A 137,959-nucleotide genomic window follows, 5' to 3' on the forward strand; every position below is an offset into this window, starting at 1 on the left:
CGACAGACACCAGTAGAGTCAGATCATGCTCCATTTTATTGCCTGAATAGCCTAACTTTTATAGTGAACTTAACAGGGGCAGATCGTGTCTCACACAAAATTATTGGTCAAAAGCACTCAGTAAAACAACTACAAGAAAACAACCCCACCTGCAAGAAAAAAAACCCTTTGTGATTAGCAGTCATGTAGACCTTGTCCTTGAAGCCAGATGCTGGTAACAATATTTTTCTAAATTCCTCAACTGGGCAATGTGGCAACACTGTCATGGGAATTTCTCATAGTTGCCCTGGTAGCTTGGTTTGCTCAGCTGCAGCAAGCCATGGGATTTTTGCTGTTTCAAAAAATCCCTCAACAGTAGAGTGCAGAAAGCTGAGGCTCTGCAGAAGTGGAAAGGGTGGATGTTTCTGAAAGTGCACGTCGAGCTCTGCTCCCTCTCCAAGGACAACTCAAACAAATGTGGAGAACCATTAAGAAACAGAGAAAGCTCTCACTCCTCCATCTCACCTAGAAGAGGGGAACAGGGAATGTTTCTTGGTGCTTGCTTGTCTCCAATGTGTTAAGGAAGCATCAAACACAAACTGCCCTTGTTACCAAAGCTGTATGCAAGACCAGAGGAAGGGTACTCATGTCCTGTGAATCTCCAAAACTGGATGTCATCCTGATCTTCTCAGCAGCTCCTGAGGAGGAACACAGAGGAGGAACAAACCCCTGTCCCCCAGCCTTCACCTTCTGCCTTTGAGACATTGTGTGGATGCAAAACACCTACCCTGCAGGTGATGCTGGTGTGTCAGATGCTTGGAGACCTCCTTGCCGAGGTTCACTGTGTTACATGTGGTGTTGGCTTCACCATCTGATTCAAATGCCTAGATGAGGGGCTCTTCCACTTCTACATTTTCTTTTGTTGCCTCTTGAAAAGGTGGTTCCCCAGCTGATCTTGCTGCTAGCAGTGAAACTCTAGGTTCTTGCTGTGTCCTCCCTGTGCAAGCCAGTCTGAAGACAGGTGGGGGAGAAGATAGTGGAGAAAGGGAAGAGTACATTTCCATGATGTCCATGGCCTCTTCCTTCTTTCAAGATCATCAGGGGAAGTGTTTAATGAAATCAGTTTCCACTAAGACTCTGAAGAATCATAGAATCATAGAATATCCTGAGTTGGAAGGGACCCTTAAGGATTATCAAGTCCAACTCTTGACACCGCACAGGTCTACCCAAAAAAGAAAGAAAACCCAGTACCTCTCTCTCCCTTCAGCCCATCCTCTCCCTTTGCCATCACCTCACGTTTGCCTGATGCTCTCTCCCCTTCCTCTCTTCATCGCCTATACAGCTATTGACCAAATGCCATGCTATTACTGTGCTGGAGAGCAGACAGGTGAAAGACACTGCTGCAGGGAACCAGTTTCTGTGCTGAGACCTGCATCCCATTATGCAGCATCCCCCTCCTCCTAAATTATTCTTGGATCCTTCATGACTCCTAGTGCAGTTTCCCCTGGAGCAGGAGATTTCTCTGCACATCAGACAAACCCATTCCTTTTCCCTCACGACATTCTCTGCCTCTGGTGGTGGCTGCTGTGGCTGCTGCTCTTCACATTCAGGGCAATATCCATGGTGCTGTATGGATTATCTGCATGAAAAAAAAAAAAGCGAGAGGAGCTACAAGACCACAACTGGTCTCCAGATAAAGGCCTGGAACCTGGAGAGTTAACAAAAGTAGCAGATGAAGCCAAAACACTTTGGAGGACTGGCTTCCCTCCCAGACAAGAGCAAACTGACCTCTGAGCAGCTGAAGTGTTCTTATCATCACACAATCAGGTGCTCAGAAAGGACTGATGCTGGAGAGCATGGGGGAGCTGCTTATATTTCTCCTTCTGCAAGGAGAGAATGAACAACCCCTGCCTGTCCCATCTCACCAGGAGGGCTGTCTCACAAGGTCCTCCCCTGAAATTTGGAACACCTTTTCCTTCCCTGCAAAGTGAGTGCCCTCTTCAGGAGTGACACCGCATGGTATTTGCATGCACGAAGCAGCACAAGAGCACAGTGAACAGAGGCAGCAGTTTGCTCAGCAGGGCACAGGATTTTCCCATGTTTCCAGTCCTAGCAGTGTTGACATTTGGAAGTCACCCCACAACCATAGGGTTGTAAAGTAGTTATACTTTATTGCAGTGCACCGGGCGCACTTGGAATAGCTTCCCTCAAAAAGTGTGCACCTGCCCAGCTGTCTCTCACAATTTTATACATGAATACTGCTACATATTACATGAGCTCTAATACATATTCATTCTTTTCCCTGAAAAGGCGGACCTCTTCCTAGTAGTGCTCATTTCCAGACTCCCCACCCTTAGCTCCTCCCAGTTGTGCTTGCGCAATGTAGCCTGGTGTTCGAGGGCAGGAGTACTTCAGGATGAAGGCAACAAGGAAGAGGAGGTTAAACTTTGTACCTTCCTGGACTTTGACCTTATGTTGGACAGTATTTAGGAGTTTTTTGTTTATCTTTGCCTTATTTTCTGCCAGCGAGTTGTTCATCCTTCCCTTATGCGTTGGCCTTGAGTGATATCTTCCTTTTTACATCTGCTTTTCATAAGTTTCTCATCTACATTCCCCAATAATCAGGATATTTTGCCATATATGTAGCTAAATATTAATTCAGATGAGTTTTAGCATCTTCCTCATCTCAGTGTACGCTTCCTCAGGCATGGCCATTAAGTTGCAGGGTGTATTCCCAGCAGCTGCTGGAGTTACTGCATCGGCTGCCAGAGGTCTCAACCGAGACAACTGAGGAAGAGCTGGGCAAGACTTCAAGTGAGGCAGCCGGGCTGACAGGCCCTGCACCTTGTGGGAATGCCCGGAAGAAGCGGTGGGTGATTTCTGTGGGGGACTCCATGCTTCAGGCTGTGGATATGAAGATATATATGGATATATGGATATATCATATATGGATATACGATATATCCATGCTTGGATACAAGGTGGTTTGGAAAGACTGACAAAGGTTGTCCACGAGTCAGACTATTACCCTCTGTTGCTGGAGTAATGTTCTGCAGAGAGGGACCTGGGCATCCTGATGGACAGAAAGCTGACCATGAATGTTCCCTTGTGGCCAAAAAGGCCTAGGAGATGCCGGGCTGCATTTGGAAGAGGGTTGCCAGCAGCTCAAGGGAGGTGATCCTGCCCCTTTGCCCGGCCCTGCTGAGGCCACACATGCAGTATTGTGCCCACTTCTGGGCTCTCCAGTACAAGAGGGACGTGGAACTACCAGAGCGAGTCCAGAAGAGGGCTACAAAGATGATCAGACAACTGGAGCACCTGCCCTACTAGGACAGGCTGAGAGAATTGGGCCTCTTAAACCTGGAAAAGAGGAGACTGAGGGGAGACCTCATTAACGTATATAAATTTCTGAGGGGAGGGTGTCAAGAGGACGGAACTGGTCTCTTTTCAGTTGTGCACAGTGACAGGGCAAGAGGGAATGGGCACTAACTGAAGCACAGGAGGTTCTGTCTCAATACGAGGGGCACTTCTTTACTGGGAGGGTGACAGAGCACTGGGACAGGTTGCCCAGAGAGGTTGTGGAGTCTCCTCTGCAGATATTCCAAACCCACCTGGATGCCATCCTGTGCAATATGCTCTAGGTGATCCTGCGCAGCAGAAGGTCGGGCTAGATGACCTTCAGAGGTCCCTTCCAACCTCAGCCATTCTGTGATTCTGTGACAAGTCCACCATGGTCATCATGTTTTCCAACCCTTTCAACTACCTCATATCCCACGTTGAGTTTTGGCCGTTCTGTGATTCTGTGAACACACAAGCTCTAGACGCTGCAGGAAGCTGCAACCAAAAATATGCAGACGCACAGCTCTGGGAAATTCAGTGTAAGCACCAGAGGCTGGCTGTTTTGTTATCACGATTGTAAGAAACCCCAAGGGAGCTGCTCACACTGCTTAGGACATCATGGAAGGAGTGGGAATGCAAGAGGATGCTGAGTAAATACCAGTGTGTCCTGTAAGCTAAGTGGGCACAGCAAGTTATGGCTTAATTTTCCAATATTTTTTAGGTATGAAGAAATCATACGCTAGTAACAGATTTTTATTTATTTATTTATTTATTTATTTATTTATTTATTTATTTATTTATTTATTTATTTTAACAGCTAGGGAACAAATATTTGGCAGAAGGAGCTTTTTTGCCTTCCATCCTCCATATGAAGTTCTTCTTAGCCACTTGCAATCCTAGAATCCTAGAATCATGATGCAGCTTCTGCTCTGGCTCCTGGAGCCCCTCCTGCCCTCCTTCTTCACTGACCTGGGTGCCTGCAGGGTTCTTTCTCTCTCACTTTATCTCATAGCTTCTGCTGTCCCTTTTCAACCTGTCTGGAACTGGCTTGTCTCTAACATGGGGCAGCTTCTGGCCTTTTCTCACAGAGGCCACCCCTGCAGCTCCCCCGTGCTACCAAACCCTTGATGTGGAAGCCCAATACAAGGATTTTCATTTATTTATGTATTTGTTGGTTTATTTTGAGGAAGCTGGGAATGATGGCAGGGCCACAGGAGGGTGGTGGCTGCAGGTCCAGGGCATGGACATGGGCATGTCTGCAGGCCAGGAGGAGACTCACAACCCACATTTAAATTCATATAAGCATTTAGTTTGGAAAAACCCTCTAAGTCCAACTGTTAGCCTAGCACTGCCAAGTCTACCACCAAAGCAGGTCCCCAGGCACCATCTCTACATGTCTTTTGAGTACCTACAAGGATGGTGACTCAACAGCTTCCCTGGGCAGCCAGTTCCAAAGGTCCACAACCCTTTAAGTAAAGAAAGTTCTCCCCATATCCAACCTAAACCTCCCCCTGTGCAACATCATATGTTACAGGGGGGGTAAGTTGTTATGCTGGACCTAAGCTAAGACTGTACCCAAGCGCTGCAACTCTCCCAGTCCTTCCTGTCCCCTCTCTCTTGTCCTCTTGTGAAATGTACCCATAGGACATCTCCGAAGTGCCCACAGTGTCTGCTCCCAGAACATGTTTGCTCATCACCAAGGGTCAAGCTGAAAGCAGATTCGGTTCCCCCTCAGAAACTTGGCTCCATGTGCTGCAAGTGCAAGCAGGGATGGGAGGAACAAGCAGCAGGGAGGAGCAGTGTGGGAAGCATCCTCCTGTAGCTGCCTCTATCGGTCTTTGCTATATTTCCTCCCCAGCTGGTAAGGGTGGACCTGAGCTCAGCCCCTGCTGAGCCACCTCCTCCTTTATTCCTGCTGGACTGGTAACAACTTCTCAAAAATTCTGCTGCTGCTGGATGAAGCACCCATGGGTGAGAGGCTGTCTGCTCGCGCTGGGCTTGGGACTGCAGAGGTCGTCCTCATCCTAGCAGGGCTGTGTGGTGAGTGCCTTGTGCAGTCTCCTCCCTGTGCTGGCTGCAGTCTATGTTTTCAGAAACACCATGTTGGGTTGCTGCTTCTCTTCATTTCTGTGCAGCTTAATTATCGTTATAAGGTACTTGTCTAGAGCAACCTGCATGGGCTTTGTGGACGCTGCTGGAAGTGGCATAGATGCAGAACTCCCAAGCCCTCCTGCCAAGGGCAGCTCTCTTCCAGCTGGTTGCTGCAGAAGGCTTGAGTTTTCCTCAGAAGTGCTGATACCTTCTAGAAGGTGGATTTCACAAAGTGGGAGAATTTTTTATAGTGGTAGAGTCATGTGGAAATTAGGAATGAGAAAACAACCTAGTGGGAATGGAGAGGAGTGCTGCCCAGCTGCCCTCATCATACATTGATGATCAGAAGAAAACAGTGAATTGCAAAGGGATGGCAGAGGGAGCCAAGTAAAAATTGGGAAAGGTATAGAAATCAAGTGTGCTGAGTGAGTGCGGTGCTGCCTTCTCAGTAGCGTCAACTATGTGTTGTAGAGCTTGAATGGCTGAAAAAAAAAGAGGGGGAATTGGAAATGCCAGCCCTCTGAGTAAATGTAGTAAATGCTGTGGGGTTGATCTGCTTGGGCCAGACTGATCTGAGGAAGCAGGATAGGGGTTTGCAGAAATAAAGGAAAATAAAGGACCTCTTATGTTCCTTATGCTGTGGTAAGGCTGTTCATTCAATAAAGCCAACCGAGATTTGTGAATGCAACATTTCTGGCCCATGGTGCTCTGAGTGCACAGCCTTACTCAAAATTGTTCCAACAAAGAGCCTGAAATTCAACTATTAACTACTTTTTTTAAAAAATATTATTATTATTATTATTTATTTATTTATTTATTTGTTTATTTATTTTTAGTAATGTAAATTCATCCTGAAGCCTTTTCAGTTGAAAAAATTGGTGTTAATGTATTTTGGTTTTCCTTGTTTTGAGGGACCATATTTTCACCTGTCAGTAGGTGGAACAGCCTGGGGTTTGCTCAAGGGCTATCTGTCATGTGTCCTTGCCAAAATTATGATAATAAAGTTATAAGTGCTTGTGTCCTCCTCTTGCTGGTTCATCCCTATTCCTTTCAGCCAACAGGCAGAGACCGTCAAGATGCTCCTTAGCATTTTCTTTTCCAAGATTTCCTATTAACTTTTCCTTCCCTTTGCTCTCCCTCATTGCCAGCATCAAGTCCTGCCCAAATAAGACTTGTGAATGGCCCTGACCCCTGCACGGGGCGACTGGAGGTGTTTTACAATGGCACCTGGGGGACGGTGTGTGACGACCACTGGAGCCTCGCGGAAGCCCGTGTGGTGTGCCGGCAGCTGGGCTGCGGGATGGGCCTGTCTGCTGTTGGCGGGGCTCGGTATGGGCGAGGAGAAGACCCCATCTGGCTGGACAATGTGCAGTGCAGCGGGACAGAAGCTGCTCTTTCTGAGTGCCGGGCACGGCCCTGGGGAGATCACAACTGTGGGCATGGGGAAGACGTCAGCATTGTGTGCTCGGGTGAGTCTGGCTCGTACCGCGTCTTGGACCAGATGACCTCCAGAGGTCCCTTCCAACCTAAACCGTTCTGTTATTTGGTTCTGCAACAACTGCTGGAGACAGCTGAGGGATGAAATTATGGGCAGGACAACTACTGTTCATCCTAGGAAGATGTGCTGCTAATGTCAGGTGGTCCTGATCACAAAGCAGCCCCATGGAACATGCAAGATCAGTCTTAGAAGACAGGTTTCTGTCTCACACCGTTGCTTCCAATGGGTGCCAGATCAGAATTATAGAGTGGTTTGGGTTGGAAGGGACTTTTAAAGATCCAACCCTCCTGACATGGGCAGGGTAACCCTTCACTACATCCCATTTCTCAGGGCTCCAGCCAATCTGACCTTAAAGATTTCCAAGAGGGGGCATCCACCTCCTCTTCAGGAAAGCTGCTCCAGTGTTTCACCAGTCCCATAGTACAGAATGTCTTCCTTATATCTACGGCTTGAGTTCATCTCTCTGAATATCCCTGTCTGCAGTCGTCTGCTTTGGAACAGTGCAGTGCACTGTTATAATGAGGTCTAATGAATATGGTTAAAAGTGTTGGGACATAAGTCATGCCATCCTAAAGCAGCATTTGCTGGAGCACTCAGTTCTCCATCAGCACTTATTTTAGGAAGAGATGGACCTCTTGTCACCCACAGATGATGTTGTTGGCTGGGTGTCGTCTGATTGTGCTGTGAGTGTTGGCACCTGGCTCACAGATTTTGAGCTGAATCCTGCCCCTACAGGTAGGCAGAATTACTTCCCTCACATGATTTTGCAAAGAATTCACACTCTTCACACTTGCTCCAGATAACTTCCAAATGTTGTTCTTGGATTCAAGACCTCTTTACATCTGTCATGGAGTCTGCATTCCCCTGACTATTTCTCAGCTTCAACACCTCCTGACTTCACAGGGAATAAACCCTTCATGGGTATACCCTGACTGTCAGACACTGTCCAGAAGGGCCTTTGAGAATAAACTGAGCCTAAGCATTGTAGGCAACTGCATGCTCAGCAAAGTTACTGATCATTTGCTCCTAAGGACTGTAAGCAGCTGCTTTTCCAGCAGAGGCTCTGACTGTTTTCTCCTTGGTGGTGTTTGCAGGGGCACCTGCTCCAAGTCTAACCCGTGCCAGGCTGGTGAGTGGCTCTGGCCCCTGCTCGGGCAGAGTGGAAGTCTTCCATGACATCAGATGGAGCACCGTGTGTGATGATGGCTGGAACCTGCTGGATGCTGAGGTGCAGGGAGGTGGGCTGTGGTTCAGCTCTATCAGCTCCGCCTGGCGCTGCCTTTGGGCAAGGGGCAGGACCCATCTGGCTGGATGAAGTGACCTGTGCTGGGACAGAGGCTTCCCTTTCTCTGTGTCAGGCCAGTTCCTGGGGAAGTCATAATTGCAAGCATAGTGAGGATGCTGGTGTTGAATGCTCAGGTAACTGCCCCTCCCCCCCCTCCCCCCCCCCTTTTTTTTTTTTTTAAGGGATTAGTGGAGAAAAAAGAAGAGTTTGAAATGATCCTAGTTGTAGACATGTACATTGCAGCCCTGCAAATGGAGCTGGGAGAAAACCTGTGATGGGCTGATGTGTGCAAGGGAAACGAACAGGGAGCTTCAGAAGTGGTACTCATCCAGATGTTACACTCGTGGGATGAGTGGGGAGGAGATGAGAGCCCTAGGGAAGCCTGCTCTTCTCAGCTTGTGTCTGCAACCTTCTCACCCTCCAGTTGTGAGATTCTGTGATGATTTAAGCACTGGGCTTCCTGCTCCCAGGGCAGCTCCAGTCCTGGCCTGGATATCCAGATATTTGGTGCTCGTCTCTTTCCAGAACCAACTCAAGTACGTTTGGTGAATGGCTCCAGCCATTGCTCAGGGAGAGTTGAGATCCACCACAACCAGCAGTGGGGGACAATTTGTGATGATGGCTGGGACCTGAGAGATGCAGAGGTGGTGTGCCGGCAGCTGGGCTGTGGGATGGCCGTGTCAGTCCCTGGCAAGGCTCACTTTGGGCAAGGACACGCTCCCATCTGGCTGGATGAGGTGAACTGCACAGGGACAGAAGGCGCCATCACAGAATGTAGATTGGAGCCCTGGGGGGAACACAACTGCAATCACAATGAAGATGCTAGCGTTGTGTGTTCAGGTAAGTGACCAGGTCATGGTGTCAGAAAGGAAAGTGAATCTAATGTTAGTCTGTTCCCTGCATACATGTTGTTCTCCTTTGTGTATGATGCCATTGCAAGCAGCAGTGCTTGGGAGGTGAGGTAACTCCACTCCTGTAGGCATCAGCACAGATTATCTGGATGCACCCTTGTGTGTCTGTGCTAATCCTCTATCCGACACCGTAAAATGTCTCTTCTCAAGTGGCTTGCCATGTCCATCATGTCATCATCCTCTCTGTATGTTGAAGTGTGTGCACTCAGATGAGTCATTTGGCCTTTGACACTTGCCATACGTGGCTGCAGGCTATTCCATTTCTACGTGCCAAATTTCTTTTGGATCTTTAGAGGTGGTGCAAGATTGGAAGATATTGCCCCATCACTCCATCTTGCAGTGATATGCCAGCCATTTGTCACCAGAAAAGCGACTCTGGGTGATCTCAGGCGATATTTGCAAGGAGCTTTAGTAGAGGAGAGCAAACAGAAAAACAGCATGGAAGGACTCTCCTCGACACAGCTTCAGCCAAATATTTTTGCTAGAGTAAATAAAGGTAATTTTAAAAAAATATTTCCTCATTGCATGTGTCCTCTGAGGGAGATGCGGTCACCCTAGCAGAACTTTGAAGCTCATTCTTATGTTTATGGTTTGAATATGGATATCCTGGCATTATCCACAGGAAACACTTTCTGGGATGAATCCTGTTTTTACCTTCTTCTGAATATGTCCAGGTCTTTCTCTTACTCAAATGCTTCCATTGAAGATGCTGATGCAGATGGGGGAAGCACAGTTATATGCTTGTACGTGGCATGGTTGCATGTAGCTGCAAACCCCAGAACATCTGCTTCAGAGGACTAAAGCATGCAATTCATTCATTTATCTCATTCCTTCTTTAGAGCCCACAGAACTGCGGCTAGTGAATGGCCCAAATCGCTGTGCTGGGCGGGTGGAGGTGCTTCACCACCAGCAGTGGGGCAGTGTGTGTGACAATCACTGGGACACGGAGGATGCCAAAGTGGTGTGTCGGCAGCTGGGCTGTGGTGCTCCAATCTCTGCTCCAGGCTGGGCCAAGTTTGGCAGAGGCTACGATCCCATCTGGCTGGAGAAAGTGACCTGCTCGGGGACTGAGGCTGCCCTTAGTGAGTGCGAAGCCCAGACATGGGGAGTCCACAACTGCCACCATGGGGAAGACGCCAACGTGGTGTGCTCAGGTAACCCTCTGCCACATTCCTCCTGCCTGTCTTCACGGAGACATCTGCTGCCCCTTAGACACGGACGTGTCCTCTTCAGAAGGCAAGGGGATAATAATAAGATTCCTGCTGCCAAGAAGCGTTGCGAGGAGGATCCCATCACTGCTGCTTCTCCCATTTTTCCTGGCTCATTTTCAGCTTGAGTGAATAGTCACTGAACTTCTCGCGGAGCTCCCATAGTGCAAAAACCTGTGCTGAGTCTCATGGGAATCCCCGTCTAGTAAAGGCATGATATCAGGGAGCTCAGAGCAGAGTCACCATCTCTTGCAAGATCCCATACCCAAGCTTGTCTCCACCAACTCTTCCTGAAGGTTTTTTGTTTTTTTGTTTTTTTTTTTTTTTTGTATATTCCTTTGTTTCAGAACCAGAGGTGGTTCGGTTGGTGAACGGCCCAAGCCGCTGTGCTGGGAGAGTTGAAGTCCTTGAGCAGCGCCAATGGGGGACGGTGTGTGATGATGCCTGGGACCTGCGTGACGCAGAAGTGGTGTGCTGGCAGCTGGGCTGCGGGACAGCAACTGCAGCTCCAGGCTTGGCTTACTTTGGCCAGGGACATGGTCCCATCTGGCTAGCCAAGGTCAACTGCACGGGGACAGAAGCTGCCCTCTCCAAGTGCAGGGCCAGGCCCGAAGGAGTCCACCTCTGCCACCATGGAGAAGATGCTGGTGTGGTGTGCTCAGGTAGCTGTTGATCATCTGCCCATGAGCTTGTGGGTTCCAACACTGCAGGAGCTCAGTGGATTGCTTTTCCTTTCTTCTCTATGTCACTACTCTTCCCACATGTGAATCTTGAACTCCAAGGCAAGACCAATGCTGAACAAGTGGGGATTCCCCCTCGCTGTCATATCAGGCACTTGGTCTCTCCTTTACCAGGTCTGCCACCAAGAGATGACGTGCTCTGCCTCTTTCCATTTCAGAGCCTCCTGAGGTCCGGCTGGTGAACGGCTCCAACCGCTGCTCTGGGAGAGTCGAAGTGCTGCATAACCAGCAATGGGGAAGTGTGTGTGATGATGACTGGGACCTGGATGATGCACAAGTGGTGTGCCAGCAACTGGGCTGTGGTACAGCTATCTGGGCTCCACATGCAGCTCGGTTTGGACTGGGGAACGACACCATCTGGCTTGATGATGTGAACTGCACAGGCTCAGAGGCTGCCCTCTCTGAGTGCAGGGCCAGGCCATGGGGTGACAACAACTGTAACCACCGAGAAGCTGCCAGTGTGGTGTGTGCAGGTAAGCCACCTTCATTCCTTCATCACAGAATCACAGAATTTCTCGGTTGCAAGAGACCTCAAGATCATCGAGTCCAACCTCTGAGCTAACACTAGGAAGTCCTCCACTAAACCATACCACTAAGGTCTACATCTAAACATCTTTTAAAGACCTCCAGGGATGGTGACTCCACCACTTCCCTGGGCAGCCCGTTCCAATGCCTAACAACCCTTTCGGTAAAGAAGTTCTTCCTAAGATCCAACCTAAAACTCCCCTGGCACAACTTAAGCCCATTCCCCCTCGTCCTGTCTCCAGGCAGGTGGGAGAACAGACCAACCCCCACCTTGCGTCATGGTGCAGCTCTGGAAGGAGCAATGTTGGCAGCCCTGCTGGACTCAGTATGTTGCTGTGTCTGTTATGGGAAGCGTATGGATAGCTCTATTTTGCTCGTGTCTCTTGCCTCTGTATAGAGACCTATTTTCAGGTCCCTTTACACATTGACCCTTCTCACTACCTTTGGTCCATGTAGTCTTGATGGACTGCCAGGCTCTTGCTCTGTATTTCCATAGCACTATGTTGCCATAGCACTTTAGGTCTATGTTCAGGTTTCTCCACGTGAACTACGTGGCTGAGCCACCCCCTCCTGTTCAAGTCCAGGGTGGCCTTGTTGATACAGCTAATGAATGTTGAATGAACTCCAGACTGGTGTAGGTCTTCCATTTGTCCCTGTATCCTGTCTGTTCCCTCCTCGTGGTTTCTTTGGATGCCTGAGAACACATCAAATGGGATTAGATACCTGTGTTTATGCCAATGGGAGCCTTCACATCACATTGTACCTGGCTACCACTCGAGGTTCTGTCTTCTACTTGTTTTTTGACCTGCATGTGTCTTTTGAATTCCAGAACCAGCCCAGCTCCGGATGATGAATGGCTCCAGCCGCTGCTCTGGGAGGGTCGAGGTTCTTCACAACCAGCAGTGGGGGACTGTGTGTGATGACGGCTGGGACCTGAGAGATGCAGAGGTGGTGTGCCGGCAGCTGGGCTGCGGGATGGCCGTGTCAGCTCCAGGCTCAGCTGAGTTTGGGCAGGGCTCCAGCCACATCTGGCTGCAAGGTGTTGAGTGCACAGGGACAGAAGCTGCCCTCTCCAAGTGCAGGGCCAGGATGGGGCAACAGAGTTATTGCAACCATGGTAAAGATGCTGGTGTTGTTTGCTCAGGTAAGTTTTTTCTTGAATATCATTATTCTGGAGAGCATTGGGTGTGCTAGAGGAAGGAAGAGCATGACTTTGCTGGTGACTCACTCTCCTCTGATTCTGGGTAATGCCAAGCCCCACAGAAGAGTTCAGGTTGCTGTTCTGCAGAGGTTTGGTCAGTGGCTGGGCTTGCTAGTTAAACCTTAGGGAGATGGAAGATCCTGAAAGAGGTTGAGCTGGTGATGGGAATGAGAATCTGAGCAAAGCAATGGGAGACACAACCGAGCCTCCAAGGGATGGGAAGAATAAGGCTTTGTTTAGGGACCTATTGGATGGGTTTTAAAGTTTGATGTGATCAAGAAAACAAGTAAAAAATGTCAGATTAAGAGCAGGTAGGAAGAAAGGCTCATCTTACAAAGATCAAAAAGGGAGATTTTTACAAATTGCTCTGTTTTTATTCTTTTCCAGCAAGCATGCCCAAATTTTCTCTGTCACAGAAGTTTTCTTATTATAGTTGGTACTAATTACAACTTAGCTTTAAATATTCAAAGTCCCTCCGGAGTTTGGGGATGTTCAGTATAATAAAGGAATCAGACACCTCCTTCACAAAGGTCCAGGTAATTCAACATCTCTGAACACCATGAGAGCAGCAGCATGCCTGCTTGCACTTTGATGCTAAAGGAGTCCAAATTGCAAGGTTGTTGGCTAGTGCAGAAGCTTTTTGGCATGTCATTTTCAGTGGCTGGAAATGCATACAGAAGTTCCTCAGTTACAAATGTCATAAAAGATACAAAAATCAGTGACATGCATTAGCTATATGATCTCTGTGAGCAGTGCAGACATGGATGGAGGCTTCCAAAAAGTGCATTCATTTATTTTTTTTTCCAGATCCTGTGGCACTACGACTGGTGAATGGCTCGAGTTTCTGCGCTGGGAGAGTTGAAGTGTTCCACAAGCAACTGTGGGGAACCGTGTGTGATGACGGCTGGGACATGAATGATGCTGCAGTCGTGTGCAGGCAGCTGGGCTGTGGGGTGGCAGTCTCAGCCCCTGACAGAGCTTGGTTTGGGCGAGGGCATATTGCCATCTGGATGGATGACGTGAACTGCACAGGGGGGGAAGACAACCTCTTGGAGTGCCTGGCCAGACCATGGGGGGAACACAATTGTGACCATGGGGAAGATGCTGGTGTGGTGTGCTCAGGTAAGGTGGCCCTGTTGGTATGGAAAAGCCTTTGGGCATGCAGGTGTCATCTCCTTGCTGAATTAGTGCTGCTCTGAGTGTGCATGCTTGCTGGTGGCTGAGGAGACAGAGACAAATGGAAAATGAAGATGGAATTTCCTTCAACACAAGCTGAGTCTGACCTTGCTAGACTCCACCTGACCTACAGGATTAGTGGATCCATGGTCTCTGTGGTCAACACCATGGTCACCATGCACCATGGTCAACAGTGTCATCCCAGGATGTGGGTAACTTGAGTATGTGCTCAACACAAGTTGCAGGGATGATCATGACAATAGGGATAAAAATGACGAAAACCTTTCAGAAAGGCTGAAGGAGAAAAGACTACACCATGGGGAATATCCTTACAGCTGAGCTGGGAAGCTGAGAGTCATGATTGGCAAGACTTGTCCTGGCATTCCCATTTGCTCCACTCTTTCCATCCACTTTTGGACAAATCTCAAAATGTGTTCTCCTCATGGCCAGTAAAATAGCAAGTTGTCTCTAGGACATCTGTACGCAGTGAATTATCCTGGAATGGATGCACTTGCCTGGGAACCACCCAGACTGAGGTACTCTCCTTTATGCATCTGGTACATCCTGCAGAACACTCCATCTTAACTGGTCACCCAAGTTTCTTTAAGGAAAGAAACCCGTGGTTGTGGGATGTGGTTTGCAGAAAGGACCATTTTGCAGTCATCCAGCCCTGCCAATGCCCACTGCAAATAAGTTGCTCTACAGAACGAGCAGTCAGACCGATGGCACCTTGAGTGGCCTTGACTTCCCCTTGAGTGGTCCACCAAAGTGGTCCACCTCTGAGGCAAAGGCAGCTGTGATGCACAGGGACCTAACAGAAGCTCTCTTGGTGTCTCCTCTTTGGAATCATATATCACAGAATAATACAGATTGGAAAGGATCTCTGGAGAACACCGATCTAGTCCTCCATTCACTGTGAGACCAACTAAACCTTGTGAATGGCCTTGACCAGTGAAAATGTAAAAGTCCCCAGGGATGAGGGTCCTAGTGCCTTTCTGGTCTCTGTTACAATATTTAACCATCCTTATGTGGAAAAAGAATATTTTCCGCTATCTAATGTGAATTTCTATTGGTGCACATTGTGCCTGTTTCTTCTTGTCCTTGTGTACTGCTAATTATCTCCTCGATTAGCTCTGGATGAAGGAAAATTTGCTTTTTCCCTACAGGCTATGCTTCAATCACACCATCACAGACTCTGCCACTGCTCCCATTGCTGGTCTCAGTCATTTGTCCAGTGTTGATACTGGTCTGTGGAGCTGTTCTGTGCCTGAAGAGGAGGCAAATGCGAAATAGGACTTCTAGTCCCTCTCCAGGTGAGCTCCGTTGTGGATGAAGAGGGAAATGAAGTTTCCAGAAGGGTATGGTTGGAAGTAGGATTGCTAAAATGTTGATGTCAGCATACTTTGGGCAGATTTCTTTCCTGTGGCTCATATTGAAAGGGACTTCCTATTCTACTTTGAGTCCTTTGGTTCCTTTCTCTTTTCTCTTTCTATCCACTGTCCCTCTTTCACATTAACATCTTATTTCCAGCTGGGTGGAAATATGATGCTCTTGGTGGTGGGATGGTCCTTCAAGTGGGAGCACCTCCTTGAATGCTCCTCTTTGTTGCCTGCTCCACTTGTTCATTAAGCAGGAGCTCTGAGCTTTGCTCTGTTCCCAGCTCCCCCTTGGGAAGGATATCAGGGATATTTCATCTTTATCCAACAGCTGAGAAAGGATCAGGAACTGTGTCTGTGCCTGAGTTTTTAAGGATGTGGTGGAGACTCTTGGAAACCAGGGTTGAGTGGTTGGAGACACCTGTGTTGAACATCTGCATGTTGTCTTTTTGGGAATGAGGGATGGGGTTGGGTATGATGCTGCCAGTTTTACCAGCGTTGTTCTCAAGCTTTTTCACCTCAGGAAAAGGACAGGGCAGTGGGAAGGCACCAAGACTGAGCAGATCCAAAGGGCTGGGTTGTCCAGAGATGTTCCTATGACTGGTGTGTTGGAGTCCAAAAGAACATGCCCATCTATCTCACTCATGGCAAGGTCACTCCTAGGCCCATGTGTGACCCAACCAAGGAGATATCTTTTCACAGAATCACAGAATCACAGAATTTCTAGGTTGGAAGAGACCTCAAGATCATCGAGTCCAACCTCTAACCTAACACAGTCCCCACTAAACCATATCCCTAAGCTCTACATCTAAACGTCTTTTAAAGACTTCAAGGGATGGTGACTCCACCACTTCCCTCGGCAGCCCATTCCAATGTCTAACAACCCTCTCAGTAAAGAAGTTCTTCCTAACATCTAACCTAAAACTCCCCTGGCGCAACTTTAGCCCATTCCCCCTCGTCCTGTCACCAGGCAGGTGGGAGAACAGACCAACCCCCACCTCACTACAGCCTCCTTTAAGGTATCTGTAAAGAGCAATAAGGTCGCCCCTGAGCCTCCTTTTCTCCAGGCTGAACAAGCCCAGCTCCCTCAGCCGCCCCTCGTAGGACTTGTTCTCCAGGCCCCTCACCAGCTTCGTCGCCCTTCTCTGGACCCACGCAAGCACCTCGATGTCCTTCTTGTAGCGAGGGGCCCAAAACTGAACACAGTACTCGAGGTGCGGCCTCACCAGAGCCGAGTACAGGGGGACGATCACCTCCCTAGCCCTGCTGGTCACACTGTTTCTGATACAAGCCAGGATGCTGCTGGCCTTCTTGGCCACCTGAGCACACTGCTGGCTCATATTCAGCTGACTGTCCACCATCACTCCCAGGTCCTTCTCTGCCTGGCAGCTCTCCAACCACTCATCTCCCAGCCTGTAGCTCTGCTTGGGTTATTGCGCCCCAGGTGCAGGACCCGGCACTTGGCCTTGTTGAACTTCATGCAGTTGACCTCAGCCCATCGGTGCAGCCTATCCAGATCCTCCTGCAGAGCTTTCCTACCCTCGAGCAGATCGACACACGCACCTAGCTTGGTGTCATCTGCAAACTTACTGAGGGTGCACTCAATGCCCTTGTCCAGATCATTGATGAAGATATTAAAGAGGACCGGCCCCAGCACCGAGGTATGGGGGACGCCACTAGTGACCGGCCTCCAACTGGACTTGACTCCATTTACCACGACTCTTTGGGCCCAGCTATCCAACCAGTTTCTAACCCAACGAAGCGTGCGCCAGTCCAAGTCCAGAGCAGCCAGTTTCTTGAGGAGAATGCTGTGGGAGATGGTGTCAAAAGCCTTGCTGAAGTCAAGGTAGACCACATCCACAGCCTTTCCCTCGTCCACCCAGCGCGTCACTTTGTCATAGAAGGAGATCAGGTTCGTCAAGCAGGATCTGCCTTCCATAAACCCATGCTGACTGGGCCTGATCGCCTGCTTGCCCTGCAAGTGCTGCGTGATGACTCTCAAGAGGATCTGCTCCATGAGCTTCCCTGGTACTGAGGTCAAACTGACAGGCCTGTAGTTTCCCGGGTCTGCCCTCCGGCCCTTCTTGTAGATGGGCGTCACGTTTGCTAGCTGCCAGTCAACTGGGACCTCCCCCGATAGCCAGGACTTCTGATAAATGATGGATAGGGGCTTTTCCAGCTCCTCTGCCAGTTCTCTCAGTACCCTTGGGTGGATCCCATCCAGCCCCATCGACTTGTGCACATCCAAGTGCCGTAGCAGGTCACCAACCAGTTCTTCGTGGATAGTGAGGGTCACATCCTGCTCCCCATCCCCTTCCACCAGCTCAGGGTACTGGGTATCCAGATGACAACCGGTATTGCCGCTAAAGACTGAGGCGAAGAAGGCATTAAGCACCTCCGCCTTTTCCTCATCTCTTGTAACTAAGTTTCCCCCCGCATCCAGTAAAGGATGGAGATTCTCCTTAGTCCTCCTTTTTGTGTTGATGTATTTATAAAAACGTTTTTTGTTATCTTTAACGGCAGTAGCCAGATTGCATCCTGTTTCCTTGCCAAGTGCTGAACCTTTGTTTTGAAAGGAATGCCATCTGTAGGCTCTTTGCATGTAGGAGGAAGCTTGGGTGGGTGGATCAGCATGTAGTTTTGATGGTGGGAAAAATCTTTGGGATGAAGGGTGCTGCGTGTGGACCAAACGTTTGATCAAGGGTGGTTTCTGCAAAGGAGACTTCATGTCTGAGTACTGGCAGTCAACAGTGTATACCCTGTGCTGCTGGTATTAGTCAAGTCAACTTGATTTGTGCTGTCTCCAAAGCAGTGAGCATCCTCAATGGTGTTGTAAAAGAGGAGGAAAACTCAGGCAGCACTGCCTGGGATGCCTAGATCGACCCACTGACTGAATCCTTGTGGTCTGCAGGCTTTGTACACATGGACCAGCTGGCTGACATGTCCACCTAGATGCCTGGAGCAGAGCAAGTGGAGGCAAAGGAGTCTCACGCTGATGATGCCAGCAACAAGTGAGCTCAGTTCCTGTGACCATCCCAGATACAAGACTCCAGCTGATGCAGCTCCATCCCAGTGCTCAGCCCTGTCACCATGAAGGGCCCTGGACGATCCCTTCTCTACAGAGTGAAATCACCAGAGATTGACCCATTGTCAGCTCCATGCCCACCTCAGCCAGCCACCCAAAGTGATACAGGGCATGAAGCACCAGCTGGCAGAAATGGTCTGTGTGCACAAGAGAAGTGATGCATAGAAATATTTCAGGTTCCTGTTTTCATTTTTTTTTCTTGGTGCATTTGTGAAAATAAAAAAATAATAATTCTGTAACACATAAGCAATGTTTTACTGTTTTTTTTTTTTTTTCTTTCTTTCTTTTCTTCTTCTCCTCTTTTATTTTTTTATTTTTATTTTTTTTTTAGTCAATGGAGGCTGCAAAGCTTTTCCCTACATATATGCAATGGCTTGTTTCTTTTCACCTGTGAAGCTGAGTAGCTTTGCTAACTCCACCAACTGAAAGCTCAGGTGAGGCCTCACATAGACATTTAGAGCCACCTTAGATGTCCTAGGTCTCAGACGCTGGCATGGGACTGTCAAATAGGACAAAGGACCTACAGGTAACTAGATGTGTCTCTGTGTGGGCAGCTAGACCATGCTGAGCTCTTCCTTCTGCTGCATTCCCAAATGTTTCTGCATGTTGTCCTTGGAGAGTAGTCTTCTGGGGCACCTGAGACAACAGTGCTCTGACAAAAGAAGAGCTTGGAAGGCACAGAGATGCGAGCTGGATATGCAGAGGGATGCTGGCTGGGGTTTTAAGCAGCACTGGTCATAAAAAGAAGTGTTGGGTTCTCCAGTGGCTAGTGATACAGCCCATCTCACACAACCCAAAACAGCTGCTTGGAAGCATCAGAGAAAGCCTCAGCATGGGGACTCAGGCTGTGACGGCTATGATAGCTGTGATGAGTTAAAAGCATGAACACCTGGAAGGCCGGGGAGGAGGGGAGGTGAGCAGGAAACAGGATGCCTGTTGAGTCATAGGGACTTAGAAGATGAAGGCTTGGAATGCCCAGGGATGATTTAATCTAGAAAACAGAAGATGACTTTTGTTACAGGTAGGAATGCACCTTATTGCAGGCACTTTGAGATGATGCTGTCCTGGTTTCAGTTAGCACAGAATTAATTTTCTTCCTAGTAGCTGGTGGAATGCTGTGTTTTGGCTTAGGATGAGAAGAGTGCTGATAACACCCCGATGCTTTAATTGTTGCAGAGCAGTGCTTATACTAAGCCAAGGACATCTCAGCCTTTTGCTCTGTCCTGCCAACGGACAGGCTGGGGGTGCAGTAAGAGCTGGGAGGGGACAGACCCAGGACAGGTGACCCAAACTAGCCAAAGGGGTATTCCATACCATCTGACGTCATGCTAAACAATATATAGGGGTGGCTAGCCGGGGGAAGGGGGCCGGACTGCTCGGGGTTAGGCTGGGCATCGGTCAGCGAGTGGTGAGCAATTGCATTGTGCATCACTTGTTTGTACATATTATTATTATTTCCCTATTATCACCATATTATTATTATTGTTATTATTGTTATTATTATTTTGTTATTATTATTTTCCTGTCTTATTAAACTGTCTTTATCTCAACTCACGGGCTTCACTTTCCATTTCTCTCCCCCGTCCCAGAGAGGGAGGGGGGAGGGTGAGCGAACGGCTGCGTGGTGTTTAGCTGCCGGCTGGGTTAAACCACGACAGATGCATACATTGGTCCTGCTGTCTGCTAATGAGCACGATAATGGTTGTTACCCTTGTGACCTAGTGACCCTAAAGAGGTCAGGGTAATGGAGAGGTCTTTCTCCAGAATGCAGGCAGTGCTTGCAGAATTAGCTTTTCTTTGTTCTCGTTCCTGAAGCTGCAGTTCTCACCCACTTTGACACGAGGTTATCTTCTTCCTAGGAAGCACAGTTCCCTTTTCAGCATTTTCCTGGCATGGTTTTGAAGAGTTCAGCTGCAGGGTCCCCACCCATGGCTGGCTAGTGACCTTGTGCTGCTGCAGAGCTTCCAGTCCTTCATCTGCTCAACAAAAGAACAATTCTGGAAACTTCCCTGGATTGCTCCAGTTTGATGTGAGCTGGATACGTGATCAGGGAGGTTCATCTGGCTCTTTGCAGGGGTTTGGGAAGTAGAGGCATTTGAGATAGGGGAGCCCACCAGTGTGGTGGGACTAGTAGTCCATCCACCACCCAGCAGCTCCTCAGGTTTTATGAATCTACAATCAGCCCATCATACAATTTATGTACTTTTGTTTAAAGGGTGGCAAGTGAGAGTTAAAAGTGGAATAATGCTCTCTTAATGATAGAAATGGGATCTAGGGACCTTAGTCTATGAGTCTAGAAACACTGAGGCAAGTAAGGGTACCTTGCAAAAAGAAATTCACATGTGTGTAGGTCCCCAAAATGTCTGAGCTTGGAGTGTGCAATTTACACACATGCACTTTATAGCCTGTCCCTGAAGTCTCTTTTCAGTGTCATCTGCAAATGGGCTATGGGGTAACCCCAGAACATGCCCTGCTGTCCCAGGATGCTGTTACTTCTCCAACACATTGCCTTCTCTGTGGGGTGGTAAATGAGGGTCCTTGCTAACAGACAGGCATCTCTGTGGGAGTTTCATTTTTATGTTTCTTGAGTATCACTGCAGCGAGGATCCCATGGGAGGCAGCTTCTTCAGGAGGCAATCTGGGGAGGTTCAGTATGGGGGACACCAAAGGATGAGCAGATGAAGGGGAGTTAGAGTCTGGGCAGGCTCAGAATGGGAAGAGTTCTTCATGACCTGCTCCCACATTCCCTGTCCTCTCTCACTTAACCATTTCTGAAGCCATGCAATTGCCAGTACTGGGGCATCTGAACTTAAAAAATTAAAGCTGTGAGCTTCCTCTGTCCTTGTTATGGCTGATGGACTTACTCTGGCTCAAACCATTCCCTGAGACCTCTTCTTTACCTGTATTATTTATACCAGTTTTCAATAGATTAGTTCATTGTTGAAGGGGAGAATGAGAGAATTTGTCTGCTGCAGGTTAGCAAAAGACACTGAAATGCAAAAGCTGGGAGGGACAAGATGAGTCTGTGTTAAAAGCCTTGCAGCAGCTGGGGAGAGCTAACCCTGGAGATGCTGGCACAGGCAGAGCTCAACCATATGGAAAGGCTCCATGGGCTCAAGTGCAGATGTCTGTGCTGGACTGCTGCTAGAGTCACTGGGAGTGTCAGCAGAGAAAAATGAACCACATGAGAAGTCCCTGATGGTTTCCCTCATCTTGTATTCCAGCCTCTCAGAAAACCATACACAGAGCAGTCCCGGGGTAATGCTTCTGAGAGTGCTTGCTCTTGAATAATGAAGTGATTTCCTGCCATCTAGCTATACATCAATGAAATGCAACAAAAAGGAATTGATAGTACAACACATCTGGCTTTGAATGTTTCATTTTTCTGGTACACAACTGCTAGCATGTTGCCTGAAATCATTGCCTCTGTATGTCGTAACAGCTAAGGAATTAAGGAATCCAAAGAAATGTTGTATACTTTAAGAAAGGTGTCAAGATGAAGACAAGGGGTTTAATTTTGCCATGATATACAACTCTGGATTTTCCACGTCTTCTGTTCTGCGAGTAGTTCTGGTTGCCACATCCCAGGAAGGATGTACTGGAACTAGAGCAGGTCCAGATACTGCACAAAGGTCTGGGACCTTCTGGAAGGTAGCGGAGTTGGGGTTGTTCTCTTCTCCCAAGCAACAAGCAATAGGACAAGAAGTAATGGCCTCAAGTTGCACCAGGAAAGGTATGGATTGGATATTAGGAGAAATTTCTTTACTGAAAGGGTTGCGAGGCATTGTAATAGGCTGCCCAGGGAAGTGGCTGAGTCACCATCCCTGGAGGTATTCAAGAAATGTGCAGATTTAGAACATAGTAGACTTAGAACATGGTTTAGTGGTGGACTTTAGGACTAGGTTAAAGGTTGAACTAGATGATCTTACAGGTATTTTCCAACCTAAATGGTTCTACGATTCCATGGAGTTCATACATTGTCACCCTGTCCTTCTGCAGCTTCCCCAGCTTTACTGCAGGCCCTCTTTAGGTACTGGAAGGCTGCTCTAAGGTCTCCCCAGAGCCTTCTCTTCTCCAGGCTGAACAATCCCAACTCCCTTAGCCTGTTTTCACAGGAGAGGTGCTCCAGCCCCTCAGTCATCTCTGTGGCCCTCCTCTGGACTCGTTCTAATAGGTCCATGTCTTTCTGATGCTGGGGGCCCCAGAACTGAGCACATTACTCCGGGCGGGGTCTCACAAGAGCTGAGTACAGGAGGAGAATACCCTCCCTTGCCCTGCTGGCCGTGCTTCTTTCCATGCATCCCAGGATGCGGTTGGCTTTCTGGGCTACAAGCTCACATTCCCAGCTCATGTTGAGCTTCTCGTCAACCAAAACCCCCAGGCTGTTCTCCTTAGGACTGCTTTCAATCCATCCTCTGCCTGTAGTTTTGCTTTGGATTGCCCCAGACCAGATGCAGAACCTTGCCCTTGGCCTTGTTGAACTTCATGAGGTTTGCACAAGGCCACCTCTCAAGCCTGTCCAGGACCCTGTGGATGGCATCCCTTCCCTCCAGCATGTTGACTGAACACACAGATGGTGTCACTAGCTAACTTGCTCAATCCCACTGTCCGTGCCACGGCCAAAGATGTTAAAAATCCCAGATGTTTGTAGCATTTGGTATATTTGTAGAAACAAACAAACAAACAAAACACAAAAACAAAACAAACAACAACAACAAAACACCCTAGCTCTCTGTGACATACTTAGAATTCATGTGTGTCTCCCTGAGAGGGGCTGAAGGCTCTCAGAGAGCAGGAGCTGAATGGATGCAGTCCTTGGGGCACTAAGAGGAGGAAGGGCTCTGGTGGGTGCATATGAAGGCATCTGGATGCAGAAAAAGGTTGCAGAACATCCCAGCAAAGAGCACAAGATGCCAGCATTTAGTCAGTTAGTATTCAGCAACGAACATCTCCGCTCACAAGAGGCTGCCTGCTTCTAGGAACCACTTTTTCGCAAGCAGAATAATATAAGAAATAAAAAAAAGGTTCACAGGAGATTTCTCTTCTGTGACAGTTTCAGCTATGTCTTGGGTCTTGGCAGAACACAGGGACTGCAGAAGGAGCTGGTGTGGGTGCTGCAACAAGGAAGCTTTTTCTTGGCTGGAAAGTGGGACATATGTGCGCAATGAGTCTTGCATGTGTGCAAGATTGCATGAGATCTTGGAAACCCTGGTGCAAAGGGTTAATTATGGACAGACTTGCTGATTGGGTTTCTGTTAGGATGTGAAATTTATGGGCTGCAATATTCACGGGCTGTGATGCAGCAATAGGAAGTGTGGGAAATGTGTGGCTGTGTCATGAAAGAAAAACGTCTTGGCACGGACAGCTCCGTTCACTTGCCAGAGAGGAGCTTTTCCAAAAGACATGATGGATAAATGGGGCAAGAGACATCCTTTCATTTCCTTTCAGACAAGCTGCTGCACCTTATATGTTTTTAGTCAGGCTAAATTGAGGAGGAAGGCCGAGGTGGCTCATTATACTATTTGCTGAAAGCCTGAAGTGTAAGCACAGGGAAAGGCTCAGGGTGTTGTGCCAAAGCATCCCATGGTTCAGAGATCAGCCAGGAAAATCTCTGAATTCACTTATACTGGGGGTCAGAATCAATGCAATAGGGCACCCATAACCTGGACATGCTTATAACTAAACCTCAGCAGTTCATTCATGATTTCTGGAACCCCCTCATTCTTTACATGATACTCCCAGAATACAGACTGTGTATTTTATGTGTCTTTTAGTGTGAGGGGTCAGGTCTTATCAACACAATTTCTGATAGTGGCCTTGGGGACAGACAGACTTCAGCTGGAGCAAGCTCTTCCATGTATGTAAAGGACCTGCTCCTTAGAATTCCTTATTTTGGCAGGGGAAAAGAGACTTTCCTTTCCTCACCTATATGGTGAGGCAGATCTTACCTTCAGCCCTGAAGAAAGAGATCTGGGGGTGCTGGTCAACAGCAAGTTGAATGTGAGCCAGCAGGGTGCGTGGCAGCCGAGAGGGCAAACATCATTTTGGGATGCTTTAAATACAGCATAGACAGCTGGTAGAAAAAATAAAAAATAAAAAAAATAAAATAAAATAAAAAAGAGGTGATTCTCCTGCTATATATTACTGAAGCCTCACTTTGAATATTGTGTGCAGTTTTGGTCTCCACATCAAAAGGATGTGAAGATTGTGTCCAGAGGAGGGCAACAAAGCTGGTAAAAGAGCTGGATGGCATGTTCTGTGAGGAGAGGTTGAGGACACGTTTTTTTTGAGAAAACTCTACTCTACTCTACTCTACTCTACTCTACTCTACTCTACTCTACTCTACTCTACTCTACTCTTCTCTACTCTACTCTACTCTACCCCAATTCTACCCCACCCCACCCCATCCCATCCCATCCCATCCCATCCCATCCCATCCCATCCCATCCCATCCCATCCCATCCCATCCTCTGGTTTTATGAGGGTCTCAGTGAGAACTGAACTCTCCTAGGAAATACTTCTCCCCAACGTAGCATCAAGGACTCCGTTGAAGCACCCACTTTTCCCCCAGCTAGCTTTAATGGGGACCTCAGTGTATGGGCCTAAATGAAGCCCCAGCTTCAAAGACATTTAAATTAAGGGAAATGATTTCCACTCATTTTCAATAGATGAACATATATGCTTATCTGGGACAATGGTGGTTGTTTATTAACATTCCCCGAAGAACAGGGAATTGTCTTTTCCCAAGGCTCCAAACCCCCAGATGTGAGAGTTGCAAACGTTCCTGCTGCAGGACCAGAGCTGGCTGGAGGGTCAGGGAAATGGGGATGAAAGGGGGAGTCTCTGAGCAGGTACTGCTGCAGCGGAGAGGCCACTTAAACCAATTCAAACTGGAGGGCTCGATCCCAGGGACAGCAGGGAGGAGGGATCAGTGCAGGAGGAGGGATGAGCATGGGACAAACACAGGTCAGAGGAGGGGACTGACCATAACCTTTCTGGCAGTGGCATTGTCCAGCTCAGCTTGCAGTTCTCACTACAAGGATAACCTGCCCTAAAACTACTGGCATGGGGTGCTCAGGACATTTTCTGCCCCTGCAGATCACCCTGGCTGGTTGTGCTGGAGCAGGGCTCCTCATCTACTTGGCATGCCTCTGTGGTGAGTAGCTCATGCATGGGGGAAGGTGCATTTTAGTAGACCATGTGCATGGGACGAGAGAGGTCTGTGATATGTAGGAATGGGGGGTCTGGGCTTGCAGACAAACAGGGCAAAGACTCCTTTGACCTGCCAGGCTTTAAAAGGAAGGGAAAATGGCAGATGGGGAAGGAGACCTTATTGGCCAGGTAATTATTTTGGCCTCTGTGCTGTTGCCCTTGTGCAGAGTAGTTGGGAAATGTTTGGAGCCTTACCAACCTGTGACAGTTAGGACCAGAAATTGCATATTTGTGTTGGCCACTTCTTCAGGGCCAGCCTGTATATTTAGAAATATGGGGCCCAAAGTCCTCTTTCCTCCAGTGCAAACAGGAACAGGCACTTCTACTACTCTCCAACCCACAGAAAGGAGGTGAGTGGTTGTGCTGTACATCCTCTAGCAGGTGGGATGCTGAGTTGCTGTTATTTTTTCCTGCTTCTGCCTACTTCATTTTTTGTTCTTTTTTTTTTTTTTTTTTTTTTTTTTTTTTTCAAATAACATCCCTTGGCTTTCCAGTCCACCAAAATTCATTATTTCTGTGCACAGCAGGAGCGCTTGCTCTTGTGCATGATGGGCAAAAAAATCTGATGCTCTGTTGTTGGCTCCATATCGCAATATGTATACAAATGTAATTAAAATGCAAGGCTGCACACAGACAACTCCCATTGCTGTCTTAGCACAGAAACACAGAATCATGGAATGGTTGAGGTTGGAAGGGACCTCCTTTGGTCCAGCACCTCTGCTCCAACAGGGACACCCAGAGCAGGGTGCCCACGACCACGTCCAGGTGGCTTTTGAAGATCTCCCAGCAGAGAGACTCTACAACCTCTGGGCAACCTGTGCCTGGGCTCCATCACCTGCACAGCACAGATGTTTCCTGATGTTTAGACAGAACCACTTGTATTCTAGTTTGTGCCCACTGCATCTTGTCCTGGCACTGGGCACCCCTGAAAAGAGCCCAGCTTCATCTTCTTTGCACCCTTCCTTCAGGGATTTATGGGCATTGATAAGATCCCCGCTGAGCCTTCTCTTCTCCAGGTTCTCAGCCTCTCCTTGTAGGAGAGGTGCTCCCTTGATCACCTTGGTGGCCCTCCCTTGACTCTCCCCAGCATGTCCATGTCTGTCTTGGACTGGGGGCGCAGCACTGGACCCAGCACTTGAGGTGCAGCCTCCCCAGTGCTGAGCAGAGGGGAAGGATCACCTCTCTTGACCTGCTGGTGATGCTTTGCCTAATGCAACAGCCAGCTGACAGACAATCCCTATGTCCAGAGTTCTCAATCCAGACTGCAGTGTGGTCTTTTTTTTTTGTTCCTGAATTTGTTTGGGAATATCCAGTAAGAATATCCAAAGCCACATTGAAGATTGATGTCTTTTATTAGGAATATGGGATTTGCAGAGCATTTTTTTCTCCTAGACCTGGATTTTTTGGGGTTTGCCTACCAAAGGAGAAGCATGTTGGTGGTGCACATAAACCATAGCTATTTGCAGAGCCCATGTGAAGCTAGCACAGGTAGTGTAGGCTTTCTCAGCTCTTCTGCATGGGGCTGTTTCTGCATTCTGTGCAGAACCAGTTGCATCCCAGAGGGTTCCCCTCCGCTTGCTGGATGGACCGCACCGCTGCGCTGGCCGAGTTGAGGTGTACTACAGCAACAGATGGGGCACGGTGTGCGATGACCAATGGGACCTGGATGATGCCAACGTGGTGTGCCGTCAGCTGCACTGTGGCATCGCCTTGTCCACCAGCAGACCTGGCGAGTTCAGGGCGGGGTCTGGCCCCATCTGGCTGGACGATGTCAACTGCACGGGGACGGAGGTGGCGCTTTCCTACTGCAGAGCGAATGACTGGGGGAAGACCAATTGCCACCACGGTGAAGATGCTGGTGTGGTTTGTGCAGGTAACACCCTGAAGAAATTATGGGTTGGGAGGACACAGTTAGATGTTTTGCGGTTTATCTCATACAGCACAAGGGTTTGCAGGTTTGGAAACGTTAGCAGCCCAGGAAATCAGTGTTAATTGCATCTTGCAAGGGTCCTGAGATGATGAATTTCCCCTAGGGGGTGTGTACTCTCCAAGATCTTTGTTTTGTCTGAATTTCTGGGGGAAGTGGACACAGATAGAGATACAGCCACCCATTCTGTTTTGCCGACAGGCTCCATAAAATGCATCCCTAGGCAGAGGAGAGGGGCCAGAAGGAGACTTTGACTCCTCCTTGCTGCCACCAATATAATGGATACTAGATCATTTCCATGCTTTTGCCTCTGGCAATCTCCAATCAGCTTGGGATGCTGGAGAATGTCCAAAGAAGGGCAACAAAGCTGGTGAAGGGTCTAGAGAGCAAGAATTATGAGGAGAAGCTGAGGGAGCTGGGGCAGTTGAGCTTGGAGAAAAGAAAGCTCAGGGGACACCTTACCTTTCCACAATTACCTCAAAGGAGGTTGTAGTGGAGTGGGAGTTGGTCTCTTCTTCCGAGCAACAAGCAATAGGACAAGTGAAAATAGCCTCAAGTTGCACCATGGGAAGTATAGTTTGGATATTAGAAAAAAAAATATTAGGAAAAAAAAAAAAACATACACACACACAAAAAAAAACAAACACTAAAATGGTTGTGAGACTTTGGAATAGACAGCCCAGGGAAGTGGTTGTCACCATCCCTGGAGGTATTCAAAAAATGTGTTAACGTGGAGGGACCTGGTTTAGTGGTAGACTTGGCAGTGCTAGGTTAACGGTTGGACTTGATGATCTTAGAGGTCTTTTCCAACCTGAATCATTTTGTGATTCTATGATTCTATGTTCAGATGGAACCTGTTGAGTTCCAGTTTGTGTCCATTGCTTCTTTTCTCAGTCCAGAGGTAGCTGCATGTTAGCGATTACTGGGTGCAGCCAGCAAACATGGTGGAGTGCAGAATGGTCATGCTGGATGTTGCAGTGCCCCAAGGAGGGGCAGAAGAGGTTTAGGTTGGATATTAGGAAGAATAATTTTCTTTACTGAAGTTTTCTTTACTGAAAGGGTTGTTAGGCATTGGGATGGGCTGCCCAGGGAAGTGGTTGAGTCACCATCCCTGGAGGTCTTCAAAAGACATTTAGATGTAGAGCTTAGCGATACGGTTTAGTGGAGGACTTGTTGGTGTTAGGTCAGAGGCTGGACTGGGTGTTCTTGGAGGTCTCTTCCAACCTAGATAATTCTGTAATTCTGAGAAATGAGGGACAAGGAAGGGTTTCAAGGTACATCTCCTGTGCTTCTCGTAGAGTCAGCCAGCCACCACCAGGACTCCAGAGCTGGTTCCACAGAGCTGCGCCTGGTAAACGGCCCAAACCGCTGTGCCGGGAGAGTGGAGCTGCTGTATGGTCATGAGTGGGGAACCGTGTGTGATGATGACTGGAGCTTCACAGATGCCAAAGTCGTGTGTCGGCAGCTGGGCTGTGGGACGGCAGTCTCAGCTTATAGCTCAGCATACTTTGGCCAGGGAACAGGCCCCATTTGGCTAGACAACGTTCAGTGCAGTGGGACAGAAGCTTCCCTGTCTGAATGCCAGGCCAAGCCATGGGGAGTCAATAACTGTGACCACGGAGAAGATGCTGGAGTTGTGTGTGCAGGTAACCACTGGTAGATAATATCAGGCTTGATACCAGAAGAAGAAGTTCAGTGGAGGATGCTTGGCTCCAAGGACTAATGCCACTTTGACAGCATTAGCCAAGGGTGAAAGGGTGACCTCGTCCCCTCTCTTTTTTTTCTGAAATGCACTCCTTAGAACACAGGTCATCCTTTTGCAGTAAGTAAGGAGCAGCAGTGATGATGAGGGGTAGGTAGCATACAAAAAATATGCTGGTATGGGCAAAAAGAGCATACACCAAGGACAGAGGGAGAGCACAGGGCTGGGTGGCAGAACTGCTCCCCAGCAAGGTCCCAACCCTCTGTGCTATAGGACCAGCAGCTTACAAACTCATGGGCAAAAGTGAGGAGTCCTGGGGCCTTTTTGAAGAAAGGAAAGAAGCAAGGGGGTCTTCAGGAAGCTGGAGGTTGCTGGAGTCACCAAGCCAATGTTATAGGTTCCTGGACCCCTTAAAACCAGATTGCAGCAGCTTACAGGGACAGTTTGCTTGTGTTCATGTTGAACATGCATGGGCTTTGAGGTCACACAGTTGGTTCATCTACACACCTCAACAGGTTTGCATGGACATGAGAACCCTCTCAAGCAAAACACGGGGGAGTACCCCCTGGGGAAGGTGCTGAGGGCATGGGTGGCATGTGGATGTGCTTTCAGATCAGGTCTGATGCTCCTTTTCTCTCTCACCCTGTGCCACCAGAAGGCACAGCTGTCAAAGTGCCAGCTCAGCTGCGCCTGCAGAATGGCCCCAGCCGCTGCGCAGGAAGAGTGGAGGTGCTCCACGAGCATCAGTGGGGGACGGTGTGTGATGACGGCTGGAGCCTCAGCGAGGCCACGGTGGTGTGCCGACAGCTGAGCTGCGGGACGGCAGTCTCAGCTCCGGTTCTGGCTCACTTTGGGCCAGGGTCTGGCCGTGTCTGGCTGGATAACGTGAACTGCACCGGGGCTGAAGCCGCCCTCTCCGAGTGCCATGCCAGGCCATGGGGATCCAACGACTGTGACCACGGGGAGGATGCTGGAGTGGTGTGCTCAGGTGAGTCATGTTCATAAGTACTGTGCAGCTTGGGTGCAACCTGATCATGTCCTCAAAAGCCAGAAATGGGGGCTTTTTCCACACCCTGGTGAAAAAAATAAATAAATAATAATAATCAGAGAATGGTGTGAATGCCACACCAGGTGATGCTATTCCCTGTGCAAGACCTTAGGAAGGTTTTGTGCAGAAAGAAGCACAGTTAGAGAGCCATTCTCCTATCCCTTTCTGATAGCACTAGCTGCATAAACTCATCTGTCAGTGCCTCCTACCACTTTTTGTGGTGGGTATTGATCCCAATACCCTTTGTTGGGCACTGAATCCCAGGCTCTGTAGCTGTGGTCCCTTTTTATCTGAGCTGAGAATCTTTGTCAATGTAGAACATTTCCCAGGCCTCTTGAAAGGATGTTCTAGTTTTTTCCATGGCTCAATGCATTTCAAAGCCTGTCTGCAGCTGATGATCAGGTATGAACGTGTACTTTGCTCCCTCCTCAGACACGGACACATCGAGGCACCGTCTGCTGCGGCTGGTGAATGGATCGAACAGCTGCATTGGGAGAGTTGAGGTTCTTCACGACCAGAAGTGGGGGACCGTGTGTGATGACACGTGGGACATAAACGATGCTGCAGTTGTGTGCAGGGAGCTGGGCTGTGGGACGGCAATGTCAGCACCGGGCTCAGCTCATTTTGGGCAAGGGTCGGACCCCATTTGGCTGGACAATGTGCACTGCGTGGGGACAGAGTCAACCTTTGCGGAGTGCGGGCTGAAAAGCTGGGGAGAGCACAACTGTGGCCACAGTGAGGATGCCGGTGTGGTGTGCTCAGGTAAATCCACAGGGACCAGGGTGGGCCATCCAGGACAGGCTGAATTAATTCCTGTCCACTCAACATGGGGTTGGACACCAAAGCTGTCCTGCCTGAGACCTCACCCCCTCTGCTCTCTGCTGCAGGCACCAACCCCTTGCAGCTGCGGGTTAAGGATGGTCCAGGTCCCTGCTCAGGGCGTGTGGAGGTGCTGTACAATGCCACCTGGTACGGCGTCTGTGACAGTGACTGGAGCTTGCTGGAGGCGCAGGTGGTCTGCAAGCAGCTGGGCTGTGGGCCAGCACGGTCTGCACCCATCGGAGGCCAGTTCAGCCCAGAACATGGCCACGCTTTGCTGGAAGGGCTGAGCTGCCGCGGCTCAGAGAGTCTGCTCCTGGAGTGCCAGCATAGGAACATGGGTCCGGGGCAGTGCAAGCACGGCTTTGCAGCTGGAGTGGTGTGTACGGAGATGGAAGGTGAGTGCCAGGAACCTCTGTTGTCCTACTGCAGATGGCACCGCTCTTGCTGAACTAGTGGCCAACTTAGCGTCTAGGATGGGCAGAGCCAAGTAGCCACTGCAGTGATAACACACCGTGGGGTAACACTCCTGTCTCTGTGCCAGTCTTAGCAGAAGTGATGCCAGAAACCTCCCTGACAGAAACCATTAGATGGACAGGATGGAGGCACCTGGAGGAAAAAAGCTGTAGGTGATGGAGGGGGATTAATTAGGAGAAGGTGTGGATATCATGCTGATATGCTCCCTCAGAAAGTCTCCCTCCATGGGCAGGGAGAGACAATTCCTAATGCACAGAGATTTCTGTTAAGGTGCAGCCTCTTGCATCTAAACTAGTTCTGCCATGCCTTGCTGTATCCCACGTAGCATGGGTGTTTGGAAATGCCAAGGGTTCCCCTTGTGGATATGTTCTCTTGGCATTAATCCAAGTTGGGGGGTCCTTGCACCCATCCTACAAAAGTGGAGGGCAAGCCAACAGGGGTAAACCCCAGCCCCATGGAGTGCTGTGATGGAAGATGTTGAGAGTCCCCCAAAAATGTGCAGCAGAAAGGAAGGGTGAGCAGGAACCCTGAGGGATGGCGCAGGTCTGACCATCCAACCAAACTGCTCTGAGCTTAACTCTTTCCACAGATCTCACCCAGGCCTGCTCAGTGCTGTCGGGTCTGCTTGGCGTGGTGGCAACACTCTGTGGGATCCTGCTGGTCCTGTACCTGGTGAGGTGTGGAAGACAGGCTGGCCGCTCCCATGGTAAGAGCAGGACCTCTGTGCATGGTACATCTGGTGTCCCTACAGGGCTCATGGTGCTTTTGGCCTCACTTCTTGGGCTGGGGTTGGGGTTTGCACATTGTTGGTCTGTGCAACACTTCTTGGGTTGGGATTTGTACCCTCTGAACATCACCCTGCTCCTTTGTTTTACAGAAAAATCACAAGCAAAGAAGGTGGATGATGCCGGGACATCATCTGAGGCTTAGGTGGCCACACTCCTGGTAATGAAGGCAAGGCTCCCCAGGACCCCAGAAAGCAGCAAAGACACTGTTTTGTGGAGCCAGAGCAGAGCAGCCCTCCAAGGATCAGCAGAGACTCTCCTCTGGCAGAGTCCTGTCTTGTGTGCCCTAAAGCCCCTGGCCCACTGCACTGAGCTTCTGGGGGTCCTACTTCCCCCACGGTCACACACAGCACCATAAATCCCCCAGTTTCCAAGCCAGGTCTTCTCAGAGTGATAACCCCTATCTGGTCCTCCAGGTAGGCTCCAGCATCCCAGCTCCATCTGCTTGCACAGATGCTTCATTCCCGTCACTGCAATCCTGTGCCTTCACCCAACAGCCACCCCTTGCCATCACCCCAACAGTCATCATACTTTTTCCTCTAATCTCCCATGGAAATGGCTTCATGATCCGAGAAAAAGAGAGCACAATGCTCTACTGCACTGCACATAGCTAACTTTGCAAAAGGAGCAATGCACTTCGAAGTCTGTCCAGCATGGGCTGGGAAGTACCTCGTCTGTTGTATTTATTCAGTATAGTTTTGAATACCAGTAAAGAATCCTGAAACCTGAAAGAACAAGAATGAAATATTGTATGCATGTTCAGGGTTATGTAGTGACTTGGCCTGAAGTTTAGGCAAAGCGTATGTGATGAAAGAATGGGTTCTTTGGCTACAGAGGGATGATTGGGTCACATATTGGAGACTGATGATTGCTAATTCTGGGTGAGATATGGTCCTGGCCAAAACCAAGGAAGGGTCTGTGGGTGGTCACACTCTTAATAGAGCAACCCATAAGTCAGGTGTGAGCCCCAAACCACCCACCACTTTGGTGAAGCCAGTGGGTCCCATGGTCAAGATTGAGGAACATCCCAGTGCCACAGGGAGGGAACAAATGACCACAAGCTTCATCAGATTGCGATGAAGCCACAGAGAAAGAAGCATTGTCTTAGGGACCAAAGAGCCTACTTGACATGGCAACATCTCAAATTAGCTGCTGGAAGAGGTAGAAAAAGCTGTCTAGGATCTCACCAGGTAGAAGACAAAGCAGGAAGAGAGGGGCCATTAGGTACATGCAGAAGAAGATGAGTATTTAGAGCACTGTGAGGTGCAGCTGAGGACATGACAATGAAATACAGAAGGCAGGAAATGGCATTGCAGGTTCTTTTCAGCAGTGGAGAGGGCTTGGGGAATTAAGCTAGACCTCCCATGCTCTCTGTTCAATGACAACGTTGCAGGATCTGTTCAGTCCTTCCAACAGCAAGGTTGCCTTTGGGAAGTGGTGGGGCAACGGGGTCTTGTTATCCTCCTCTCCTGGATTCAGCTAGGATAGAGTTATTTTCCTCCTAGTAGCTGGTAGAGTGCTGATTTAGGGTGAGAATAATGTTGATAACATGCTGATGTTTCAAATGTTGCAGAGCAGTGCTTACTGAGCCAAGGGCTTTTCAGCTTCTCACACTGCCCTGCCAGCAGGCAGGTTGGGGGTGCAGCAGGAGCTGGGAGGGGACAGACCCAGGACAGCTGACCCAAACTGGCCAAAGGGGTATTCTGTACCATATAGGGTCATGTTGAACAATTAATACAGGGGGCTGGCCGGGGTTGGGGGACTGGCTGCTCAGGGATAGGCTGGGCATTGGTCAGCGGGTGGTGAGCAATTGCATTGTGCATCGCTTGTTTTGTACACGTTGTTAGGAGTATTATCATTATTATTATTATTATTATTTTCCTTTCTTTTCTGTCCTAATAAACTGTCTTTATCTCAACCTGCAGGCTTGCATTTCTTTGTAATTCTGTCCCTCATCCCAGAGAGGGAATGGGAGTGAGTGGGTGCTGCCAGATATGTTAAGCCACACCACCTACCACCTCTCATTCCCTTCCAGCCAGCAGTTGAAGCTGTTATCAGTTTGCATCTTTCTACCTGTCCTAAGCCTCAGCCATGCAGTCCCTGGCCCCTTCTGTCAATGTGTGGTTGCAAGGTCATCTTCTGGTCCTCCCTGGACATCCTAGGACTTTGGGATTTCTTATCCTTCTGCTGGCACTTGAATCTTTTAATTTTTCTTCTGGCTGATCCGGCAGACCCAGTTTTCCAGTCTTGTTTGTCCCAGAGTTTACACCAAAGGCTCAGCACTCCTGAGCTCTTATAGGTCTGTGCGTCTGCACATGAGTGCCTCAGAATAGGAGGAACTTGGACCCAATTGTCTGGGGAGTTTTCACTGCCTCGGGAAAGGAGGAAAAGACTGGAGCCCAAGTATCAGAAAGCACCAACTGTCTGCATCATTGTGTGTGTTTAATCACAGTTTGGAGAAGACCTTTACAACTGAAAAAGATCTGAGTTTGGGCTGTGGACTACTCTGCAGAGATTCCACAATATCTCAGGAAGGGGTTTCAGCCTTCCCAAGGGGACACAGCACACAAATTCAAAAGGAACAGAACAGACATAGGAAGACGACGCATTTCCAGATCACCTATTTGAACAAACTACTGGAAACTACCAGCAGAAGCACCCCTACTCACAGCTGCATTGGCCAGGTCAGGCTTTGACAGTTTATAGCATTTTTGTGATGGTGTCGGGAATTTCTTTGTTGCTGGCCTCTTTGTTTACAAAAGAGAGGCACAAAGTCCTTGGGCTCACTGAGCCTCAGGACAAATGAAAACACCTTTCCCAACTGCTCTACTTTTTATTAGCTTTGAATCGTTTCCAGCTGATTTTTTCACCCACTCATTCTCATACCAGTATTTCACTGTTTTTTAAAACACATCTTTTTCCCTTTGGTCTGCAGCCCCTGCTCTGCTCACTCTCAGCATTCCTCTGCAGTTTGGACTTCTCTTATTTTCTCTTTCTATAGGTAGTGATCTTCTCTTTAATACCTCTCTTGGGTTTTGCCAGGCTGAAGAGTTCAGTTCAGCCCAAGACCTCCCTAGCCATGCTAGGTCCTCCTCCCGTAACATGCTCCAGTTTCATTTCTTATTTTTGCAGACTTGCACTTCCTGGGGCAATATCCTTTCTCATCCCTATCTTCAGTGCACCAGTAGTGCAGCATCCACCACAGCCTTAACATTCCCATTCGGAGCAACAAGTGATATTTATCTAATGACTTTTCAAACTCATTTTTCCAGTGCCATGCTTACTCTGGCTTCAGGCCCTCTTCTTGCAAAACATCAACATGCCACAAGGATGTGCACTCTGCAAGTGATGGGAGAGAGGGGACAGCAAACTCTACAGCTCACCTTCTTCCTCTGTTGAGCAAGAAAATAATGTCCATTTTCCCTCCACCTGTGAATGGCCCGAACTGCTCTGCACTACCCTTCCAAATGGTTTTCCGTTGCTTATTCTAGTGGAAACCTACACTGGGTTGGGGAAAGTCCTGGATCACAGACTCTGCAAGTTTTCTTCATGTGTATGAGGAATTTTCTTTCCTTCTCTCCTGGTGGGAGAGGTGCTTCCTGCCCAGCTCAGCATCATATTAGCTCCAGCCTTCACAATAAAGGCATTTCCAAAATTTAGTAACATATTTGCTTGTAGAAGGTGGTCCCTTACACCTGAAACCCCAATAAAATACATTTTAATGAAGCTAAAGTAGCTAATTTTCCCCACTTCTGTGCAAAAAGGCTGCATTTACATTGTCAGAGGAAGGTCTCCTGCACTATCCCCAGGACACTGCTGGACAGCCGAGGTGCCTTTGGGGCTGTCACGTAGAACACGGGGCCTGGGTGCAGAGGGAGTTTTGTTTGCTCTGCCTTTTCCTGGAACAGCTCTCCATTTCACAACCCAGTGACAGGATCAGACGGCGGCACAGAGCAGAGGGTCACCTTCTGGCATGGATTCACACAAAGCCCAAGCCAATGCCCTGTGGCCTGGGGGCAGAGGAAGAGGAAGGCTAGCCAGGCAGGGAAAAGCACAGGGCAAAGGAGGGAGCAGGAGGAGGGTTTGCTGCTGAAATGCCCATCACTCCCAACCCTGGGCATCTGCCTCGATCCCTCTCCATCCCTCCTAGTCAGCCAGCAGGACACGGAGCCCAGCTGCTGTCTCTCACCAGGACTTTCTGCTCCAGCTTCCAGCCCATGGCCAACCTGTGAAGATGGGGATGCCAAGTGGTCTCCATCCCTCCCCCAGGTACCCCTGGGGCAGAAACCAACCCACCTGCTCCGGAGCCAAGAGCGTGGGGATCCTCCTCCTGATGGTGTGTCTTTGGGGTGAGTGGTGTTTGCCTTTGCTTCTGATCCCAGGTGCCCCTCTGCTATGTGTGCTCCTCCAGTGTATTCATTTGGTGCTTTGTGGAGGACGGCTTGGTCTGGCCAAGGGTCCTGGGTTTCATTCATCAGTCTGGGGCAGGAAGGAATGGCTTGTGATTGTTTTGGAGGCAGAAGAAAAGTCTTTATGTGCAGCTATCCCTGCAGACTGCTCTCAAAGTCATGTATTGCCTATTTACTGCTACACATGTGGTTTTGCCACATAAATGAAGACTTGGGACTTAAGAGTGGAGAGAATCATGCTGAGTTTTGCCTCCTGAAGCTGTACCATAACTATGCATGCTCTTCTGCTCTGATTAACCTTGTCTTATTCCGGACCTTGTGTGGCAAATTTATGGTATTGCAGGGTGGAGAGAGCCTGGACAAACTCAACGCCCCTGTACACAGCAAAGAGGGGCAGCTCCTTGTAAGATGAGGGGGTGACAAGTAGGGACCACAGACCTCAATTGCCAGGACAAGGCTGGGTGCACTCTGCCAAGCTGTGGTTTGTCCACCCAGGCACGGGCAGTCAACGCACCTGAGACTGCCCACAGTAAAAATGAAATTTCATACAAAGGCTCCCTACCGAAGGTAGTGCTTTCAGGAAACATGCCAAGAAGCTCTGCTAAGTCTCAGCTATGGGGTTGATCTGTTATTGCTTATCAATGGGTAACTCTTGGTAAAAATGAAGAAAATGAGCAAAAGACCTTTAACACTGCTTTTAGCCTGGGGTAGGAGAGCTTGCAAACTGAGAAGTGAATGCCTGCCGTGCACCTGGTTCAGACTCATCTTAAATTTTAATAATATAATAATCTTAATCTTTAGGGTTGTCTTTGCAAAGATACTTTCATGCTCCCCAGGGCACATCCCTTATAAATAAGAGAGTTGAGCTACTGAAGCCTGCATGCAGAGTGCCAGCTTGTCCCCTTTGGCAACGCTACAGCTGCCCAGACCTTGCTTGGACCTGGGAATGACTCAAGGATTTAATTTGTAAACTGTTTCTTCCTCTTTCTGGCCTCAGTGACTTCCTGAGTGCTGTATCTGATCCTTTGCTTATCATCTGGGGAAATCCTTGCAGCTTACAGACCAAGGGTATCAGGCCATCACTGAAGGTCCTAACTCAGGCTTGTGATATATCTTTTGGAGAGTGACAGGCCCCCACAGAAGGCAGGTCCCATTTTGGGTGGGCAGTGTTGCCTATTGCTCTGCACTGGTATTAAAAGGAGAAGAGGAGGAAAAAGTGTTTAGCTGCTCAACTTTAAGTATCTTTAGAGCATGGGGCACCTGGCTTAGGGAGCACATAGACACCAGCTCCTGTCAGAACTTATGGGAGCAGCAAAACTGCTGGACGTCAGCACAGATCAGTGCCTGAACACTTTGGAAATCTTTTTCTGCAGTCAAAAAGGTATTTACAGAATGCAAACACAGTCCTCTTGAGCATTTTTTATGTGGACCTGGTTAGGAACTTGCAGCTAACTTATGGCTCCTTTCTGCACAGTCTCCACTTTTTTTAGGGCTCTTGCTAAGTGTATATGAGGGGCTGGAGGCAATCTTATGATGTAGATCCTGTAAACTGTGAAGACCTTCCCATAGCTGAATCACTTTTCCATTTCTCTCAACTCTCTGTGTAGTTATACCACACAAAGTTACTCTAGTGAAACTATATCTTTGTTACTGACAAACAAGCATTTGCCTGTCTTTTTACATGAGTAAGAAAAAGACCCCTAGGGTGTGGGATCCACATTGACATTAGGATTATTTAATTCAGGCATTTAGATACAAACATGAGACTCAGCAGCCTAAAAACAGACACCCAGGACCATCTGAGATGCTTCAGGACATGCAGAATCGTAGGGTATACCAAGTTGTAAGGGACCCACAAGGATCATTGAGTCCAACTCCTGACTCCATGCAGGGCAACCTAAGAATTAAACCACATACCTAAGTGTTGTTAAAAGGCTTCCTGACCTCCAGCAGGCTTGGGGATCTCCCTGGGGTGCTGGTTCCAGGGCCTGACCAGGCTTTCAGTGAAGATCTGATCTCCTAGCTGAACCTAGAAGTTCATGGAGGCAGCTCCATGACATTCCCTCAGGTCCTACTGCTGGTCACTAGCAAGAGACTAGCTTCTGCTCTCCCTCATGAGGAAGATGTAGGCTGCAATGGGGTCTTCTCTAAGCTGAAGCTAAGTGTAGGATGTTCAGCTACTTCTCTGAAACCCTTTCTGAACAGCAGATAGGGGACAGCAGGCATCTCAAATGCATAAAGAGTTGAACCCCATCTACTCTTAGGATGTCACCTCCTTCTCCTTCTCCTCCTCCTGGCTCTGCAGGCACAGCCTCCCCAGATCCAGAGGGGCTTCGTCTGGTGGACGGCCCCGGCCGCTGCGCTGGGCGAGTGGAGGTGCTCCACAATGGGACATGGGGGACAGTGTGCGATGACAACTGGAGCGTCCATGAGGGACAGGTCGTGTGCCGCCAGCTGGGCTGTGGGATGGTGCTGTCCGTCTCAAAGGGGGCTCGGCACGGAGAAGGTATGGGCCAGATCTGGCTGGACGATGTGAACTGCACGGGGACGGAGGCTGCCCTCTCCGAATGCCAGGCCAGGCCGTGGGGACAGCACAACTGCCACCACGTGGAAGATGCCAGCGTTGAGTGCTCAGGTAGTCCCAGTGCCCCACCGTGCAGCACCTCTGGGTCTGTCCCCCATGCACAGCCACCCTACAACTGATCCTCTCGGGGTGTTTGCAGACTCCAGGACCTCGGAGTTGGGCAAGCTGCAGCTGCTCAATGGCCCCAACCGCTGCGCGGGGAGAGTGGAGGTGCTCCATGACCACATGTGGGGCACTGTCTGCGATGATGGCTGGGACCTCATGGATGCCACTGTGGTGTGCCGGCAGCTGGGCTGCGGGACGGCGCTGATGGCCACCAAGGGGGCTCACTATGGGAGAGGCCAGGACCCCATCTGGTTGGATGAGGTGAACTGCACGGGCACAGAGGCCACCATCTTCGACTGCAAGGCCCGTGCATGGGGGGTCAACAACTGCTACCACGGCGAGGATGCTGGTGTGGTGTGTTCAGGTAACTCTTGCTTAGACCTTCCAACACAGAAGGCTAAAAGTCAGCACCCTAAAATACTTGTAGGGGTTTTGAAAGGGGTGTCTGGAATGCTCAGAAGCACTGGGGGCATGAGGTGCATCTTGGAGTGCTCTCCTGCAGCATCCCTTTGCAGAGCTGGAGAGCACTTGCAGCATGCAGGCAGGCAAGTTGCAATGAAAAGACTTCTCCCACCTTTGCAGCCATGTGTCCAGTGCTGAGCTGCAAGACAAGTGAGCTGTCTGGGCTTCCCCTCTCACTGGATTCAGATGACCATTTGCAGTCACACGCAGGAGTTACCAAGCACCTGCACCAAGATCTATTGGTCTTGGGGACTATAGGCTAGTCAACAAAAACCTTGCAAAGTTTTCTGCAGCTATAACTCACCCCAGCAAATCATAGAATCAGAGAATGGTTTGGGCTGGAAAGGACCCTTAAACATCACCTAGTCCAACATCCTTGTCATGGGTAGGGACATTTTTCAATAGATCAGCCTGCTCAGAGTTCCATCCAACCTGACTTTGAACACTTCCAATGGTGGTATATCCCATCTGTTGGCTTTTCTGGCCCACATGTGCACACAGCTGGCTCGTATCCACTTTTCTTCCACCACTGTCCCAAAGTTCTTCTCTACAGAGCTTGCACGTGGCCTTGTTGAACTTCATGAGGTTTGCAGTTCCTGCCCATCCAGGTCTGTCTCACCCGTTACCTGAGTGTCAGAGGTGTTGAAGGAGGTTTTAGTGCACGTGCAGTAGAGGATGCCCAGCTCTGTCAGGGAGGAGCAGGAGCAGCTATGGCTCTGTCCTGTTTATTGCAGCCTCAGGAGTGTCCATCTCAGCGGAGCTCCGCCTGGCCAACGGTACAACGCGCTGCAATGGAAGGGTCGAGGTCTTCCACAATGCCACCTGGGCAGCCCTCTGCGATGACGGCTGGGGGCTGGCTGAGGCTCAAGTGGTGTGCAGGCAGCTGGGCTGCGGGACAGCGCTGTTGGCTCCCGGTGGGTCTCATTTTGGGCAAGGATCAGGACAGATGTGGCCGGGCAGTGTGAACTGCACGGGAGCAGAAACTGCCCTCTTTGCTTGCAAGATGAGACCCTGGAGCAACAGCACGCATCATCCTCGGACATCAGCTGGCGTGGTGTGTGCAGGTAACCACCTTGGGAATGGCATGGGGGGAGAGATACTTGGCTCATCACCTTAATTTCTGCAGCAAGCTTAGATAATATGGCCTCTTTGTGGCTGCCCTGTTGTCAGGGGGTGTTTGGGGTTGGACATAGTTTGGCTGTTCACCTTGAAGGGTTGATGAGAATGGTAGAGTTGCAATGGGATATTTCAAGTTTTGTCCCCTCTGCCATAAGTTTCTGGAGCCAAACATCTGGCTGGGCAGACCCTTTTCATGGTCATTAAATGAGCCTAAGGTCATGAGCTTGAGGTCATTAAATGAAACGCTCAGCTCCAGTGGCAGGACAGACTTCTCATGCTGCAGAAAGAGACCACTTGTGGGTATGGTTTTGCCTTCTCTTCTTTATGCTCTTTTATTTAACTCAGAGGGTGACCAGGTCCGGCTGGTGAACTACGGGAGCCGCTGCGCTGGAAGGGTTGAGATCTTTCACAACAAGCAGTGGGGAACTGTGTGTGATGACAACTGGGATTTGCTGGATGCCAACGTGGTGTGCAGGCAGCTGGGCTGTGGGAGAGCCCTCTCAGCCCCTGGATGGGCTCAGTTTGGGCAAGGGACTGGCGTCATCTGGCTGGATGAGACGAATTGCACGGGGTTTGAGTATGCCCTGTCTACCTGCTGGGCCAGGCAGTGGGGCATCAATAATTGCTACCATGGGGAAGATGCTGGTGTGGTGTGCTCAGGTGAGCACTGCTCCTTCTACATCTCTCTACATGTCCCCTGGAGCAAGGAGGATTGGTGGGAGGTGCCAGGACAGATGGTTTATGCCCCTTGTAAGGCTGAGCTGGGACCCAGAGTCAGCATCAGCAGTCAGTGTGGTTTTCCTGGACTTGCCCTATAGCTGGTGAATGAAACAGGTCCCTTCTGAATTGTTAATTTAGGATGGTGGGAGGAATTCCTGCAGGGAACCCTATTTCTCCCCATAAACTCCCCAGGCTGACCAACTCCAACAGCAGGAAGATCGATATAGTAGGGGCAAAGCTAGTGAAAGCAACCAAGATTTTCTTGCACGAAATGGGTCTGGGGTCTTGTGCAGTGTAGGAGCAGTGCAGGCCATGGGAGGGTTTTTGGATTGCAGTGAAAAGCCTTCCTGTTCCCACCTCCTCCATGCATTTTGGTGTCTGGAAGAGGGGCCAGGAGCTTAATTCTGACAGGATGAGCATGGGTGAAAATCTGTAGCCGTTAGAAGGGATGTATAACTCCCTTGGATGTTTGCAGATGCGCTCATCCCCGAGCCCGCTCGTCTCCGACTGGTGAACGGCTTTCACCGCTGTGCTGGCCGAGTGGAGGTGTTTCAGGATGAGGAGTGGGGAGCTGTGTGTGACCATGGCTGGGATAAGAAGGATGCCGAGGTCGTGTGCCGGCAGCTGGGCTGTGGGACAGCGCTGTCAGCCTCGGGGGAAATTCACCTGGGTGCTGGATCTCTCCACACGTGGCTGGACAACGTGAGCTGCGAGGGGACTGAACAATCCCTTATGAAATGCAGGGCAAGCCAATTGGGAAAAAGCAGCTGCAGCCATGGGAAATACGCCAACGTGGTGTGCTCAGGTTGGTTTCAGTGTGCAGTAGCACTTCTCCCACTGGGAGTGGGTTGGGATGCTGGGATGCTCTGCTATAGCCAGGTCCTCTCCCCCCTGACCCAGCGGGAGCAAGGTGCCTGCTTTATCCCATGCTGTTGGACCAAATGCTCTCAGATCCTTTGAGAGGTATCTCCAAAGGAGTATGAGGTGGTGTGGGTTCAGAAGCAACATAACCATGATGCTCTGTGCAGCACTGCATGTAAAAATGATGGGTCCCTCATCCTCCTGCATGGACCATGGATGGATTTGCAGGGGCTGCCCTGAGTTTCTTGTCTCCTCGCAGGCTCTGCTGTTTCCAGCCTTGCCCCAGTCCGGCTGGTGGATGGCCCAGGCCGTTGTGCTGGGAGAGTGGAAGTGTTCCACAACGAGCAATGGGGAACCGTGTGTGATGACAGCTGGGAGTTCCCAGATGCTGCGGTGGTGTGCCGGCAGCTGGACTGTGGGGTGGTTATTTCGGCCCCACGGAGGGCTTACTTTGGCCAGGGACAGGGCCCCATCTGGCTGGACGACGTGAACTGCACGGGGACGGAGGCTGCTCTTTCTGAATGCAAGCTCAAGGGATGGGCTGTCCACAGCTGTGATCATGATGAAGATGCCAGCGTGGTGTGCTCAGGTAACCGCCACCTGTCACAGCACTGGGAGCACCACGGCAAGCATTACTGAGGCTTGACTCGGTGTCTTCATGTGGTTGTAAGGGTTTGGGGTACAGGAACAGTTTGCAGCCAGCCTGGAGACCCTTGCCTTTGAAACCAGCTCCTCATGGTCCATCTTGGTGGCTTAGAATAGCACCTAGACATTAAAGCCCAGGAAAAATAAATGGCTTGCTCATTTGCATTATTGTCACAATAACAAGGTCCCTGGCATGCTTTTAACTGATGTTATTCACAAATCCTGGCAGTTAGCATGGGCCAGAGACCATTGCTAATAGTCTGGACTATGCTGGACTATAGTCCATTCTAATCAAGCCTTGGGTAACAGTCTCGTCATTTATTTTTTTATTTTTTTTATTTTTTTATTTTTTTTATTTTTTTATTTTTTTATTTTTTTATTTTTTTATTTTTATTTCCTCCCCCAGCCATTTTTCATCACATCTGAAAATCCGGCACTGTCTCTTGCTGTGAGAGCATTCTCAACCCTCAAAGCTGCTCAGCCTCATGTGTAAAGCCGTTTTCTGTCAGCCCAAGGCTTCGGTGAGCCGAAGGTGCCTCGTTACATATTTATGCCTTTTGGTGTTGCAGGATCAGGCATTTCCGACCTTGGAGAGCTCCGCCTTGTGAATGGCTCAGACAAATGCTCGGGGAGACTTGAGGTTTTTCATGACCAGCGCTGGGGGACTGTCTGTGCTGACGGCTGGGACCTGGCTGAAGCCCATGTGGTGTGCAGGCAGCTGGGCTGTGGGGCAGCACGCTCGGCCACGGACTCATCCCAGTTTGGGAAAGGACCTGACCTGCTCTGGGTGGATGCTGTGCAGTGCACTGGGACGGAGCGAGCCCTCTTCGAATGCAAGGTCAAGCTCTGGGGAGCCCAGAACTGCAAGTCTAGGGGATATGCAAGTGTCGTGTGCTCTGTGGCCGTAGGTCAGTGTGGGTGAGTCAGGTACCAGTCCTCCCCCTGGGGAGGTTGTGCCACCTCTTGTCTGCAAATTCACTCTTTCCAGCTCCTCCTTGTCTTGGCTTAACCACTGCTTGTTTCTATGGTCCATTCAGAGAGCACAAAACCTTTTCCTTTTAGAGGTCTGCCAGTACTTGGCTTATGGCAGGAAAAGTGCTTGGAAATCCCAAACCAAGGATTCCCTGAAACCTCAAGCCTGTAAGAGCCTGATTTTATTATGCAGGCATTCTCTAAGGGACCATCACACACCAAAAGCCCTGACGCTGTAGGGAGTTATTCTGCCTGTATTTCTTTAATCACTGCTCTTCAGCCATACTACCTTACAGCCACTAGTCCCTGGGGAATCCCTTCCCTTTGCCTTATTCAAGTATGTGTGCACTGTGTGCCTTGTTGCCTGGTCATCCCCGTGAGAATAATCACATCATGGACCCACCCCCCTAATAATTAATGCCTTCACCTCCTCTCCCACACAGCATGCTCACTCCTGAGAAAAAATGAGGCATCAGAAGTGAATGCTGCAGGGAGAGGGATGCTCTTAGGCCAGATAGTATCATTACTGGAGGGGCTCTTGGGGTCCTGTGCTGCAGGGAGCAGAAAAGGGTCTCTCTCCTAGAGAGGGTCTCTCTGCTAGAGTCCTTGCCTGTCTGCTGGGATGGATGCTAAAATCTCAGTGTGTGTGCTGAGGAGAAGGTGAGCATCCTCTGCCATGCTGCCAGGACTTTGAGAGCTGATGGTATATGTGATAAAAGATCTGTGCTGCCCTCTCCAGGATCTCAGTGCCTGTGTATCTGTAGTCTGGAGATTCCAGAGTTATCCCTTTCCCCTAAAGCAGGACTTTATTCTTGAATGGGTGGCAAAGACTTGGCCAGGCTCACAGGGCGAGGTCAAGGCAAGGTCCTAACACTTCTGATCCAAAACATGCTCATATATGCATGTCCTTAGTGAGGCAAATGAGAAATGTGCTGGTGGAGAGCATGAAAGACCCCTGGATGGGGAGGTACACTGCGTTGCTGGTAACCAGACAGGCAGGAATTTCTGGGACTTATTCTCATGCCAATTCCCTTTCCAGATGCAGACCTGGGCAGCCCAGAAGCCCTGCGGTTGGTGAATGGTCCCAACCGCTGCTCAGGGCGGGTGGAGGTGTTCCACAGCTGGCAGTGGGGCACCATCTGTGATGACGGCTGGGACCTGAACGATGCCAAAGTGGTGTGCCGGCAGCTGGGCTGTGGGACAGCGGTGTCAGCCCAAGGGTTATCTTCCTTTGGGCAAGGGTCTGGCCCCATCTGGCTAGAGGGGGTGAGATGTCTTGGGACAGAAGCAACACTTGCTGAATGCCCCTTCAAGCCCTGGGGACTCCACACATGTAGCCATATGGAAGATGCCAGCGTTGTGTGCTCAGGTAATCCTCATTGCGTGCTTTTTTTACATATGGGTCAAGTCCTGTCCTGCAAGCTGCAGGCTGGGAACAGTTTGGGAACAAGCTGGCAAATAATTCTGGTGTCCAGAATTTTCCATTTCAGTAGAAACCACATTAAAGAACAGAGCTATCAGACACATAGACAAATATGTACATGGACATGGGGGAAAAACAGCATGGTGTAAGACACACCTTAGTGTCTGGAGATGTCCAAGGGTGTCCAAGGTATTTTCATGGGGCAAAGCACCTGTAGCCTTCTTGGAGTGGAAGCTGAGGGGTACAAGGATGCTGCCTGAGTGGCAGCAGATGCAACTGCACCATGCCCAGGGGTAGGACAGGCAAAGCGGATTGTGCTGCCAGTGCTTCTAAATGCTAGGTCATGCAGATAAATATGGAAAGATGCACCAGAACAAGCCTTTGCAATGCAGTGCACACACTGGCAGCTTTGAGCCAGCTACTACCCATCTAGCTTTTGTCTTGGAAGAGAAATCTCCAGAGATAGATCAATGTGGTGATCAGCAGTCAGGAAAGCACAGGATCAAACAAACAAATAAAAAACCATCCTTTGCCATGTGCAAGCAGGCTGCAGCAACGCCATCTACACCCACTGCTGGGATGCTCATCCTTCGCCAGCCCTGCAGATGCTGAGACATACAAGTGGGAACTCATAATGCCCATTTCTCTGTGTTTTTCAGGCTCAGGGATCTCCACAACCACCACGCTTCGGCTGGTGGGTGGTTTGAACAAGTGCATCGGGAGGGTCGAGATGTTTTATAACAACGAGTGGGGGACAGTCTGCGATGACAGCTGGGACATGAGTGATGCCATGGTGGTGTGCCGGCAGCTGGGCTGCGGGACGGCTCTTTCAGCCCCAGGATCAGCTCGGTTTGGGTGGGGATCCGGTCGCATCTGGCTGGATGAAGTCAACTGCACAGGGGAAGAAAATGACATCTCCCAGTGCAAAGCAAAGACTTGGGGTGTCCACAACTGCCACCATGGGGAAGATGCCGGCGTGGTGTGCTCAGGTGAGACTTGGGCTGGGGTGGGCAGGAGGCAGGCTTACAGCTGGACTCATGACCAGAGCTCCTGCACACTTGGGACAGGGAGCAGGGCTTGTAAGAAAGACGGAGAAAGATATTTCACCAGGGTTTTGAGCAACCTGCTCCAGTTAAAGATGTCCCTGCCCATGTCATGGCATTGGAGTAGATGATGTTTAGGGGTCTCCTCTAACACAAACCATTCTATGGGTTTGTGACTCTCCCCAGAGGAGATGTTGGGGTGCAGTGGAGGCAAGTTTAGGCTCCTTTTGCGGACCTCTCCCATTTGCATTTCTTGGATCCTGTGTGCAGCACCCCTAAGCCAAATTTCACACTTGGTATTTATTCCTTTGGTTATTCTTCAGTGCCTAGCCATAAAAATCATTTTATATCCTGAATGTTACTTGTGTCCCAACACAGGTCCTATGTAAGATGCAGTCAGTGAATGAGATGGGGTGGGACAGAGGGAGGTGCTCTGCAATGATGCTTGTGTGAATTTCCCCGGCATCTCTACAAATGCAGGAAACTCGAGCTCAGCCGAACTGCGGCTGGTGAACGGCCCCAGCCGCTGCACCGGGAGAGTGGAGGTGCTGCACGATGGGCTGTGGGGGACGGTGTGTGACGACGGCTGGGACCTGAACGACGGCAAGGTGGTGTGCCGGCAGCTGGGCTGTGGGGTGGTGCTGTCAGCCCCTGGCAGGGCTCGCTTCGGGCAAGGCACCGGGCACATCTGGCTGGATGACGTGAACTGTGTTGGGACTGAGAACACCCTTTCCCACTGCCGAGCCAGCCCCTGGGGGCGGAATAACTGCAACCACAGAGAAGATGCCAGCGTGGTGTGCTCAGGTAAGTTGCACTCCTGCAATGTGGCGCATCATGAGTCAATATGTGAACTCTGCGATCTTGGAGTCAACGTAAGGGCTTGGAGTCAATGTAAGGGCTTTCTCCTTCTGAGCTCACTCCACTGGATTCCTGGCAATGGATTTAAAGTGAGAGGGTAGATGTAAATGCCATAAAATAAATAAATTTTTCATGATGGGGGTAAGAAGAAATGGGAGCAGGTTGCCCAGAGGAGTTGTGGATGCTTCATTGTTGGAAGTGTGCAAAGCCAGGTTGGATGGGGCTTTAAGCAACCTTCTCTGGCAAAACATGTTCCTGTCTACAGCAGGGAGGGGTGGATCAGATGAATTTTAAGGGTCCCTTCCAACCCAAACCATTCTACGATTCTATGATCCCACATCCATGACTGTGACAAGCTCTAAGCCTAGGAAGTAATTAGCCTGAAGCAGAACATCCCTGTTCCTAAAAGATAGATATATCCTAAAGGATGGGCTGTATTATTCCCAGCTGAGCAGCACTGACTGCAGCCCAGAGATAGCTTCATCAGCTGTCCTGGAGCAAACTGCACAAGAGAAACTTTCTCTGCCTGAAAAAAAAAAAATACTACTAGGATAGGAATAACAGAGGTACGAACTGGCATGCATTTCTCCAAGGGCTTACCCCTGATTGTGTTTTCAGAGCCGGACACCTCAAAATCCTCCTTACTGCGTCTGGTGAACGGCCCCAACCGCTGCACCGGGAGAGTGGAGGTGTTTCATGACGGGCAGTGGGGGACGGTGTGTGACGACGGCTGGGACCTGCGGGCTGCCACCGTGGTGTGCCGGCAGCTGGGCTGTGGCAGGGCTGAGTCTGCCCCCAGCGGGGCTCGATATGGGCAAGGCACAGGGCACATCTGGCTGGATGACGTGAACTGTGCCGGGACTGAGGACACCCTTGCCCACTGCCAAGCCAGACCCTGGGGACAGAATAATTGCAACCACGGTGAAGATGCCGGTGTGGTGTGCTCAGGTCAGTAAAATTCTGCAATGAGAGGCATTGCAGGGGCCAGGGTGGGTGTAGGGGGTCTGTTCTGCACCTTACTGCCATTACGGTGATGCTGCAGTGGGCTGGCGCTGGATTTCTCTGGTTTTGGGCTTCAGCCGAGGGGCAGACTCCATTTAGCTGAACAGAGTGGCCTGCACCAGGACAGAAAACGCCCTTTTCTGAATGCCCGGTGAATGATTCCACAGCCACCTGGATGATGCTGGTGTGGTGTGCTCAGGCGAGCTGTGGCTGCCCTGTTGCTGGAGGCCGGAGGGTGTGGGACTTGCCCCGGGAGGGCTGGAGCAGGATGGTGTAGGGAGGGTGCAGTTCATTTGCAGTAGGAAGGGCTCTTTCCCCTCTCTGATACCCATAATGATGGAAAAAGGGAATATCTACGAGAACTCCCCCTCTAAGTGGTCCCTGCACACCCTACAAGACAGCAGGATCTCAGGGGTCACTGGATCACGGAATCATACAAAATATTTAGGGTTGCATGGGACCTGTGGAGGTCATCTGGTCCAACCTGCCCACCCAAACTGAGCCCCTCAGAACAGGCCGCCCAGGAGCAAGTCAGAAGGCTTCAGAAGATCTCCAAGGTGGGAGGCTCCACAGCCTCTCTGGGAAACCTGCTCCAGTGCACGTGATCCCGAAGGATCACCCATTTAACGTGAGGGCACCTGCATCCTACAGACAGGTGGACACCTTGGTCCTGCGGGTGCAGATGTCAGTAAAACATCTAGGAGAGCCTTCCAACCCTCAGCACTTCTGACGCATGGTTTTCTCACCACGTTTTGCAGTGTTGTCAAACGCTGGCACTGCCAACAGGTCAACCATTCGGCTGGTGGATGGCCCTCACCGCTGTTCCGGGAGAGTCGAGGTGTTTCACAACCAGCAGTGGGGCACCGTGTGCGATGACGGCTGGGACCTGAACGATGCCGCGGTGGTGTGCCGGCAGCTGGGCTGCGGGGCGGCCGTGTCGGCCACAGCACATGCTTCCTTTGGTCGAGGGATGGATCCCATCTGGCTGGACAGAGTTGCTTGCTCCGGGAGAGAAAGTGCCCTCACCGAATGCAGGGCCAGGCCATGGGGAATCAATAGCTGCAATCACGAAGAAGATGCCGGTGTTGTGTGCTCAGGTGATGCTCATAACTCCAGACACAGGGATCCAGAAAAGCAGGGGTTGGAGTCCCCTGCCCAAAAGCCTTCTCCTCTCTGAACTGACCCCTTTACTCAGTGGGAGGCAGATTTGCTGGGCATGGGGGCTCTTTGCTTTGCAGATGCCCCTGACTCCTCCATCCCCGCATCCCAGTTGCCTAGGCCTACCTGATTTCATACAATCATAGAATATTCTGGGTTGGAAGGGACCCACGAGGACCATCAATTCCAGCTCCTGGCTCCACACAAGGAGCTGACCAAATGCTTCTTGGATAGAGAGTCTTGGGGCCGTGGCCACTTCCCTGAGGAGCCTATTCCAGTGCCTGACCACCCTCCCAATGAAGAACTTTCTCCTTATATCCAACCTGAACTTTCCCTGATGAACTTTAAGCCATCCCAATGAGTCCTATTGCTAATCACCAGAGGGAAGAGATCACCTCCCCCTACGCTTCCCATGCGGTCCACACTGAGGTCACCCCCCAGCCTCCTACTCTCTAAGCTGAACAAACCAAGTGACCTCAGCTGCTCTTAAATCAGTCTTTCTAGTCCTTTCCCCATCTTCGTTGCCCTCCTTTGATCACATTCTAATATTTTTATATCTGTCCCGATCTGATTTCACTTTACCTGGTTGAATGGGATGTTGAGGTTCATTTGTGATTTGGGCTGTGCGGAGACTTTGTAAGACCTATAGGACACCAAGAAGAGGACTCCCCAAGGGAGTAAGGCACCAAGAAAGGGATTTTTTCCCCCTCCCTACAAGGCACTGAGCCAAGAGGCTAACTATAGGGATCCTCTGCTTGCAGACACGAGCATCACAGTGGAGGCACAGGTCCGCCTGGTGAATGGCCCCAACCGCTGCACCGGGAGAGTGGAGGTGCTGCACAACGGGCAGTGGGGGACGGTGTGTGACGACAGCTGGGACCTGCGGGCTGCCACCGTGGTGTGTCGGGAGCTGGGCTGTGGTAGGGCTGAGTCAGCCCCCGTCAGGGCTCACTTTGGGCAAGGCACCGGGCGCATCTGGATGGATGATGTGAACTGTGTCGGGACTGAGGACAACCTTGCCCAATGCCAAGCCAGACCCTGGGGACAGAATAATTGCAACCACGCGGAAGATGCCGGCGTGGTGTGCTCAGGTTGGTTAAATTCTGCATCATGGGGGTCAGGGGGGTGTGGGTCTGTCTGGAAGGAGTGAGGTGCAAGGCAGAAACTGAGCCCTGTGCCAGGCTGAAGAAGCCAAGCACCAGCAGATGCTCTGCTCATAGCCAAAAACCCATACGAATCCCCCATGGCACCAAGTGGAAGCAAGCCTGAGTGTGGGCATTCCTCTGTGTGCTCCCTGGGGGGACACATCCTTCATTCCTTTTCCCTCTTTTCCTTTTTCTTTTTTTTTTTCTTTTTTATTTCCTCCTTCCTTCCTTCCTTCCTTCCTTCCTTCCTTCCTTCCTTCCTTCCTTCCTTCCTTCCTTCCTTCCTTCCTTCCTTCCTTCCTTCCTTCCTTCCTTCCTCTTTCTTTTTCCTTTCTTTTTCTTTTTCTTTTTCTTTTTCTTTTTCTTTTTTTTTTTTTCTTCCTGTGGTTTTTTTTTTTTTTTTTGTAATGTCACGAGATGACAATTCCCCCATTCTCTCCTAAACAGCAGGCCACATATTTCTCCTTGCAGACTCCAACACCACGGAGTCTGTGCAGGTCCGGCTGGTGAACGGCCCCAACCGCTGTGCCGGGAGAGTGGAGGTTTTTCACAACGCACAGTGGGGAACTGTGTGTGATGATGGCTGGGACCTGAGTGATGCCAAGGTGGTGTGCCAGCAGCTGGGCTGTGGGACAGCAGTGTCGGCCCCCAGCAAGGCTCATTTTGGACAAGGGGCTGACCCCATCTGGCTGGATGATGTGGAGTGCACGGGCACCGAAGCCAACTTCTCCCATTGCAACCTGAACGGCTGGGGGCTCCACAACTGCAACCACGAGGAAGATGCGGGAGTCGTGTGCTCAGGTGATCCTGGGGGTGATAAAAAATGCTCAGAAATCCCTAGCATCATTCTCCTGCACTGGGATGGAGTCAGCTCTGACACGTGCAGAAGTGTGAGATGATGGGGATGTTCTTGTAAGGGGGCGTTCGTGCAAGGGAAGGGCATGGGTAGCACATTGCACATACACCTGGAGCACGTAGGCACACACAGTCCGTCTTTGTGTCTCTCCGTCCCTGTGCTGCGTGTGATGAAGTGAAGGAGCCCACCTCACCCCCTCTGCTCTCCGCTGCAGGCACCAACCCCTTGCAGCTGCGGGTTAAGGATGGTCGGAGCCCCTGCGCCGGGCGCGTGGAGGTGCAGTACAACGCCACCTGGTACAGCATCTGCAGCAGCGGATGGAGCTTGCTGGAGGCAGAGGTGGCCTGCAAGCAGCTGGGCTGTGGGCCGGCACAGTCCGTGCCCACGGGAGCCCATTTCAGCCGGGACCACCACCGTGCTTTCCTGGAGGGGCTGAGCTGCCGGGGCACGGAGTCGCTCCTCCTGGAGTGCCAGCGGAGCAAGATCAGCCCAGGGCCGTGCAGGAACGGTGCGACAGCTGGCTTGGTGTGCTCGGAGCCGAAAGGTGAGTGCCCAGAACTTCCTATGGGAACTGGCAGTGTGGGGTGAGAGGCAGGGCTCACGGTGAGGATAAAGTGGAAAGGCAGTGTGCTCCACACTGCATCTCGTGAGGCTGAGCTGCTTCTGCACAGAGGTCTGCCTACAAGGAGGGAGAGTTTGATGGTTTTGGCCCCAGAATGGTGTATGCAACCCTGGCGTGGCTATTTCACTGCAAAAGGGGAGATATAAAGGTTGGGGCATGTATTTGCCTAAGCAAGCTCTCAAAGGCCTTCCTTGGTGGATATTGCTTGTTGTCTACATGCAGCGAGCTCAGTTGGGCATATCAGAGATGTTTGTATGATCTTAAAATAAGCCAGCATCTGCCATTTCCTCTTGAAGCTCTAAACCCTCAAAGACTCTCTGTGCTCTCTTCATGACCTGCCCCCTTTCCTGAAATATAACAGAGGTAGGACAATTACCAAGGATGGATGAGGGCCAGAAGTATGCCTTTCTTTTCCTATGCATAGTCTTGTACTCCAAATGCTAAGGAGGACAATGCACCGGGGAGGTGATGGAGCTCTTGTAAGAGCAGGAGTGCAGCAGGGATGAGGAACACGAAAGGTTTCTCAAACCCCACAGCTTATCGTATACCTAGGGACGTGATTATCAGTGGGGTATAAACCCTGTTAAGGGTTGCAGCGTCCCACAGTCCTCACACAGTGCTGCAGAGACCACAGCGCTGCAGGGCAGTGCAAACTGGTTCAGAAAGGGACCAGTTGTGCTCATGGTGGGAAGCAGAGAATAATTAGCTCTGGCTATTAAAACACAGGTTTTAATACTAAACATAATTAAGGAAAGCCCTGCTCTGTCACCAGCTGAGATGCTGGGGGGACCGGGTCAAGTTTGGTCTGGTTTTCTTCCATCTGCTGCTGGCTGGGAGCAGGATCCTGATCTGGGGGTGCTCTCCCCACAGGCTCTCCATCGTCCTGCTCCGCGCTGGTGGCACTGCTTGCCCTGATGATGATGGCGAGTGGAGTCCTGCTGTGGCTCTACCTGAAAAGGAGGTGCATCGGCACAGACCTAGCTGCAGGTGAGTCCCCTCAGCTCATTTCAATGTCCCCATCCCCATACATCAGACCCAGAGATCTGAGGTGATGCAGCACCCAGAGATGGGGTCACCTCAGCTCAGCTTAGGGGATTCCATCGCCCCCAGGCCAGTAAACGTTGCGTGTCCTTGTCCCCATCTGCTTTGCAGACCGTGGGCGCCCCAGGGAGCAAGGTGCCTCTGCAACGCCTTTCCAGGCTCCAGGAGCCATCTACTACCCGGCCAAAGGAGAGTCTCCCGAGGATGCCGACACGGAGATGACTCAGCTAATGAAGGAAGATGCTGCCCCGTGATGCTGGCACGATTCCTGGTGCAGGAGTGGCCCCTGAGGTGGCACAGGCCTCCCCCTCTCCCCTCTTCCTCATGCACCTCATTCTTCAGTGCAGGACCTTTCTCCCCCAAGCTCCTGCAGACCTGCAGGAAGCCCTACCACGCTTTCCAGGAGACTGCAAAGCAGCAGCTGATGGGCTGGACATTTATAAACTATCCTTTACCAATGACTTATATAGCCCTAAAACAGCTGCCCAAAGGGATGCCAGTCTTCTGAAGGTTATTTAATCCATTTTGGCACTCTGCAGTCAGCCTAAGGGGTTCTCTGGTGAGACAGAGCAGGACAGTCTGGTGGCCTTGCAGCCTGGCACAGTAGCACAGAACCCAAAATATGAGGAAAACTGCTAATGAATTAAAGGAGAAGCATCCCCATCCATCCCAGGTGTGATGAGTGTGAATGCTATGAGGGATACATGATGCTTTGTGCTCATCTGCCATGGAGCCAGCAAGGGCTGCCCAATGCTTCCTGCACTGGGGGGGGCTCCCCAGACCTTGCAGATACAGGCAAGCCCCCATTTATTGCCCAGCCCAGGTGCAAGAGCTACAAAGCTCACTATTCCTGGCTGCATTAGGCAAAGCATCGGCAGCAGGTCAAGGGAGGTGAGCCTTCCCCTCTGCTCAGCACTGGGGAGGCTGCACCTCGAGTGCTGGGTCCAGTGCTGAGACCCCCATTCCAAGACAGACATGGACATGCTGGGGAGAGTCAAGGGAGGGCCACCAAGGTGATCAAGGGAGCACCTTTCCTACGAGGAGAGGCCGAGAGATTGGAGAAGGGAAGGCTCAGAGGGGATCTTATCAAAGCCCATAAATCCCTGAAGGAAGGGTGCAAAGAAGATGGAGCCAGGCTCTTCTCAAGGGTGCCCAGACACAGAGTGGAAAACGGGACAAAATTCACCTCCAGAGACCATTTGGGAAAACATCCTGGGGAATAAATTGGCTCAAGGTTAAGCCCAGAATAGTTCATGTAATTACTTCCAAGCAATGGTCTACTGGCTGAGTAGTCCAGAGCACTGTCACAGGTGCAGACAGCCTCCAATACAGACATTTATAGCACAAACACTTGAACTAATGCAGACAGAGCCTTTCGTGCAATCCTTAGCGACTTCTGCACCTCATGAGATGTTAAATGGGGTGGGGATGTCAAGTGGAACTGGGTACAGAGAAGTAGAACGCATGGCAATACCCTGCCTTTTTCAGTCTTGCCAGTTCATGGGCTTGTTGTGCCAGAACATGTCCAGCCCTACCTCCAAATTCCCTGGAGATGAATGACATCCCAAAACTGGGAAACGCATAGAATTGAATTAATGGAAGGTGAAAAATCTGTTTTGCTTCCCTAGTCCCCCACGTTTCTCCTTTTCCTCTTGCCACTTCAGAGGGGCTGTTTTCTTTCCTAATGTTCATCTGTGCTAGTCTGCCTAGCAGCTCTAGCTATATAGCTGCCTAGCATCATTTGCAACAGGTTACAAGACATTTGTAGCAAAATAAATATCCACTGCCTTCATTACTTGGCCATATGATGAAAAACAGTGATGATACATGATATCATCATATATATTTCATATATACTCAAAAATATATGAACATGTGTTTCATATATGTGCAAAATATGAAAAAGTATGATGAATATATATGAATATATATGACATCTATGAAAAACATGATGAAAACCAGTTTGCAGCAGTGTGCAAATGCCAGCCAGCTACACAGATATGCTATAGGTGCTGCACCTCCGAACACAGTGATCTGTCAAGGAACTGAGTCATGTCAATCAAATGCATCACGAAACAAACTCCATGTCCTCCTTAGATCAAAGCCCTGAAATAAGGAGCAATAAGAAAAAATAAACTGAAAGACCCCATCCAAGCCTTCTGATGCTCAGCCTCAGCCCAGGTAACCCGTCCTCTAGGTCTTACATGATAAACTCCAGGTCACTGGGTATTGGAAAAAAATAGAGATCATCCTTTGGGCCACAGCTGAGAGAGTAGTAGGGGTCTGCAGGACATCCAAGTAGCACAAAACCAGAAGTAATTTCCTCCAGCAGTGAGGCCATACTTTCCCCTAATAATGTCATTGCTAGGTAACACACGACCCCAGCTCACGAGAAAACCTTTAATTCGGAGATGGGTGTCTGGTAACAGCCATTCTGTGGACTGAACCACCACAGAAGGTCCTTTTTGTCTACCACAACAGCACAGTCCAGCTAGCACCAACCAGTGCCACCTGAGATGCCCTCAGTCACCCCAGACACTCACAGGGGGCTGGTACATCGGATATAGGGTCTATAAGAGATGCATGCTCCCTTGGAAAAAAGCAGCTAAAGGCCCTGGATACCCCAGGTCATCTCTGATGGCCTCAGCAGTTGAATTTGACTCCAAGGTCTCCATCAGCTGCTTGTAGCTGAGGCTTGAAGTGCTCAATTCAGCTGCTCCTACACAGGCAACAATTGCCACTGGGGATACCTCCAGGTGTGTGGCACAGCTGCAGAAATAAAATGTGACACAGAGGAGACCTGGAGTGACACAAATGACACCGTATCTTCTACCCCTCCTGCCACCACGGTCATCATCGGTCCTCCAAATCCCAGCCCTCAAGTTCTTGTTCATCCAGAGTTCACCCATTTCTCTACGGTTAGGGGCAAAGGGACAATATTGCTATAATGCACATCAAAAAGGTGCTTTATTAATGCAACAGCTTCAGTGTCCCACCAAGCTTTAAATGGCGAAGGACATTCTCTCTCTGCTGTCTCAGTCAAGGAGTGCCATTTCTGCTACCCCTCCTAGCCCCAGCCATCACAGTCAGCCTGCTCCCACAGCCACACCATCCATCCAACCTCCCGAGGGCTGCTTGGGCAGCGCCTTCTCCAAGCTCTGCAGAAAGACAAGGACAGAGTTACGACCTCGCTTTCAATCAGCTCTCAGCAAAATACCTGGAAAGCCTGCAGTCAGCTGCAGGGCTGGGGAAAGGGCAGACCTAGCACACACTGCGGTGACGGAAGCCCTGCACACACCTGCACAAACACTGCAGGCAGTCCCACAGCACGCAGCACCCCGGTGATAAACCTGTGACAAGAAGGGACTGCAGTGGGCCATCCTGACACCCTGGAGACAGAGAAATGTGGATTCAGCAAGAGGATTCAGGGGCTGTGCTGGCACTTTGTGGGCATCTATTCCTAGGAAAACGTATTGCTGCTTTTAAGCCGTGTCTCTGTCCTCTGAGCTCCTAACTACTGTGAAAATGTGAAGGTGATCTGGGTAGTAAATGCAAAGAGGCCAGAGCCCCTCCCAGTGCCTGTCTCCAGAATTGAAATGGGAGGAAACTGGGAAGCCCTGGGGTGAGGGAGAGGCCAGCCTGACCAGGAGGCCCATGACCCTCCTTACAGTGCATCCTCAGAAGTGCAAATCCAAAACAGAGCTTGCTGGAAAGTTTTTGCATTGAATATCTGCAGGACACAGGCTTTGAAGTGGTGAAATCCAGACCTGAGTGATATACTAGCAGTGAGGACTCTGAGTTAGCTACACCAGCTCCTGAGACTGTTAACCCCCACAAAAAAAAACCCTCCCCATCCATAAGGTCGCCAGGCTCATGCCAAAAGCCCAGAGGCAAGCAGGGATTCAGCCAGATGCCGCAGCGGGCTCAAAGAAGCAACGAGGCAAAGACATCGTTAAATAACTGTCCTGTAATTAGTGTGCAGAGTGCGGAGGAGCACACCTCCCCTCCCGCCCCCAGTGCTACAGGAACCATACAAAAGGGGGATGGGGTAGGACCAGGATCACCGGGAGTCCGAGGGTTGGCACCTCCAGGCCCACAGCGTGCAGGAAGGTGCCCGTGACACCGGGCCCCTCCAAGGCGGCTCAGATTGGAGGCCGGTGCTTGCCTTCGCAAGGAAAGGTCCACGCACCACCCTCTGCCCAGCAGCAGGAGCAGCCATCAGTCAAAGAGAACAAATCCAGACTTCAGTGGCAGCAGCAGCTCGGGTGGCTCTCGACCTGGTGCTGTCGTAGGACGTACTGGGCACACACAGCACGGGAACAAGGAGGATCCAGCGCTGGTTTTGTGTGCTCACCCCTTCCTCGTCCAGGTCCCACAAGCAGCTAGGAACAGCTTACAGCACGGGTTGTCCCTTGACAAGTCTCCCAAAGTGGATCACAGCATTTGCACCCCCCTCTTCTGCTCCCTACCTGCCTCACCGGCACCCTGGGGCAGAAAAGAGGGTTAGTGTTTCCAATCCATGGTGGGCTCCTTCCTCCAGATGGGCTGGGAGAGGCAAGACAGTGGCTCCCAAAAGACACTCCACCACCAGCACAAATTGGGCAGCACCTTCTCTTCCTTGCTCCAGCTCTCCGAGGGTCACCCTTCCACTCCCACCTCTTCCCCTGTGCCTTGAGGCCAAATTTTAAATGAGAACACACAATCTGCAGCCAGCACAACCCCACCTCTGCTCCCTGCCTGGGGGGAGAACCAGGCTGCTGAACAGAGGCAGCCTGCGTGGTGCTGTACCAGCAAAGCGCCCGCGTGGCCCCTGCACAGCAGGGCGAAGGGCACTGCTTTCATCATTAACCTGATCGGTAGCAGCAGCGTGAAATATGGACGGAACACTAAACATTCATTAGAAGGAAAGGGAGGTGCCTGCACACTGCTGTTCCCCACCATAATTTTCACTGTTATACACCTCCCAAAAGATGGATGGGGCTCCTGCTGCAGGGCTCAGTCACAGGCAGCAGCGTTCCCCTGCTTTGAGGGGCTCCCCAGGAACACTCAGCCTACACCTTGCACTCCAGGAAGGCAGCAGCGTGGCCCCAGAGCACCAGGCAGACGTGCTGATGGAGCCTGTTGGAAGGCCAGGCTGAGCTATGCTTACTGGGGTGACTAAATTAAGTCCTCTTTGCAGCACTGGGGGGAGAAGAAGCATCCCTTAGCATCAGCCCAACAAAGGGCGTGCCACGGCCTGGCTGATGCTGCTCTTCAGAGCTCTGGACACTGGCTCTCAGCCGCACCGCAGCCTCGGCCAGCCCAGATCACCTCTGGAAGCCACCACGGCCTCCCAGCAGGACTCGAAGTTGCCCAACAGGGGTGTGCCACAAGCTACACCTCGCTGCCACCGGCCAGCCTGCGGCCAGCAGTGCTCATGGATGGCACGCCACCTCCCTGCGGGCAGCACTGGCTGGGAGACAGGATCCTAAACCTCAGAGCTCAGTTAGGACCCCTGTGGGATCACCTCTCTGGGAGGAGTACGGGGAGAACGGCACACGTCAGGGTTTGGCAGAGAAAAGCCATGCAGCTGAAGCCCTGCTGGGTTCGGGCTCGGGAGAAGAGCTGCAGCAGCACCCACTTTTTGGGCTCCTCTCCAGGGACGCTGCAGCAGTCCCCTGCACACCTATGGGAACACGTGCTGCGGCGGGCCAGCCCGGGGCTCGTCTGTTGCTGCAGGCATGCTTGCAGCACACTCGCTTATGGCTGTGGGCTTCTTGGCCTCAAAACGCTCGCGCTGCACACGCCGCCCTGGTGCTCAGCCGTCACGGTGCACGCGCTGGTGCTGCAGCAGGTTGGACGGGTGAGCGAAGCCTTTGTCGCAGACGCTGCACTTGTAGGGGGTCTCGCCCGTGTGCACCTTCTCGTGCACAGCCAGGTAGGCCAGGTCCTTGAAGAACTTGTGGCAGAAGCTGCATTTGTAGGGCCGCTCCTGGCTGTGCACGCGGTGGTGCTGCAGCAGCAAGGAGGGCCGGGCGAAGGCTTTACCGCACGCCTCGCATTTGTAGGGCCGCTCCCCGGTGTGCGCCCGCTCGTGGATCACCAGGTAGGACGACTGCTTGAAGGCCTTCCCACAGGTTTTGCAGACAAAGGGGCGCTCGCCCGTGTGCACGCGTTCGTGGGAGGAGAGGGCGTTGGACTGCTTGAAGCCCTTGCCGCAGAGCGGGCAGACGAAGGGGCGGTCGCCCGTGTGCACGCGCTCGTGCACCTTGAGGCTGTGCCCGTAGGTGAACTTCTTGCCGCAGACGCCGCAGACGTGGGGCTTGTCATCGCAGTGCTGCCGCTGGTGCAGGAGGAGGGCATTGGAGGTGGGGAAGTCCTTCCCGCAGTCGGCGCACTTGAAGGGCTTCTCGGTGCAGTGGGTGAGCGTGTGGCGCTGCAGCTCGTAGGGCGTCTTGAAGCTCTTGTCGCAGCAGGCGCAGTGGAAGGGCCGCTCGCCCGTGTGGATGCGCCGGTGCTCCTGGAGGTTGGAGGAGCGCTTGAAGCGCTTGCCGCAGAGCTCGCAGCGGAAGGGCCGCTCCTCCGTGTGCACCAGCCGGTGGCTCTTGAAGTCCGAGTGGCGCTTGAAGGAGGCCTCGCAGAGGTCGCAGCGGAAGGGGCGCTCCTCGTTGTGCACCACCTCGTGGCTGAAGAGCTCCCAGGCCCGCTTGAAGGCCTTCTCGCACACGCCGCACTGGAAGGGCTTCTCGTCCACGATCACCTCGCGGATCTCGAATTCCGCCCCGCTGCTGGCCACGCTCGCACCCCGCTTCAGGTGGGGCGGCAGCACCACCGCCGCCTCCTCCAGCTCACCCGCCGCACCGCCCAGCACGAGTTTGGCGGTGGAGTAGATGCCGTGCTCGTCAATCAGCTGCACAAAGTCCGGCTTGGGACGGGCATCCCCAGGAAGAGGCGGCTCGGGGGAGCAGGACCGGGAACCTTTTCCCTCCTCCTCTTCTTCGCTGCTCTGGGGCACGAGGGGGGCCTCCTCCAGCCCGTTCTCCAAATGGCTTTTCTTCCGTCGGAAGTCACCGGCCTGTCCCCAGATCAAGCGCAGCCTCTTTCCCCGGGAGGGCCCTGGCTCTTCGGCTCTCTCCCCAGGTCCTGGAGATGCCGGGGCCGGGCTCGATTTGGGCTTCAGGTAGAGCCGGTGCTTCCGCCGGAATGGCCTGCGGGGCTGCAGCTCCCCCGGTGCCTTGGGCTCGGGGCACGGGGCACCCCCCTCACCCTCTCCTGCCTTCTGGCTGGGGCTGTCCACGTCCTGAGGGGCGAGGGAACCACGTCCTTGCCAGCAGCGTCCTGAACGGCGAGGAGAAACCTGCCTGTGCCTCTCCGGGGAGTCTCCCGCCAGCTGTGCCCGGGGGGCGTCCTTCTCTGGAGTCTCCTCCTGCTCCTCACCTTCAGGCCCATCTTCGGAAACGCAGACACGCCGCAGGGAAAAGGGGGGCTCGCAGGCTGGAGAACCTGGCTGCTCTTCCATGGCTCCAGGCACCGGCTGCCAAGCCAGACAGGACCCTCTGCAAAAATCAGGAAGGGGAGAAGATGAGAGAGGCGACCCATCACCGGGCAGGACTATACAAGAGGCATGAAGACAAAAACACGGGTGGAACAGCGTGCAGGGAGGTGTGCCACATGAGAAGGGACCGCAGAGCTTGCGAAACCTGCGGTCAGCGATTCCTCTTTACCTTAGGGAAATCGAGTTGGCTGGGTGGCGCTGGAGGAACAACACGGATCAATACTTCTTCGAAATCTTTTTACTGATTAACCTGTGATTAGCAACTGAACCAAACTGCTGGTGGTTATCCACTTGCACAGCCGACTGCCTGCTCACCCACAGCTACTCGGCCAGAGCAGTGGTTGAGAAGCCAGCCTCAGCCTCCTACCCAGCAGCTGGGGGTCGTACCAGCTCGCCAGCAGCTCCCAGGCAGGGGTTTGGGAAGCTCTGTGCAGCCCTGAAGCCTGTCTGCCACGAGTTTATCAGCTCCCATGGATTTACCAGCACACCTTGTCTCCTTATTGGGCAGTTTCCTGCCTTCTCAGCACAAACACCTCCTTTTTCTGGCCACTGTTTCTCTGGGCTCCATTCAAACCCATGGGTACCCCCCAAGCTTGTTCACAGAATTCATACAGAACTGGCCTTGTGACACTGGTGTGTGGCCTGTACGGAGAGAGACGGTGTCCCTGGCTGGGGCAGAGCAACCTTCAGCCTCCACAACAGCCAACAAGCCAGCCTTCAGCCTTGAAGTTGTTGCCCCAAAGGCCCTGTGGGGAGGAAAGCCTGGGGACAGCAGTCGCAGGCATGCTGTCCAGCTCTGCCCTGCTCCGTAGAGGCACCAGGATCTGCCTCACACACCTCCTGAGCCGGATCTGCAATCCAAACCACATGTAGATCAGCTCAGACCTGGCCAATAACAAGGGAGGAAAACAAGGCTGAAGGGTGATCTATCTCCTGGTACAGTGCAATCTTGAAACGCTGCATCAGATCATGCTTAAAAGTACCTGACGCCCAGCAAGAGTGATCAGCTGAGATAAGGAGCTGCTCCTCACAGCCAATTTCAAACACCCAGCTTCACCTCTGAACTCCGAGGCAGGTGGCAGCAGCGGGCAGGTCCTCAGGAGCAATGTCTTGGCTTTAAGAGCATCTGAGCTCCACATCACGCAGAGAAGAGCATTTCTGCTGACCAATGTTGAACGGCAACTGCTGCAAAACTAAACATGAAACCATCCCACAGGCCCCTTCCACTTCAGAATGGGCTCTACAGGCTTGAACAGAGAAGTAGCTACCAGGGAGTAACAAGCAGAAGAGGAGCTGAAGAGGGGAAAGACAGATGCTGAGAAGGCACTTGGTTAAAGTTTCCCCAGGCCTGATTAAGTTGCAGACAGCTGGTGCTGCTGAACCTGCAAGAACTGATACACTCCAGACACAAAGACTCTGCTGAATCTGTCCCAAGGCCACCAGCGCGCACTGGAACCAGCACCAGGTTGTGAAACGCAGGCCACATCCCCGAGGGATGAGCCCCTGTGCCCCTAACACTGCTGGGGACAGGGCTTCAGCCAGGCAACTGCAAGGGAAGGCAAAGGGCTGAGATGTTTGCAGGCAGAGAATGCACTGTGTGAGGTTAAATGCTATTAATAACAGCACGATTCCATAAATAGCAAGAGCCTAATGAATAAAAGGTGCTCCAAGATCCATTGCTTATTATCTGTGCCTCCCGCCCCCACTCAATCTCAAGTTACAAAAAAAAAAAAATAAGTCACAACAAAACTGAGTGGGTTTCAATGCAAGATTTGGTTTCATTGCCATAGAGAAAATATGATCAGCCCGAAGCTTTGTTAGTCCCTCACTCACAGCTGCAAACAAGGGTGGGCCTCAAAAGGGCAACTCGTGCTAGTTTAAGAAGGTAGCAAGCTGAAAAGAGGGGCAAAGAAGGTATTTGTTAAATAGATCACACACAGCAAAGGGTGAAAGGGACGGGAATTTGAATGAATCAGAAGGTTAGAACCAAAGAAAGCCAGTGAAGGATGAAACCAGCAGAAATCTGTACCTAAGTGACCACTTTTCGTCTCCTGCTGAGATGGGTATGTACTAGTTGCTTCCCTCACCACGCAGGCAGTCCATCCCTTAATTTGTCGTGCACAAATAAGGCTGGAAGCAAGGATAAGGGCTCAGGACTGCCCTGCTCACCTTCTGGGATGGATCTGGACCTCCCTTTCAAGCCCATAACTCCTGGTCTTGTATTGAGGCTTCAGAGCTCTCACACAAGACTTTGGGTTGAGTCCTCAGGGTGACCAGAAATCCCCCGAGCAAACTCTGAGCCCCGTAACCAACACCTACACTTACCTCTGGGTATTTAAAAAACAACAAAAAAAAAAAAAGGAATTGCTTGCTTGTGGAAGAAGAGATGGTGCAGAGTCCAGGCTGACCGAACACCATAAATTCATGTAAGACAACAAACCACTGCTGCTGTGCCTCAGATTTTCGTGCCCAGCACAGATGGGATGCAAAGCACAGAGTCCTAACAGGGAAAGGAACTCAGCAAGACACCGACTTACCCCGTGCTGCGAGGGATCCTCCTCCAGCAGTCGGTTTAAACCACGCGGTGTCGGAGAGGGCTGCTCTTGGTGGCACATGCGCATGGTCACAGCAGGAAACCTAGGGGGCCACACCAGGCAAGAGGTCACACACGGGCGTTTTGTGCATAGAGACAGCTGAATTTGCCACAGTTTTATTGCCTGCCCCGAGCCTTGCCATCCCGGAGCCCACAGGGGTGTGGGGAAAGGACCACGGGGCTGCACCAGGGCTCAGCCCGGCAGCATATGAATGACTGCTGTGAAAATGATGGTTTGTGACCAAGAGATTTCCACAGCCTTGGCCCAGAACTGTGGGAGAGTTAAGGAGACCGCTCGTAATGCAAGAAGGGATGAAAATACCTGCTGGCCTAGAGAGCTGAAGAGACAGGAAGGGGTGAAACAGAAAGGGCAAGGTGAAAAACAGGCGTCTGCTTAAAGAGAGCTTCTGAGTGCCAAGGCGGAGAAGATCTGGGGGTTAAAAGTGACTAAAAGCATCAAAACGCTGCAGGAGAGGCATTCCCAGTGCAGGCAGCACTGACACCAAGCAAAGTCCTGGGGAAAAGCACTTGGGAGAAGATGGTGCAAAGCAGTTGAGAGCTGGAGAAGGAGCAGAGGGAGTCCTGGGACTGGTCAGGGGAACCTGTCCTACCCACGGCTATCTAACATCATCGAGCTGGTGCTGAGAAGGAAGAGCTAACTGCAGGCTGTAAAGATAATCAAAGATAAAACTCAGAGAACGGATACGTGTCAGAGGGGAAAAAGAACAGCTTAAGCTGAAGGATGGTGCTGGCATCAGAGCGAAGAGGCACAGTGCAGAGATGGGTGAGAATTAGGATGAATTAGCTGCAGCTCGGTAGGAATAGCTGAGAAAAAAAAAATATATCCTTTTCCCCCCCTCCCCAAGGCAGCTGGAGCATTTCACTGCTCTGGCTGGAACCAAGATGCGCTGCCAGCCCCACGGCACCACCTCAGGGAAGGGGCAGGGTTAATTAAGGCAGAGAGGTGAGCTTGGCAGCCCCTGTGGGGGTCTTTCCTCAGGACCTCCCCCTCCCCAGTGGGCAGTCAGCTCGAAGTGAGCCCTGTCAGCTCGCTGCCTGCCCCCCTGCGTTACAACCAGACCCTCCCTGTTCTCATCCCCTCCTCCAGTACCAACACAGCCCTGCAGGATGCTTTGGCATGGAAAGAACCTTAAAAGCCATTTAATTTCACCCCCCTGCCCTGGGCTGGGACCCCTCCCACCAGCCCAGGCTGCCCAGAGCCCCATCCAGCCTGGCCTTGAACATTCCTACGGACAGGGCAGCCACAATTCCCTGGGCAGCCTCCTCCAGCACCCCTCCACCCCCTGAGCGGTGATTTTTTTCCTTACACCTAACCCAAATCCAATTTTTTTAACCCATTCCCCTCGCCCTATCCCCCCACCCTTAACACCGAAGCCCCCTCAGGCACGGCCAGGCCGCTCCCAGCTCTCCCCGGACCCTCTCCGGCCTCAACGCCCCCAGCTCCGGCGGAGCGGGGCCGCGGCCCCCTGCCCACCACCGTGGGCACCACCGTGGGCACCCCCCGGTACCCCCCAATCCCCCCCCAGTCCCCCCCGGGCCTCACCTCGGGGCCGCCCCCGCCGGGCCCCGCCGCCGCCCCTCACATCCGGCCGGTGCCGCCTCCCCCGCCGCCGCTTCCGGCCGCGCGCCGCGCCGCGGGGAACGTCACTTCCGGCGGTGGCAACGGCGGCGGAGCGGGGGCGGGAACGGAGAGGGAGGGAGGGGGGAGGGAGGTAGAGAGGCGGGGAGAGGGGAGCATGCGCAGAACGCGCGGCAGAGAGGGGAGAGGCAGCGCATGCGCAGAGCGTGGAGAGGGGGCGGGAGGGGGGGCGCATGCGCAGTTAGCGCCGCGCGGTGGGGGGGGGGGGAGGGGGGGGCCGCATAAAGGCACAGGGTAATGGAGGGTGGGGGGGGACTTCAGGATCACCCAGTCCAGCCCCTGACCTGACACCAACCAGTCCTACACTAAAACACAGCACTAAGCACTACACCTTAACGTCTTCTGAAGACCTCCAGGGGTGGTGGCTGCACCCCCTCCCTGGGCAGCCCGTCCCACTGCCTCACAACCCCTTCGTTAAATAAGTTCTTCGTAATATCCAACCTAAACCTCAAATTTAGCCCGTTCCCCCTCGTCCTGTCACCAGTGGGAGAATAAACCAGCCCCCACCTTGCTGCAGCCTCTCTTAAGGTGTCTATTAACGCCACAGATAGAAGAATGGGGGGTTGCTTAATCGCATTAATGCTTTTTAAATAAAACAATCATAATTATTAAAGCCCAGAACAGAAAAATATCATTAAAATAGATATTGCTGAGTGTCTTTGCTTACTACTGTGCAGATTAACCGAAACAAGGGGTCTCGGGGGCCCCTCACAGAGGACGTTTCCTGGCAAAAATGGGGAACCCGTCTCAAAAAACAGCTGAGACCGATCCTATGGTTTGGTCAAGAGCCAAGGAGCAGCCGAGTCTGCACAAAGGCAGGGGGTCAGCCAGGGGTGATGAAGAGCAGTTATTGGCCTTCATCCCCACGACTCCCCCCCACCCCAATAAAACAACCAGCAGAAGGCATCGCGCAGGCGCAGACGGGAGGGGTTTATGGAAATGACTTCTTGGAGCTAATTTTAATACAAAGCAGGGATAGGTTATGAATATGTATAGGCGTATTGGGAAACTTCATGCATGTGTAACGCTTTGCTGCATAATAACCAAAGCAAGTCACTGCGTTAGGGTGCGTGTGCCTTTGGGAGCTATCCCACATGCGCCTGGCGCCGAAATAAACCACATACCTACTTTATAACTCATTTGCTTTGAGTTGTAGAGTTCTTCCACGAATTACTGTCACCAGGCACGTGGGAGAATAGACCGACCCCCACCTCGCTACAGCCTCCTTTAATGTGGCTATAGAGAGCAATAAGGTCGCCCCTGAGCCTCCTTTTCTCCAGGCTGAACAAGCCCAGCTCCCTCAGCCACTCCTTGTAGGACTTGTTCTCCAGGCCCCTCACCAGCTTCGTCGCCCTTCTTTGGACCCGCTCAAGCACCTCGATGTCCTTCTTGTAGCGAGGGGCCCAAAACTGAACACAGTACTCGAGGTGCGGCCTCACCAGAGCCGAGTCCAGGGGGACGATCACCTCCCTAGCCCTGCTGGTCACACTGCTTCTTATACAAGCCAGGATGCTGTTGGCCTTCTTGGCCACCTGAGCACGCTGCTGGCTCATATTCAGCTGACTATCGACCAATACTCCCAGGCATGCGCCGTCAGACGTGGGGGGGGCAGTGGGGACACGCATGAGCGTGGGACACACGTGTGTGTGGAATATTGTGTGTGGGATATGTGTTTGTGGGTAATTCATGTGTGTGGCAATGATGTGCAGGAGGACACGTGTGGAACATGTGTGTGCGGAACATGTTTGTGGGGTGTGTGGGTCACACATGTGTGTGGGACACGTGTGGGACATATTTGGGACATGTATGTGTGGGACACGTGTGTGGGATATGTTTGTGGGGCACACGTGTGCGGGATGTGTGTGTGGGATGCGTGTGCGGGACACATGTGGGACATGTTTGGGGGGGACACATGTGTGGAACATGCGTGTGTGGGACGTGTGTGTGGGATGTGTGAGTGGGACAGTCATCTGTAGGACATGTGTGTGTAGGACATGTATGTAGGGGATGTGTGTGGGACACGTATGGGAGACACGTGTGTGGGACACGTGTGGGACATATTTGGGACATGCATGTGTGGGACACGTGTGTGTCAGATACGTATGTGTGGGTAACACGTGTGTGGCAGGGATGTTCAGGAGGATGCATGTGGGACGTGTTGGATGTGCATGTGTGGGACATGTGTGCATGGCGGGGATCTGCAGGAGGACGTGTGTGTTGGACATGGGTGTGTGGGGGACACGTGTGTGTGTGGGACACGCATGTGCATGGCAGGGATGTGCAGGACCACACACGTGTGTTAAATACACGTGTGTGTGGTAGAGACATGCCTGGAGCACATGTGTGTGCATATGGAACACGTGTGTGCATGGCAGGGACGTGCTTGGAGCATATGTTTGTAGGGACGTGAGTGCAAGGCATGGACGTGTTTGGAGCACATGTTTGTGTGCCTCTGCAATTCCTGGTGCTCGGGGATTTCCAGGCAAGCCCATGTTCGTTCCACGCGGAAGCTCTGCGAGCTGTTTTAACCCCCGGCAAGGCACTTTGCCCTCCCGTCATGGTCTCAAAAGTCACCATAACACACGGAAGACAGAGTAATAAAATACAGAAATGAGTGACTGCAGGGAGTGCGTGCCAGCTGCCCGGCGGCCAGCCTTGAAACCACAACAAATCGCCCCAAATTCCTGCAACCCGCCCCTGCTGCAGCCCCAGCAGCAGCTCCCAGAGCAGCTGGGTGTTTAGTTTGTCGGCTGTGACTCACTGTAAGAAAAGCTGGTTTCAGATGTCAGCAGGACAGAATTAACAGGAAAAAATATATATTGAAAAAAAAATGTATTTTCCCATTTCTCCCCCGCCTCCCCTCCTTTTTCTGAAGGTTGTGCCAAGCAAGACGGGTGTGTTTGTGGTAAACTGAGTTGAGGAGCCACGATCCCAGCAGGTGGAGAAAGTGCCAGTGCACGTTATCGGGGGAATTCAGCACCGAAAAAAAGCCATTGTTCTCCCTCAGTCTGGACAAGAGATTTTATTTCAGGAAATGGAAATTGTGACGGCTGAAAACTTGAGATGCTGGAGCCTTCTTCCTTCTGCATTGGTTATGATCAACCCCAAAAGCACGAAGGGCAGCTCTCAGAGAAATGTGTTGATTTATTTTTCTTCAGTATTTCCTAATTTCTCAGCTTTGGAGGATGGAGATCTGTAAAACTTCAATGTGAAATCTGAAAATGATTTGTTTCTTGGGTTGCCTGCCCAGTTTGTCAGCAGGCTTGGTGAAAAGGACATGAAATCAGAGGAGACACATAAATTAAAACCAAACCTGCACGCTTTGTGCAGAAACTGTTGGGTTCCCAATGTGGGGACGAAATTCCAGGACATGGAGCTTTGTCACTATTTTGGCAAGTAGGTGAAAGCCTGGGGTTGCCTGTCCTTGGAGATGTCCTTGGGGTGAGGAAAGCAGTTGGGTGTATACTTTGGTGGAGGCCCCCGCGTCTCCTCCACCAGCACCTTCAGGACGGCTTTGTTGTGGTTGGACATGGTGGCTGAGATGCTATAGGTCCCATCGGACACAACAATGGAGGAGTTTTTTTTGTCCAGCACCTCCTTCCTGTAGGTTTGGGACTGGGGTCGGTCCCCACGCATAGACCAGTACAGGCTCTCCAGGCTCCCAGAGATGGTTGGCCCTTGGAAGATCTCCACCGCGTACTGGTGGTCAAATATCGTGTTGTTCCTAGGGTTGTAGAACATCACCGCGAAGGAGAAGGGCTCCGAGACGTACAAGAGGGCTCCGGAAACACCCCAGGCGCTCAGGTGGCGTTTCACAAAGACGCACATCTCCCTGGACTGGGGACTGATGGATGGTGACGGGGGCGTGAAGACTTCACCGCTTTGGCAGAAATAGCTGTGGGGAGACCAGAAATAACCATAAAATCAGGCTGGAAGGTTTCCACGTCGCTCACGAGTTAGCTGAAAGGAGGCGACAGCGAGGTGGGATCGGTCTCTTCTCCCAGGCACCAAGAGGAAATGGCCTCAAGTTGCACCAGGGGAGGTTTAGGTTGGATATTAGGAAAAAATTCTTCACTGGAAGGGTTGTGAGGCATTGGAATAGGCTGCCCGGGGAAGTGGTGAAGTCACCACTTCCAAGTCACCACTGGAGTGTCACCAAGTCACCAAGTCACCAAGGAGTCACCACTGACCCCAAGGGGTCAGTACAGGGTCTGGCTTCATTAATGATCTGGATGATGGGGCAGATTATAGCAACACAAAACCCCAGGGGGTGGTGGATACACCAGAGGGTCACACTGTCATCCAGAGAGACTTGGGCAGGCTGGAGACGTGGGTGACAGGAACCTCATGAAGTTCAACAAGGAGAAGTGGAAGGTCCTGAAACTGGGAGAAACAACCCCAGGCACCAGGAGGCACCCAACTGGGAACCAGCTTGGCAGAAAAGGCTCTTTCCAGCAGCACCCAGTGACAGGACAAGAGGCAAGGGGCACAAACTGAAAGAGGAGAGGTTCCCTTTGAACATCTGAACATCATTTATTGCAACGGAGCACTGGCATGGGTTGCCCAGAGAGGTGGTGGAGGCTCCTTGGAGATATCCAAAAGCTGTCGGGACGTGGTCCTGAGCAGCCTCCTGTAGGTGCCCCTGCTTGACATGGACAAAACGACCTCCAAAGGTCCCTCCCAACCTCATCCCTTTCACCATTTTGTGATCCCAGACCCTGCAGCAAACGGTGGGGTGGGAGTGGATGGGCTGCCCTTTACCTCGGATAAACAAGCCCCAAGGAACCCAGGCATTTGTCCAGCCCTGTGTTTTCTCAGGGCTGAGCATTCTCTCTGCAAGGTGTGTGCTAACGAGGCTAACGAGGCTCTGGCAGTCCCCTCACCCTGCTGGCACCAGCCCAGGCTGTGGGTGCCTCTACCTCCCGTCTGCTTCCTTGTTCCCCCTGCAGCTTTTATGCAGCACCTTGTGCACACCAGGTTTTGCTGCTCTCAGATTCATGCCCAAGCTTTGGGGACGTTGTAAATCCGGGGGCTGGTGGGCACCTTACAAACCTGGGATTGCGGAGGGTCACGCTTGTCTTGTTGGTGATCTCAATTCCCACGCTCCGGGACTGGGGCACGCTGAGGAGGATCTCCTCGAGGTCTCTGTGCTTCTCCATGGGGTCAGGCTGCTGGTGCACAGAAAAGGACAGCCTAGAGGGGTTGGAAATCCAGAGGGAGAAGTGCAGTGGGGTTTGAGGGGCACAATCTGCATTTGGGCAGGGTCCAGGCTGGGGCCAAGCCCCACTGAAGCAAGCTGACACATCCATCTTCAAAATAATGGCAGAGGGGACAGGCTGGGGTGGGCAGCAGAAGCAGGGAGCTTCTGATTTCTTTGCTCTGATTTCTCATCCATTTCTTTGCTCTGATTTCTCATCCGAGCCATGGGAGCAGGAGATGAGAGGATCCAACCCTTCGGTGTGGGGAGATGAGGCAGCATGGAGGTGCCCGAGGGAGCTTGGTCCTGTAAGTCCACATCATGCCCCACTGATGTGCTGGGATATCCCAAGGGCATCTCAGAAGAAAAAAAGGGGCTGGTGTGGGTTGGATGAATGAGGCAAAAAAAAAAAACCTACCGAGACACCCCAGAATAAGATTTCTTGGACTGGAGCTGGGCTCTGACAGCAGAGGTGAGTGAGAGAGAAAAAAAACAAGCACAGAAATCACTCCTGGACCCCAGCTCTGCTCTCCTGGGACACACAAGAGGACCCTTACCTGGTGCTGCCCAAGTTGTGCAGATGGGAAGAAGAAACCCACTGCCTCTTGGGTTCCCGGGGCTGCGGATGCAGCCTTCTGGGCTGCCCTGCTCCTCCCTGAGAGCCCAATCACACCCAGGGCAGGCAGGAGGCAGGGTGAAGTGGGGGTGTTGTCCTGGGACATGCACTCCTCTACGGGTTCTGGTGGGGGCAAAGTTGATTTTCTCCCTAGCACCTGGTACGCTGCCGTGTTTTGGATTTGTGATGAAAACAGCAACGACACACCAATGTTTTAGCTGTTGCTGAGCGACACTTGTATGGGACCAAGGACTTCTCTGCTCCTGATGCTGCCCTGCCTGCAAGGAGGATGAGGATGCACAAGGAGCTGGGAGGAGACAGAGCCAGGACAGCTGTCCCCAAACAACCAGAGGGATGTCCCATGCCGTACAGTGTCATGCTCAGCAATATAAGGCCAAGGAAAGGAGGAGAAAATGGGGACGTTTGGAGAGATGGAGTTGGTCTTCCCAAGTAATCCTTATGCAGGATGGAGCCCTGCTTATCCTGGAAGTGTCCAAACACCTGCCTGCTGGTGGGAAGGACTAAATGAGTTTGTGTTTTGCCTTGCTTTTGGATGCAGCTTTGGTTTTGCCTATTAAACTCTCTTTACCTCAACCCATCCCATTCTGGGGGATTCTTTTTCTCTTCCTTGTCCCATTCTGGGCATAGCAAGCAAGTAGCTGAGCCTGCTGGTGCTCACCCACGGCAACCCACCCAAGATGCGGGGATGCAGAAGAAGGATGGGTTTCAAAGTCCAGGGGCAGCACTTCTGACCACCAGCCCGCGAGGCTGCAGCACTGCTGGCACTTGTTTCCCCTGCAAGAAGTGGATGAGGAAACCAGCCCTTGTGTTTGTTTTCAAACAAGAAGCCAGTGTTTGCCTTCCAGATTGTGTGTCTCTGATGTAACTGCTCAGGCAACCCTCAGCTGTCCTTATAAATCACCACCTTTCCTTCCTCAGGACAGCTGAGAGCATTTTAGCTGCTCTTTGTATTTATGAACGCCCATTTGCACTCCTTTTATTTGCCCTCCTTATTTTTTTTTTTTTTTTGCATTTCTTGAGTATTTTCCCTTTACCTCCTCGCTTCCCTTCCCCCAAATTCAGAAGTTGCAGCAGCTCTTGCTGCACTATAGGAAACAGAGGCTTCCCCATAGTTTTTTATTGACGTGGGGCACAAACCAGCTGAAAACCTCCCACCTGGAGGTCAGAGGATGCAAAGGGTTGGGGTGGAAGGGAAGGGATGGAGCCCGGCTGCTCCAGCTACTTGTTTTGTCCCTTTTCTGCTTGGTTTCTGCTGTTGGGAATCCAACGCATTTCCTGTAATTGCACAGCTCAGTGCCTGAAGCATTCAGCCGGGAACCCCAGGGCGATTTCTGCTATCTGTGGGCTAGGATGAATCTTAAGCTGTACCAGGCAGCTTCCTAAAGCTGTCCGAGTCTTGGCTCAAGTTCTGGGTAAATGGTCACACCTAAGGAGGCTGTATTAAGGGCTTTGTCTCAGCACCCACCCCTTCCAGCTCAGATTCGTCCTTGCAGGTGAGCTGTTTCGGTTTTGCTGTTTGCTAATGTGACCCAGGAACATTTCCAGCCCCTCCACCTCCCCTCTACAGAGCAGGGTAAACAGCTGAGGCTGCCTTCAGGGCATGGCTGTTTTGCTTCACATCCCTTGTACTCCCAGCACAGGGACAATGAAAGGAAAAATACTAACTCAGCAGCTCTCCCTGGAGGTGCAGGGGCCCTATTTTGAGTTGGCAGCACGTGGGCAGAAAAGTGTTGCTCAAACACATTCCTCAGCAAGGCAGAGGGGTCACGTCCCCAGGGGATGTGGCTTCATCTGAGCCTGAAGTCTGCTGGAGGCTGCACCAGCAAATCCCACCTGTAGGATTTCCTGATGGGATTTCCTCCTGCTGTGCGCTACTGCCCTGGCTGCTGGAACCAAGATACATCAAGATAGCAAGGGAGGATGCTTGATGTCAGCACAGCTATTGCACTTGCGGAGGGGGAGTTTCCTGAAGCCAGCACTTTGAGGAAAGGATGAATCTGAAACCTTTTGGAGGAGATGAAAAGTAGAAAAAAAAAATCAATGCAAGGAAAGTGCAGTGTTGCAGGTAAGTTTTGTACATACTTGTTTCAGGATGCTTTTCTTTAAAGTGAAGACTCTGTGCAGTGCTGGGGAGCTCATTCTTCCATAAGCACTGCTGTACAGTTTGGAATTAATATAGAGCAGGGCAGCAGGGTCACTCTGTGTCTTATTGTGCCAGGTCAATGTGTGACCACTTCTCTCGGCAAGCTGGGAATCTGTATGTAAAAAATTGCCAGTAAATGTCCTGTTTCTGTGTGCTAAATGTCCTATTTCTGTGTGCACCCCTGCTTTAGACCCTGGAGCCCAGGTGGGCATGGGTTTGGCGTGTACATATTCACATGCATAAGGCATCCCAGGAGAAAACCCCACTTTCTATAGCTTTTTGCTGGGCAGGGCTTTGGTCCGAGGTCAGTGTTGGCCCATTTTCTCACCAAAACCAGAGCCGGTGCCACAGAGCCAGGGACAGCCCTTCCCAAACTGAGCTGCAGCAAGCCAGCAGCTGCGAGCACCAGGGGCCACAACCAAGGTCCCCTTTCCAGGGCTGATGGTGCCATCCTGTGGCTACAGCTGCTTTCCCTGTGTCTCAGCCTGTGCAGCCCAACGCAGCGCTGGGACCAATCCTGCACTGGGCAGAAGCTCCAAATCCCCTTCCTGGTGGCTGTTGCATGCCTGAGCATCCTCCAGATTGGTGTCTGTGTGCTGGGAACATGGTAATGCCAGCGGTGGCAGAGGGAAAGGGGTGAGGAGCTATCAGCCCTCTCGTGTCCCCGTGGGAGGACTGGGATTTCAAGCAGTCCCTGTCTTCAGTCACATCCTGGTTGCCTCTAGACTTATGTGAAATAGGGATATGACTCCTAACCAGATTTATCTTGAAAATAGAACACCCAAGCTTAAGAGAAAGGACTTAGAGCAGACAAATTAGGTGCAATTCAGATGCTTAATGCAGCTGTTTACTCTTCTGCAGTGGCAGCTGTTTATCAAGCCAGCTGTGATGCATCCCCGTTTTAGTTGCATCCCCCATCCCCAGGAGAAATTCTGTTTCAGCAAAAGCTCCTGCTCTGCGCCCCTGGAAAACTGGAGTCTGCTTTAGTTTTGCTGCTTCCCCTGGGAAACTGGAAGCTTTTCTGCAGTGCCCTATTTCCCATTCTTATTTGCACGAGAAGGCAAAGGTGTTGCTAAACAGGGGCTGATCGCAAACCTTATTTTAAAAAAAAAGTTTAAGCTGCAATATGCTTTTAAAACACAGTGAGCTGCACTTGGGAGGAAAAAGATGTATCTGATATATAGTCCTGGGTTCCTACTATTTTTCCCAGGCAGAGCAATAAGCATTTTGGAGGCACAGGGGTGACAGTATCAGGGCAGTGGCAGGCACAGGATGTTTCTATAGGCTAGACTACAGGAATATGACAGCTGCTGTGTTGCTGACTGGTCTTGGCATTTGATCTAAATTCTCTTTGCAGTCATTTGGAATAAATATACACCTCCAGGACTCACTTCACCTCACCTTAGGGAGACACCAACATCAATTGTGTTGAGTCAGGTCTTCTGGTACATGTTTCTGCACAGTGACAGCAAGGGTATCTTCTGTGGTTGGCTTGGCTGACGCCATCTGCACTCCAGCTATGTGAATTTGGGTAAGTTAACCCTGTTCTGAGCTAAAGCTGGTTTTAGCTCTGCTGTGTTTGGTTCATTTACTGCCCCGGCTCCCCATGATGCTCTCCAGTTTTACAGGACATTGTCTCCTTGGCAAAATACAAATCTGTACAGATTTGTCTTTAGATCTGTAAATTCTGCTAATTTAGATAATAAATAACAGCACCTATGTGTCTGACCTGGCCTCCCAGTGCCATGCAGAGCAGGTCTCTGCACCAAGCTCTTTAGGTATGGAGATCTACTTCATATCAGCCTTTGTGTCACGTTTGTATGAGTTAAGAAGTAATCCATGTTGTGCCTGTGTCAAAAGTACTGATAATACTGTAAAGTCCTTGCTTTTCTTATCTTGTAGGTCTGGTATGGTTATTTACGTGGTGATGTACTTTCATCTATGTCTTATCTAATGTACTAAGGTTGCTGAGAGATTACAATTTGTTTTCTAAAGAAACACCTCAGGCTGTGTTATCATAGCTTTTTAAAATGTTGTTAAATATACTTTGGCTTCTGGCTTTATGACAAAAAGGTCAAGAACAGGGAAAAAAAATCTCAGATTTTCTTCTTTTAGTAGCTTTTCTGCTAGTAAAAGAAGGTGAACCTTGGCACACTGCAGGAATGAGGCACTAAACTTGCATGGGTTTATGGCACATTGCTTTTTCTTTAAAAGCCATTTTTTCAAAAAAATAAAAATAAAAAGTGCAGCTGCAGCCTGATCCAAAAGTACCCTCTGAAAACGGACCAAAGAAGGAAAATAGAGCAAGAAGCCTTAAAATCCCTAAAAATGCATGAAGCCAAAACATCTGCCCCACTCTCATCCCTGAAAAGACAAACACCTGTGACCTGCTGGGAGCAGGGGGCATCTTGTCTCAGCACAGCTCTTGCTCTTTCTCCACTGTTTATCCTCCAACCCTGAGCTGATAAATGGGGAGAAATGAGCCCAGATCCTTGGGAATTCGGCCTTGGAGAACTGCCTGGGGTCATTCTTTAAAGGGAAAAGACTCATTTCAGCCTCCAAAACAGTTACCTGCTGGGATCCCCCTCTCAGCCCATAAATACAGATGGGTTCTGGCTCTTTGTAGCTTGATGGCATTACAGTGCACTGTGCACCGGTGTCTACTAAAGCCTTATACTTCTGTGCATCTGACGTGCCAGGCCATTGAATCTACACAGTCCAATGAACTCAGTTGTTCCTTTCCTCCCCCTGGCTGGAGGTGGAGCCCCTCTAATTCTGGTCAGAACCTTCATTTCTGTGTCTGGAGGACTGCCCACTGGAAATCGGAGCAGCAAATTTCTTAGAATCTCACCCCTTTTCTGATTGTTTTTCCTTGCAACTCACGTACTTGTGCCTCTAGTGTTGAGGTAGATTTTCCATCCCATTTTCTCATGTCTTCTCCATGGTTACATAGGTAAAACCACAGGGTGGCACAGGGTGGCTACCCACTATATCTTACTACGTGAATGGAAGGATGCTTACCCCTGATAGCTGAGACACTGTTTCATGCAAGTGGGAAGGAAAATATATTCTCTTTAAGCTGGTGGACATCTTTTCTCCCAAGCATTCTCTTTGAGTTGGTGAACCTCTTCAGAAAGCTTCTCCACAGCTGAGATTCTATAGGGATGAGGAGAGACTTTCTTTGTGCTGCTGGAGTTGTCTAGTCAATTTATCCACTGTGGGTTCCTCATGGTCTTTTCAGGTCATTACTGCCAATGAGCTGGCACATAATAATGGTGTGCTCCATACAAACTTCCACCACGTGGGTCCTGTACATTTGACTTCACCTGGATCTTTGGATAGATATTTGTTGTGTAGGTCATCATAAATCACCTCCAGCATGGCTAATTCTCATGGTTAGATTCCCCTGTCCATGGTGGTCTGCTTGCCTGTTTCACATCCAAGATCTTCCTTGAAGGGAAACCTTTACTTCAAGCCCAACAGGAGACACCTCCAGAGGGTGAAGATTTGTGCTCCTCTTCCCATTGCTTTGTCAATGCCCCCTTCCATAGCAATGGATCCCAGCTGCCTGGTTCCTGCCCTCTAATTCCAGATTATTGGCTTCGCTGTCCCAGCACCAGAGCAGCCAAGTGACAAGGTGCTCACCTGGACAACAACCAAAATCTTTTTGCAAATCTCATAGCCCAAGGATATTCAAAGTTTTGAAGGGCTATCGTAACTCACCTGGAGGAGAAGGGGGAGGTGAAGGAGAAAGGGAGAGTGAACAAGTGGGAAAAATCCCTAGATTGGCTCCCTGAAGAGAAGGTAAAAGTTGTAATTATCAATAGTTTCTGAGATGTGGTTTCTGAATTATGGATTTGGGGGCAATGCTGAGTACAAATACCAGATTAGTCTCATGATCAGTAATTTTATCATAACATAAGCCAGCATTACACCGTACACTAAAATAATAACCCTATACCAACCCCTGGAACGGATAAGCAGCGAGACAGAGAACACATACAGTAAGTCATGTGCTATATAACTCAGTTCAGAAAACAGGCACAGCAGACCTGAGATTTAAAACAAATAAATAAAGAAAGAAAGAAAGAAAGAATCATCATTATGATTAGCAACTATTAAACTGATCTAATGTTTATAACAATTTCGCTCACCCTCCCTGCCCAGTGATATTCTTTCATATCTCCAGGGATGGGGACTGCACTGCTTCCCTGGGCAGCTTGTACCAAGGCTTGACCCTGCCCTCCATGAAGAAATTTGGGTCAGAACCTGGGAACGAAACAGAAAAAGATGAAGCACCAGACCCCAGCCTTGCTGCATCCAGTCCCAGGACCCAAAGGGTTCAGGGTATCTCTTTACTCATGCCTGTTACTGTTTTATGATGTGTTTATTCCTTGTTTTATGAAGTATAAGTATACAATTCTTAGAAAACCAATTGTGTCCTCCAAAGTGTCAGGAGAGTTGCTGTCATCTCTACATTGATCCAAATGTCTCTCTTTCCTTTTTCTTTCCCAAAATTCCAGTTATTTTCTCAATGCTGAATACCACAGGGTGCGGGAAGAGGAGTGCATGGGCTGCACTGAAGAAACAAGCTCAGACGCAGATAATGAAGCACATCTGTATAAAGGGGGCACAGCTTGACATACAGAAATACTGACAGTAGGAAGAAATCAGGATTTAAGGCACTTTTAGCTTGTGCAGGTAAGAAGTAATAGCAAATAATATCTCCTCAGTCTTTCATATGGGGAGAGGCTTTTCTGATATACCAGTTTAGATTTTTTTTTTTTTTTGTCAGCTGTAATAATGTTCAGCAATGTTAAATGCATTATTTTTCCTAAACCATGCTTATATTTTTGAAAGAAAAATACGTTATTAAGGCATGCTTAAATAAAACTGCCTTTATTAATGTATTTATTTATTTATTTATTTTTCTCGCTTCCTCTCTCTCCTGGCTTTCTCTTGCTGTACTTGACACATCCTGAATCCACTTAGGAGACCTTGCGGGTAACTTGTGTCTGGTTGCCCTTGCTGTGCTTGCACTGGTCTGCAACCAAACCCTTCTGGCAGCAGTACCGACCAGATGTCTTCTGCACCTAGCTCTGCCTTGATGTCTCCTTCCTAGAGTGGATGCTGTACTGCAGATACCCAGCCTGGAAAGGAACAAGGGGAAGGAGCTACCCGTGTCAGAAAAGGACAGGGGTGCAGCAAGCACTCCCCAAAGAAGGAAAAAAACCTCTTTGGCATCTTATGTATGTTATTTGGAGCTGCTTTCTGCTGCAGCTGCTACCCACAAAGCACCAACACCTTGATAATCCCTGTCTGCAGCCACATTTATTCAGTAGCAGTGAAGGAGAAAGCTCAGGAGAGGGAAAAAAAATATTTTTCCTGCCCCACAGTTAGAAGTGATCTTGATTAATCTCATCCAACAGCTTTGGAGGAAATTAGAGCCAGAGAATCAAATGGAGAAGCAGGGGGAACCATAGCCCGGTTTGCATCAATCCATGAAGACTCCATGAAAAGATTTTAAGTGAGGGAAACTGAGGAATGGGGGAGGTTGAGGCAGAGAGAGGGAGGGAGGAGTGGAGAGAGAGATGGACCTTGGGGAACTGTTGCAGACATGCAATAAAAAGACCAGGAATCATGGAAAGTGTTTTGAGAGGATAAGGAAGATATGACCAGTGTGTGACTGGAGGTACATGGGGTGGTGCTGGTGGAGAGTATGGGAACTATAATCATGAAGACCTTGCAGGTGCAGAAATTTTCAATTCAGCTGCAGAGAAAAAAGTCAAAGGTGATATCGAGATGGATGCATGCATTGCCATCTCTGTTAGTCTTTAATTCCTCTGTTGCTACCTTTTATCTTTTTGTACCACCTGTATAAGGTCTGGGCAATTCTGGAGGTTGTTAAAGGACATTAAGGGCAAATTAAAATTCCTGCATACAAGTCCCAAGATCTAAGTTACTGAAAGGGGCAAGACCCTTCACAGTGCTTGTGACTCTGCGGGCCCTGAGCACTGGAAGCAGCATCTCAGCTCCACTGTAGGGTTATGAAGATGGTTTTCCATCAGCAAGGCTGACAGATGGCTCATCCTCTGTGAGGATGTGATTTGTGCAGTCAGTATGAATTGCCCATTCCAGCAGAGCAGCCAACAGTTTTTAGAAATTATGCTTAAATAAGCAAAATAACTCAAAATAGGTGCAAAAAGTGTGTTTTAGGACAGCTTCTTAGGATTATTCTCTGGGCAGTGTCTTCTCTAAGTTACACAAGTGGAACAGCACCTGTGTGGTTTTTTAAGGAGCAGCCAGCCCCTGTCCCTTGGAAGGACTGACCCTGCCACTTGCCATCTGCAGTTCCTGAAGCCATTCTGTTGGGTCACGGCTCTGCTAACCAAACCTGTCCTTTGGTATTTGCTTTGGGGAATTTCTGAGATGCTTCTGCCACCTTTTATCCTCATGCCAAAGTTTCGGTACAAGAGGGCTTAGGATAAACCAATAGCATGGACAATCACCATCAGGATTTACGTAAAGCTTTTCAAAGAGCTCAAATACAAAATTACCCGCATTGTGTAACATAGCCTCTTAAACCAATCTCCCCAGTGCAAGAACAAGGCAGGGAAATGTAAGCCTAATTGTTTGCAAGGGCTGCAAGTGATTCCAAGGACCCAGGGATAATCCAGCTCTTTGAATTAAGTTTGCCAAGAGGCAGAGCAAACAAAGAGATACAGGGCTGCATGGAGCTGCTCCAGGCAGGGAATAAAAGAAATGCAGGAACTGTTTGAAAAGCCACACCCAAACCAAACAGGTTTGCAAACAAGCACAGTCAGAGGAGGTGAAGGGGTCTTTGGAGGTGCTTCAAACATTCAAAATAAGATTTTCCTTCATGTCTCCCCAAGCTGCTTGGACTCTGACAACACCTCGGTGCTGCAATTCACTTTGTTGCCTGCTTGGGAGGTGGGGAATGGCTTGGTTTGGGGCAACTGGCGTACATGGGGACACGATGACGTAGTGACACGGACTTCCTTGTGGCTTATCCCAGTGGGGACCATTGTGCTCACCAGCCTGGAGGGCTGCATTTATAAGCACTTGAGAATTAGAAATGACATTTTTTTTATGCATCCTTTTATGTTCAGAGGGGAAGGGCAGAGTGTCATGTCTCAAAGCAGCAGGCATTTGATGTTCCTCATAATCCCATCCGGACATGCTGCTGCTCAGGATCACTTATCACAGGACCACCACTAGGTGCCTCCAGAGGAGACCCAGAAGCCTGCCTCATGCTGAGACAAATCACCCTTCTGCAGTCTACATCTAATTAACAAGTCATTAGGTACCCAGAAAGGGTAGTGCATTACCACTGCATCGCCTTTAGGTGAGATCTGTGAAAAAAATAAATCTCTTTTCCTTTCAGTTCCAAACCTGATATTGACATTTTGGCTCCTTATTTATTTTTAATTTCCACACAACTAGGGATTTGGTCTTTTTGGAGCTGGAGCAACAGGGTGATTGCACAGGTTGCTCGGAAGTGTGGCATGTTTGACTTCTGTTCCCCTTTGGCATGAATGTTTTTTCTTTAATGAGACCACTCTGCTATCATAACCTTAATTAGGTTAATTTAAATTAAAGTAATAATTTCAATTAATGACTCTAATTGATTGTAAATAATTTTAATTTCCTTTGAATTCAGGTTTCGTTGGATTCATTTGGGGCTTTTTTCTCAGTGCTCAAAAAGGAATTTATTATTCATACATCATAATTACATTTTAAAAGACAAGCATGCCTTAATTCTTTCTTAGCTTTTTGTCCTGGTTTTGGCTAGGATAGAGTTACTTTTTCCTCCCAGTAGCTGGTATGGTGCTGTGTTTTGGATTTAGGATGAGAATAGTCTCTATCCTAGCCAAAACCAGGATACTTTTAAATACTTCTTACTTTCTATTAATTGTGCTGTAACAAGCATAATTTGAAATTGTTGCGTATTAGTATTTTTACTTGACAATCTTGAAAATTACAGGTTTTTCCTTAAAGTTTGACTTAAAACACTTGGGTACATTTTAAAATCCTTGTCTTATCTCTCTCTCTTTTTTTTCCTTTTTTCCTTTTTTTTTTTTTTTTTTTTTTTTTTCCCCAGTAGCATGGATGATTTTATGCTACTTTTTAAATTTAAATTTTAATTTTATGATTTTCAACATATCTAAAACTTAGTATCATATTTTTCATTTTTGTCTCTATCTTAACTAACCAAACATTTTTTACTGTTTTACTGCCTTCTAAATATGATGAGATATATATTTCTAGAATACAGATGATGACCTTATTTTTTAAATAACTATACATCTAAGATAGGGTGTTTACAAACACATTAATTGCCCATTTTAAAATGATCATTTAGGCTAGTATATTTACTTACTGGAGTCAGGCAAGTCTAGTTATTTATTAACTTCTGATTATAAAAAGACAGCTAGATTCTCTTTAGGTCTGTTCTGAAGAACGTAGATTCTCTTCTGGACTGCAAGGAAAAAATATTTTTTTGCAATTTTCGGGGGGCTTTCCTTGAAGCTTTTAGTTTTATTTAACTTTTTTCTTAGTTTAGAGCAACAAAAGTGATGGGTAGTCCCAGGGATTAATTGCATTCCTTGCTTCTGCTGTTAATTGATTGCCTGTGTTCAGTTAACATTCCTCTTTGAAGTGTTTAAACATTTCTTAATTCCTGTTTTTGCTCCTGTTTGCTTTGAAAACAGGACGTGATCAAAAGGGAAACTGCTGTTTTAGTTGTTTGTCTTGTAAACAACTGTCCTATGCACTCAAAGCCAATATTTGCTACTACTCAGGCACTTTTCACACACACCATGTACTTAACTTATTTTTTCAGTGTACTTAATCAGAACATTGTGTTACATAAATTTTTCAAAATACCTTTTTTTTTTTTTTTAATTAAAAAAAAGCTTCAAGAAATAGTTTATTGCATTCATCCCTAGCGAAGCATTTAGAAAATACCATTAATTTCACATGTGACTATGTGGCTGCCTTATTTACTAAAAGTATTGGTTGGTGTTTTCTTGCTTCTAATTAAGGCCATTAAACATCCCTGTCCTTGGAGTGGAGCACCATATAATGCCTCACTGGCAAAAGAATTTCCCCTATTCCTCTCCCTGTAGTTCAGTTGTTCAGTTAAGAAAGTTTTTCATGAAGAAGAGGAAGAGTAACCAAGAATTACCCCATCCCTTATTGTTGCAGAGGCAACTCTTCTTTTCCTGGCAGGTTATTTTTTAATGTCACAGGTGGATTTGCTAAATTGCCTTTTATTTTTTTTTTTTTTCCCTTTTTTCTTTTCCTTAGTAGCACTGAGCTCCATTCTCCTCCTTTTGGAGGATACAGCATTTTTTAAGATGCAATCTCAGCATAGTTTGACATGATGGAAAGGACCTTCAGCTCATGGGAATAGAATGGATTTTTCAAAGTGGCTGTGGGAAATATAAATGGTAAGAAATGCAGGCACTGCAGTAGGACTCCTTGGGTCTTTCTGGGGGCTTTAAATAGTATATTTGGAGGAAAATGGATCGTTACATGGGAAAATAAAGGGGCATGGGAGAAAACTGGGATTCTTGCAGGGGGTCTGGGTTCAGGGCAGAGGATGTGGGGGACCAGCTTTGATCTCTGCTGTGCTCCCAAAGCACCTGCCCCCTCTACCCACCCCCTTCCCCCCTGCAAGAAAGGGAGGGCTGCTGGACTTTGGAGCTTGTTAATCATTGCTCCAGAACAGCAGCACAAGGGTAGGAAAACTTTTCCTCTCCTTTTTATTCTCTCTCCAGCCCCCGGAAACCTTGAAGTCCTATAGCTCCTGCAGCAGAGTAAAGCTGTGTCTTGGGTACCGGACAGGGAATTTTTGGCTTCCAGCTGCCTCCTGTCTCCCTGGCCTGCCCAAGATCCTGCTAAGATAACTGCTACACACCCATCCAAGCTGTGAGGGCAGGTAAACACCTGGGGCAACAGGGGAGAAAGAAGAAACATTGGTCCATTAGCAGGAATTTAGCCCCAGGGCTTCTTAAATGCGCTATAAACCAGCAATTCCCAATCTGGACATCCTGCTGTTGATGTACGATCCTCAAGAGGAAGTATCAGAGAGTGTCTGTGTGTGTCACTACATAACACACCCCTACCCTGATGTTTGGCAAATGGGATGGATGGGGTCCTCTTCGGGGCCTCCTATGTGGGAAGATGTTTTCCTAGCTTGGAGTCAGCACCCTGTCTCTCTCCCTCTCCAATGTAGGGCTGCAGAGCTGCAGTGCCCCGTCCCTATCCGGACACAATGCCAGTTCACTACGTGACGTACAAAGGCATTAAATTCCCCCCTGCCTACAACTCTGAGCACAGCTTGAGTTTTGCCCACAACGAGTTCTTGGTGCGGGATGATGATGTCTTCAATGTGACCTACCCCAAGTCTGGTATGGCAGGGGTGGCAGAGGGGGTGGGGGTGGGGGGGCGGGGGGGAGACTGGGGGAGTGCTCTGTAGGTATCAGGGGAAGGTCTGTGGCAGAAAATAGGTCAGGATTGTGGAATCATCTCCAGGGGCTGTTTGGAAGGTGGGTCTTCTCTTGTGGTGGGGAACAGGAATTTTTTGGGTGAGCTTTCCTTGCCTTCCCCTTCCCCTTCCCCTTCCCCTTCCCCTTCCCCTTCCCCTTCCCCTTCCCCTTCCCCTTCCCCTTCCCCTTCCCCTTCCCCTTCCCCTTCCCCTTCCCCTTCCCCTTCCCCTTCCCCTTCCCCTTCCCCTTCCCCTTCCCCTTCCCCTTCCCCTTCCCCTTCCCCTTCCCCTTCCCCTTCCCCTTCCCCTTCCCCTTCCCCTTCCCTTCGTTCTTCCTTTTTCCTTCTATCTTCTTCTTCCCTTCCCCTACAGTGATTTCGCACGGGCAAGGGAGAACCTTTTCCTAGGGAGCACAGCCTTGGTGATGAGGGTGCCGGTGAGGTCCACCCATCCCAAACCCCTAGGCAAGTCCCTGCATCTCTGCTATCCCTGGCAGGCACTGTGTGGATGACTGAGATCTTGAGCCTCATTCGCAGCCATGGCCACCCCAGCTGGAACCAAACCATCCTCAATTCAGAGCGTATGCCTTGGTTCTCCACCCGTCTGGGCCTGGAGGCAGCCCTCAGCTACCCCTCACCTCGTCTGCTGACTTGCCACCTCCCTAGGCACATCTTCCCAAAGTCTTTCTCCCATTCCACTGCCAAGGTGGGACGGGCACCCATGCAGAGCTTGAAGGGGACTGGGAGGCTGGGAGGGCCACTGCCCGTGATCAGGGAAATCTTGGGGTAAGGAGGCCTTGGGGAGTGAGAACTTTGGTGTTGGCCTAGGGTGGGAGTCCTACACATCCCCCAGATGGAAATATGCAACCCCCTATCTCACATCTTGCATCCTTGGATATTTTGGGGAAGCTCTGATAACTCTAGGGAACCAGTGTGTTCATGGACCCCTGCCCAAGGTGTGTGTGATAGAGCACAGCATTGATCCTTCTGTGCCAGACCCCTCAATTTATAGAGCCAGTGACAGTGCCAGCAATTTACCTTCCCTTAGTAGGAGTGTCTCACTCCTGTATGCACCCTACCCCAGGTTATTTACACCCTACGGGATCCTCGAGATGTCGTTGTCTCCTACTACTACTTCTCCAAGATGTGCAGCAGCTATGAGGACCCCACATCCTTTGACCAGTTCCTGAGGGACTTTCTCAATGGAGAGCGTGAGTGTGGTTTGTGGCTTGCTCAGAGCATTTGTGTGTGGGGGTCTCTCATCACCTCTGACTCAGGGCTCTTTTCCTATGGTCCACTGATGATGGCTGTGAAGCCGAGCTTCCTCCAGAAGAGGGGTGAATGGCTCAGGAAGGAAAAAAAAACAAACAAACAAACACAAAAATACTTCTGGAGAGAGGCCCAGAGGCCCACAAAGCCCTGCTGGGCTCTGAAACAGATGGAAATTCCATTTCCCTGCCTTCTTCTACAGAGTTCAGATGTCTTCAGGAAGTTGTGGTCAGCAAACCCTATAAAACCCTGGCAGGATCTGACCCATGCCCCTGCTGCCTTTTGTCTCCCATCAGTGCCCCATGGCTCCTGGTTTGAACATGTCCAAGGCTGGATGGAGATGAAGGACCAGGAAAACTTCTTCTTCATCACCTATGAAGAGCTGAAACAGGTAGAGACCTTGGCGGACCCACCAGCTCCAAATGTGCTGATGTGTCACAAGCCCCTGGGTGCTAACAGGCTCCATCTGTTCCCCCAGGACCTGCAAGGCAGTGTGAGACGCATCTGCGAGTTCTTGGGACAGGATTTAGATGATGCTGCTGTCTCCTCGGTAGTTCGAAATGCCTCCTTCTCAGCCATGAGGGAGAACCCCATGTGCAGCTCTGTCCTGCTCCCTGCAGACATCATGGACCAGACTAAGGGACAGTTTCTGAGGAAGGGTGAGCAGGGTGGGCCCACGGAGGGTGAAGCAGTGGGGCTTTGGTGTCCCCAAGGGGACAGACAGACAGAGGGTGTCTGGAGAGCAACAGCACCTGCATTTGGGAGTGTAGAATGGGGTCCATGAGGAAGGTATCTCATTTTGAACAGCCCCTCAGGGAGGTAACTGGACCCAGGGGTTGTGCCTGTGAGCAGAAAGGGGGGCTGTGCACTGGGGTGTGCTCTGAGACAGAAATGTTCCTTCCACAGGCATCTGCGGGGACTGGAAGAACCATTTCACAGTGGCACAGAGTGAGATCTTCGACAGGATCTATCAGGACAGGATGCAGGGCCTGAACATGGCCTTTCCCTGGGACAGACATTAGGATCCAGACCTAACGGAAGCCAGCTGAGCACTGGATATAAACCAGCTATTGGCACCAGGGCTACCTGTCTCTTTTCTGCCACTGCCTTGGACCCAGGGATACAAACGTCTCTAAACCTCAATGTGCAAGCAGTTAATTTGCACCCCTTCTGCTTGGGGATTGAACCTCCTGAGTTGTACATCTCTTGTCTGTTCCATCCCTCAACCTTTTTTGGTCTTGAGATAAGCTCTGGGCACCCACCAGGGTAGGACACATCTCCCTGCCCTCCAATTTGTTACTCTCCTGCTGCTAGAGGAGGGTAGCACACCCCTGAGAGCACACAGGTGAAACACGTCCTATCCACGGAGCACAGATCAGGTCAGCTTGTTCAGTAGCTGCAGCCAGCTAAGATGTTTCCCTGGGACTTCTCACTGAATGCACTGTGATGTCTTACTTCCAGGTTCAGTTACTCAGACTCCTCTTTTCCAGCAGGAGAAGAGCCCAAAGAAAATAGAGCAAATAGAGCTGTTTTAGCAAAAAAGTTCAGTTCATGGTTACCCTTTCTCCCCCTAACTCACTCCTAAATGCAGGGTCCTCACTAACAGGTAGGAACTAATATATGCTCGGGGCAAGTGCTAAGTGCTTTTATAGCCTCCAGAGGGAGAATGCAAAGCGAGTACACTTCATGTGTCTTAGCATGCATCTCCTCATACACATGGAGAGCATCCTTCACCTTTTTATACCCTTACATCTCACCTCAGATCAACCAGCTGCAGTTATAAATCCTACCTTGCAGCAGGGCACATATATCAGGTCCCAAATGAGATAACTCTTTTTACACTTGATTCAGTTCTCACCTGTTCCCTCTGTCTTAAAAACATGCACACTAATCCTGCCCAACCCTCTCTGCTAGACTGACCCACTTGTTTTCCCCAGGGAAAACCAGAGCACAGCTTTGCTCACACCAGAGCCTGTCCCAGATGAGCTAAGCACAGTTGTAGCAAACTCCTTTTGCCTCTCAAAGCTCTAGCACTATTCTGGCCAGCTCTGACTCCCTGTGCACACACTTCCCTGTCACTCCCCAGTACACCCACCACATCTAATCTTCTTCCTACATAAAATAACTCTGGAAGGCATGAAAAAGATCCCTTTATTTCAAATATTTTGATCTGAAAAACACAGCACATCTATCCTTACACCTGAAAAAGGCAAAGAGCATTTCCTGGTAAAGCACTGTGAAAAACATCCAATGCAGTAGGTCTGATGACAAAAGGACAAATGGCAGAGTTCTCACTGTAAGAATGTCAATGATACTGAAGCTTTATCCTGGCATGTCTGAGAAAGTGGTGATATTATTGAAAGATAGCATGAGCACTGATGATCAAGATGATCAAGTGAAACTGCCAAGGCACTTCATGGTAAATAAATGTTAAAGCATACTATTAACAGCATTATCCAAACACCTCTTGCCATGGTTTTGGCTGACATAGAGATGATTTATTTACACAGAGACTTGTATGATACTGGATTTTGGATTTTTGATGAAGATAGTGGTGATAACACACCAGTGTTTTAGTTGTCACAGAACAGTGCTTGCACAGAGTCAAGGACATTTCAGCTTCTTATACTGTACTGGAAGTAAGGAGGCTGGGGGTGCACAAGGAGCTGGGAGAGGACAGACCCAGGATAGCTGACCCCAAATGGCCAAAGGGGTATCCCATACCATGTTCAGCAGTAAAAGCTGGGGTAAAGAAGGAGGAGAAGGCGACACTTGGAGTGATGGTGTTTGTCTTCCCAAGTAAGTTACACACGATGAGCCCTGCTTTATGTGATGTGTCTGAACATCTGCCCGCTGATGGGTAGGAGTAAACTAATTCCTTCTTTTGCTTTGCTTGCATGCAAAGCTTTTGCTTCATCTAGTCAACTGTCTTTTTCTCAACCTGTGAGTTCTTGCACTTTTACCTGTCCTTGTAAATGACTCTCCTGGTAGAGAGCGAGCAAGCAGTTTTTTGGTGCTGAGCTGCCTGCTGGATTAAAACACATCACTTTTGAACACTGACAGTCATGAGGCATCAACCACCCCTCTAGAAAGCTTATTCCAGTACTGACCACCCTCACAGCAAAGAAATTTTTCCTAATATCTAGTCTGAACCTCCCCTGCTGCAGCTTTGTGCCATTCCCATGAATCGTATGATCAGCTTCTAGGGAGAAGAGACTGACACTTCGCTCCATGCATCCCTTCCTCAGGAAGCTGCAGAGAGCAATGAGGTTGTCTCTTGGCCTTCTTGTCTCCAAACTAAACAACCCAAGTGTTCACAGCCTCTCCTGTGGGAGAATCACCTCTTTTTGCCAGCTGGCTATGCTGTGTTTAACGCATCTCAATTTTTTTTTTTTTTTTTTTGACAAGTGGTTGGCCTTGTCATAGAAGGAGATTGATCTACTAAAGCAGGATTTTCCCTTGATGACTCATGTTGACTCTGCCTGATCACAGCTTTGTTCCTTAATGTCATTCAATAGCTCCCAGGACAATCTTCTGCACAACTTTTCCACGATGGAGGTCAAACTAACACGTCTGTAGTTTCCTGGGTCTTCTCTCATGCCCTTTTTATGGCTGGGTGTAACATTGCCTAGCTTCCAGTCAGCAGGGACCTCTACGCACTCCCAAGATCTTTGGTAAGTTGTAGAGAGGGGTACAGCTACTTCTTTCACCTGAAGAGCACCACAGAGGAATTCCAGCTTCTCTAGCCAGTAAGGAAGCTTCATCAGGGGTCTAACTCAAATGTCTCTATACTAACTAAACTAGAATAAACCAGAGGAGTTAGAGATGTAGGGCTAGGCTGGGGGTGCAGAAGGAACTGGGAGAGGACAGAACCAGGACAGCTGACCCAAACTGGCCAAAGGGGTATTCCATACCATATGGCATCATGCTGAACAATTAATATGGGGGGCTGGCCAGGGTTGTGGGGGCTGCTCTGGGACAGGCTGATAGGAGTGATAGGGATACAATGTTCAGGGAAAAATCATCCAGAAGAACAAAATCACACCAAATTACTAAGGAGAGAATATGACAGAATGGCTTATTGGGTCATAATTAAAAAGCCAACGGTCGAAAATGAAATACATAGATCAAAGGTTATAGCAGGTAATAAGAATACATTGCGTAATCACATCTGCAACAAGGGAAAGAGTAAGGAAAGAGTTTACCAGCAATGCAGAGAAGAAGAGAAGCTAGTGAAAGTGTATACAAGTGTTTAATTTTTTCGCACTTTCTTCCATTCTTACTAAAATATTTACTATTTTGACAGGGCTAAAATAATTACAAGTAACAATAAAGGTGGAAGTCAAGTTGAAATACTGAGTGTACACCTAGGAAAGACAGATATTTTAATCTTAATTTGAAATCCCAATCCTTTCAAAAATAAGCCTTTAATATTTTTGTGAAATGGCAATGATCGTCATCAACAATGCTTGTGAGATGGGGGAGATTACAGGTAACTGGCAGGTTTGACCTGGTGTGTATGCTTAGGAATGAATGAATGAATAAATGGATGAATGAGAGAAAAAATATGATCATGATAGGAAAGAAGAAAGTGTGGAAAGAAGGAAGGGAGGCTGGGAAGGAAGGAAGGAAGCAACCCCGGTGTATTTTAGAAGATTTAGTCTAAGTTCAGTTCCTGGAAAAATACGGAACAGAGAGCCAATACTTCTATTTGTAGTCACCTAGTAGATAACATTCTAGGAGTTATCAGTGAACACAGGTTTGTTGAGTTTAGCTATCAAGTGAGCAATCAACTGTACAAATACAAATCGGGAATTACTGGCCAACACAGACAGACAGAACCTAAGGATCAGTATCAAAGCACAACAGGCTGCAGATCAGTGGGTGTTGTGAAAAAAAAAAAAAAAACAACAAAAAAAAACAAACGCAACAAAAACAACAACAACAACAACAAAAAAAACACAAACCTCATCTGAGACTTCTATAAGAAGGGTTCTCATTTATGAGTAATGTGTGTGACACTCTTATCTTCCCATGGGCTCTGGGGTCTCTGCCACACATAAGTGTCTGGGTGTAGGCATCAGTCTTTGATAAAGGTGTTGGCCAGATGCTGGCCTGCTTGAGATAGACCATGAGTGAGGCAGCAACTGTTATCAGAACATAGAAAACAGAGCAAAGATGGAGAGGGTAAAAAGTCTGCTTGATGGACAAACCCCAAAACTAAACAGATGGATGCGAACAGTCTTCAGACAATAGGATATGAAACTCAGCTACTCTCAGTTGGATGCAATGCTCTCTTTCACCACACACAGCTTTGATATTAAATGTAATAATAAAATCTGAATAAAATTTGTACTGATGCATGTCTGCAACTGAGAGTCATGACCCAGGTAGCTTGAGATTTATACTAATTCAGGCCTGCTTTTCTGGTCTATTACCTCCACTTTTCATCCTCTAGACATGCTGTTGCAATGAAAGGATTTGCTAGCTCTATGTTCATTTGCATTCCTTGTGAGTCGTCACCCGTTCCTACACTCCATCTCTGCCAGAGATTTTCTCTCCTTGTCTGTCATTTCAAGAGGCTATCTCAGCTTCACTCTCTTCCTTGGCTTGGGGAAGACAGAGGGGTGTTGCAAATAGTCCCTGGGTTGCACAGTCTAAGCAGAGGAGTATATCAAAGATGCACATAATCTGCAGCTTTTTCACCAAGCTTTTTCACTGGGGTTAAAGACATCTGTATGTATTTTCAGCAGTAATATTTTCTGTGTGTTCAGCTGAGCTATTCTGTACCCATCTCTTGGATTCCTAGGGATGATGCTGAGCAATGGTCATACTGGTCAACCACACACATGTTGCTCGTCTTAATGCAAGGAGTATTTTCTGAGCCCCTCTTGTACAGCAGTGGAGGGTGCAGTGTGATTCTCCTATCTATCACTCTCCTTTTGGCATATCCACCTCCTCAGACAGCCTGATGGCATTTCCCTGCTTAGACATCTTCAATAGTGGTGTCTGAATCCAAAAAATGAATGCGATCGCCTCCTAGGAGTGCTTGATGAGCTCTGCTGAGCATGCAAGATATCTGAGTGCAAGAAGTTGGTATGAAGTAGATCCCACACATGATAGCAGCAGCATCGTATCCCTGTAGCATCATTTCTATGCTTGGGCATGTGACTGTCTGGGTGATCCAACTTCACAGGGGACCTGGGTGCTTGGCTTTCATTGCCAGCAACAGAGCATCCTGCTGCTTCTGTATCTGACATTGTCAAGACTAGGAGAAGTAATCACACTGACAGAAAAATTAACTAAACTGTGAACACAGACAAATATTAAAACAATATTGCACAAAGTTTTCTTTGAAACAAACATAGGAGAAAAAGGGAAAAAAAAAATCTCATCTTAGGATAAAGCTACTGCTTTCAGCACTGGGAAAAGTTTTTTTTTTTTTTTTTTTTTTTTTTTTCTTTTAACAGACTCCCTTGCTGAACTAGTGCCAAGGGATAAATTTAGTTTTCCCATATATATTAGTACCCTATTCCTGCCTGAAGCCAGTCCTGGAAGATGAGTTGCAAAACACCAGATGCCCCTATCCTTGCCATCAGTGGTCCAGAAAGATCTGAACTGAGAGGACATTTTTGCTCAGCAAATTCCCGAAACAGCCCAGTTTCACAATCCTATGGCTTACGGCTTACGTGACACTTATGGCACAAGGGTCACTTCCCAGCAGAGCCCCTTGGCTTCTTGCACTTTGCTGAACACCTGCCATGGGGCACAGAGGGTGGTTTTGGGATGGAGGGGAGGAGCCAGGGCCATGGGGACTTCTCAAATACCCTGTCCCTTGGGTGCATGTCCTGCCTCTTCCCTGCCCTCCTCTCCCGTGGAGACACAGAGCACACGTTTCTCCCTGCTACCAACATGAGGTTCGTCCTCCTGGCATGCCTCTGGGGTAAGTGAGGTGGGATTCTTTCCCCTCCGCTTTTGGCTTGTCATAAGTTTACCAACAGTCCTTCCCTTCCATCATTGCTTCTTCCATAGTCCATAGCACAAAACATATATGACATTGCAGGGAAGTGAAATGCAATTGGTCATGTCTACTTTGTAGTGAGGTGAATCTCTCTCTAGACTACCAGGGCTGCAACTGGTGACTTGGATTCACTCTGGCATCTCAGAGAGCCACAGGTGGACAGCTGGATGATGCCCCATCTAACACCAATACCTAGACACTTAAGTAGTGTCTCGTTCAGGAACTGAATTCCAACCCTTATGAGATAAGCTTTAAGAACCCTTATGAGTACTGCACAAAATGTGTGCCCCTGTTTCTCCCCTGTGGGTCCCCAGGCTTTGTGGGTTTCCATGTGTCAGGGACAGAACCACCAGACCTGGTGGCAATGGGCAGAGGGTGATCTGTGGTTGCAGTACATGGGTAGGCACTGAGGATGATAAGCTATCTGAACATAACTGGAATTTAGAGAGAGAAGGAAGTAATTATGAATTTTAAAAGTAGCTCAAAAGAGAGTGAGTGGTAAAAACACCTACCTGGGCAATAGTGCTAATGTCACTTCTGGTGTCAGCAATTCTGCCTTTGCCTGAAGTTGTTGGTCAGTGCTTGGGACCTTGCCAGGCTGTTACATGTAGGAGCATAAACCGTTGTTTGTGTTGAGCTCTTTTTTGCTTCTGACCTTCTACAGTGAGTACAAAGTCTTCTTTTCCTGAGTTTCCAGGACAAACAGATTCTGGCAAGCTTTCCCTTCCCAACTTTGCCTCAGCCTCTAATTAATCCCCAGAGAAAGCCTCTGGGCAGCAATACCACTCTTCACAGATTTCCACCTTGAAGACGCTTTTTTGCACAGCCCCATTCTTTGGCCCATAACTGTCCCAATTGCATGTCATTCCTACCATTAATGTCTACAGTCCTGGCAGTAGCCCTGGAGTTAGTTCTGTCCAGTGTCTACCCAAAGTTCAGAAGCAGCAATGCCTCTTTAATGGGTCTAGTCCTTACAAAAAAAAGGAAGCAATGCTATGGCACTTGCAGCTTATCAGATTTTCAGCAGTTTCATCCAGATGTGCACCTCTTGCCTAACTGTTGCTGAGATCTGTGTGCCTATCCAGAGCCTCTAGGGAGAAACAAACACATCCAGATGCAGTTCGACCCACTGCTCTGGCTCCAGTCTTAGGATGAGCTGTCTGTGCTTCAGCCACAACTCAGATCTTTCTGCTGACTATTACAGGAGCCTAGGTAATTTAATCAGTCTGCACAAAGAATTTCAGATCACCGAGTATGGACAAGATGAGTCTCAACTGATCTCTTATGATATTTTCACATTGTCTGCCCAAATAATTTTTTCCCAGTACACACACATACATATATATATTTCTCTCCACATTTTCTCTCCTTATCTGAACTCTCTATCACAAATGCTCTAAAATGAGCAAAACCCATTGACAGCAGGATTTAAGAGGCTGAGAACAATGATGGGATTTAGCAGAGCTCACAGGGTCTTGCCTCCTGTCTGGTGTTTTGCTGCCCCAAATCTCTGCACTTTGCAGAGCTGATTCAGACTAACATCCTGTATTTCTTCTATTTCAGCTTCCCTCACAGGAGTCCTGCTGGCAGGTCAGTATTTGTAGTAGAGTGGATCATGGTTCATAAATATTGGAGTCTGTTCTCAGTTACATGAATGCCTGGTGTCCCCTTGACCTATATGAGCCAATATGAAGGTGTTCCATATTTTAGACCCCTGTACTTTCCAGTCACTGAATTATTCCCACTGGAGTTCCCCAGATCCATGCAAAGGGGTGATGGTGTCTAGAGATAATCAGTTCTTGATATAGGGGTGGCAGGTATTGTGATTAGGGGACTGGTAACTGGGGCTGAGACAGATTTTGAGACAGATTTTGTGGCCTTGTGAGTTTAATAACTGGAGCAGGACTGAGTCACAGAGACAATCCTTTCCAGTCCTGAGAGCTTTTCCGGGGAAAGGGTGAAAACTCAATTCTCTCTTCCCTTCTGCTATCCCAGTGCCTTGTAGCAGTGTCTGTTGGGAGACATTGGCCTTAACCATGGGCAAACTCAGACAGAAAAAGAATGTTGGGGTAGTTTTGGGGTGGCTACACTTCTCCAATTATGGTTGAAAATGAACCCTGCAATTTGTTTCTCAAAATGGACTTTTGGTCACAAAGGCACCTGCAGCATTTGGCCATTCCCAACTCAAAACCAGGTTCCCAGACATCAAAGATCTTGGATACTAGGATACACCAGGCTTTTGTTCCCCCTGGTCTGGCAATAAGGACAGCCTTCTGGGGAGCAACAGCCCTCTTTCTCATTCCCTATCTTCACTCTGGGGTGTTTGTTCTTCCCTGAAGATGTAGACACAACCAAACTTGAGATCCGTCTGGTGGATGGCCCAAACAGCTGCTCTGGGAGAGTTGAGGTGCTTCACAAGGATACCTGGGGGACTGTGTGTGATGATGGCTGGGATTTACGAGAGGCCAGGGTGGTGTGCAGGCATCTGGGCTGTGGAACGGCGCTGTCAGCCCCCCATGAGTCAAAATACGGAGAAGGGAAGGGCCAGATCTGGCTGAGTGACATGAACTGCAAAGGCACAGAAGGGTCCCTCACCGAATGCAAAGCAAAACCATGGGGAGAGAACACCTGCAACCATGTGGAAGATGCCAGCGTGGAGTGCTCAGGTAAATTCCAGATGTCTTCTATTTTATGCCACATTGTCCCTTCTGTAAGCTATGGTGCAATTTCTGACTTGTCCAACTAGGAGGTTAGGGATGCAGAGTGAGTTTGTTGAGCTCCATCTCCCTATCCACTTTGACCCAGAGAAGCGCCATCGTAAGTCCAACAGAGCTGGGATTAAACACAGACAGTCTGATCCCTCTCCTGACACCTTCTAGGCATTTTTTTTCCTTTTCTTTTTTTTTTTTCTTTTCTTTCATCAACCTTTCTTCTTAAGCCAGAAGGTAGGAAGGGAGCTGTTGATAGGTATAGGTGTTAGGGGTGAGTAGAGAATTTTGGTGTATCATGGGAGATTCTGCTTTCTCCAGGTGATCAAGGGCACAGACACTTCTCTAAAACTTCTCTCTGTTTTTTTTTTTTTTTTTTTTTTTTTTTTGTTGTTGTTGTTTTTTTTTCTTTGTCGATTTTTAGGAACTGACATACCTGAGCCAGGGCCTGTCCGTCTGGTGGGAGGCCCAGACCGATGTGCTGGGAGAGTTGAGGTGCTTCATGAAGAGCAGTGGGGCAGCGTATGCCATGATGACTGGGACATAAAAGATGCCCAAGTTGTGTGCAAACAGCTGGGTTGTGGGGATGCAGTGCTGGCCCCCATTGGAGCCAAATTTGGACGAGGCTTTGACACCATTTGGCTGGATGATGTGAACTGCACGGGGTTAGAAGCTGATCTCTCTGAATGTCAGGCGAGGCCATGGGGGGATCACAACTGTTACCACGGGGAAGATGCCAGTGCAATCTGTTCAGGTAATCCTTATATCCCCCAACTTTTGCCAGCTATGTGTTGGGGTGCACTTACAAGTGTGGATACAATCATGGACAGTAACTAGGACTTAACCTCTTAGGTCAGAGGTTGGACTTTAGGTCAGAGGTTGGACTCGATGATCTTGAGGTCTCTTCCAACCTAGAAATTCTGTGATTCTGTGAACACAAAGCACTCACCTTCTGTATTTGTGTTGCTGGTGGTTTGGGGTCCTTACACCCTAGAAGAGGGCTCCAGTCTGGAAGGTTTTCTCCTGTCTGCTCACTGGGGCATTCTGTGGTCATTTTTCTCCAGTTCAGGCTTGAGGTTAAGAACATGCACAAGAGCGTGGACCATGTCCATGAGTGTGGGAGGGAGAGGTTATGTGGGGGGGGTGGATACCAAGGTATGAGTGCACAGCCTTCTGCCTTCCTGAGCATGCCCTCTCTGGATGTCTCTGCAGAATCAGGGATTACCATCTCCACCTCAGTCCGCCTGGTGGATGGCCCAAACCGCTGCACTGGGAGAGTCGAGGTTCTTCACAATGATGTCTGGGGGACTGTGTGTGACGACGGCTGGGATTTAAGGGAAGCAAAGGTTGTGTGCAAGCAGCTGGGCTGTGGAACAGCACTATCAGCCCTCCCAGAGTCAAAATACGGAGAAGGGAAGGGCCAGATATGGCTGACTGATGTGAACTGCACAGGAACAGAAGGGTCTATCACTGAATGTGAAACCAAGCCATGGGGAGAGAACACCTGCAACCACGTGGAAGATGCCAGCGTGGTGTGCTCAGGTAACCACCTCTGAGCCCACCCCTGCATGTGCTGGGCAGTAGGATGACAGATCTTACTGTATATAAACCTGAATCAGGTATCATCCCAAGCCCCTGTGAAAGGTGCAGTGCAGTTCTGTGTATGTTTTCTAATGGAAACAGGGGGACACAGCTGAGGAACTCATCCCATCACTGGGTGCCATCCCTGTGATGCAGAGCAGAGGTGACCAGTGGTGACACACTGATGTAGCTGTGCCAGGGTTGCATTAAATTCTCTCCTACACTGTGGTCCCTTGTCCCACCTCTGTCCGGCAGGGTGCTTATGATCAACAGACGCCTTGAATCAGATACCCAGTAGAGCCTGAGGTGTCCATGAAGCCCAGAAAAACTTCCTCCTGCCCTTTTCCTACAGCCTCTTATTTCTTTTATTTCTTTTTTTTTTTTTTTTTTTTTTTTTTTGCTTTTTTTTGTTTGTTTGTTTTCTGTCCTTCCTTCCCACCCCAGAAAAGCCCAGGTGTCATTAGAAGAACGCTGATGGCATATCTTCATTGTGCTCAGGGGCACCTGAGCCCCTGTTGAGCAGGCATACTTTCCACAGGGGATGGGGCACATAAGATGCTCCCTTAACAATTTTTTTTTTTTTTTTTGGTGTTTGTGCAGAGGTAGATGTTCCTGAGACTGGACCAGTCCGGCTTGTGGATGGCCCAAACAAGTGTGCTGGAAGAGTTGAGGTACTCCATGAGAATCGGTGGGGCAGCGTGTGTGATGACAACTGGGACATGGAGGATGCCAAAGTGGTGTGCAAGCAGGTGGGCTGTGGGTCTCCACTGTCAGCCCTGGGAGGTGCCCGCTACGGCCGAGGGCCAGATGTCATCTGGCTGGATGATGTGAACTGCACGGGGACAGAAGAAAGCATCTTTGACTGTCAGGCCAGGCCATGGGGTCAACACGACTGCTATCATGGAGAGGATGCTGATGTTGTCTGTGCATGTAAGCCACCCATTACTGTGACACCTGAACTGATGAGGGGACAGGGTCAAGCAGTTCTGGCAAAGCCAGCAGGCTGGACTGGATGGGACATAATGGAAATCACAAGGCAAGAAGGCTCTTGCTCTCAGGAAGATGCTGTTGGAGGCAGGAAAATGAGTGAAGCAGGGAGCCCTAAGGAATACAGAACATCTGATTAGGGTGGATGTGGTGGGTTAGATGTGATTAGCAGGGCACAGACAAACACACCAGTGACAGTCTGACTATGGGATGGGTTCTGATGGAGAGATGCTTACAAGGGAGTTTTGTATAGGGCAAGGTTCCTAATGGGCAGCAAAAGGGAAGGTAGAACAGTTTTGGGAATAGGAGGTAATGACAAACATCTGTGGAGGGCAGGAGGCGGACAGCTGGAACAATGTCTAGGGAGAGACACCTCTCTATCATCTGTACTCAAGAAATATCTAAGTTTAACTCTCTGAAACCTCTGCAAGCTTAACTCCTCACTTCTCATGCTCTGTTTCCTGGAAGAGAAGGCTGGACAGGCCCTGCATAGGTGAAGGAAGGAATCCTTGGGGGTTTTTGGTTGGTTTTGTTATGGAGGAAAAGGGCTGTAGGGTGTTGGCAGACCTGCAGGCTTTTACCTGGGGCCTGCACAAACTTGTTCTGTCAGGACTACATGCTGCAGTCCTCTGGATCAAGCAGTGCATTTTGTATCAGGGTGAGAGCTTGGTCTTTGTGCAGCCATAACCTAACTTCCAGAGGGGCCAGTCCAAGGCTCTGGTGTCCACAGTATTCTTCGCCAATAGACCCAAATATATCAGTATAACTTAACATGAAGACCTTCTTCTAGAGCAGAATCCATGTCACTTCTGGGTGCCAATTCTGGTGCAGAATTCCTGACAGCAGATTTCATTTTTCCCTGTCTCTGCAGTTAACAAGAATCTGGAGGAGCCCGAAACATCGTGAATGCCATGCTGACCCCACCAGACCATGCTCACCTTGCCACAGGAGAAGGGCCAGTAAGATTCAGCTGAGAAAGAGAATATTTGGGGTGCTAAAGAACCACCAGTGTGCCTTAACAGAATTCAAGTTTTGGCAAAACCATTCTCTCATCCATTGAGTGATCTACAAGTTTGTTTATAAATACATTGATAGAAAACACATCTCAAAATGTTTTCCCACTGAAAAGTGGGGTCAAAAAGTATCAATAAATTTCCTCTAAAACTGATATTCTGTCTGTCTCATAAATTGCTTATGGACCTCTGCTGCCTGAGCATATATCTGTCAAGGAGCTGTTTACCCTACATGACGAATATTTATACCAAGTTTATGAAAGTATTTGTAAGATATCTGCTGAGAAGCATGTGTTTTCACTGGTACTCTAACTGGTAAGAAAGACAACCATAAAAGCCTTGGAAAGGGTATTGGACATTGAACAGCATAAGTTTAGTTTTGTAGGTTTGTCTGCCCCTCCTGAGAGGGGCCCAAGGAAACTGACCCCATAAAGGAGGACACACCCTTTTTCCTCTCTCACTCTTCCTAAAAGCCAAAACTGGCACTTTCTGGGGATGTCCAGTCGTATTATTGTGTATGTGTGTGTCTGATCTGTTGTTTTCCAAAAAGCAATATGCTTTGTGCCCATCAGTACCACATGAATGCTTTGTCCCAGCAAAGCAAAGCACTAAGGTCTTCATCTCAGTATTGACATTGGGGTGTCTCCAAGTTGGTCAGCCAACTCAAGCTGTTGTTATGCACAGGAGAGATGACTGTATATCCCAGTTTTGTTTGGGATAGTGTTAGTTTCCTTCATAGTGGCTGGTATGGTGTTGTGTTTTGGATTTAAGATGAAAATAATGTTTATAACACACCAATGTTTTAGCTGTTGCTGAGCAGTGGTTGCACAGTCAAGGACTTATCAGCTTCTCGTGGTGCCCTGCTGGTGAGGAGGCTGGGGGTGCACAAAAAGCTGTGAGGGTACAGAACCCCACCTGGCCAGAGGGATATTCTGTACGATATGACATCATGTTCAGCAATAAAACTGGGGAAAGTTGGCTGGAAAAAAAGAAAGCTCCTTTTTATTAAACTATACTTATCTCAACCCATGAGTTCTTGCACTTTTACCTTTTTTAAATTCCCTCCCTCATCCCACTGTGGGGGAGTGAGTGAACGGTTGCGTGATGCTGAGCCAGGTTACAACACAACACTGTCTCCATTCCCACCTCCTCCTCATGGAAGAGTTTATCCCCTCCCCAAGCAAGTCTAAAGGAGCTTGGATCATCTGCTTTTTGGGAAGTGCCTGGTTCAGTATGGCTCCAAGGAGAACAGAAATGAGGTGAAGCTGGTGGTGACCTCACTGTTACACAGAGCACCAGACAGACTCACAGAAACATGAAGTTCATGTCACATGCCTATATATATATATATATATATTTAGATGAGAAGTGAGAAGCAACACAGAAGTGGTTCGAGGATTGGTGGAAATGTCGCAGAGAGGGCCCACAAGGTACAATCTGTTTTACTTATCAGAGGGAAGGTTGCATGAGAATTTCATGACAGTAGCTAAACATCTTCTGGGGGCGGGTGATGGCTACCCAAGGGAACCTCAAGCTGTTCGAGCCAATACAGCAAAAGCTGGATGTTTATATAATGTATTCTACAATCAGCACAAGAAAGCTTTCATGGATTAGAGGCATTATCAGCTGGAGAAGTTGAACTGGCATGGGAACGGTATGATCTCTTGGGCACCAAGGGCATGATAATGTGAGATGTTGCAGGGATCCAAACTGACTTCAAATGCCCACTCGTGTTCTCCAGATAATCCCTCCCCCTCCCCCCCCCCCCCCCCCGCCCCCCCAAGGGAATATGCCTGGAAAATTATCTTGTGGCCAAGATAAGCAATTGTGGTCAGTGGGACCATGTCCACTCCAATGATCTGCAGGCATCCACAGAGGTACCCAAATCAGACACAAAATCACCCAAGGCTGTAGAAGGATCTACAGCCAGGGGAGGAAAAGGCTTCTGAAGTTACTCTGGAGACAGCCGGGCTGACTTGCCTCATGCAAGTGCCTCTCTGTCTTCATTAGATGAAGATTCCAGTTTGGGCACATTGTTTTTATGTTTGCATTTCAGTGTGATAGATCTGAGCTTCAGGGATTTTCTTCTGTACTGCATGCTCTTTGGCCTTCAAGGATCACTTTGGTTTGGGTTTAATAAATGTCATACACATGTTGGCTGGCACTATTTCTCTCTTCTCCACTCTGGAAGATCTGTGAGGTTTAGATCCAACCTGGAAGGAAATGAATGCAATCCAGATCTGTAAAAGTAGTTTGCTTTATCCTGCAAGGCCACTGAAAGTAGTAGTATACATATAATATCCTAGTGATATTTCAAAGATGCAAATAGGAAAAATGAGCTGCTATGTGGGTAGATGGGAATCATCCCTCAAAATACCAAGCTCCAACTTCAAACTTCTCCCTACCCCATGGCACTTGTCAGAGACATGGAAAGAGACAGTGAAAGTGAGACAAGTGCCACTTGTCTGAGACTGAGAAGGGATGAAGGACCACAGTGCCAAAACCCAGCTTAGAGGCTTAATGGCTACTAATGTCTAGCAGGATGGGACATGAATGAAGGTTACCTGAACATATGACTCCTGCATCTTCTCCATGGTTGCAGTTATGGACTCCCCAAGGCCTTGCCACACACTTGGAGAGGGCTGATTCTCTGCCAGAGCATTTCACATCATCCAGCCAGATACGGCCATAACCTTGCCCAAAATAAGCGGATCCTGGGGCTGACATGGCCTTCCCACAGCCCAGCTGCTGGCACACCACTTCAGCATCGCTCAGGTCCCAGTTGTCATCGCACACTGTTCCCCACTGCTGGCTCTGAAGCACCTCAACTCTCCCAGCACAACGAGTGGGGCCATTCACCAGCCGGAGTGGAGCTATTTCTGCAATCCCTGCACATAAAGCAACCCCAAAATATAAATGCACACGTAAATGCCCTGCACCTAAACCCTACTGACGGTAGGCATGTCATGGTGTCCTAGTGCCAACCAAGCTGTCCCATGGATAAAGAGGACCTTCTGGGTGGACAGAGCTCCTCCCAGGGTTGCCTCCATTCTGTCATAGAATCATTGAATATCCCGAGTTGGAAGGGACCCACAAGGATCATCGAGTCCAACTCCTGGATCCCCAAAGGATGACCCAAAAATTCATACCATGTGTCTGAGAGCATTATCCAAACACTTCTGGAAAGAAAAACTGGCAGGCTTAGTGTTGTGATCAGTTCCCTGGGGAGCCTGTTCCAGTGCCCAGCCACCCTCTCAGTGAAGAACCTTTTCCTGATATCCAGCCTGAACTGCCCCTGTCACAGCTTCAAGCCATTCCCTCAGGTCCTGTCCATGTTACTTCTCCATTCCCTCTGCCTACAGACTTTCTAAAACATCTTGATAAGGACTGAGAGTGGTATTTCAGTTTCCCAGTCAGTAAGAAAAGTTAATTCATCCCTTCTGAGCAGGCATATTTCAGATAGTTTATTTGAATCACTGTGTGAAACAGGGCACCATACCTGCTCTATATAAAGAGTAATATGCTCTGCAGAGCTCTGAAATAAAAATGCAATGTTGTGTACAGATATTACAGATGAAAGCCATACAAAAGGAACAATTCAGGAACCTCCAGTTAGGTGTCTTCTCCCATATGAGATGCCATGAAACATCTTTGGCATTCTTCAGCTCTCATGTCAGAAGGGTGGAAATTTCACATAGCTCCTGGGCTCATATTGGCCCTACATAGATTTCTGCATCCTGTTAGGTGTCTTATTATCATTAGATACCTATGTTCTGAACATAGGTATCATTAGATACCTATGTTCAGAAACGTGATGCATTCCTAAATAAATGGGGTCACATGTGTGAGGCTTTATAATGTCCATCAGTGAATAGACCATGTTCCTGAAACCTTCTTTTGGCCTTACATTTTACTCCAGTTACTGAAATATTCATCATATGTGTTCTGGATAATTTGCTAGGAGAAACTAGATTACAGTAGTGTATAATAATATACACTTACTCTTCCTTGAAATCTCTCTTGCCTGGTGAAGACAGAAGGACTGGAAAATAAGTGGTCTTAGGAAGTGTCAGCCTACTCTTTTCTGCACTGAAACCATGCGCTGCAGAGTCAGTCAAAAAGAGAGAGTAAAATAAATACTTCGGTTTACAAACGGCCTGTTCTGTACTAGCATCAGATGACAGCATTTCAATCCATCATGACAATGAAGCCAAAGGAGGAGTAACGTCATCTACCACATTTGTAAGCCTTTGGATGTAAGCATTTCAGGAGAGCAGAACTGTTCCTCTTTGCACTGCTGCCGTTTTTCTGCTCCTGATGGAGGCAGTCAGCACCTCTGGGAGATACCCTATATCAAGATATATAGAGCAGAAAGGGATTTTTTTCCCCACAAGCAGAGCTGTGGAACTGTACACCTACAACTCCCATCATCCAAGGTGATTCAGGTGAACTTTTGGAACCTTTTTCTTTCTGCTGACTTTAGAGGGGGAGATGCACAGCCAGGTCATCTGCAGATGTGCACTTTTCTATGTTCAGGTCAGAGTCCTTTTGAAAGAGCTTTGAGTTCTCCTGAAGTTTTCAAAAACATTTCATGGAAAGAAGGAGGGACTGCAGGACAGTTTTGATAATTTATCCATCCCCAAAAAGTAGAAAAGAAAGGCTAAAAGAGGAGAAAATAGGCTACCAGATCTTAAAGAAAACCTTGTGAATCTTTAGGATTACCCTGAGGGACGATTGTCCTGATGTTTTCAAACCTGGATGAAGGCCTCCTGGTCTGCCCTCACAGCTGACTTTGCTTTGATCATGAATCTGGCATAGAGACCTCCTGAGACGTGAATTGTCCTATGATCCAAGGAGCCTCTCAACTGCTTTAACAAAGCAGGAGACTTCTTGCAGGTATGCAAGAGACACCAGAGAAAAAACTGAAAAAGCATTTAGATAAAAGTGCTGTAAAGACACATTCTGTGGTTTCAGTTTTTCAAAACATCCTGAAATGTGATGTTATTACTTCTCATGACAGCATAAAATAGACTTCCCAGTCAGCCAGAGGCCAAGACTTGCTGAAAACATTTCTTAGTTTTACATGTGATCTTTATGTAAAACTCAGTCTGAGAGATGACTCTATTCATATGAGACTACAAACCTGAACCTTGTAAATCAATCAGGAATGGGATGTTTATGGTACCTATCCAGCCCTAGTAAAATTCTTGGAACATTCAGAAGCTGCATGATGGGATACAACTATCAGATTGAAGCTTGCTGATGGCAACTCAGTAATTATGGATTATCTTCCAGTGTTGCCTGCTGACCATGGCCAGGGCCATGAGTATTGTATACATCACACAAGATTGAGTTTATACACAACAGTCATTAACAGCAGACATTAGGAGCAGCTTAAGCTCAAAAATGTCCTTTTGCTGAAGGTGAAAATCTTATTTTCATGTTTGTGGACACCACTGAGACTGAGACAGGAGTTACCTGAGCATACCACACCAGCGTCTTCTCCGTGTCTGCAGTTATGGGATCCCCAAGGTTGGAACTGGCATTCAGAGAGGGCAGCCTCAGTTCCTATACAATTCACATCATCCAGCCAGATGGGGTCAGAGCCTTCTCCAAAGCGAGCTGAACCAGGGGCTGACAGTGCTGCCCCACAGCCCAGCTGCCTGCACACGACATTGGCTTCAGCTATGTCCCAGCCATCATCACACACGGTTCCCCACTGCTGGTCATGAAACACCTCAACTCTACCAGCACAAGGACTTGAGCCATTCACAAGCCGGATGGGAGCAGCTTCTGCAACACCTGGAGCAAAACACAGAAGAATCACAGAAAAAAGGTCAGGGAGCATTTCATGCCTCAGTGCTCTATGGAAGTGAGAAAATATCTTTCCTTGCAGGGGTCTTCTGCCAAAAAAAAAATGTTGTGGCAAAGATGTGGATCATCCAGAACATCAGTGAGATTTGCTTTGATAGTGCCTCAAAATTCATTTGTACCTGTAGCAGATTGCTACCGGACAGAGCACCAAGAGCTGAGCTCTTGCTTTAGGGCCTCAGGGAAAGCAGCAGATGATGTCAGTGTTATCACTGGTTACACAACACTCCCCTTTTCTAGGGATCTAGGGTCTAGGACGGCCAGGGTAGTCTGTGTCATCTGTTTCTCCTTCCCACATTCCCCAGTGACTGTGCTATGGGTCTCTGTCATGATGTGCAGTCATGATTTAAAGAGCGCCATTTACCTCATTACTCAACACAACGGTTCTGCACATCACCAGCTAACTACACTCTGCAGCACGTTGGGATACCCTCTCCCCACATGGCCCACACTTCTGATGTGATTTCAGCAACCAGAAAACATATCCATTTTGGTAGCCAATCAATGTCATCTGACTTCCAGCTTCAGCTCCATAGGAACACCGGGCTTCTTTAAATACTATGTCATATCCTTCAGCAATGTGCAGGTGTCTAAAGTAGTCTAAAATAACACTCGGTTCAATCCTCTTGTATCTCATCCAAGAGCAACATTGATAAACATGTCCCCCAGGGCCACAGGCACCTCTCCCCAAAACAGCTTCCATTGTACCCCATGTTACATGGTATCAATTAGCTGTACCTGAGCAGAACACACTAGCATCTTCTTTGTGGTTACAGTTGTGGTCTCCCCAAGACCGTGCCTTGCAATCAGAGAGGGCAGTTTCGGCTCCTGCACAGTTCACATCATCCAGCCAAATTTGGCCAGTTCCTTGTCCAAACCGAGCAGAGCCAGGGGCTGAGATTGCTGCCCCACAGCCCAGTTGCCTGCACACCACTTGAGCATCTGCCAAATCCCAGCTGTCATCGCAGACGGTCCCCCACTGCTGCTCATGAAACACCTCGACTCTCCCAGAGCAGAAGTTCGAACCATTCACCAGCCGGACTGGGACTGGTTCTGGAACACCTGAGCCACAAAGGTAAGACAAGATAAGTTATTCTGGCAAAGACATTCCTGCTTGCCACATCAACAAGCACTGCATGCACTCCTTGGCTTAGTATGTATTCCAGAGACAAGCACCATGGAGAAAAGGAGGTTCATTATGATTGCTCTTGCCCCAAAAGTCAAGGAAAAGTCAAGGAAAAGTGCTGCCTGAAACAAAGGAGAAGAGATGTACTGATGGTTCAAATCCCCAAATCTGAGGTGCTTGAAGCCCTTTTATCCCTGCAGCTCTGTTGGGTTGCAGTTTCTTTAATCTGCTTTGGGTGTCTGCATCCCAAAGGTATCTGGGGCCAAATCCTGCCACAGACTCTTCTGTCTTAGTCTTTGCTGGCTGCAGAGGGACAACAGTACATTTAATTCAGACACAGGCAGTGAATCCATAGGGTATTTTCAAGTCATTGGCAAGTAGCCAGAGAGAAACAGGTTATCTCCAGCAAGGGCAATTCAAGTGTTCTACTACTCTGGGGAGGTAATGTGATTGCACAGAGGATGAAGAGGAATTAAATGGCAATTCTTCACAAAGAGATAAAAAGGATTGAAAGTGACACTCTAAAGTGTTGTGCTGTTTGGAGAAAGACATAGACAAGTATAAAAGGCAGTGCTAACTACAGGACATCCAAATCAAGCCTTCAGAGCTACTCAGGCCTTCCAAAACCTCATCTTAATAACAGATTAGAAGAAATATGCCTAATAGCTAAGGAGAAACCAGAGAAGAATGAGGGGAATGAGAAGAAGCTTAAAAACCTTGTCTCAAGAGGTGGATATGAATAGGATGAGAAAACTGAGAGGGGATGTAACACACTTAACAAAAGGCAAAGAGTAAATAACAATACACACTACAAAGAAAGAAGAGGCTGTACAATAAATTCCAGGTAAAGGTAGTCAGGTCAGAGTTTCCTACTAGTGACAAAGAAGTGCAGTGCAACAATTTTGAGGAAATTGTGTCAGCTGTAGAGGTTTCAGAGAAGATGCTGGAAAAACATTTGTGAAAACAGGTCTTCTGAAAATGGTTCTAGCAAGGAAGGGAAAAAGGAAGGTAGATTAACTAGTTTCTGCAAGACTTCTTCATGTTCTTGACTTGAAGAGGAAAGAAAGAAAACTGAGACTGTGTCTTGATTTTTCAAGTGTGATATGTTCATTGGGGTTGTCACTGACAAAATCAGAAGAGCACAAGTGACAGTGTGCTGTTCTCTATACTAGGATGAATCACACCAGTCCTGCAAGCCGTCAAGGTTACCAGTAGCTCATGCGGGAAAGAGTCCCAAATTTAAATTCTTGAGCACAGCAAGTGGCAGACTGCAGCACCACAGTGTCATGGTTAGATTTTGAATGGGAAGGAGAGGGGAACACAAATGGATTTACAAACATCCCTGCTCGAAGCAATTTTTCTGTATATTACTGTGGTTTGAGATTTGTAAGATGGGAAGAGAACACCTTATGGCATTTCAAGCATCCCTCCACATACCATAAATGTCAATCAAAAGGTGAAATAGAAGAGACTTACCCAAGCACACAACACCAGCATCTTCTCCATGACTACAGTTATGGGCTCCCCATAGACTGGTCTCACATTTGGAAAGGGCAGTTTCAGTTCCCCTGCAATTCACATCATCCAGCCAGATGGGGCCAGACCCTTTTCCAAAATAAGCAGAGGCTGGAGTGGATAGCGCTTTCCCACAGCCCAGCTGCTGGCAAACGACTTCTGCATCTCTTATATCCCAGCTGTCACCACACACTGTTCCCCACTGCTGGCCATAAAAAACTTCAACTCTCCCACTGCAACGATTTGGCCCATCCATTAATCGGAGTGGAGCTACTCTTGGTATGTCTAAATAAAATAGAAAAGGTAGGAATATACATTACTGAGTTGCCATTAGCCTAATTAAAAGTAAGATAAAATGCATAATCACAGTGAGTATCTTGGGACATCCAGGGTACAGTTATCCAGTTGCCTGAAGTTGGGATATCTTCACCAGTTCAAAACTAAGTAGGAAATAGTCTGTGTACCATATTCTGCAGAATATAATTTAGATATAGTATAGTATAAGTCGGAATAATTTACTAAAGGTGTTGGGAGTGTGGAGAGGTACCTGTGTTGGGAGTGTGGAGAGGTACCTGCTGACTGGAAGCTAGGCAATGTTATACCCATCCATAAAAAGGGCATGAGAGAAGACCCAGGAAACTACAGACCTGTTACTTTGACTTCAGTCCCTGGAAAATTTATGCAGAAGATTGTCCTGGGGGATATTGAATGACATTAAGGAACATAGTTATTATCAGGCAGAGTCAACACGAGTTCATCAAGAGAAAGTCCTGCTTTAGTAAATCAATCTCTCTCTATGACAAAGCCACCTGCTTGGTGGATGAAGGGAAGGCAGTGGATGCAGTCTTTTTGGATTTCAGTGTGGTCTATGATACTGCTCCTCAAAGCATCCTTTTGGATGAATTGTCCAACTGTAAGATGAACAGGTTCATGCTACACTGTGTGATGAACTGGCTTGATGGTAGAGCTCCAAATGTTGTAGTGAATGGGGCTACATCTGCCTGGCAGACGATCCCTGGCAGTGTTCTCCAGGGCTCATTCTAGGGCCAGTCCTGCTCAACGTTTTTATCCATGATCTGGATGCATGAGTGGAGCTCATCCTCAGCAAGTTTAGGATTACACTAAACCGGGAGGTGCTGTTGATTCCCTAGGGGGATGAGAGGCCTTGCAGAGGGATCTAGATAGATTGGAGCACTGGGCGGTAAGTAACCGTATGAAGTTCAACAGAGGAAAATGCTGGATTCTGCATCTGTGACGGAGCAATGCCAGACACAGGCACAGGCTGGAGAACAGCTCAGCAGAAAGGGACCTGGGGGTATTGGTTGACAGCATGCTCAAGGGTATGAGCCAGCTGTGTGCCTTGGCAGCCAAGAGGGCAAACCACATTCTGGGATGCATTAAATGCAGCACAGCCAGATGGTAAAAAGAGATGGTTGTCTTGCTATATTTAGTGTTGGTGTGGCCTCACCTTAAATATTATGTGCTGTTCTGGCCTCCACATTATAAAAGTGAAGTTAAAGTCCTTGAAAGCATGCAGAGGAAGGCAACAAATCTGGTAAAAGGGCTGGATGGCATGTCCTGTGAGGAGAGGCTGAGGACACTTCTTTAGAAAATGAGAGTCCCAGATGTGACCTCATTACTCTCTGTAATTACCTGAGGAGGGGAAGCACAGAGGGAGCCGCTGGCCTCTTCTCCCTGGTAGCCGATAAAAACATGGGAATGGCACAAAGCTGCACCAGGGGAGGTTCAGACTGGGTCTTAGGAAAAATTTATTCCTATTGATCACCTTTATGTGAAGGTGATCAATGCTTGAATGGGCTTCCTCGTAAGGTGGCTAATGCACCATGCCTGTCAGTGTTCAAGGAGCATTTGGACAATACCCTCAATTATATGCTCTAACTTTTGGTTAACCCTGAAGTGGTCAGGGAATTGGGCTAGATGATCTTTGTAGGTCCTTTCCAACTGATCTGTTCTGTTCTGTTCTGTTCTGTTCTGTTCTGTTCTATTCTATTCTATTCTATTCTATTCTATTCTATTCTATTCTACTCTACTCTACTCTACTCTACTCTACTCTACTCTACTCTACTCTACTCTACTCTACTCTACTCTAATTTTTCTAAGCCAAGTGAAACACAGCTTCTGTGTTCAAGGACACCTACATGCATGCCAAAAAAGAGGAATTTGTAACACGTCTCCCGTATGATGACAGAGAGCTCACAACACATTCAGGAACTAAGGGCACATGGGCACATCATAAAGACAGAGCCTTCAGGTAGGTTGGTGCAGAAAACCTTCCCTATCATGCAGACAGAGACACAGACAGGGGTTACCTGAGCATACCACACCAGCGTCTTCTCCGTGTCTGCAGTTATGGGATCCCCAGGGTTGGAACTGGCATTCAGAGAGGGCAGCCTCAGTTCCTATACAATTCACATCATCCAGCCAGATGGGGTCAGAGCCTTCTCCAAAGCGAGCTGAACCAGGGGCTGACAGTGCTGCCCCACAGCCCAGCTGCCTGCACACGACATTGGCTTCAGCTATGTCCCAGCCATCATCACACACGGTTCCCCACTGCTGGTCATGAAACACCTCAACTCTACCAGCACAATGACTCGGACCATTCACAAGCCGGATGGGAGCTGTTTCTGCAACATCTGGAGCAAAACACAGTTGAAAAATGTTCAGGAGCATTGCATGCCTCAGTGTGCTGTGGAGGGGTCAAAACAGAACATCATCACAATGGTCCAGTAGCCAACAGCACCTGACCCCTGGTGTGTAAAGTTGCAGTGGAAAGCCTCAGAATTTGTTCCCACACCCTTGGCTGGTACTTTAGCAATGAATCTTTTATCTGTAGAGTGTTCAGAGCTGAGCATCCAGATTTCTTCCCTAATAATAGGGCATCAAAATGGGGTTGGGGAGCATTGACTGAACCAGAGTGCAGGGGGAAACTGTGCCTTTGGGAGTGCAGTTTGTACTTGTGAGCCTCTATAAATCCAGCCATCAGGACTCACTGTCAAAGTCCATAGCACTCTAGTTCCCGTGAGAGCTCCAAACTGCTCCCTGGAGCATGGCTCCAGGTTCTGGGCACAATGGGTAACACAGTGCCCTAGGACTCCTCCATCGCTCACATCCCCCAGGGATTATCCTGAGCAGTGGGATTAGTGCAGAAGGAAAAACAACCTTAGCATCCATGTATCACTCTTCTTATATCTCAGCCCACAGCTGAATGATCAACACACAGTCTCCTGGTCCTGAGGGGACTCCAGAGCTACGAGCACCCTTCTCACAAGTGCATTCCCTCCATTGTACTCCACATGTCATGGCATACATTAGCAGTACCTGAACACTCCACAGCAGCATCTTCTTTGTGGTTACAGTTGTGGTCTCCCCAAGGCTTGGCCCGGCACTCTGTGAGGACACTTTCAGCTCCTGCACAGTTCACATCATCCAGCCAAATTTGGCCAGTTCCTTGTCCAAACTGAGCAGAGCCAGGGGCTGAGATTGCTGCCCCACAGCCCAGCTGCCTGCACACCACTTGAGCATCTGCCAAATCCCAGCTGTCATCGCAGACGGTCCCCCACTGCTGCTCATGAAACACCTCAACTCTCCCAGAGCAGGAATTTGAACCATTCACCAGCCGGACTGGAAACAGCTCAGAAAATCCTGTATTGAGAAATAGTAAAGACATCATTTTTTTGGGCTTTCAATCTTGTGGATTGAGGACTTGTTAGTGTTAGGTCAGAGGTTGGACTAGGTGATCTTTGAGGTCTTATCCAACCTAGATGATTCCATGATTCTATGTTTTGGTTCATACTGATTCTGTGCTGCCTGGATTGCTGCTCTGTGGCATGGGCAGACACTGCTCTTTATTCATAACAGACCAGCAGATCCTTGCAGCAGTTCCTGTTTCCTAGAATGGTGGTCTTCAGTTGACATCTCTTGTTGACTGGTCCTGACTAAAAATCAGACAAGTCTGGTGAACCCTTATTCCATCACAAGATAACAGTTATGCCTGCACCACGTTATTGTGATGAGTCAGACTAGGGGGAATAGTCTGGGCTGGTGAGATGAACTTGGAAGGGACAGAAACCTGTGGACTAACACCGGTCCGGGAGCACCAAGGGGCATTATAGTTTAAGCTGTGTTAAGGACTCTTGGCAGCTCAGATCAGCAATTTCTGTAAGGCACAAGGCATTGATTGAGGACTGAGAGTAAGAGATGCTGAAGCTGTAAAGCTCTGGTAATGTTGAGCATCAAGTATTTGGTGCTGGGGAACTTGCTTGGGTGAAGTTATGCAATAACATCTCATTGAGAAATATTACTTGAACAGCAGCAAGCTTGAAGGATAGAATTAATATGGTCTATTATAGATGTTTAAACACTCAGCAGCATCTGTCTTGGGACAACTGTGAGGTAAGACATACAAATTTCACCAGAGGTCTCCGTTTCCTTCATAGATGTGTAGTCAAACCGCAGTTTTAGATTTCATATTTGCACTTTTTATATCTGAGGTTTGAAAGTCAAATCTCTTCTCCTTAAACTCGGCAGCTGATGATGGGAACTGCTCAAGATTAGCTGGGCAGAGCAGTGGAGTGGGAGACCTACAGCCATTCCTCACAGACATTTTTTGAATGCGTGAAGGAAGAGGAACAGGAGAAAGAGCAGTAGCACTTGAGAACCAGAGCTGTCAGCCCTGGATGAATGGGCTACAGTCTGACTTATGCAGTAATACTCCTGATACTTCACGTGTTTTTCTCTGTTAGGCCAGAAGAATTGCAAAATTATTGGATTAAACAGTAGCTGAGATGAGAAAACACCCCATAATGGGGGTTTCACGCTCTGCTTTAGCAAACTGGCCCCCAGAAGCAACCCCTTTAAAAAGACATAGGTTATAATTGCCTATAGATTTAGGCACATCATTTTCTTAAGTACTCTATGTCACTTCCTTTGGAAGACCTATTTGTGGTGAAGGACCTGAACCCCAGGGTCACTCACAGATAAATTCCCCCATGATTTAAGGTGAATTATGGGTACCTTCACAAACCACTCCAGCATCTTCTCCATGCCCACAGTTATGGACTCCCCAGGGAGTGGCCATGCATTCAGAGAGAGCAGCTTCTGTCCCTGTGCAGTTGACATTATCAAGCCAGATGGGGTCAGATCCTTGTCCAAAGTAAGCCCTATGGGGAGCTGATAAGGCCTTCCCACAGCCTAGCTGCCTGCACACAACTTCTGCATCAACCAAGTCCCAGTCATCATCACACACTGTTCCCCAACGTTGGCCGTAAAACACCTCGATTCTCCCAGAGCAGGGGGTCAAACCATCCACTAATCGGAGTGGGGCAGGTTTTGCAAAGCCTGCAAGAAAAAAAAAAAAAAAAAGGAGAAATATCTGATGCAGATTTTGTTTTGTCTGTCTCCCACTTGTCAATGAGTATAGTGACTCTCATGGCTTTGCATTTTGTAGATTTTGACAAGAGAAAATATTGCATAAAGAAGCAACACAAACTATTCCTCCACCATCACAGCATTATCTGTTCAGCAGTGTCACCAGCAGGGTTCCAAAGGCATCCATTTGGGCGTCAGTTCTCTCTAATACTTTCTATAGGTATTCTGGATTCAGGACTCAAATGCCAACTAAGTTTGCAGATGATACTGAATTAGGAGGAGCTTTTGACTCCCTCAAGGGTGAAGAGGCCTTACAGAGACATCTTGACAAATTGCAGAGCTGGGCAATCGCCAACAATGTGAAGTTTAACAAAACTGAGCACCAGACTGTGCACCCAGGAAGGGGCAGCCCTGGATAGATGTATGGACTGGGGGATGAGAGACTGGAGAGCAGCCCCGTGGAAAAGGATCTGGGGGTTCTGGTCAATGGCAAGTTAAATATGAATCAACAGTGTGCCTTGGCAGCCAAAAGGGCCAAGAGTATCCTGGCTGTATTAAGCACGGTAGAGCTAGGTGGTCTAGGGGAGTGTTTGTCTCACTGCCCTCTGTGCTAGTGTGGCTGGCCTTCAGCTTGAGTCCTGTGGGCACCACAAGAGGAGAAGGACATCGACCTCCTGGAATGGTTTTAAAGGAGGGAAACAAAGATGGTGAAAGGTCTAGAGGGCACAACAGAAGGAGTGGCTGAGGTAATTTGGTTTGTTCAGCTTAGAAGAGAAGGTTGTAGGTTTTCAGTAGACCTCATTGCAATATACAGCTTCTTTTTGAGGGAGAGCAGAGGGACAGATGCTCATCTCTTCTGTCTGATTACCAGTGACAGGATCCAATGGAAAAGCGTGAAGCTGTGTCAGTGGAAGTATTAATCGGACTGGAAAGGTTTCTTCACTGACAGGGTGGTTGGGCACTGGAAGATGCCCCCCAGGGAACTGGTCATGGCACCAAGCCTGCCAGAGTTAAGAAACATTTGGACAAGGCTCTCACACATATGGCTTATTTTGGATGGTCCTGTGTGGAGCCAGGATTTGGACTTGATGATTCTTGTGGATCCCTTCCAACTCAGGATATTCTATGATTCAATGTATTTCATAAACTAAAATATACTAGGGGTGCCAGAAAGCAATCCCCAGTCTTGTTTAAATGTCAATGTCCAGTGTTATTTAAGATGCTCTAGCCTCTATCTGCCATTACAAGGGGACTTAGCTCTCCTGTATGTCTAGTAGCATGTTTGCCAGCCCTTTGTAGATGTCCAAGGTGTGTTAAAGGGTCTAGAAAACTAGAGGTTCCAGAATCACTCTCATACTGGGTAAATCAGCTGTGGCATATGCTGCCTCTGCTTTATATTTCTAGCGTATGTCCACCCCCTACAAACCCACTTGTGTGAGAATTACCTGAGCATACAACACCAGCATCTTCTCCGTGCACACAGTCATGGAGTCCCCAAGGCTTTGTACTGCATTCAGACAGGGCAGCTTCAGTTCCTCTGCAGATAACCTCATCAAGCCAGATGGGTTCAGAGCCTCTCCCAAAATAAGCCGACGAAGGAGCGGATAGGGCTGTCCCACAGCCCAGCTGCCGGCATACAACTTCAGCATCAACTATATCCCAGTTGTCATCACAGACAGTTCCCCATTGATGGCCATAAAAAACCTCCACTCTCCCAGAACAGTGACTTGTACCATTCACTAATCGTATTGGAACTGTTTTATTAAGTCCTGCATTAAAAAATAACAAACAAACAAACAAAAGAAAACAATTGACAAACCATCACTAACAACAACAATCCAACAGGATCAGGGATTGCACATGGAAAGATCCCCTAGAGACTGAAGGAAAGTCTGTCCAGGGCCTGAAAAGGCTGATGAGGATAAGCTTCTGAACTTTTCTCTGACTTTTCAGATTTCCTAATTAGAGAGATAAACAGAAAGGATTTGGATCTTCTTATGAAGCAGAATTTCAACTGACATTGTGAAACTGTTCCAGGGTGGCAACTGGCTGCATATCCAGACACCTACGTCTTACATGTCTATACATGTTGGTATCTCCATGTGAGATGAGTATTGAAATTCTGGTTAGTTGATGGTGTCTCAGCTCACCAAATATTGAGGTTTGAGTCAATGGCCCAAAAAGGTGATCAACAATGTTTGCAATGCTTCACATATTCCTCCATCAGAGTCCAGCTGGTATCCTGTTGGGTCTATCTTAGGGAATCTGTCTCATCTGCTAGTCCCATGCAGTTATGTCAGATGCCCCAGGGCATTTAGAGCTGTGTGGCAACTGTGTAGGGAATGGACTACACTACTCCTATCAGAAAGACACCCAGCCCAAACTGTGACACCTGCATTTAGACACAGATAAATCTAGGCCTTAATACGGAGTTGAATCCCATTCCAGATCCAACTAGGTGGATGTCTAGGAGCAGAGTCTTTGGGAAATACTGCCATGAAAAGGGGCAATGGGCAGCCCATTCACCTCCCAACACTCCCTCTACTGCCTGGTACCTATGGGAAACTTGATTATGCTTTAGTCCCCAGTTAACTGTGATGTAGAAGGGTAAGAAACACCCTCAAGCCTTTCCCACCCAGTTCCAGGAGCTCAGCATTCATCAACACCACGACATCCATGTCAGAACTGGCTCATAGACAAATGATCCAGTACTGGTCATCTCTCATCACAGTGACAGTCTGGAGAATAGATGTATCCACCAGGAGTATCACAAAATACAAATGGAACATAAAAAAAAAATATAAAAAAATGCTCAACTTCTAAGTCATATTTAAGCCATGCATGCATGGAAAGCATATACATCCAGGTGGTGTTCCTTTCAGTTTTTTTGCCCATTAACAGTATGGTGATGGAATAAAAAACAGACCAGCATAGACAGAACAAATCAATGCTCTACCAGACACACTATTTAACTGACAACAGAACTGAGCTTGTCCTTGGCATGGTACAGGATAGTTCTGAAGCATCCATCTCCAATCTGAGTCCTAAGCACTGACTGAGAAATAAAATCTTGCAAACAGGCTTAAAAATAACCCTCTACACAGCACAGCCTCTTGGTGCCACATGAGGAGTGGTGTAAACAGAAGTTACCTGAGCACACAACGCCTGCGTCTTCTCCATGATTGCAGTTGTGCTCTCCCCAGGGTCTGGTCCTGCATGCAGAAAGGTCAACTTCCGTACCATTACAATTCATGTCATCCAGCCAGATACGACCAGTTCCTTGACCAAACTGAGCCAATCCAGGAGCTGAGAGTGCTTCCCCACACTCCAATTGCCTGCATACAACCATGGCATCAGGTAGATCCCAGTTATCATCACACACTGTTCCCCACTGCTGATTCCAAAGCACCTCAAGCCGCCCCGTGCAGCGGTTGGGGCCATTTACGAGTCTGATTGGAGCTGAGTTGGCAACACCTGAATCACAAAACAAGACGATGTGAAATAGGCATGAACCAGGTTTTGGCTGACAGTGGAGAATGTTAACATCTTGCTCTTGTAGGAATAATGCCTGTTTGGGTTTGGCTGCAGAAGGACTGCTGAAATGCCAACCACTGGTACTTTCAGCAAGAACACAGAAATAAAAGTTTGTTGGCTAATTAGTGGTGCAACTGTGACACGATGTGACAGCACCACACCACAGAAACCTTAGGCTCTATCATGTAGCTTCAGAGGAAAATCTCAGATCATAAGGAGATGGAGGTGACAGTGTTTCCATGCAACCTGAGCAACTGCAGCACTGCAGGTCTCGTGTCATCCCTACCCACCCTCTTTGTGCAGCTTCCTCCACCATGAATGCTTCTCTCAAGACCTGTCACTTTCCCTGTATATTGCAAATTGTTGAAGGAAGTTTTTAGTTCACTACTCTGAGTGTAAATTGGGATTTCCACATACTTGTCAAAAACATTTGCCAGAACTGTGCTATCCAGAGCTTCTCAGCTGGGGCCATGGGAAGCATACTTTATGTGTCTAACTATAGGTTGCTGGTGTCATTTGTAGCTCTGCACTCTGTAAAGCAGTAGCTGGAGCCCTGAAAAGAGAAACTAGAGCAACTTAAATGGCTCTAGGCACCTATTTTCAGACAAATGCCTACAGTGTATAGGGTAGGATTGACTTCCCACATGCTGACAGTTACAGCATTGTCTGTGCTAAACAAATGGGCTCCCACACAGTGACGAGAAAATGTTATTTACAATTATCATCCATCTTATAACAAGGGAGGAGGACTTGAGGTACAGAAGTGCCTGTTTCTCTTCGTTGTTGAAAGGAAAATTCAGGCTGCTATTGGGATCCAAACCTGTCAGAAGACACCATAGTTCCTTCCGTATTGAGAAAGACCTTGTCTGATGCATAAATTGTGTATATGTCTTTGATCCTGGGTGCTGTTTCCCACAGCCTTTATGCATTATAAGAGAGGGTTTTATGTAAAAGCCTGCTATATAAAGGCTTTCCAGGTCCACTTTTCTATGATAATACATGTAAGAAGCACAGATATTGCCAAGATGGATCCTATCAGGGTTGGACAAGGGCCTGGGCAACCTGATCTAGTGGGTGGAATCCCTGCCCATGGCAGGGAGGTTGAAAGTAGTTGATCTTCAAGGTACCTTCTAGACCGAAGCCATTCTATCATTCTGTGATTTTCTTAAGCCTGAAATTGCCAAATCATGCTATTTGATTATTTACAATTCTGGCCCAGCTGTTGCTTCACCCTAGTCCCTGAAGCAGCCTTAGCTTATGTCAGGCTTGGTTAAAGATTAACAGTACTGTCTCCAGATAATCCTTATCCCATTATTTTATTTTATTTTATTTTATTTTATTTTATTTTATTTTATTTATTTTTTTTTTTAAGTTATCTGAAACTGAAAATGCTGGTTTGTGGAATATAAATGCAATTCCATTACGCAGTAGCTCTTACAGAGAAGCAGGGAAGGTCTGCTATACTGATTCCTTCTTAGGTCCTGGTTCAAATCTAGTCTGTGAATGTAGAGGGGAGGAAAAAATAAAAGGATTAAGTTTTGGATTACAGAGATCAATCAAGGAAAGATCTGTCTTTATGCTTGCATTTGTTTGTTTCCAGTGTTTGTATCTGTATGTTTGCATTCATAATACCTCTAAATCTCCATGTGAGCTTTGGAAGCCAAATGATGATCTCTGCTACTACCTTTTCTTGCCTGAGAAAGGTCATGTCCTTCTCCAGTACCAGGAGTTTAATTTATCATAGAATCATAGAATGGTTTGGGTCAGTTCCAACTAGGGACCTAGTTCCAACCTCTTTGCCATGGGCAGGGACATCTTCACGTTCCCCAAAGCCCCATACAACCTGGCTTTCAGGAATTTCAGGGAGGGAGCACCTTCAACTTCTTTGGTCAACCAGTTCCTGTGCCTCACCACACTCAGAATGAAGAATTTCTTCCTTATATCCAATCTAAATCGACCCTCTTTCAGTTTACAACCATTACCCTTTGTCCTATTATTATATGTCCTTATAAAAATCTCTCTTCATCTTTCTTGTAAGTTCCCTTTAATTAATGAAAGGTGGCAATAATGTCTCCCCAGAGCCTTCTCTTCTCCAAGCTGAACAAACTCAGATCTCTCAGTCTGTCTTCAAACTGTAAGTGCTCCAACACTCTGATCATTTTTGTGGCCCTCTTCTGGACCTGCTGTAACAGGTCCATGTCTTCCTTTTGCTGTGGGACCCAGAGCTGAACACACTACTACAGGTGGGGTATGACAGGAGCGGAGTAGAGGGGGAGAATCACCTCTGTCACCCTCTGGTCACGCTTCTATTGATGCAGGTTATGATTGGCTTTCTGCAAAAGCACACTACCAGCTAATGCAGAGCTTTTCTTTCACCAACATCCACAAGTCCTTCTCCATTCAGATTCAGAGGACTGCTCTCAGTCCTTTTATCCCCCAGCCTGTGTTCATGTTTGGGATTGCCCTGACCCAGGTGCAGATACTTGGACTTGTTCAACTCCATTATGTTCATATTGGCCCCTCTCTCACACCTGTCCAGGTCCCCCTGGATGTCATCCCTTCCTTAAGCTTACTGAATTTTCAGTCCTTTTTTTCCAGCCACTAAACCCATTTCCCTGCTGGAACCAGGGATATGAGACAGGTCAATTCATCATCAGCACCATATATCAGACCATATCTGGAACCCCATTCTCCAGGAGCAAAGGAGGAAACTTACCCCAAAGCCATGCCAGGAGGAAAAGCACAGTTTCCATCCTCATTCCTCCAAAGGCAGACAGACTCCTGCTGTGGGAATCCCTGGATGGGAGAAGACTTCCTGGTGGTCCCATGGTAGCAGCAGAAACCTTGTACAATCCAGTCCTTGAAGGCCTGGACAATGTAGAGCAGGAATAATGTCCTTTTTAGGAGAGACAAAGAGCTCAGAGTCAGTGACTGGCTGGGCAAGAAGGAGAGAAGACAGTAAGGACCAAAATGACAAATATTCCTTACACTGACTCCTCCCCTTAATTGGCCTCTCCCTCTTCACCCACCAGAGCTCTAGCCACCTCCCTCTGCTTCCCTGCATCTCCCTATTACTGTTTCTGTCTTCCCGTGCTCTTCTGTTTGTCAACATAATGAGGAAAAATAACCCATGCTAGAAAGTAATCTTTTGTCCTCCATTATTTTAGCAAAAATCAAACTGTTTCTGCTACTTCTCTAAAAGTATCATTCTCCTGGCAGGACAAGGTTGTGAATAGGCAGTGCCCTGGGAAGACTTCTTGGAGAAGGCAGGAGTGATGTGTGGGTCTGCCTGTTTGACCAGTTCTTAAGTGCAGTCTAGGAATGGGGAGCATATGGAAAACAAGAAAAGACTTTTTTTATTGTGAGGTGACCAAATACAGGAACAGGCTGTTCACAGATGTGTCCATCCCTGGAGATCTCCAAAACCAACTTGACACAGCTTTTGACAACTGCTCTAGCTGGCTGTGCTTGAGCAGGGGGTTCATCTAGATGAGGAATAACAGGCCTGTTCCTACCTCAGTGATGTTGTGGATTTACTCTTTCTTGAGCTGGGGGACAGTGAAACTCTCCAGGTAGTGGGGGTGAGGAGGAGTCACTTGGGAATTGGATGGGGCTGCACTGGTGAAGTCAATGTAAACACATTGCAAGAATGAGAACTTCAGGATCAAAGAGTTCAATATGAGATATTGTCCCATGAAAGGGACATTGCATGCACACATATGAGAGTAAATTAGGGTGCACAAAATAAACAGGGCCTGCAGAGGAGATATGGCTTGCAAAGAGTTTGCTTAACAATAGCTGAAATAGCACTCAGTTGTACTACTGGTTATTAAAATAAACTTTGTTTTCAGAAAACAAAACAGAACAACACAAGTAAACAAACAAACAAAAAACACAAAAAACAGCAAACGTCCAGCTAGCCTGCAGTACATGATTTTTCAGGAAACAATTTTTCTTAAAGAAATGTTTTTCATTGGTGCAATTCTTTAGAAGAGTGATCTCTGAGGCCTTAAACTTTGTTGTCATTGTTGTGATAGATTTTTTTTTTCCTTTTTTGATTCACCTTGATGATATTTTTGATGTCACAGCCCAGTTATTTTCTTGGACATAGATCATAGATGAAGGCAGGGATTTCTGCTTATCTGGAGGCATGATGAGCAGTGGAAGCTGCAGGGGCTGCCTCATAGATAAGTCAAAGATGGACATTTTGAGTTCAAATAGCACAGCTAAAGGCTACAGGGATGCTTAATTTTGGATCTGGATTAATAGTTATGACTCACAGAGATGTTTTTGAGGAAGTGCTTTTGCTGATTTCTAGTCAACACACTGATCAAAGCATGACTACTGCTCAAATTCACTACTACTGATCAAATTCACTGCAGCTTTGTCCAGCTACATCTTGAAAAACTTCACAGTCTCTATAGCCTGAGGACTGAAACACCATTCAGCATTTTTTTTTCTTAAATTCCAACCTCCCAAGATGCAATTTGTTGTTGCTCCTTGTTATACATGTATTTCCTGTCCTTGTCAAAAACCTTTGAAAACCTTTGGACTCCATTATCTTTGTTGCTGACTTTCAAGTGATTATAAGTTGCTATTTCATCACCATTTGCTTTCTCTTCTTCAGAAGAAACACAATGTTCTTTCAACCTCATCTTACTGAACATGCATTCTAGGTCCCTTTCTATTTTGGTAGATCCTTTGAGCTAAACCATGGCACAGACCAAGGCTGAATGTGGAAACCCTTTAAATCATGCAAATAGTCAGGAGGTTCAATTTATTTAGTTTTTCCAATTTTTTCCCCTCTCAGCATATGGGAGTATGAAAAGCTCGTGAATGGAAAAGAAAGCATATATGCCCAGAAAATTGTTAAGAGGTGGAGTTTACTGAATCACATGACACAAAGAAAATTGAACAGATGTGCTGGCTACTTGAAGGAAGGCTTGGAACAGAGTGGGCTGCGAGACGGAAAGGGACAATACTGAAGAGACCGTGAGCCAAGAGAGGAGATCTCATGAAATATCAAAACAACAATGAACAAGACTTTTCTGCTGTGGACAAACTATCAGCCTTCTGTGTCTCTGAAGGGAGCCACAAAGTCCTCATGCACAGGTTTTTGTCAGAGGTGCCAATTAGACTCCCTGCTTTACCTTATTACTTCACATTTTCAATCAAGTTGTCTTTTTTTTCAAGTAGCCATTGTTCCTTCAGCTTGTGTTCTGAGCCTTCTATTCACTATTTGCTTCAACTTCAATTGGTTTTGTAGTTCCTTGTTTACCCTTCAGTCCTATTCCTTTTGACCTTCAATATAACCTTATATATCTTCTTTGTCCTCACTTACTGAAAACAATAGGCCTTTGGCCAAGTAGTGGAGCAGTTCTGCATTCCCTTGTTACTGTATCTCCCTTTGGTTTTGGAAGTATGCAGACTGGTCTTACCTCCCCTCCCCATATTTGAAGGAGGGGAGTCTGTTGCACTGTTGTTTCCTAAATTCTTCTCAGAAGCATATGACATAATCTGTTCAAAGTGCTGCAGCACTGATCTATTTGCAGTATTAACAGGATGGGAAGGAGCATCGTGCTAGATGTTGGATGAGACACATTTGGCTTGAATGCAAGTTTTAAATAAGGCATGCAAGCATTTGGAACACAGCATACAGGTAAAGCCATTTGATTGTAGTATATATATAAGGACAGAGCCATTCTCTAAATGAAGAAAAGCCAGGAGTTGAGGGCAGGCATCACACAGGTGCTGATGCACCTCACCACCAGGGAATAGTCCCACAACACCAGAAGTAGGGAAGCAGAGCACGGTGATGATAGCAATGTGTCCCAACCACAATACAATGAACATCAAATGAAGGCAAAGACTAGGACTGAATAGACCAGGTAGTATCTTGTCAAGCCTGGAGCCATGCCCTGATGTGTCTAGCTGGATGTCCCAGGAAATAAAGCTGTGTCTTTTTTACAAGCTGTACTTTGGCAGCTGTGAAGAGATGGGTTTCCTCATAGGCTCTGTGGAGGCTTGGGGATACATAAATCATAGAACCATCTCTAAGCCAATATTTGCAAAGAAGAACTTCCTTCCTTGATTCCCCAGAATCCTTCTATGGGGTTTGACGTAAGATGTCTATAAAGTCTGACTACCTGCAAAGCTCTTGGCCAGGTTGGATGGGGCTTTAAGCAGCCTGGTGTAGTGGAAGGTGTCTCTGCCCATAGAACTAGATGATCCCTAATGTTCCTTCAAAAACCAAATCATTCAGTGATTCTTAGGGAGTTCCTGTCCTGTAATACAATGTTTTCCCTGTGCAAAGACTAGGCTATACTTCTAAATCCCCATGAAATAATGTACAGCTGGTCTTGCTGTATTAAAACCCATCACCTGGTTTAGTCTCTCTTAGGCTGCATCAACAGAGCTGCTATGTCTTGTCTGAACACCTTTTGCTAAACTCTTGTAAAGCACCCTTGGCTCTGGACCTGATAGTGCATGTTGTGCTTGGACAAGTCTGTGTTTGAAATTTCCTTTTTTTTTTTTTTTTTTGGCTGGGAAAGTGGAAAAGATATTCTAGCAGCACACAGTCATACCAGTGGGTATTTGTGTTTTGCAGTGTGGAGTCAGGTGTTTTGTAGCTTTGTAACTACAGGAGGCTTTTCTAACCATGTCTCTCTTTTATACTAACCTTCATAGTCAAAAGAAAGTACATTTCTTTCTTATAAAAACCTAGACACTTGAAATTGGGGTGATACTACACCACTGAATTTTATTGTCTGAGCTATCCTCTATACGATCTTTTCTTTTGTGGAATCTGTAAGGAGTTTCTCTGACGCCTGCTCTCTCCTGATGTACTTGTGGGTCTGTGATCTCTTCTGCTTGTGCTGGTGTCTGGGTTCCCTTTCTCCTCCACCTAGGAGTGCTGTCAAGGCTGCTCAATATCTCCCTTATTTCTCCTCTAAACCCTTTAAGATTGATGAGCACCTCCTAGGTTGACCCCCATAGATGATTATTTGTGGCATTGCTCATGCTGACCTGAACATTCAGAAACCCTAGAGCCAATGCAGGCAACTCCAGACTTTAGAGCTGCATTCTTCAGCATTGCTGGTACCAGTTTGCTGGCAGGCAGCTAAGGACACTGCTGCTGAAACAGAAATTATTCATTCTGCGTTTGCTGGAGCCTGATCTCACAGAGGAAAAATGTATTGGGGATATGGGACAAACACACCATACAAATTCCATTGCTGGCTCACCATAATTCCTGTGGATAGGCTGCATACATGTATAAGTGGGATTGTCCTTCAGGTATTTCCAGTCTCTCCCTGCTGCAGGTGCTGAGGTTCTTGCAGAGCCCTCTGACACTCATGTGAGCTTAGCAAGCAGATATGCTGGGGCCTGCATGCCATATCGTCCTACTGACAAACATCCCTGCCACTGTGTGACCCTAAAGCTGTGCATTAAATCAGCAAGCACCACAAAGAGGCTGAATTCATGCAAACAAAAAGTATTTCAGTGAAAGGTCAGGGTGGCCTCATCAAAAGAAAGGTAGTTGAAGCCAAGCTCCAGCAGCCACCTCAAATTTAGCTTAAAAGGTGGAAAGCAAAGGCATAAACAATAATATCCTTAATAATATGTTTGTATTATTATTATCATCATCCTCATCATCATCATCAGTGCATGACCCAGGCTCATATCTGGGATGCAGGATGGAAGGAAGACATCAGATTAAATGTAGGTTTTCTATTAACTAATATATTTATGACCTTATCAGAGACAGCTTCACCACCAAATATGAATGTGGGGAAAGAGAAGGAAGATTTCAAGATACAGGAACAACTTTTGATTGTCTCTCCTGTGATCTCAATTCAATGTCAGCCTTTATAAAGCATAAGTAAAACATGTGAAGGTCCCTGAGGACATATTCTCTTGCTGGGACTTAACAAGTCTCAGATTAGTGGAGTAGTGGAGTATGCCACTCAACTCTTAGTCAGCTATGGTATTTTAAGGAGGCCTTAAAGTTAGCAATACAGATAAAGCATCAACAAATGTGGACAGAACAAGCCTAGCTCGACTTTTATCCTATAAGCAAGAAATCAAATGGAAATGAAAATTTTGGAACTAGGGGGAAACAAAACAGGTTTTCAGAAACAAAGCTCAGACACTTACTAGATTTGTGTGCTTCTCTTGCATAGGATGAGATAATGTTAGCAATGGATGCATTCATTTATCTTATAAAACACATTACATAATACTGCAGTATGGTGGTATATCCACTTGCCTATAGGCAATTGTCTTACTTTCTCCCCTTGTCCTCCCTGTATTGAGGAGAGAGAGTGAGAATGTGATTTGGAGAGTCCCTGACAGCCTGCTGAGGTTAACCCACCACAGATATCAACAAAAGATGAGGATGCCTTGCTTCTCTGGAAAAGTTTGAACTTGAAAGTTTGGAGGGATAAGTAGAATTTGTGTCAGTTCCATCCAACTCGAACAGGCAAAACAAAAAATTCAAACTGTTTGAAGAACTCCACTGCCTTCTGGTGTCCTTACAGATTATCAGCAACAGTGTAGATACTTATTCTTCACTTGCTTTCTTCAGCCCTGGTTGTACTCTTCTCCCTTACCTTTGGGGTCAGAACATTTACTGCAGATGCATTACGCAGGGTTGCCTTTCAACAGTGCTCTTACTCTATTCTGGAGTCAGTCCTGCCAAATCACAGACAATGAAAGCCTGATGTTACTGGAATGAGATGGAGATGAAGCAGCAACAAACACCTCTTTGTCCAGCAACCTTTGCAAACACTGACTTGGAGAAAGGGGCAAATGCAAGTAGGGGACTGCAAATTCATAAAGGTCTGCAAGCATCCGCAGTTCCATTTAGGCAGGTATTCTGTCCCACCTTGTGGTTATTTTTGTCTGTTGAAACCACCTTTTGTGTAATGAAACCACCAAATTACATTTGTGGGCAGGGAAATCTAGCTATGCAGGCCCCAAGACTGTTTATTTCTTCCAGGTTCCAAGGATGATACTCGAGTAGTGACTGCTTTAAATTCAATCCTGGCTCTTACTGGTGTTAATGAAGATCTGGCTGAAGAGTGACACCAACAGAAAAACATGATGCAAAATTAATTAGGATTAAAGAGAAAAAAAAAAAAAAAAAGAGAGAGGCGGGGGGAGAAGACTAAATTATATATAAAAGCATAAAGTTTTCTAAGTTGTCTCTGTGGCCAGGTCGTTTAAGGTGTTAAGGAAGCTGGGTTCACTGATCTGACACAATGAAAATTTTTAGTTCTCTTGGAGGCCATAACTTATTCCAGTCACAATTTTCTGATTTTTTTTTTTTTTCCTTAAATAAATCAGCTGATGGTTGCATGTTTTATAGATCATGTCTATTTAATTTATCCAGCTGTGACATTTGCACACTATGGCTTTGTAGTTCCACTAGGTACAGCCTTTTGATTACTAGTAAAATGTCATAGGTTTGTGAGGCTAGAGGATTTGCTTTGATCTAAGCAGGCTAGAAAGGATTGTATTGATCTAAGCAGATGTAGTGGGTTTATGTGGCAAAGTTTTGGTAGCCGGGGGGCCATAGGGGTGGATTCTGTGAGAAGAATCCAGAAGCTGCCCCATGTTAGATAAGGGCCTTGCCACTGGCCAGAGCCAAGCCAATAAGCTATGTTGTTTGTGCCTCTGTGAGAGCATATTTAAGAAAGGAAAAACAAACAAACAAACAAACAACACTGCTACACACAGCAGCTGGGAGAGTGAGAGGAGGGAGAAACAGCCTTGCAGTTGCCAAGGTCAGTGAAGCAGGAGGGGGAGAGGTGCTCCAGGTGCCAGAGCAGAAGTCCTATGAGGCCTGTGGAGAGGCACCTGGTGGAGCAGGCTGTCCCCCTGCACCCATGGGTCCCACATGGAGCAGATCTCCATGCTGCAGCCCCTCCATGGGTGGAGGAGCCCCCGGTGGAGCAGGTGTCAGTGGCCTGGAGGAGGCTGTAGCTCATGGAGAGCCCCCACACGAGCAGGCCTGAGGCCGGAGCTGCAGCCCATGATTAGGAGCCCACGCGGGAGCAAGGTTCTGGGGGGAGCTGCCACCTGTGGGGACCCAGGTTGGAGCAGATCTTGAAGAGCTGCTGCCTGTGGGAAGCCCAAGCAAGATCAGCTTGGAAGGACGGCATCCCGGGGGAGGGACCCCACATAGAGCAGGGGCAAAGAGTGACCATGAGGGAGTGGCGGAGACAAAGCATTACAGACTGACCACAGTCCTCATTCCCCTGTGCCACCTGGGGGGAGGAGGTGGAAGAGGATGGATGGCGGGAAGGTATTTTTGGTTTCTTTCCTTTATTTCTTACTTCTCTAGCTTGTTAGTAATAGACAATAAATCTTACTATCTCACTACTCTGAGTCTCTTTTGCCTGTCACGATAACTGTTGAGCTATATCCCCATCCTTATCTCAACCCCTGAAACCTTTGCATTGTATTTTCTCCCCCTTTCCCTTTGAGGAGGGGGAGTGAAAGAGTGGCCATGGTGGAGCTCGGCCGCCCACCCGAATAAAACCACTGCAGCAGATTTTAGCTTTTTTAGCTGTTACAATAATCTTCTAAAGCTCATGTGACTTTTCCTTAGTGAAATACAATCAAATAAACTATAAACAAATATAAAAAGCATAAGAAAAGCTATGGAGCTGTTAAGAAATATTAACGTATTTTCATTGAGTTTGAGGGGTGATGGTATAATTTTAACTGTAGTTATGTTGAACATACACATGAGACCCTGAGAGATAAAAAAAAAAAAAAAAAAGCAAGCATTACCCCATAGAAAAAAAAAGGTGGATTCTAGGCTGTTTATGTATATATACCACTTTCAAATTTTGTTTTATCTTGTAGTAATTGGATAATTATGGCTATAAGTGTTAATATTATGATTACAGCAATATTTTTATTTTAATTGAATTGTCATAGCATGAATTAATCTACCAGTAAATTTCTGGCTCCATGTATTAAGTGTGTTCCCCTTGTTTGCCTGTAATAAAGAAGGCAATTAAATGCAATAATAGTTCACAAAATTCTTGCAGATTTTGTTCATATCTGTCTGTATTATAGAGTAACTAAAATTATATGGTTTTGTTTGTTTGTTTTAGGTCTGAGAATTGTGCATAGTGTAATACAGGACCAAATACACCTGACATATAATTCCTTTAAACACCTCCAAAGAACATATTTGAAAGTGAGTTGTTGAACTACTGAAATAGTTACACCACTGTCTTCACCTTGCCACAGCCCTGCTGCAGATGTGCATGTGCATGTTGAACCAACTCTGCTATAATTTTTCAGCTTCCCCATCAGTAATTCTTATCTCAACAACTTTATACCTGTCTTTCACCTTTCTTCCCTTGCTTGGTGTTAGCTTGTTAGTTGTCTGGCAGCTTAACAATGTTCTCTTGCAAGGGGAAGCAGGAGTGCTGCTGTGTTGTACCAAACTGCAGCTGTGCACCAAGGGATTCAATCTGTAATATTTTTTTTGTGTTATGTTGTAGAAAGAATGATACAAGTAGAAAGGTAAATGATACAACCACTAGCAATTGTGATGTTTGACCTCCTTCAAAATGGAATGCTGCTTGGAAAATCATAATAGCTCCTGGGCCTGTTTACATTTGTTTGTTTGTTTGTTTTCATTAGTAACTAGTGGCCTTGTTACAATTTGTTGAAGGCTTTGCCTACCTTACACCAGGCATGCTGCATGAAATTTGAGACTTGTTCTGCAACTCTGACTGTATGATCCATTAAAGAGTACATGAAGGAGTTCAAGAGCTATGCTGTAATTGCAAAAACAACTGTAGAGGTTCATTTACTTAAAAAAAACCTGTTTGCATACAGAAAGTTGTTTGATTTAACTTGAATGTTCATATTAAAACATCATGTTCTAATGCATATACATTTTTGTTTGACATCAGTCACTGCAGACATTATAGCCCTCAGGCAAAGTATCTTAGGAAACCATGATCTCTATAAACATCAGCAGTCTGTAGGGGTGATGAAAGACACAGGAATTAATCACTAAAAGTTTTGACATACGATGTCTGTTAATGACTAGATTTTGATGAACCTGCTTAATCTGTGACTGAAATAATGCACTAGTACAACTTTGCCAAGGGCTAACAATGGCTCAGCTCTTATGACATATAAATTCTGCATTAATAATTATAACTTTCTTTTTTTTTTCTTTTTCAGACTGTATAGTTTGTTTGTCTTTTCAGTTGTAAACATTTTTTGATCAATATTTTCTGCCAGGTTTTGATAACTGACATCTTTCTTCAGGTCAAGTGCCATCATCTTCAACTGTTGATGAAGTTAAAAAATTAAAAAACACACTTGTTCTTCCCTTCCATTTGAGGAATTTACCTGTTGGACATATTTCTCATTATAAAAAATAAAATAAAATTAATAAAATAAAATAAAATAAAATAAAATAAAATAAAATAAAATAAAATAAAATAAAATAAAATAAAATAAATCTCCACTGTAAGTTATTCTAATTGACACATGTATTGCCTGCTTCAAATATATAACCTGTGATTTCTTTAACAGTTAACTCACATTCCTGAAGCACTAATAAGTGTGTTTTTCTGCTTGAAACATTTTCCCACTATTGCTACTGAATTTGCCTCAAATGTATACACCACCTACGTTCCCTTTAAAGAAATACACATTTTCTCAAAAGCTTTTTTTTTTTCTTCTTTTTTTCTTCTTCTTCTTCTTTTCTTTTTCTTTTATTTATTCATTCATTTATTTATTTATTTTCGACTGGGTGGGTTCTCCTCCTCTTGATTTGATTGGGGTATCTTCCTACTACCTTAAGTTTCTGAGAGCAGAACAGGATTGGATAGGGTTATTTCAGATGCTCAAATAAGTAACTGTTTTTCATGGTGAATAGTATGTGAATTTCTCCCTTCTCCCAGTACCTACCTGGCAGTGTCTCTAGCTGGTGAGGTGCCTCAGACTTTCTCTGTTGCAGAACAGACGTGCCATTATTTATTACAGGTCTTGGAAAGTTTCCAGCTATTTAAGGCAAAACAAATCTTTGCCATGTACAGAACAACTTTGCAGAAACAGAGAGTGTTCCTCGTTCTTGAAACATATCTTAGGGGAAATCAAGTGCCACATCCTTCCCATGCACACCTTTCTTTGGGTGAGGCTTTGTGGCTTGTGCCATGCAAGAACACAGAAGCAACTTTGGTTAGGCTTCTAGCTCCTCACAGTGACATCAAAACCTTTCTTTCTCCTCCTGCTTAGAGAGCTTTCATCCTCAAAAGAACACACTCTACATTTATAGTCAATTTCTTCCTGGTGGTATATTTGGATGATAGCTAAGAGGAACTAAAGTTGATATCAGGGCATAAAGCAGAACGTTGCTAGTAAGGAGAGCTGTTCAGAGACATAATTGTGGCCAAACAAGTGATATCTTTTTTTTTTTTTTTTCCACTGTAGATACATCCTGACTGGCATGGTGTCACTCCCATTTCCATTGTCCTGCACTAAACCAGCAATGAGATGTTCTGTGTTGTAGCTGTTATGCTAGAAGTCTCATGGATGACATCTTTGTGTAAATGGGGACAGTGAGGACTCACCTGTGACAAGGACTAGGATGAGGACAAGGCCGGTGAGATCTGCTAAACTCCTGAAAATCCTGGAGGTAGATGAACGGCTGTGATGAGGACGATACCAGAAAGGAACCTTGGTTCTGAGATATGGCAAAACTAAGGCACAAAAATAAGATGCATATGCAGTGGAGGCAGGGATATTCTTCCTGTGAATATTATAGGCCTGGGAGTGCAGGGAGGGGATCAGGAAAGTCACAGCACAGAAGTAGCTGAGCTTGGCTCGAGATGTTAAAAAATAACAAGAAAGGTTTCTTCAAATACGTATGTCAACAAAGGGAGTTAAAAGAAACTGTACTCCCTGTGATGAGTGAAGAGGCAGACCTGGCTAAAACTGACATGGAAGGGTGAGGTACTCAATGAATATTTTGCCTCAGTTCTCACTGGCAAGAGCTCAAGCCATGTAGCCTTGGCCCCAGAAGAACAAGACAGGGACTGGGAGAATGAAGCACCATCCACTGCAGGAGAAGATCAGGTCTGAGATCTTCTAAGGAGTACGAAGGAGCACAAGTCCATGGTATCTGAGGAGAGGCATTCATGGGTCCTGAGGGAACTGGTAATTCCTGAGGGAACATCTAATCTGGTCTTGAACACCTCCAGGGATGCGTCCAATTTCTGTGGGCAACCTGTTCCAGCGCCTTACCACCTTCTGAGTGAAAAATTTCCTCCTAACCTCTAATCTAAATCTCCCCTCTTTTAGTTTAAAACCATTCCCCCTCATCATTAACTGCATGAAGTTCAACAAGGCCAAGTGCCGGGTCTTGCACCTGGGGCGCAATAACCCCAAGCAGAGCTACAGGCTGGGAGATGAGTGGTTGGAGAGCTGCCAGGCAGAGAAGGACCTGGGAGTGATGATGGACAGTCAGCTGAATATGAGCCAGCAGTGTGCTCAGGAGGCCAAGAAGGCCAACGGCATCCTGGCTTGTATCAGAAACAGTGTGACCAGCAGGGCTAGGGAGGTGATCGTCCCCCTGGACTCGGCTCTGGTGAGGCCGCACCTCGAGTACTGTGTTCAGTTTTGGGCCCCTCACTACACGAAGGACATCGAGGTGCTTGAGCGGGTCCAGAGAAGGGCGACGAAGCTGGTGAGGGGCCTGGAGAACAAGTCCTATGAGGAGCGGCTGAAGGAGCTGGGCTTGTTCAGCCTGGAGAAGAGGAGGCTCAGGGGCGACGTTATTGCTCTTTACAGGTACCTTAAAGGAGGCTGTAGCGAGGTGGGGGATGGCCTGTTCTCCCACGTGCCTGGTGACAGGACGAGGGGGAATGGGCTTAAGTTGCGCCAGGGGAGTTTTAGGTTAGATGTTAGGAAGAACTTCTTTACCGAAAGGGTTGTCAGACACTGGAACAGGCTGCCCAGGGAGGTGGTGGAGTCACCATCCCTGGAAGTCTTTAAAAGACGTTTAGATGTAGAGCTTAGGGATATGGTTTAGTGGGGACTGTTAGCGTTAGGTCAGAGGTTGGACTCGATGATCTTGAGGTCTCTTCCAACCTAGAAATTCTGTGTGATTCTGTGTGTGATCCTGTTAATATCTGACTGAGCAAAGAATTGCTTTCCATCTTTTTATAAGCCCCCTTCATGCACTCAAAGGCTGCAATTAGGTCCCTCCTGAGGCTTCTCTTTTGCATGCTGAACAGCTCTAGCTCTCTTAGCCTGTTTTCGTAGGAGAGGTGCTGCAGCCCCTTGATCATCTTTGTGGCCCTACTCTGGACTCACTAACTGCTCCACTTCCTTCTTGTGCTGGGGGCTCTGGACGTGGACACAGTACTCCAGGTGGGGCCTCACAAGGGCTGATTAGAAGGGGACAATCATCTCCCCTGACCTTCTGGCCACTCCTCTTTTAATGCAGCCCAGGATGCGGTTGGTTTTCTGGGTGGCAAGTGCACGCGTTGCTAACTCATGTCGAGTTTTTCATCCATCACAACCCCAAGTCCTTCTCTGCATGGCTACTTTCAATGAGTTCTTCTCCTAATCTGTACTCATGTCTGAGATTGCCCCATCCCAGGTGCATAACTTGCATTTAGACTTAGTGAACCTCATTAGGTTCACGTGGGCCCAGTTCTCCAGCCTCTCCAGGTCCCTTTGGATGGCATCCCTTCCTTCTACCGTATCCACTGCACCACTCAGCTTGGTGTCATCTGCAAATTTGCTGAGGGTGCACTCAATCCCACTGTCTATGTCATTGATGAAGATATTAAACGGTACTGGTCTGAGGACATTCTTGAGAGACACCACTTGTCACCGGCTTCCACTTGGACATAGAACCATTGACCACTACTCTCTGGGTGTAACCTTCAAGCCAATTCCTTATCCACTGAATGTCTTACCATTCAAATCCATATCTCTCCAATTTTGAGACCAGGATGTCATGTCAAAGGCCTTGCAGAAATCCAGGTAGATGACATCGGTAGGTCTTCACTTGTCAACTGATGCAGTCAATCCATCATAGAAAACCACCGGATTGGTCAGGCACTAATTGCTCTTGGTCAGGACATGCTGGCTGTTTTGGATTACCTCCTTGCATGTGCATTAACATTTCTTCTAGGAGGTTCATTTCCATAATCTTCACAGGCACAGAGGTGACACTCACTGGTCTGTAGTTCCCTGGGTCCTCCTTTCTACCCTTCTTAAAAATGGGAGTGATGTTTGCTTTGTCCTTAAGGATAGTGTTCCAGAGGATCTCAGCTACTGGGTCTTTAAGCAGCTCGAAGTTTCCTCTTCAGAAGTTCAGTGTCCTGACTTTGCTGTTTGTCAGGCCCATATTCCTCGAGATCATAAACTCAACCAGGGCTTGGTCACTACAGCCCAGACTGCCTCCAGTCTTGACCTCTTTAATGAGCTCTTCCACGTTGATGAGCACCAGGTCTGGTAACACTTCTCCTCTGGTTGGTTTGTCTAGTACCTGGACCAGGAAATTATCCTCAGTGCACTCTAGAAATCTTATGGATTGCTTACAGCCTGCTGTGTAGTTTTCCCAGCAGACATCTAGATGGTCAAAATCCTCCCTAAGGATGAGACTGTGTGAGCACAATCCTTCTTGTAGTTCATAGAATCATAGAATCATTAAGGTTGGAAAAGACCTCCAAGATCATCTGGTCCAACCATCACCCTAATATCGATGTTGCCCACTAGACCATGTGTCTAAGCACCATGTCCAACCTCTCCTTAAATACCCTCAGGGACGGTGACTCCACTACCTCCCTGGACAACCCATTCCAATGCCTGACTGCTCTTTCTGAGAAGAAATGTCTCCTAATTTCCACCCTGAACCTCCCCTAGTGCAAATCGAGACCATTCCCCCTAGTCTTATCACTAGTTATCTGTGAGAAGAGGCTGACCCCCAGCTCCTCACAGCTTCCTTTCAGGTAGCTGTAGAGACCAATAAGGTTTCCCCTGAACCTCATCTTCTCCAGACTAAACAATCCCAGTTCCCTCACCTGTTCCTCACAGGGCTTGTGTTCCAGGCCCTTCACCAGCTTCATAGTCATTCTCTGGACATGCTCCAGGGTGTCAACGTCCTCAATGACAATCACCTCCTTCATCCTGCTGGCCCTACTATTCCTGATACAAGCCAGGATGCTGTTGGCCTTCTTGGCCACCTGAGCACAGTTGAAGCAAGAAGGCCTCATCCACAGGCTCCCCTTGATCAGGCACCCTGTATTAGACCACAACCACAAGCTGTCATTTGTTGACGCAGTCTTTGACTTTCCCCCACAAGCTCTCAACCTGTCTGGGGCTGTTTCTCCAAGGCAACAGTTCACAGTCAATTCCTTCCTTAATGTAGAGGGCAACACCCCCTCTCTTCCTTCCCTATCTATCCCTTTTGAAGAGCTTGTAGTCCTCTGTTCCAGTGTTCCAGTTATGTGATCCATCCCACAACGTTTCTGTGATAGCAGTCAGGTTTTATTTGTCTAATTGCACCATGGTTTCCAACTCTTCTTGCTTGTTTCCTGTGCTGTGTGCATTGGTGTAGAAGCATTGAGACTGGGCAATAGGTTGTATCATTTTTCTAGAATCATCTTGATTGCATTGGGACAGTTCACAAGTATTTCCCTGTTGTTAGTTAGAGCGACAGTGTTGTCAGGTATGATTTCTTCACTCAAAGGTGAATCCCCTTCCCCTACTGCATCTAGTTTAAAGCCCTCCTGATAAGCCCAACCAGCTTACTTCCCACAACACTCTCGCCCCACATGGACAACTGTGCCCCATCTGGCATCAACATGCCTGGTCCCTCAAAAGTGTGTCCAAGGTCATAGAACCCAAAACATCAGGCACAGCACCAGCCTCTCAGCCAATCATTCACCTGGCTGCTCTTTCAGTCCTCAGGAGGTCTGTTTGAGTAGAGGCATCTGTCAGGGAGCCTGTGGTCTGGGTTTCAGCTGCAGACCAGCAGGCTCGCTGGACAGACACCATTTCTTCAGTAGAAGGTCCTTGCCAGAACACAGATATGACCGACCCTGCTTGCCCTGCCTATGTGAACTGTTGTGCCACGTCCTGACTACCTGCCCTGTTTGCCATGCTCCTGGTTGCTTGTGTTCTCGATGCTACAGAACACATCTGCCCTGGAGCAGATCTTGCCTGCAAAATTAATGGAGTACTTCAAATAAAAGTTTTGCACTGGAAAGAAGCTAAAGAGCTCCTAGCAGCTTAAAAGCCAGAAGCTCCTAGGTTACTCATTCAAGCTCAATTTCCCGTGCAAGGGCTATCTGCCTTGTGACACAAACCAGACCTTCTTGCAGATATCCTGCTTGTGAATAGCCCAGCACAGCCTGGAATTACCAAGGCAGAAACCCATGGACAAGGGGCTACAAACCCAAGTTACCAAATCGTGTCAGAGTGTTTTTCTTTTGAGCAGCCTCTTGGCAGAGACATGGAGGTGTTTGAGCTTGTCTTTTGGCAGATGTCCAGAGACAACTAATTTTTCCAAAATCCCTTTCCAGCACATTTACACATGTATATGTACTGTAGCATTAAAAAAAGAATTAATGGTAAGAAATGTAAAGACTTTGTAATTTTGACACATTGTCATAATTTTTAGTACTAAGGATTTTTGGAGGCAGCCAGTAATATAATTCCAAATGCACTTTTGATCAAAACCAAAAAACACTATAAAAATCACGTTTAATAGACAATAGCATTTATTATCTTGGTCGTCAGGAATGTCCAGTTGGTAGTGGCTGAGGCAGGAAAGAGTATTCTTAATTTCTACATCCAGATAGATAAAGGGAACCAAGTAACTCCGGGGAGAATGTACTTTCTAGCATGGTTTTATTGTTTGTTTGTCGTTTTCTTGGTCAGAAAATCCAAATGCTTCCAGTGGTCTGTAGGAGGAAAAGGAGGCTCTTATTGGTTTCCAAATCCACAAAAAGGAAAAGTATTGGTAGAAAGAATATAACTTGCCTTTTGGTTCACAGCAAATTCAAAGTAACCCAACTGAGGTTTCAACTCCCTCTTGTGGGATAACACTGTCATTTCATTAAGTGTTTTATCAGATACAACAGAATAAGTTTATTCTTTTTGACTTTCTGTCGCCAAGTCTTTTTACTTGCTAAAAATCTTACTCTGCATATATTCACTGAAGGGATTTTTTAGTGCACAGAAATAACATTTTAACAAGGACCTCGCACAGATCGGCTGCAGCGAGGGCTTCTGGCAGGGAGACGGATGGAGTCAACCCCTAACGCCCGGCCGCCGCCCCCGATAACGCGACACAGAGCCGTTTTTGGTCAGAGCCGCAACTCCGACCCCACACCCCCAACCCGAGCAGTCAGGAACTGTGATTGTGCCGCCGCCGGCCCTGACGTGCTGAGGCCAAAGCCAGGGGTGACAGCAGCCAACCAACCCCCTGATGGTATAAAAGCAGTCCTTAGGGAGCGCTGCAACCCAGGAGCACCGCCAACAGGACTGACTTGGGCAGCTAGCGCAGGCAGTTTGCGTGGGGCAGTTCAGGCGGGGTAGGGAGGAGCACAGGGAGGATCCTCTCCTCCCTTTCCCACCTCCCTTTTTCTTCTTCTCCTCTCCTCTGGGAACTGTACATTTTATAACTTATAATTCACCATGGTGGGCACCTGTCGCAGCAGTTGAGCTGAGGAAGCAACCCAGCCTGAGGGGACGCAGCCTCTCTGGGCTCATGTGGGCACCCAGGTGGATCCTCTGAGGGGTGATGTGGCAGTCCAGACCAGAGAGTGTGTAGAGCTCTGGAATCTGGAGGCCCCCCTGGGTCCTGAGGGAAGAGAGGGCTGTTGTGGGTGCAGGTGTGCCCTGCTCAAGGAGCTGCTTGAGAAGATGGCCAGGCTGCAGTGAGAAATTGGCAGCCTGAGGGGCTCCTGGGAGACTCTGAGGGAGACTGATAGTCTTTTGAGGAGGTGTCAACTTGCCCATACTGAGACCTGGCAGCTCCCTCCAAAGTCCCTGCAAGGGCAGTAGCTGATCCAGCTGCTCACCTGCAGGACAGAGGGCTTGACCGCCCATGAGAGGAATGAGGCTGGCCCCTTGTCTCTGCTCAAAGCAGAAGGAGGTGTCTGCCCCCAACACCCACTTTGCCACCAGCCCCCACAGAGTCCCTGGGTAATAGATTAGAGGCTCTCGGGCAGGAAAAGGAAAAGGATGAGGGTCTGGACAGCAGTCAGAAACCTGGGCCCCAACAAGCATGTTAAGAATGAGGGGAGTACCAAGCATAGGAAGTGGGGCCAGACAGGACACTGCATCAAAACCAGTGCCACAAAAAAAGGGTGGAGAGTCTTAGTGACTGGAGACTTCTTGCTGGAGGGCACTGAGGCTCCCGTTTGTCATCTGGATAACCTCTCCAGAGAGGTGTGCTGTCCTCCTGGAGCACGTCAGAAACGTTAGGAAAGCTTTGCCACAGCTAGTTAAACCAAACAATCCTCTTGTTGTCATCCTCTTGTTGTCATTCAGGTTGGGTTCTGGAAAGCTGCAACAAGAAAAGTGAGTAATATTAAACAGGATTTTGCATCCCTGGGAAGGATGTTGAAGGGATCAGGGGTGCAGGTAGTGTTCTCCTTTGTCCAGAAAGAAGGAGAACAGGACAGGTAAATGATTGGCTGAGAGGATGGTGTCTGGGTCAAGGCTTTGGGTATTTTGATCTTGGGCAAGCTTCTGAGAAGCCGTGGTACGTGGGCTGCTGGCGGACTCCAGTTCAGCAAGTGGGGCACAAGCAAGCTCTCTGGACTGATTACCAGGGCTTTAAACTAGGTTTGACGGGGGAAAGGAGGGGAGTTGCAAGTGACAGAGGAGGGCTGGGGGATGTTGTCAGTGCTGACTCTGATGAAGATAGTATGGAAAAACCTCTGAGTTGTCCCATAGGATCATCTGAGGGTTCCTCAGGGAAGGTAATATTCCAGATACCCCATCCCGAATCTTCTTCTTGTGCCTGTCTAGGGATAACTGAGCCTGCTGCTTCCCTAAAATGCCTATATACCAATGCACGAAGCATAGGAGATAAACAGGATGTGCTCGAGATCTGTGTACAGTCACGGGGCCATGATCTCATTGTGATCACCATGGAGCCATGGTGGGACAGCTCACATGACTGGAACACTGTCATGGAGGGCTATGTCCTTTTTAAAAAAGACAGGCTGAGGAAGCATGGGGGAGGAGTTGCCCTTTATGTGAGGGAGCAATTAGAGTGTACCCAGCTCCAGCTGGGGGAGGGTGATGAACAAGTGGAGAACTTGTGGGTGAGAATTAAGGGGCTGGCTGTTATGGGTGACACTGTTGTGGGGGTGTACTACAGGTCACCTGATCAGAAGGAGGAGGTCGATGAGGCCTTCTACAAGCAACTGGAAGTAGCCACGTGATCCTGAGCACTGGTTCTCATGGGGGACTTCAATTATCCAGACATCTGCTGGATGAGCAGCTCAGCCATGAACGTGCAGTCCAAACAGTTCCTTTGATGTGTTGAAGATAATTTTCTGATGCAGGTGGTGGAGGAACCACTGAGGCTTGGGGTGCTTTTGCACCTTGTTCTTACCAACAAGGATGGACTTGTTAGGGATATGAAGGTTGGGGGCAGCTTGGGATGCAGCGACCATGAGACTGTGGAGTTCAAGATGGAACTTGGTGGAAGAAGTAAGGCAAAAAGTAGGATTGCCACCTTGGGTTTTTGGAAAGCCAACTTCAACCTCTTCTGTGACCTCCTTGGGGGTTTCTCATGGGCTAGATTGCTAGAAGGCTTGTGAGAACTGGGTGACATTTAAACAGTACTTCTTCCAAGCTCAGGATTAGTGCTTCCCTTAGAGTAAGAAATTGGGAAAAGGGGGGCAGGAGACCTGTGTGGATGAACAAGGAGTTCATCGACAAGATAAAAAGGAAGAGGAAGGTCTATGAAATGTGGAAAAAGGCCCTGCCCTCTTGGGAGGAGTATAGAAGTGTTGTCAGGGCCTGAGGGACGCGACAAGGAAGGCTAAAACCCACCTGGAGGTGAAGCTTGCAAAAGAGATAAAGGATAATAATAATATATATATATATATATATATATATATATATATTATTTTTTTTTTTGGTTAAGGTATGTAAACAGTAAAAGGAAGACTAGGGATAATGTGTGTCCCCTGATGAACGAGGGTGTCCAGGTAACGGGGGACGCTGAGAAGGCGGA

At 48.3% G+C, this 137,959-nt stretch overlaps 8 protein-coding genes and 2 long non-coding RNA genes across 20 annotated transcripts in view; 7 read left to right on the plus strand and 3 right to left on the minus strand.

Annotated features, from left to right (window-relative positions):
* The first annotated feature begins 5,126 nt into the window (after positions 1–5,126).
* On the plus strand, positions 5,127–18,660 carry LOC137846089 (deleted in malignant brain tumors 1 protein-like). The gene is given in 12 exon segments (XM_068663763.1): positions 5,127–5,358; positions 6,558–6,878; positions 8,002–8,131; positions 8,133–8,326; positions 8,718–9,032; positions 9,943–10,257; positions 10,659–10,973; positions 11,210–11,524; positions 12,406–12,720; positions 13,585–13,899; positions 15,120–15,266; positions 18,241–18,660. Coding segments are annotated over 12 exon segments (2,796 nt in total). The 5' UTR covers positions 5,127–5,285; the 3' UTR covers positions 18,282–18,660.
* A 6,720-nt stretch (positions 18,661–25,380) lies between these two features.
* LOC137846107 (deleted in malignant brain tumors 1 protein-like) lies at positions 25,381–34,308 on the plus strand. 2 transcript variants are annotated; one of them, XM_068663790.1, is made up of 8 exons: positions 25,382–25,570; positions 27,170–27,499; positions 28,852–29,199; positions 29,911–30,243; positions 30,736–31,065; positions 31,191–31,520; positions 32,189–32,305; positions 32,477–34,308. In XM_068663790.1, exons 1-8 carry the CDS (start codon positions 25,480–25,482, stop codon positions 32,527–32,529), a joined length of 1,932 nt encoding a protein of 643 aa, XP_068519891.1. In that variant the 5' UTR covers positions 25,382–25,479; the 3' UTR covers positions 32,530–34,308. The 2 variants fall into 2 exon arrangements, with proteins under 2 accessions (XP_068519892.1, XP_068519891.1); XM_068663791.1 differs by lacking the exon at positions 27,170–27,499 and having other exon boundaries at positions 25,381–25,570.
* Positions 34,309–36,336: 2,028 nt separating this feature from the next.
* LOC137846082 (deleted in malignant brain tumors 1 protein-like) lies at positions 36,337–53,792 on the plus strand. 2 transcript variants are annotated; one of them, XM_068663703.1, is made up of 18 exons: positions 36,345–36,733; positions 39,099–39,428; positions 39,517–39,846; positions 40,679–41,008; positions 41,409–41,723; positions 42,259–42,588; positions 42,904–43,233; positions 43,859–44,197; positions 45,301–45,630; positions 46,344–46,673; positions 47,208–47,531; positions 48,204–48,533; positions 49,346–49,684; positions 50,507–50,836; positions 51,362–51,691; positions 51,961–52,290; positions 53,239–53,355; positions 53,521–53,792. In XM_068663703.1, exons 1-18 carry the CDS (start codon positions 36,619–36,621, stop codon positions 53,661–53,663), a joined length of 5,322 nt encoding a protein of 1,773 aa, XP_068519804.1. In that variant the 5' UTR covers positions 36,345–36,618; the 3' UTR covers positions 53,664–53,792. The 2 variants fall into 2 exon arrangements, with proteins under 2 accessions (XP_068519805.1, XP_068519804.1); XM_068663704.1 differs by lacking the exons at positions 46,344–46,673; positions 47,208–47,531; positions 48,204–48,533; ... (4 more) ...; positions 53,239–53,355; positions 53,521–53,792 and having other exon boundaries at positions 36,337–36,733; positions 43,859–44,207; positions 45,301–45,439.
* Positions 53,793–57,358: 3,566 nt separating this feature from the next.
* LOC137846108 (zinc finger protein ZFP2-like) lies at positions 57,359–65,284 on the minus strand. Of its 4 annotated transcripts, none has more exons than XM_068663792.1 (3): positions 65,101–65,262; positions 63,481–63,580; positions 57,359–60,944 (listed from the first exon to the last, which is right to left on the minus strand). In XM_068663792.1, exon 3 carries the CDS (start codon positions 60,905–60,907, stop codon positions 59,207–59,209), a length of 1,701 nt encoding a protein of 566 aa, XP_068519893.1. In that variant the 5' UTR covers positions 60,908–60,944; positions 63,481–63,580; positions 65,101–65,262; the 3' UTR covers positions 57,359–59,206. The 4 variants fall into 4 exon arrangements, 3 of the variants coding, with proteins under 3 accessions (XP_068519893.1, XP_068519894.1, XP_068519895.1); XM_068663793.1 differs by having other exon boundaries at positions 65,141–65,177; XR_011090384.1 differs by lacking the exon at positions 57,359–60,944 and adding an exon at positions 60,951–61,794 and having other exon boundaries at positions 65,101–65,284.
* A 2,792-nt stretch (positions 65,285–68,076) lies between these two features.
* On the minus strand, positions 68,077–93,168 carry LOC137846120 (uncharacterized). 4 transcript variants are annotated; one of them, XM_068663834.1, is made up of 3 exons: positions 70,951–72,512; positions 70,249–70,364; positions 68,077–69,091 (listed from the first exon to the last, which is right to left on the minus strand). In XM_068663834.1, the coding sequence occupies exons 1-3, from the start codon at positions 71,113–71,115 to the stop codon at positions 68,581–68,583; spliced, it is 792 nt and encodes a 263-aa protein (XP_068519935.1). In that variant the 5' UTR covers positions 71,116–72,512; the 3' UTR covers positions 68,077–68,580. The 4 variants fall into 4 exon arrangements, with proteins under 4 accessions (XP_068519935.1, XP_068519934.1, XP_068519937.1 ...); XM_068663833.1 differs by having other exon boundaries at positions 70,249–70,367; positions 70,951–72,511; XM_068663836.1 differs by lacking the exon at positions 70,951–72,512 and adding an exon at positions 92,488–93,168 and having other exon boundaries at positions 68,078–69,091; positions 70,249–70,389.
* LOC137846131 (uncharacterized) lies at positions 72,538–81,242 on the plus strand. Its single transcript, XR_011090397.1, has 4 exons — positions 72,538–73,095; positions 74,531–74,704; positions 77,697–77,874; positions 78,166–81,242. It is a non-coding gene; the product is annotated as an uncharacterized lncRNA (long non-coding RNA).
* Positions 82,914–86,144, plus strand: SULT2B1 (sulfotransferase family 2B member 1). Of its 3 annotated transcripts, none has more exons than XM_068663818.1 (7): positions 82,914–82,937; positions 83,435–83,609; positions 84,183–84,391; positions 84,770–84,896; positions 85,251–85,345; positions 85,433–85,613; positions 85,861–86,144. In XM_068663818.1, exons 2-7 carry the CDS (start codon positions 83,474–83,476, stop codon positions 85,974–85,976), a joined length of 864 nt encoding a protein of 287 aa, XP_068519919.1. In that variant the 5' UTR covers positions 82,914–82,937; positions 83,435–83,473; the 3' UTR covers positions 85,977–86,144. The 3 variants fall into 3 exon arrangements, with proteins under 3 accessions (XP_068519919.1, XP_068519918.1, XP_068519920.1); XM_068663817.1 differs by lacking the exon at positions 82,914–82,937 and adding an exon at positions 82,950–83,137; XM_068663819.1 differs by lacking the exons at positions 82,914–82,937; positions 83,435–83,609 and adding an exon at positions 82,977–83,137.
* Positions 91,765–98,419, plus strand: LOC137846111 (CD5 antigen-like). Its single transcript, XM_068663798.1, has 7 exons — positions 91,765–91,897; positions 93,539–93,565; positions 94,315–94,641; positions 95,108–95,437; positions 95,896–96,225; positions 96,865–97,194; positions 98,123–98,419. The coding sequence occupies exons 1-7, from the start codon at positions 91,798–91,800 to the stop codon at positions 98,155–98,157; spliced, it is 1,479 nt and encodes a 492-aa protein (XP_068519899.1). The 5' UTR covers positions 91,765–91,797; the 3' UTR covers positions 98,158–98,419.
* A 1,635-nt stretch (positions 98,420–100,054) lies between these two features.
* Positions 100,055–118,652, minus strand: LOC137846085 (deleted in malignant brain tumors 1 protein-like). The gene is made up of 11 exons (XM_068663754.1): positions 118,415–118,652; positions 115,315–115,638; positions 113,610–113,933; positions 111,811–112,134; positions 110,116–110,439; positions 109,107–109,430; positions 106,738–107,061; positions 104,874–105,197; positions 103,743–104,066; positions 100,829–101,152; positions 100,055–100,477 (listed from the first exon to the last, which is right to left on the minus strand). The coding sequence occupies exons 1-11, from the start codon at positions 118,524–118,526 to the stop codon at positions 100,467–100,469; spliced, it is 3,039 nt and encodes a 1,012-aa protein (XP_068519855.1). The 5' UTR covers positions 118,527–118,652; the 3' UTR covers positions 100,055–100,466.
* Positions 118,653–130,681: 12,029 nt separating this feature from the next.
* LOC137846094 (uncharacterized) overlaps positions 130,682–137,959 on the plus strand; it is a 44,050-nt gene continuing 36,772 nt past the window's right edge. Inside the window, exon 1 of the long non-coding RNA XR_011090374.1 lies at positions 130,682–130,846. This is a non-coding gene — a long non-coding RNA (uncharacterized lncRNA). The remainder of the gene's footprint in view (positions 130,847–137,959) is intronic.

Source organism: Anas acuta, chromosome 30 (genome assembly GCF_963932015.1).
Source record: "Anas acuta chromosome 30, bAnaAcu1.1, whole genome shotgun sequence".
Lineage (NCBI taxonomy): Eukaryota > Metazoa > Chordata > Aves > Anseriformes > Anatidae > Anas > Anas acuta.

What these genes read in the sequence shown, in the direction of transcription:
- LOC137846107 (XM_068663790.1), top strand. Translation starts at nt 25,480, where the DNA reads ATGGGGTGCTCAGGACATTTTCTGCCCCTGCAGATCACCCTGGCTGGT. An exon ending in CTACTTGGCATGCCTCTGTG is followed by an intron (nt 25,571 to 27,169) that starts GTGAGTAGCTCA and finishes CATTCTGTGCAG; the next exon opens with AACCAGTTGCATCCCAGAGG. An exon ending in TGCCGGTGTGGTGTGCTCAG is followed by an intron (nt 31,066 to 31,190) that starts GTAAATCCACAG and finishes TCTCTGCTGCAG; the next exon opens with GCACCAACCCCTTGCAGCTG.
- LOC137846085 (XM_068663754.1), bottom strand. Translation starts at nt 118,526, where the DNA reads ATGGGACCACCAGGAAGTCTTCTCCCATCCAGGGATTCCCACAGCAGG. An exon ending in TGCTGGTGTTGTATGCTCAG is followed by an intron (nt 112,135 to 113,609) that starts GTAATTCTCACA and finishes TTTTTCTTGCAG; the next exon opens with GCTTTGCAAAACCTGCCCCA. An exon ending in TGCTGGAGTGGTTTGTGAAG is followed by an intron (nt 110,440 to 111,810) that starts GTACCCATAATT and finishes TTCTCAATACAG; the next exon opens with GATTTTCTGAGCTGTTTCCA.
- LOC137846082 (XM_068663703.1), top strand. Translation starts at nt 36,619, where the DNA reads ATGGGGATGCCAAGTGGTCTCCATCCCTCCCCCAGGTACCCCTGGGGC. An exon ending in CGCCAACGTGGTGTGCTCAG is followed by an intron (nt 42,589 to 42,903) that starts GTTGGTTTCAGT and finishes GTCTCCTCGCAG; the next exon opens with GCTCTGCTGTTTCCAGCCTT. An exon ending in TGCCGGCGTGGTGTGCTCAG is followed by an intron (nt 50,837 to 51,361) that starts GTTGGTTAAATT and finishes TTCTCCTTGCAG; the next exon opens with ACTCCAACACCACGGAGTCT.
- LOC137846120 (XM_068663833.1), bottom strand. Translation starts at nt 71,115, where the DNA reads ATGTCCCAGGACAACACCCCCACTTCACCCTGCCTCCTGCCTGCCCTG. An exon ending in CACAACTTGGGCAGCACCAG is followed by an intron (nt 70,368 to 70,950) that starts GTAAGGGTCCTC and finishes TCTGTGCACCAG; the next exon opens with CAGCCTGACCCCATGGAGAA. An exon ending in GTGACCCTCCGCAATCCCAG is followed by an intron (nt 69,092 to 70,248) that starts GTTTGTAAGGTG and finishes GTCTCCCCACAG; the next exon opens with CTATTTCTGCCAAAGCGGTG.
- SULT2B1 (XM_068663818.1), top strand. Translation starts at nt 83,474, where the DNA reads ATGCCAGTTCACTACGTGACGTACAAAGGCATTAAATTCCCCCCTGCC. An exon ending in TCTCCCATTCCACTGCCAAG is followed by an intron (nt 84,392 to 84,769) that starts GTGGGACGGGCA and finishes ACCCTACCCCAG; the next exon opens with GTTATTTACACCCTACGGGA. An exon ending in CCTATGAAGAGCTGAAACAG is followed by an intron (nt 85,346 to 85,432) that starts GTAGAGACCTTG and finishes CTGTTCCCCCAG; the next exon opens with GACCTGCAAGGCAGTGTGAG.
- LOC137846111 (XM_068663798.1), top strand. Translation starts at nt 91,798, where the DNA reads ATGTCCTGCCTCTTCCCTGCCCTCCTCTCCCGTGGAGACACAGAGCAC. An exon ending in CCTCCTGGCATGCCTCTGGG is followed by an intron (nt 91,898 to 93,538) that starts GTAAGTGAGGTG and finishes CTTCTATTTCAG; the next exon opens with CTTCCCTCACAGGAGTCCTG. An exon ending in TGCCAGCGTGGAGTGCTCAG is followed by an intron (nt 94,642 to 95,107) that starts GTAAATTCCAGA and finishes GTCGATTTTTAG; the next exon opens with GAACTGACATACCTGAGCCA.
- LOC137846108 (XM_068663794.1), bottom strand. Translation starts at nt 60,907, where the DNA reads ATGGAAGAGCAGCCAGGTTCTCCAGCCTGCGAGCCCCCCTTTTCCCTG.